The sequence below is a fragment of the Peromyscus eremicus genome, chromosome 8b, assembly GCF_949786415.1.
Source record: "Peromyscus eremicus chromosome 8b, PerEre_H2_v1, whole genome shotgun sequence".
NCBI lineage: Eukaryota > Metazoa > Chordata > Mammalia > Rodentia > Cricetidae > Peromyscus > Peromyscus eremicus.
In genome coordinates, this window is record NC_081424.1 from 41,750,749 (window position 1) to 41,894,927 (window position 144,179).

At 43.4% G+C, this 144,179-nt stretch overlaps 3 protein-coding genes and 1 pseudogene across 4 annotated transcripts; 2 read left to right on the top strand and 2 right to left on the bottom strand.

The window, feature by feature from the left end:
• The first annotated feature begins 1,263 nt into the window (after positions 1-1,263).
• LOC131918288 (cytosolic 5'-nucleotidase 3A-like) lies at positions 1,264-2,415 on the top strand (annotated as a pseudogene).
• Positions 2,416-19,824: 17,409 nt separating this feature from the next.
• Adat2 (adenosine deaminase tRNA specific 2) lies at positions 19,825-40,500 on the bottom strand. Of its 2 annotated transcripts, none has more exons than XM_059272723.1 (6): positions 40,251-40,500; positions 34,649-34,753; positions 25,837-25,987; positions 23,991-24,097; positions 20,104-20,176; positions 19,825-19,991 (listed from the first exon to the last, which is right to left on the bottom strand). In XM_059272723.1, the coding sequence occupies exons 2-6, from the start codon at positions 34,706-34,708 to the stop codon at positions 19,948-19,950; spliced, it is 435 nt and encodes a 144-aa protein (XP_059128706.1). In that variant the 5' UTR covers positions 34,709-34,753; positions 40,251-40,500; the 3' UTR covers positions 19,825-19,947. The 2 variants fall into 2 exon arrangements, with proteins under 2 accessions (XP_059128706.1, XP_059128705.1); XM_059272722.1 differs by lacking the exon at positions 40,251-40,500 and adding an exon at positions 40,024-40,244.
• Positions 40,218-67,590, top strand: Pex3 (peroxisomal biogenesis factor 3). Its single transcript, XM_059272721.1, has 12 exons — positions 40,218-40,573; positions 48,479-48,610; positions 51,324-51,405; positions 54,036-54,079; positions 55,699-55,823; positions 56,071-56,137; positions 56,220-56,274; positions 57,034-57,202; positions 60,204-60,274; positions 61,346-61,468; positions 64,562-64,658; positions 67,365-67,590. The coding sequence occupies exons 1-12, from the start codon at positions 40,501-40,503 to the stop codon at positions 67,446-67,448; spliced, it is 1,122 nt and encodes a 373-aa protein (XP_059128704.1). The 5' UTR covers positions 40,218-40,500; the 3' UTR covers positions 67,449-67,590.
• A 3,510-nt stretch (positions 67,591-71,100) lies between these two features.
• Fuca2 (alpha-L-fucosidase 2) lies at positions 71,101-86,699 on the bottom strand. The gene is made up of 7 exons (XM_059272720.1): positions 86,370-86,699; positions 84,639-84,826; positions 81,767-82,106; positions 80,751-80,961; positions 80,146-80,336; positions 72,474-72,582; positions 71,101-71,268 (listed from the first exon to the last, which is right to left on the bottom strand). The coding sequence occupies exons 1-7, from the start codon at positions 86,600-86,602 to the stop codon at positions 71,128-71,130; spliced, it is 1,413 nt and encodes a 470-aa protein (XP_059128703.1). The 5' UTR covers positions 86,603-86,699; the 3' UTR covers positions 71,101-71,127.
• Between the last annotated feature and the right edge of the window lie 57,480 nt (positions 86,700-144,179).

Sequence of the window (144,179 nt, forward strand, 5' to 3'; positions counted from 1 at the left end):
GTATGAGAACACATTCTATTGGCAAGGTTAAAGAGAAGCAGGTGTGCTCACGTATGGCTGGTAGAGACAGATGCAGGCTGGCATAGCCCTTTCTGAGGGGAATTTGGTAGTGACTAACAAAACGATTCACATACTCACCTTCAAAATGAGCAATCCCACCTCTAGGAATCTCCTTTGAAGATACATTTCCAAAAATACATACTCAATTTATTCTTTGCAGTACTGGTTGGAAACAGCTCAGATATTCGTGAGAGTAGGTGAATAAACTCTACCTCATACAGACATACTGTCAACAAAGCGCTATGCAGCTGTGAATAAAACAATAAGTATTCTATGACACATGCTGTGCTTAGTAGGATATAATGCTTGTGGAAAAGGGAAAAGGCTGAAGAAATTAACAAAATGTACATAATCTCTTTGCAACCGATGGAGACCACTACAGAAAACCGCAACCAATCAAAATGCAGAGTTGTGAAGCCTATTCCTAATGGATATATCTTCAAAACACTCATGCTCCCAAGGCTCAGGTAACGCTGCCGAAGAGGGGGTAGTGAAAAATTGTAAGACCCAGAGGATCAAGAAATTTTCTTTCTTTCTTTCTTTTTTTTTTTCCTTTTTTTTTCTTTTTGGTTTTTCGAGACAGGGTTTCTGTGTGTCGTTTTGGTGCCTGTCCTGGATCTCACTCTGTAGACCAGGCTGGCCTCGAACTCACAGAGATCCGCCTGGCTCTGCCTCCCGAGTGGTGGGATTAAAGGCGTGCGCCACCACTGCCTGGCCTCCAGAAATTTTCTGTGAGATTTTGTCTCCTAGTGATATCAGAAGCTACACCCATGAAGTCTCACCAACATGACTGCTCAAACATGAACTGAACAAGTATGACACCAATGAACATACCAAACTGGACAGAGAAAAGCCCACGAGGCTTCAAGCCTACATAAATAACTATAGGCAGCTGAGGAAAGCTAGGCGTGGAAGAAGTGATCTTCCCCAGTGCCAAAGAGTCATCCCTGAAAACATACACACAAGTAACATTATGTGGACTCAACAGGTTATATTTAGGAATATTTATGTATATACATATATGCATGCAATAATAATTAGTTAAAAAAAAAAAAAAGAGGCCATAAATTTGAAAGAGAGCAGGGAGGGGGATGTAGGAGGTTTAGAGGGAGGAAAGGGAAAAATGTTTTAATTAAATTATAATCTCGGCCGCGCGGGGCGGGGCTCCGGACTGGTGTGCGGCGTGCTGCCGCGCCCCTGGGCTCGTAGCCGCGGGTCTTGGGGTTTCCGCGCGGCACGCGGGCTTGTCCATGGACCGCGCACGGCCGTGGCGCGGGTGGGCGCGGTGGCGAGCGCCAGCGTGTGCGCGGTGGTGGCGGGCGTGGTGCTGGCCCAGTACATATTCACCTTGAAGAGAAAGACGGGCCGCAAGACCAAGATCATCGAGATGATGCCAGAATTCCAGAAAAGCTCAGTTCGCATCAAGAACCCTACAAGAGTAGAAGAAATTATCTGTGGTCCTCATTAAAGGAGGAGCTGCCAAACTCCAGATAATAACAGACTTTGATATGACACTAAGTAGGTTTTCCTACAATGGAAAAAGATGCCCAACATGTCATAATATCATTGACAACTGTAAACTTGTTACAGACGAATGTCGTAGAAAGTTACTGCAGCTGAAGGAGCGGTATTACGCTATTGAAGTTGATCCTGAGCTCACTGTGGAAGAGAAGTTCCCTTACATGGTAGAGTGGTATACTAACTCACATGGTTTGCTTGTTGAACAAGGTATACCAAAAGCCAAACTTAAAGAGATTGTGGCAGACTCTGATGTCATGCTCAAGGAAGGATATGAGAATTTCTTTGGTAAACTTCAACAGCACGGCATCCCTGTGTTCATACTTTCGGCTGGTATCGGTGACGTGCTTGAAGAAGTTATATGTCAAGCTGGAGTTTATCATTCAAATGTCAAAGTAGTATCCAACTTCATGGATTTTGATGAAAATGGAGTGCTGAAAGGATTCAAAGGAGAACTAATTCATGTGTTCAACAAACACGATGGTGCCTTGAAGAATACAGACTATTTCAGCCAGCTGAAAGACAACAGCAACATCATTCTGCTGGGGGACTCCCAGGGAGACTTGAGGATGGCAGATGGCATAAGCCAACGTTGAACACATTCTGAAAATTGGATATCTGAATGATAGAGTAGATGAGCTTTTAGAAAAATACATGGACTCTTACGATATTGTTTTAGTAAAAGAAGAATCACTGGAGGTCGTCAACTCGATTTTACAAAAGACACTATAAACAAACCGTTTGTGAGAGGACGTCTCCCATGGGTGCAGCTGAAACCAGCACTGGCCAGCTTGAGGAAAGACTCTTATTTATAACACATCCCTGCTCTTGGCCTTCTCTCTTGCCTTCTGATGGGAGCCTTCTTCTCTGCAGACGGGTTGAACCTATAAACTGCAGCCCCTTCTTCCCGCCTCCATCATGATACTCACCAGATTTTTTAAGGCAATTAAAAATGATCTTAAGGCAAAAATTAGAAAATTAACTTCCTTTTCCAAAGTGGATTTTGTAGTTTGGTGTTCTGCAGTTTCTGGGCACTTTACCAGGTGAGTGTGGAGGCTCAGAAGCCACCGTCTCGGTTGATGGTGTCTCCCATTTTAACCACTGCCAACTTTGTACTTCGGGTGGAGTGCGATGAGACCATCTCCTGAAATTGTGTTTTCTTTGGTTCTTTTGTCTGGAAAAATATTTGCCAGGGAAGTCCGGCACTTAGTATGTGAAACCTGTTGGTGTCTGCATCACTGACATTACAGATATTCTGTGTGAAACACTGAAAATAAACCTGAGATGGAAAAAAAAAATTATAATCTCAAAACCTACTTAAATAATGGAGGAATTATCAAAAAGATACAGGAATCACTTGAAGGAGTTATTTTATCCTGAATATGAGGGATTTAAACAAAATAATGTCAGAAATAGGCTGTTACAGAATAAAAATATCCATGATTTTTGCCAGGCATGGTAGTACATGCCTTAAACCCAGCACTCTGGAGGCAGAGGCAAGCAGATCGCTGTGAGTTGGAGGCCAGTCTGTTTTACATAGCAAGTTCCAGGTCAGCCAGGAGTACCATAGTGAGACCCTGTCTCAAATATATAAATCTAGATTTTTTTCTCCTATAAATAACTACAAAAGGCAATAAAAAAAAAGAAGAGAAAGCTTTCTGTGACAATAGAGTTCCAATAAGTGATAATGAGGGTGAAAGCCAGTATCTTCAAATACTCCACAGCAATCATGACGTTAGGAAAGAATTATCGGAGGGTAAAATTAGAAGGGTCTCAAAAGGTATTCCCAACAAAAACTAGCCAGTTACAGAGAAAACGCTTTACAGTCGAGAAATCCGGCTGATGTCACTTTAACCAAATGATCCCAGTCAATGTCAGTCGAGGCTGGACAAGTTAACACTGGGCGCGTCTCGCTATGAAACAGTAAGAAACTCACAATGTGACTTCGAGAGCAGTTTACAAAGGCACGACCCAAATTTATTCACAAAGGAACCTTAGAGGAACCCAAATTTTAAAGACTGTTTTTAAAAAAAATCTGGCCGGGCGGTGGTGGCACACGCCTTTAATCCTAGCACTCGGGAGGCAGAGGCAGGCGATCTCTGTGAGTTCAAGGCCAGCCTGGTCTACAGAGCGAGATCCAGGAAAGGCGCAAAACCCTGTCTCGAAAAACAAACAAACAAACAAACAAACAAACGAAAAACAAAAAAAACCCCAAAACCAAACAAACAAACAAACGAAAACTGGCCAGTATTTTTTTAAAGAGTCATGGATGACAGAGGAAGACTGAGGAGGCGTTCTGGACTTCAGCGACAGACACCGAGCAAGTGAAGCAGCTGGGATAAAGACGGAAGGAGGCCTTTGTGCTCCAGGTCATGCACTACCGGATTGGTCTTGGAAGAGACATGACAAGAGCATGTCACCCTGGCTGAGACCCGGGAATTCAGCGGGGGAAGTGGTAAAATTTGCATCAAGCTTGTTGGCCACGAATAGAATCGTGCCAATATTAATTTCCTGGTTTTGATCACTGAAGTTATGTAGGCCGTTAACATTTGAGAATCTGCTGCACTGTTTGGGTGACTTCTTTATATGGGTAAAACTCATTTAAAAATGAAAGTTTACATTTCTATTTTAAAAGTCTTAAGACAGCAGCAAGGACAAATGAATTATTTTTGAAAATCTAGCATAATATATGGGGCTGTTTAATAAGCAACAGAGTAATAGCACAGGGTGACAGGATGGGCTTTGAAACCATACAGATGTGGGCTCAACTCCGGCCTTGTGTAATGCAGACTAGTTAATCTCTATAAGCCTCAGTTTCCTTGCCTGTGGAATGGGTGGTCATAATAACACCTACTTTATATGATTTATTATTACTGCCAATATTTATATCTATATGATGATTACTTCTAATATTCATAAGGAACTTATTTTAAGCTCAGCCAACAGAATTTTAGCAGTTGTTGTTGTTATTGTGATGACTGGCCACATCAATGACTAGCTGACACCTTGTAAACAAACTGCCTACTGTGCACTGACAGGTCTCCTAAAAGCCAGAGAGATACCCCATAAATTATGCTTCTAATATTTTTGAGGTACCTCCCTGTAACTAAATACCACACATGGACATTTGAACTTACAAAACTCACAAACACCGATTATGTTTTTAAAACCTGATTTATAGGTCTCTCTTGAGGTTTGCTTTCAATTTTTGGAGTGGCAGGTCTATGCCACAGGACAATGGTTTATGTATTGACTTAAGCAGACTTAGAAAGGACTACCACTGGGCGACTTAAGTCTGTGGAGACGCTGGCTTAATACTAAGTCTTAACAACATCGACTCTTCCAGAGGGGCAAAGAGAAGCCAAACTCCCTGGCTTGTCTTTTTAAAGCACACTCTGAACTACTCAGATGTGATGACATAGACCAAATATTTGAGGTTAAGTATTGCTTGTAGGTTCATGCCTTCTCCTTTAATCCATTTCTTGAGATAAGTCCAGGATAAATAATGAGCAAGCACAGAAGGGTGAGTGTGGCTAAACATGATCCCGTTCCAGTGCTAAGTCAAACACTGAGATGTCTGGTGTTTCTAACAATGCATGCGTTTTCGGAGAAGGCTGTAAGATCAAGGGTCTTCCATGGCAAGTATTCCATTTATAAATAAGGAGTACAAACCATCACAAACAAAACATGCCACTCTGCTGTCTTGTAAATATTTCCAATAACAATTTAAGGCTAAGAACAAAGGCTAAATTCCTGAATAAATCCTCTTATCTTCCAAATCTGGTCTCAGGTTTTAGAAACCCTCACTTCTGGATATTAACCAAAGAGAGTTTCCATCCAGCTACTGAGGAGGGCAGGTCAAATTCATGCTAATTTTAACCTAAGCAGAGACATTTTCTAATCCCTTCTGAGTCCTTGTTGATCTCTGTGCACTCTGAGGGTGGATTCCAAAGCACCTTCATGCACTTGGAATGGACTTCTAACTGTAGCTAAGATCCAGAGTATCAAGCCAGTATTTTCTAAGTCATTGTCGCCATCCCCATGGTCATCCAGCCTCCCAGTTCTACATTCCAGCCTCTGAAGCAGCAGACTCCATTCTTTAAGATTCCTCTTCATCTTGGCTTTTAAATTTCACGACTAGAAGCTTCTTCCAAGGGGTCCTTTGTTTTTCTGATTATCCTTTTTCTTCCTTTCGTTCCATTTTATTCTACTTATTGCTTTGTTTGCTTGTTTCAAAGTGGGTCTTGTTATGTATCTCAGGTAGGCCAGGAACTCATTTTCAGCCCAGGTTAGGCTCCAATTTGTGGCAATCCTTCTGCTTCAGACTCCCAATAGGACTCTCTTATTGTCTGTTAGTACTGTTTTTGCTTGTTGCTCAGTTTCATTTGAAGGAGAAAAGGTTGATTGTGCCTTGTGAACCACTAAGGTAAGTTTTATAAGTAGAAGAACTCTGCCTCATGTAAATTATATGTGTCATAATTAGGGTATACATTTTCACTGAATCAGCAAATAGTACTATATTCATTATTACTTCAGTTAAAGTACATCTTGAGCAACTCAACACTTTATGTAGTTCCTATAAATTGCATAACAAATGTGAAAAATCTTCATTTATAAAACAAGAGGACTAATTACCTCAGATTGTTTTCATAATTCTCTTGCTGTTGAGGATCACTCATTAATTTCATCCAAGTATTAGCCACGCCTTCGGATGGGCTAGAGCTGTATACATGATGGAAAAATCCACCCCCTGCTCTGGCTTGAGTCTAATTTCCTTGAGTTATCTGGTGCTACTTTCTGCAGTTTGTTTCTTACATAATCATAACACCTGGACTTAATTTGGAACTTTTATTTCTGAGGCATTTTCAGATATATCATATCATTTGTTATGCTGATTATACACGCTGAGAAACTACCAGTGAGTCACGTGACCGAGATCAAAACCAGAACTACAATAAGAAAAGTCCTTGGCTTTAATAGTCATGTTCTTTCTTCATCGCCATAATTAGTAAGCTTTCCTTTGGGATGCAATTAACTACTGAAATTGTATTTTGCTTACTTCCCACACTGTTCAACTTGGGGGCACTCCTGTTGCCTAAGGTAAAGGGTGTCTCTAGAGTTTCCGCGAGAAGAAAACAGCAGAAGAAAACAGCAGAAGCTGTAGTTGGTTACTGTACATTTGGCCAACAGACATTCAGTGAGTGCCAAGTACAACACATTGAGCCACTTCAGACAGTAGAGCAGTCAAGCTTACACAGCTCATGCCCTCATTGGGTAGAGAGTCCTGTGCAAGCGCAGGTCAGTGTTACACAACCTGGGAAGCTCGGATGAGCAGGTGCAGCAACATACTTGGGTTCCCCCCGAATGATTATGTCCATCAGGACACAGAATTGAATTTCTCAGATTGCCTCGATCGTCGTACACTGGCTGAAATTTATCAGTCTTGTTTTCCCCCCTCATTCCCCAGGCAGCATCCCTTCATTTTAAGTTATCACTTCCAAATAACTCTGCATTTCAGAGGAGATCCCAACACTGCCTTAGGCACAGACCACTCTCAAAGATCTGATGGATCCTCAGTGGTCCACTAAGCTTGATAAATTTGTCCTCCCCTAAGAAGTAGACAGTTGTCCCTATTATATTGTCAGTGGTGCAGGACAGGACCAGACAAACAAGTGCCACATGGTGGATTTCTTCTTTAGAAATACACACCTTTAATCCCAGCACTTGGGAGGCAGAGCCAGGCGGATCTCTGTGAGTTCGAGGCCAGCCTGGTCTACAGAGTGAGATCCAGGACAGGCACCAAAACTACACTGAGAAACTCTGTCTTAAAAAACAAAAAACAAATGAAGAAGAAGAAGAAGAAGAAGAAGAAGAAGAAGAAGAAGAAGAAGAAGAAGAAGAAATAGAAGAACTAGAGGAAAGAAGAAGAAATAGAAGAAGAAGGAGGAGGAGGAGAAAGAGAGAGAGAGAGAGAGAGAGAGAGAGAGAGAGAGAGAGAGAGAGAGAGAGAAAGAAAGAAAGAAAGAAAGAAAGAAAGAAAGAAAGAAAGAAAGACAGATAGACACTTTGGGTAAGCGGTATATCTTAATATGCCTAAGCTTACCCTATTTTGCCTCTAGGGTCAACAGAAGTATAAAAAGATTTCCAACTTTCTTCAGAATATGTACCAGGAGACTGGCTTAATAAAAAAGAATAACAATGTAGCAAGCAAGTTGTACAGCAAAACTAGATTAAGACACTCACAGAAAGGGTGTTTGAAAGATAAATATAATAGCATATGCCCACAGTACCAGCTCTTCGGAGGTAGAAGAAGTAAGATCAAATGTTCAAGGCCAAACTAAAGAAAAGAAAGAATATTTGATAAAGAGATTGGATTTCCAATCAGCTCAGAATCCCACCTTTATCAAGTGATAAAATGCACATCCTTGTAGACTGGCTTAAGGATGCTGCTATCTTTTTTTTTTCCAAAGAGTAAATTATACAGGGTATCTTTTTCATGGATAGATACTGCTAATATGGATGGACTGGGGAACTGCTGGGATGATAGGAGAAAGGAAAAAGAAAAGTCATCAGATTTTATACATACTACATTTCTGAATTACCACAGGTGAGAGGGAGCTGAAAAAATCCAAAATGAAGAAGGGCAGTGATTAAAAGTCTGTGCACATCTTTCATCATCATGTCTTTTCAGAGACGTTGCTAAGAGCTCCTTGTAGCGTTCATATCACGGACTATCAAGAGGCAGATGTTGTCTCCGTTTGTAAAGGTACAGAAGGGAGTGAAAGGACTGTTGATATCTGCAAAGGAGTCGGAGGCAAAGTCAGTTTCTAAAACCTTCACTTACTGTGCATAACTAAGAGCGTCTGACCTGAGGAAGGCAAACCTATCCTTTCAAATCCAGCCCTGCAACTTAATACCTCTGTGTCTTGAGGCCACCTAACTATGGAAGTCTCAGTTTTTCTATCTGCAAAGTGAGAAAATGCTACAGATTGAAAGAAAAAAAAATGGCTGAATTGTTCATCATTCTTGGTATTCATTATTATTAATTAATGATTTATTTTTATAATGCTAATGATGTATATATGGGCATATGAATGCAGGTAACAGCAGAGTTCAAGAGGATGTCAGATCCCTTGGAATTGGAGTTACAGATCCAATGTGGGTACTGAGACTTAAACTCACATCCTTCGCAAGAGCAGTATCTGCTCTTAACTGCTGATCCATCTCTCCAGCCTTGCTAGTACCCATTCTTTTGCCATGCTATCTTTCAGTTCTTCTCCAAAGAAATTAATGGCAGGGGTGTATTAAACATGCTAAGCCTTAGCCATGTGGCTTGGTTTAGCTAATGAGATATTAACAGGCCTGTGACAAGCAAAAGGTTGGAAGGGACTTAACTGGATTATTCAAAGCTTGTGGGCAGAGTTTATACCTTTGCAGTAGCCTACTGAACATAACCAACCAGCCCAGCACATTGGAAGGTAAGGGATGTGGAGGAGCCGACCTGCCCCAGTCATCCTGCCTGAGACCAGGCTAGACCATACTCAAGTGAGTCGAGCTCTACATAGTGTAGCCAAGATCAGTAGATCTGTTTAGCCCTATATGCCAATGTGTTATGTGGCCACAAGGTTCTATGAGCTTTTTGTTACACAGTATTGGTGTTATGGTAAATCACCAACACCTGACCCTAGTACCTATTAACTCTGCATCTACCTCATAATAACAGTCATATTGATGTGCTATTCCTTTCCATGAACAATTACAGAATATGCAAATGTATGGGAAATTCATCTACGAATCTAAAACACTATCTTTCGCTGACAAGTATTCCAAAATCATGTCATTTACCAGTTTTTGTGAAGGACTAAGATGATTCAGGTGTATTTTAAAGCTAATAAATATCCTGAGCTCTGTTCTACAAGGTAAGCTGTTCATTTCTTTCTACAAGATTTATACTGTTCAATATTTTTAAAACAAACTCAACCACACACACACACACACACACACACACACACACGCACGCACACACACACACACACACACACACACACCACAAAGACATTCAAATCCACAGTCTACTGAGAGAAGCGAAGCCTGGCTTCATGACTAAACCTGAGTTATATTGCCGCAGGGGAGGGATGGGCAGGAAACAGTGTTTACCACCATCCCTCTCCTCTCTCCCTATTTGGGCAATCCTCTCGAGGTGGTTTAATATGATGGGAAATGTGAGCTTCAGAAACTAAATTCTGGCCCTGCCCCTCTGTGATCTTGAGCAGATTAAACTTTGGAGACCTGGGTTGCCTCACTCCTTGAATGAGAAGAACCGGAACCTCCTCAGGTTGCTGCGAGGGTCCTATAACGTTGCAGCTGTAAAAGCCTCCCAGCTGTGGCTGGCACACAGTAAACACTCAGTAAATCCTTGCCACCATCACCAGCTACTCCTCAGCTGAGTCCGAGGGCTTGCAGCCCCATTTCCACCTTTGCTAGATTCTGTGGGCCCCATGGCTGTCTGTGGCGGGTGAGCCAAAAATGACTTGATTCAAAACAGGTACTGGCACTGTACCTGCCACGGGGCTCCCTTCAGACTCCACAGTCCAGTGGAGGAAGAGCCACACTCAATGACATAAAAGGAGAAGGGGGGCCAAGGAGAATGTGGACAAATGCCAGGAATGATGTTTTTCTGTTTTTCATAAATTCTAAGCCATCTCATCCAGCCTCTTAGAAGAAAGGGGAATTCAAAGAGACTTTCAACTTCAGGCAATAACTCTGCCCACTACCACTCAGACAAATCAAATGGCTTTCCCCTAGCCAGCCAGGCAAGTAGGTAGACTGTGCTTCCTGGAGACACCAGTGTCCCTGATGTTTGAACTATTTCTCTCATTGGTTTAGGGAAACTGATAACTGGAACTATAGTCTGCTCTCACTGTTGCCATACTTCCCAAGTAGGGATCAAGGGCAGAAGCCACCAAATTATTCTCTCTTCTTCATAAAACCACATCCTGGTCTTTGCATCTCTTCTCCACTCCCCCTGATATCGAGGAGATGGCTGTTCGACCTCTCGGGGCTTTTGCAAGTTCTCTTGCTGTGGTCCCCAGATGCTCAAACAAGGCAAGACATCCATGCCAACGCTACAGACATTCCCAATTCTCATCTTGAGTCCCGCTCAGCTAATGCTACCCAACCCAGCAGGATGAACAATGAGTACCAGATGAAAGTGAGGCCCACATCAATGCCAACGCTATAAAATTCCTGAAATCACTGCCACCTTATAAAAGTTAACAATACAAACTTTCTCCCATTATCAATTCAGTCTGCTGCTTCCACAGGCAAACCTCGGTCCAGAGTTCGGCTCTACTTTTTCCCCCTTCCCTGGCTCTGTCACAGGCAAAGGGGACGGCGTTTGGGGATCTGGTGGAATCTAGGGGCCTCTGGCAGCTGTGCCCTGGGCTGCCTGCCAGTATAATTAGACTAGAGACTTAACACCGCCAATCACTGATTATTTCATCCCCACATCTTTTCTCTTTTCTCTACAATACCTAAGGGTCAAAAGTACACACGACTATCACAGCATCAGCCTTTACCCCCCAGAATTCAGAAGCACAAACCAATTTCCAGTTCATACTATATCATTGATTTCTATCTGATGACAGTTCCCAAGCAGAACAGGCTTGCCCAGAGCCCAGCACGGGTCATATGCCAGACCTCTACTTGAGTGCCAGCAGCAGACCATTGTAAAGACTTGGGGCTGTCCAGGTCTTCGGGGAAACAAATGAAGAGGACATCCGGTTCCTTCCACTGAGTCCAGCCATGGAGATTGTGCCAACTGTTTGAATTCAAGACTTTGGAAGTCAAGCTGGTGAAAGAGAGAGTATCCTCATCAAGACATGAATTGTGCCATGTGTTCCTTGCTGAGCTTTGCCCACATAACTGGACACCTATGCACTATGAAAATGGCAACTTAAAAGCAAAGACTCGAGATGATCCATCACATCAACTGCCTGCTCCGCTGTTGCCAGAAGTAATCACCACGAAGAGATAACGCCATTGGTATTCGAATTTAAATGTTATAATAATAATAAAGTCTACGGTTGCCTTCAGGTTAGTTTATAATAAAAATAACTTCTCAATCCTGGAAAACTTATCCAGTTTCTTTCTCCTTCTTCTTCTCCACTTAATGACTGAAGTTATTATTTCCATGGTGGTCTCCAAAACCACATTTGGTTTCTATGTAGATTGGCATGTCACCTCCAGCAATTTTCCCGGCTGAATTTCCCTCTCAAGAGACTATGATTAAAATATCAATCCAGTTTCTGAACTAATTTAGGGAAAGAGTTATATAAATACCTAACACAGGAATTCTTCACTAGTATCCCCTCTTCTCTTTTAATGTCTCACAGGAAAGTTACCAAAGTGGAAACAACACATCTGTCCCCATGCTGATGGTCCTCCCGGTGTCTCAAATGTGAAAATGAGAGCATGTAAGCCCAAGTCCCACATGTACGCTTCCAATGAGCAGAAATGAACTGGAGAACATCTGGAATCTAAGCCGTGCTACCTTGGCTGCCCAGCTGTCTGGCAGTGGTGGCCTCTGCAAAAAGGGGGCATTAGACAGCGGGCTTGCTCAGTAATCCAAAAGGACAGCACCCTCTGGTAGTGTTAATTCACTTGTTTGTCCTGCTGCCTGGAAACCATCCAGAAATGCAAATCCATCACTCAGCAAGCATTTACTGAAGCTGCCTCTGGGCCTAGTATTGGGCTAAATCCTCGCTTCTGAGCAGCTTACACTCTAATTACTGTAATTAGAGACCAATTGAGTATTAAACTCTGTGACAGTAAGTAGGAGTTGGAAGCAAGCGATCACTGTGGGCTGGGGTATTTGGGAGAGATCTCATAGAGATTGCAGGCCTTTGAGAAAAATAACACAATAATGTGGAGGTTTCCACCGCTGATACGGGAGCTTAGGATAAAAAGATCACTGATGGGGTGTTGGGTAATGTGGAAGGGACACATTGGGGAAGGTAGGCATTGGCTCTCCTGGTGTCCTGCCAGAGTCCCTCATCACAAAGAAAATGGAATTTCTGTCAGGTCAAAAGGAAATTCAGAGAAAGGAGTCAGAGAGATGGTTCAGCAGTTAAGATCATGTACTGCTCTTGCACTGGGTGACTCCCGACTGCCTGCAACTCCGTCTCCAAGAGAACCCAATCCCTGAGCACCCGCATGCAGGTGCACATGCCTATATACAGATAAACATGGACAGACATACAACTAAAAATTTTTAGGAAGGAAATAACAATCCCCCCTGAAACCATTTATCATTTGAATCATGATGGTAATATTGCTGATATTAAAAAAAAAATCAGAAATCATTAATTTACTTTGGTCTCTAATATAGAAGTATCATTGAAGAAAATAACTTCCTACAGAAGCCAGCAGAGGCCACATGCCGAGCTGAAGGCATGATGCTGCAAAGTCAGGATGGGTCGTTCCCCAAAGGCCAAAGCAGGAAGAGGGAGGTAATTGGTGAGACCCCCCACATAAGGATCAGCATGACAGAGCAGTCATAGTCCATCTGTTCATCTGCTCCAAGAATGGTCCAGAGCTAACTTGTGAGTTTCAATCTAAGTTATTATGGAAACAGTAATGGTTTATTTTCCTTTCATTATTAACTTTGCATTCATCTAAATGTTTCTAATAAACTATGAGCATTATGCGACAGAAACCCCATCTGATGAGTGTTGCGTGGAATGGTTTCTATGTGCTTTTAACTGGGAGAGAGAGAGAGAGAGAGAGAGAGAGAGAGAGAGAGAGAGAGAGAGAGAGAGAGAAAGAAAGCCGAAAAGATTTGGCACTATAGTAACTGTCGTTAAAGAGGACAAATGCTTGAAAACCTTTTGACATAATCCTAAGTAAACTGCATCTATTCTAAATCCAAATAAAATGGTACATTATGTTTTCTCCTTGCTACTCTTAAAAAATTAGTATATAAAGAAATTGCACAGTTGAGGCCAAAATAAATATCTCAGTGTCTCTAATCTCACTTCCATATTTATAAACAAAGTTTTAGATAGTCATGGCAACGAGGTAAAGCCGTGCTGGGAGCCACATTACCCAGCTACAAAGTCCTGGAACTTGAATGAGCATTGTGGAGATCCAGCCTCGTCACCTTTCCCACCCTCCATCAGGAGACAGGAAATGCTTTCCAAAGGGCCAGACAGCATTAGACACCATGTGAGCCAGAGTCGTCCTTCTGCTCATGTGTGTCCTTGCAGCGGCAAAGCTGGTACAGATAGAAACAAACGTGAGTTGCCCGGGAAGATTTAGGGAAATTTTATATTCATCTTAGGTTCACAAATCCCTAAATATTATTCAATTGGTTTTTTTTCTTTTCAATCACTTAGAAATGTAAAAATCTGTTCAACTGAAGAGTATACGAAAAAGGCAGTCGGGAGTGTGGGGGGGGGGGGCTTGGTCCACAGGCCATCTTTGTGGGTCCCTTCTGTAGATTTTTGTTCACGCTCTCAACGTGTTAAAATAAAAATATATCCTGACACTTGTGAAAATGGGAGAGACAACCCGATTCAGGATTAGAGCGGTATCAACACTATCTCATTTGTGGTATGAGAGTGCCCTCAAGCCCAGACATAAAAGCAATCAGGGCTTTATAACCAGAGAGCAGGATAGAGGGGTTGGGAAGGTGGAAAGAGGAACCACTGTTGGCCCACTGAGTCCTACTGAAGGTAAGACAAAGTCATTTACATCAGTTGGGGGTTGGGGGGAGGAGAATTTAGCTTCCTATTGAAATTTAGCTCTTCCTAAAGAGAGCTAATGGTACTCTTGTAAAAAGCTGTGCAGACCCAAAGGTAAGAGGGCTGGTGTTGTGGCCTGGCTAAGAGGCCTTGGAACCAGACCAAAGCTTGGCCAAGGGCAACCTTCGCCAAATCCAAGTTTCCTTACTAGTTGTCATTGATATGTGGGGTCCAGTGTGTAAAAGTCCCCTTGAAAAATCAGGTGAGAAATGATCCCATAAGCCTGTTTTTATGAGCTCAACATACAAAAATGTAGGATCCTAAAAATGTCAAACTTTCACCACAACTCATGCCCATCTGACCCATAAAAATAACAACACCCACCGGACCTTTCCTCACTCCACACAATTAGCGCCCTGTGAAGTAAGGAAATAGCTGGCTGGCAGTTGTCTGCACCGATGAAGTCAATGCAGTCTCATTCCTTTGCCAAAAGGCAGGGAAATCAATTGCTCATGTCTCTGCTCGTCAGGCCTACTCGAGGTCAGCTGATGTGGAACAACCAGGCAAGACGGGCTTTGGCTTCCCTGGGGCTTAAAAAAAAACCCCAAAAAACCAAAAAACAGAGAATATACACTGCTTTTAAAAGAAATGAAAAAAAAATATTTTAGAGTCTTAGCTTTTGTTTTTACCTACCCCTCAAGATGTCTCTATGGAAACACACACACACACACACAAAAAAAAAAAAAAACCCTTATATTTTATGGCCAGGTGATTACCAGCCTAGAATTCAATGTCCTATTATTGCATTACCACAGACCATCTGTGATGTCAGAAATACCTTGGACCATTTTCCCACAACCCTATTAGTTATAGCGGAATTTACATAATTATTTCTTTTACTGAGGAGGGAGTCTAGAGTGGAAGTATTTAGTCCTGGGGCTTCCTTTTAATTTTTATTGACAGTGTGCTGTTTAAAATATTCTTACCAAGAATTTTTTTTATGAATTTTGGGACACACACTAAAGAGGAAAAAAATGAAATCAAATAATTCAACAGCTGCTTTTGAATTTACAATTAATTTTCCTTCCCTCCCTTCCATCCGTGTCGAACATACTTTCTTATAAAACACATTACAATTCCTTTCCCCACAGACTGCTCATTCACTGCAGCCAAGAGGGAAAAAACTGAGTATATAGTGAATAAATCAGACATCTTAACCAAGTGGCCAAAATGAATGTCGGTTCCAGTCAGTCTCTGCTGGCCTTTCTGTACCTCCAGATGAGAAAGCACCCAATGAAAAGACCAGTCTGTTGTCACAAAGAGGGCAGTAACAACAAAGCAGCAGATGTAGTGACGGTGCCGGGGGAAGATGGACAGGTATGAAAAAATGTCAGTGGAGGGAGGTGTGGTTCAGCGGGAGAGCAGCCCACCCACAGCCTGGGCTAGACCCTGGAGGTGTGGTTCATGGGGAGAGCAGTGCATCTGCAGCTTGGGCTAGACCTTGGAGGTATGGTTCATGGGGAGAGCAGTGCATCTGCAGCTTGGGCTAGACCTTGGAGGTATGGTTCATCGGGAGAGCAGTGCACCTGCAGCATGGGCTAGACCCTGGAGCCCACGGTGAGCACTGTGGAAAGGAAACAGTCACAACGTGAGAGGCAAAGGAAATGTTCTAGGCTGGAAGGAGATGAAAATACAAGAGCTAAGTATAAGGGAGCCCTAGGGCAGACCCGGGTTTAGGAGGCTGAAGGAAATTCTCTCCAGGGCTTAGCTAAGCCAGCTGACGGGACCGGAACACCCAAGCTAAAGGACGTGAGCATTTAACTCGATGGATCATTAACTACGGAGTGATGATGGCACCTGAGAGCACTTTATGCTTAAATACTGAAGTGCTTCAGGGTAAAGGGCGGCTATGAGGATGTATGATGTAAAACCTTCAAAAAAAAAAATAAAATAAGGAAGGGCTATGGATGTAGCCCAGTTGCTGGCCTGCTTGTCTAGCATTCATTCATGAAGCCCTGAAATTGATTCCCTGGCACTCATAACCCAGCACAGGGGCAATCACCTGCAATCCCAGCACTCTAGTAGAGGCAGGGAGATTCAAGGTCACCCTCAGCTGTACAGTGAGTTTGAGGCCAGCCTGGGCTACATGAGAAACAAAGCACAAAGAAGGGGGTGTGTGTAAGGGGAGGGGGTAGTTGTAGAAAAACAATCTTGCCTACATTTGGATCACTGGCTCTGTTCTCCGTATTTGAAATGCACAACACAGGAAGAAAAGTGCAGATATCTTGACATGACCTTTCATCAGTGACGGACAGAAGCAGCCTGTTAAGGCTTGACATACCACCCACTCTCAAAATTTGCTACCCACCCCAGCAAACACTGGGTCCTGGAACCATTTCTCCCTAATTTCTCTTAACAGGGCAGTGGCTCTGCAGCCTGTCTGTGTCCGGCGCCTTCCTATCTCAAGCACAAAGAACGACTCTTGGTCTCTTCTGCCGGCACAACCAGTATGGTTCCGTTGGATGTGAGCTTTTGAGCTGGACTCTTAACATTTTAAGCTATGGAGAGAACAGCACTCAAGACTGTTTCACTGAATATGTATCTACAGTTCCTCAGCATCACGTGGACATCGTGTTTGAATTCTGCAGATTTGGTGGCTATGACATCACATCCATAGTAACCTGCCCCAGCAGGGGCAGTGCTGGTCCCTAATCTACAACAATCGATCTACAGCGATTTTCCCAAAGGAAACTATGCCTGTGTCCAAAAGCTCTGTCAGTGACTGGGAAGAGAATATAAAAGGTGGTAAAGGGAAATTAAACCGTTCAGCCCTACTTAGGAATCAGCAAATGTCACTTAGCCATCTGCTAAAACCGAAAAGGGAAAACACGCTCCCTGCTTTATTTTCTGGTGTTATCTCTTTGCTTCCTAAGCAGTGCTCGTCTCTGGGATAGAAAGCCCACACATACTATCGATGCTTTTACCTTAGTCTTTTTATTCATTTCTCCCTAAATTCAAGCTAATCACTTTATCCAAAGTTCACTACCATGAACCCACAGCCAGAATGACCCGGTGGTACTCTACAAAGGAGAGATCTCGGGGTTGCTCTGCCTACAGATAATACCCAGAAGATGATATGAAGTCAATAAACGTGATGATGTCTGCTTGCAAGAAAGCACAGGAGCCAGAAGTGAATTATGACCAACTGCAAAAAGGAACACACTAGTCAAGGCACTAAAATTTAATGAGAAGACAATTTTTAGAGTAGATAAAAACCGAAGAGAAGGTGCACAGACCATTATTGTAAATTTAAAATCGTGCGTATTCTTCGCCCATAAAACTTCTGAAATGCCGTTAAAAACACACACGCACAAAACCACGCAATTATAAATCCTCTGAAGCATGTAACTGTGATTAGCGGCTCCCCCCGGCAATATAAAAATACTACCGCCACAATCACATTCCAGCCTGTAATGTAATTCAAAACAAACAAGTCGGAGACAGCGCTCAAATGGCAGAGTCAACAAACACAGCCGCTTTGCATCAAGGACTTGAATGCGCCTAAGAAACTCCACTGCCGCGGCGCTGGCGCTGGCCCTGCGGTGGAACGGCGACGCCCCCTGTTGGGCAGAGACGCGCACTGCGCCCAGGGAGGCTCAGAAAAGCCCTATCTGGCATCAGTGACCCTTCTGGGAGATGTTGCTGTGAGGGCGAATTTTTAGCTACCGATTTAAACTTTATCAGCTGTGTTTGAAAGAGTGATGGCTTTGTCATTTCGGATTGAGTGGATCATTGTATTCAATCCTGTAGCCGCCATTCCTGCATTCTTAGTCCAAGTATCAACGGGCTGTAATTTTGGGGGGTGTTTTCCTACGCAGCTCAGGCTGGCCTTGACCTCCCCAGGGCTGGGGTTACAGTGTACACCATTACGCCCAGCAGCACCTATCATTCTCCAGCAAGCCATATGAGTTTTCAGTTATCTCTCGTGTGAATACAAGGCCTTTGTTTTGAGAGCATGACATCTTCATTTTGTTCCAGGGAAGATATGGACGTTAACAGAATAGTTGCTCTATTATAAGGAACTACTTCACTTTCAATTTTATCTTTTAAAAAATTTTTAATTATGTGAGTGTGCATGTGTGTGTGTGAATTGTGGAAATGTGTGCACATGTAAGTGTAGGTGCCCATGGAGTCCAGAAGAGGGTATTAGAACCCCTGGTACTAGAATTACGGGAGGTGGTGAGTTGTCCGATGTAGGTACTGGGAACTGAACATGTACCCTCTGATTGAGCAGTATATATTCTTAACCCCTGAGTCATCCCTCTAGCACCCATAATTTAAGACTGCTCCTCTTCAAAGAAGGCATGAATAAAATTTTATTGTACCAATATGCTATGATTTAAAAATGACCCTTTAGCACTTACTTTAAAAAGCATCCATTTTCTCTGAGTACTATAAAAAAAGAATGTTCTAGGGTTGGAGAGATATCTGACAGTATATAGTGGCAAAAGGACCTGAGTTCAATCTCCAAAATTCATGTTTAAAAGAAAGAAGGGAGGGAGGGAGAGCGTGGTGGGTGGTGCCTGCCTGTAATTCCTGCACTAGAGGACACTGTTGGAATCCTGGGCATTCCTGGCCAGCCTGCCTAGCTGAATGGTAAATTTCAGGCCAATAAGAAACTTAGCCTTAAAAACAAACAAACGAAAACATCACGAAGAGGAGGGGGACTACATCTAAGGAGAGGGACCTGAGATTGTCCTTTGCCTCCACACCCACACATGAATCCCCAACATGCACGGTCATGGACAGAAAGTCATATTACAAATTAGCACGAGCCCAGGCGGAGTCCTGTGCGGGACTGGGTCTGAACGCACTCAGTAAAAGCCCAAGGCTTTCTTTCCTGCTTCTACTTCCTGTTGGTGTCTTAATCAATCTTCCAAACACTTGTCTTTCTTTTTTTCTTTTTTTTTTTGGCTTGCATGTGTACGTGTGTGGTGTTAATGTGTGATGTATGTATTTGCATCCTGTGTGTGCACTTGTGTCTGGGGGGGGGATGCATGTGTGAGGTCTAAGGTTGAACCCTGGGGAGTCCCCCTAGATCACTCTTCACTTTACTCATGGAGGCGGTATCTTTCACTTGGAACACAGACCCCACCAATAAGGGCTAACCTAACTAGTTAGCCTGCTTTGGGATCTCGGAAGCCCAACTCTGCCTTCTAAGTGCTGGAATTACAGGCAGGCCGCCCAGCCCAGGTGGCATTCATGGGGATGGAGGCCTCTTGCTTGCATGGCAAGCACTTTATCACTTAGCCATCTCCCCAGGCCACGAAGAGCTCCCTAAGACACTGGGGATAAAGCTGGGGCTGAAGGTCGGGTACTAGCTTGCTGATCTCTGTGACCTCAAACCTTAATTCTTCCCATTCCTGAAACACCCTCTCAGCTTGGGAAGAGCTAATCGCTGTTTACATCTGTCAGGCTTGGTCTCTTAACAGAGCAAATGACATGACAAGAGACACCATGTTCCCACATGATAACAACGACATATAAACATGACCAGCAAGGCCAACGGCTCTCAGTCGGGAGTTCTGTCCAAGTCTCCAAAGGGCACCGGTCTTTCATCAGAACATCAAGATTTTTGACAATCCTTTTTCCGAACTTTTGATTTGGGTGCTGGAAAGAAAAAAAAAAAAAAAAAGACAGAGAAGCAGAAAATGAATAATGCCAAACTTTGCTCACACCGAGGTGTTTTAAGGTGGGACACTGCTCCAGAAGCAAAACTGACCATTTGGGTTTTCTTGTTTGTAGAAGGTCTTTAGGAGCTCCACGGCCTCTTCAGCACGATATCCGGGGACGCACTGAGGAAGGGAGGGACATGAGGTGAGAGCATCAGCAGGGACCGTGTGGGGGTTACACCCCAACAGCAATGTATATACAATTACAACGATATGAACAGGCTGCACACAACGTTCATTCCTCGGGACAAATATTAGCATGGTTAAAAAATGCACATTTCCAAAAGAATGGGCTCCCAGCCTTAGCCCAGCGTCTCTCCCAATCGGTCACTCTTGTTGGTACTTAAACTCTCCATGGTATGTAACAGGACTACAGAGGGACGCTGTATTGATTAAATGAGATGCTAAGCAGGTACTCATGAAGCATGAGCTATTTTGACCTGCTGTTATCTCCTAGTGTTTCACCAAGCACGGGATGCTGTTCACCTAAGGCAGGTAAACTATCCTTGGTAGAACAAATCCAGTCCACAGCTAAGAATGACAAACTGACAATCGTTTTTACACTTTTAAGAGGTTGGTTTTTTTTTTTCAATTATTAAAGAAAACACTATGTGACCGTCACTATGTGACTATGTTTCTCACAAGAGCTAAAACTATTTACTATCGGGTCCTCTACAGGAAACATTTTTCAAGTTTTTCTGCGGAGGATTTAAGAAAACAGCTGAGTTTGTTTTTACTTTGGGATCTGGGCAGGAGAGATGAAGATACGTGAAAGAACAAGTACGAAGTGAGAACTGTCAAAAACAATGAGTGAAATACGGGATAAAGACGAAACTGAACATGGACAGAAGCAAGGAAGCGCACTTTTTGGAGAGAGGGGGGAAGTGGGGGTTGTGTGAGTGTGGACAGAAGCAGGCTGAAGGGCTGGGTAGGGAGGGGGAAAAAATTAAAAACATACGAGACGGGGCCAAACGCTCGGCTGGAGGGGCAGCCTCTCTGGGGCTCTGCTGAGAACGATCGTCCCCTTCCCCGAGCACTGCCTCAGAACATTCCAGACTTCGCTTTCCGTCTCATTTCCTCCTCTCATCCTCACGGTCTTAGGCTCTCAAGACGCCACCGCAGCTGCCTCTCAAGCACTCACGGATGGAAACACGGTCTCCTTCCCCGCACAGCTCTCCCGGCACAGCTCTGTGGTCACGTGACGACTGCACACACACACACACACACACACACACACACACACACACACACACACACACACGTCCTCTCCTCCCATCCTAACCGCTGTGGGTCAGGGTGTGCAGGGACTGGAGCCTTCCAGCACCTCCGCCTGCCCTCTGTAAATGTCCATCTGAAGACACCCGACCCTCTTCTCCAGGGGCTGGCAAAGCAGCGCTTCTCCATCACTGCTGTTCAGGGCAATCATATGGGCACCCTCCCCAAGCACTGACGCTCGCCCCCCCCTGACTTTTTATTTGTCTGACCCAGGGTCTGAGAACAGAGAAATGCAAAAGCCCTCCAGGACATTCTAACATGTGGTCCAAGGAGAGACATGGAGAAACACGGAGGTGGGAAAAATAAAAAATAAAAACTATGTATGGGTCTAGACATCACGATAGCATTCTAAAGTACCAACTAGAGCTACACATGCATATCTTTTAACAAAAATATTCTTGTAAGAATAAATGTTTTAGGCCGGGCGGTGGTGGCGCACGCCTTTAATCCCAGCACTCGGGAGGCAGAGGCAGGCGGATCTCTGTGACTTCGAGGCCAGCCTGGGCTACCAAGTGAGTTCCAGGAAAGGTGCAAAGCTACACAGAGAAACCCTGTCTCGGAAAACCAAAAACCAAAAAACAAAAAACAAAAAAAAAAGAATAAATGTTTTAAACAGAAGTGATATTAAAAATGAATAACCATTTTTTTAAAACAGTAGTTCCACAGGTTTCTCTGAATTTTATATTGCTTATAACAGTATATTATATTATTACTTTTGTTTCGAGACTGGCTCTCACGTAGCCCAGGCTGGCATAGCACTCACAGTATGGTTGGCCTTAAGATCTTGATTCTCCACCCTCGAAAGGCTTGGACTGTAGGCACATGCCACCACTCCAGGCCACCACCCACATTTTTACATTTTAATTACGTTTATTTATTTATTGTGAGGGGCATGGGCATTATTATATATATAAAAAGAACCTATAATTCTGATGTGAAACCCCACCTCCCTTTGTCCATTGTCCCATGAGCTCAGCCAAAGAAAAGGAAGAAAACACAGCATCCAGAAGCCTGGAATGCCTAGGCGTTAGCACTTCATGAGACCTCCTTAGAACATCATTTGACATTAAATCTTATCTATGCTTTCAAACCATAGACATTCATTTTCCACTGAGCCAACATGGCCGTACAGATGAACTGAAAATTAACCTTTCAGGTTGAGAAAGAACTGTTCAAGACTTCATGACATCAACTTTCTTTTCATTTTTATGTGTGTATGTGTGTGTGTGTGTGTGTGTGTGTGTGTGTGTGTGATGTGCGTACATACGTGTACAGGCTAGCAGGCAAGTGGAGCCCAGAACGGAAGTTCAAGTGTCTGCCCTCACACTTGCTGAGACAGAGTCTCTTGTTTGACACGAAGTGCAGCAGGCTAGCAGGCCAGGACTCTCCTTGTGTCTGTATCCCATCTCACCACAGGACCCCTGGATTCCATTCCAGATGCCCCCTTCCGCATCTGGCCTTCAGTGGGATCTGGGGACCCAAAGTCGGGTCCTCACGCTGCATGGCAAACACTTTCCCCACTGACTGAGCAGTAAAGTTCCACCTATCTCCGACCCCCAGGGACACATCGTAGTTTTGTCCAGAAACTCTGAGAAATCACTTAGGTTGTTCTCATAAAGGAAGTACCGTATGTAAGAGCCAGCAATTTGTGTGCAAAGAGTTATATAAGCAATGTTTGGGCGGCTCCTAGAAATGACTGGAAAAATGAAGTCACTTTGCAGACATCTTTAATAATCAACCTCATTTACTCCCATCACTCTGTTACACTTTTTTTTTCTGATGTGATGTTAAAGGCATCTGTTCTTAAATACAACAGTGGCTAGGAGAGTTTACACTCAGCTGGAAAATTCAAGGCAGAATGCTTTCCAAAACTTGCTCTGCGCAGGATTAGGGCTTTGTAAGTCCTCACCACAGCCTACGAACACGCGAGGTTTTCAAGGGGAACTCCAGCATTTACTGATTCTTTTTTCGAGTATAATGCCTTCAGATTAATCCTCCATCTTGGAGAATGAATCAGTATAGAAAAATGGGTATGCATCCCGACATGTAGATTCCTAATGTTTACAGTTTCAACAGAACTTCCAAGAGTGTGACAGAAGTTCAGAGGCAAGTAGAATCTCTAGCAGCTGAAGGACATGCAGGTTCTCTGGTCTAGGGGAAGTTTCAACATTAAGAGGCATCTAAAAATAATGAAGTTGCAATGGCAACTAGATACTAATAATGGGATGTGACAGAGTGATGGAATTTGTGCCTAAATACTGTTGGCTGTGAATAGCATCCCAGCCGCCGAGGCAGGCAAGTTCCATCATCACATGACAGAGCTGGCATTTGCTCCAACAGAAAGGTAGTCTCTAAGCCAGTGAACCCTAACAGAGAAGCCAACAGTTCAGAGAAGTTGCAGGCTCCCCTGCAGGACAGATTCTGGAACCTTCAGTAAGAGGTAAAGAACTCAACCCAGGGGGCCCCAAGGTACTGTCGGATTCTGTCATGGGTTTTTAGAACCCTGACCACAGACAACTGGCAAGTCCACCAAAAGATGGATAAACAGAAGAAGGGGAGGGGAGATAGGAACAGAGAGAGGGATGGAGGGGGGAAAGGGAGAAAGGGAGGGAGGGAGGGAGGGAAGGAGGGAGGGAGGGAGGGTATAAGCAGATTACATTACCTGAAACGGTCTCCCGGTATTGGGTAGGTCAGCAGAGGCAATGTTTAGGACGGAACCACAACCGCCGAACCGTTCATTCTGGCAGCCATAGACGACCAGCGGGATTTATAGTATAGAATTAAAGTCCGTCACGGGGTGTGTAGAATCATGGCAAGAGTAGGCTGATGCCAACTACCTTAGAGAGCTCAGTCTAGACTTCAAAACAAAGTTCGCGGTGGAAAATAATACAATTCAATTATACAGATGAAGAGAAGGAGGTTTTAAGTATTCAGAGATCAAAATCTAGCAATCGCGTGGGTCGTCAGCAAGATGGCTCGGCTGGTAAAGGCCCTCGCCATGCAGGCATGACGCGCTAAGCCTGATCCCTGGAACCCACGTAATGGTGGAAGGAGAGAACCAGCCCCTCAAATTGTTCTCTGACCTTCACATGTATGCCATGGCATGTGCTTGCCCACATAATAATAACCTATACATTTTTTAAAAAGATGAAAACCTGGCTATTGTAAACAGAACAGAGACTGGGTATTTTTACTCAATATTCACTTTAGTCAATTCTCTGCTCTTTCCAAAATCATTTTTCCAGAGTGATTGCAGAGTTAGAAATTTAGTTCAACAATTTCACCTCTTAAAATAGGTAGCTCCATCCCTGGAACCCACTGTAGAAGAAGAGAATGGACTTCTGAAAGTCGTCCTCCAATTGCCACACAGACGCCATGGCATGCCCATGCCCCTCACAATAAATAAATAAACGTAATTAAAATGTAAAAATGTGGGTGGTGGCCTGGAGTGGTGGCATGTGCCTACAGTCCAAGCCTTTCGAGGGTGGAGAATCAAGATCTTAAGGCCAACCATACTGTGAGTGCTATGCCAGCCTGGGCTACGTGAGAGCCAGTCTCGAAACAAAAGTAAGAAACCAAACCAAAATAATCACCCAAACAAAAGCCAAAACCCAGCCACGCTGTTCCCTATTCTCTCTCTCTGCAAGGCAGGGTGAGGAAACCGGCTTAATAACTCCTCTAATAATAGTGTCAAGAACTCCGCTTACAAGAAGATAGTATGCTTTATTGTACCCAAACGGCCCTCTGTATTAAGTGCTAAAACCACACATAACTTTAAAAGCAAGTGAAAATGTAAGAATGAAGAAGTGCTTGCCTAGCATCCACAAGGCTCTCAGTGCTGTAAAATAAATAAACTTTAGAGACCGACTGCACCCAGCATATATGTTGCTCACTCTACGCAAGACACAATCCAACTACAGAATACTAACTTACTAATTTCCATGCATGTACAATGATAATATCAGGTGACATTTTCACTTCTTCGTTACCTTGAACTTCATTTTTTTTTTTGTACTTTGTGATGGGTATTCACGACAAAAATAGATTAACAGAAAATACTTAAATTACCCATAATCTGTCATCCAAGGGCAAAGTATATTCCCTAGAATGCGTCCTATGCTCTAACTTAACTTGGATTCATCCTTACACAAGAGTTTAAGTTAGTTCCAAGCTTTTCCTTCTGTAGCTTATGGGTTCAATAGTCTCGTGGCTCTTGATACAGAGAAAGAATAGGTAACTTTACTGTGTAAAACAATCGTCTTTCCTGCTTCTTTCTAAATTTTACAATGTGTTTCTTAACTGTCTCCACATATTAAGAAACTGAAAGCTGGGGAGGGGGTATAGCTCCATGACAGAGCATACACTTGGCATGTGCAAAAGCCTGGCTTCAATCCTCAACATCGGAAAGAAAAACCAACGGTAGAAAGAGAAGAAAATGAGTTAAGTATCTGGCCATTGTCTTGCTCACAGGCAAGGTGCAGACAGGAAACCGAGAAGCCAAAGGATACTCATGAGGCGGAGGGCAGCGGCACACATGATACACGGCTCCACGGTGACGTACAGCACGGTGTGTTCAAACACTTCGGCAGGACTGTGGCTGTGTCGACGGCACCAGTCTAGGACCTGATCAATGGCCACCATTTCAGCATGCCGAGTGGCCTTGAAAGAGAGAGATATGCATTGGTACTGTTCACTTCATGCAGCCGACGTCTTTAAAATATGCAAAACATAAATTCAAAAAGCAATCCTCTCTTGTCTGCCTGCATTGGAGCATTAGGTTTCAGTTCAAATACCATAACCTCACCAATGGGGAAGCCTAATCTAAGATATTATATAAACTCTGCTACGGTTTTAGTGAAATTCACATGGACCTTGGGGGAAAGTTTTCATTAAAATATTATAGAGAAAATAAGTCTTAAAAAAAAAGATGTCGCCGGGCGGTGGTGGTTCACGCCTTTAATCCCAGCACTCGGGAGGCAGAGGCAGGCGGATCTCTGTGAGTCTGAGGCCAGCCTGGGCTACCAAGTGAGTTCCAGGAAAGGCACAAAGCTACACAGAGAAACCCTGTCTCAAAAAACAAAAACAAAAAAAAAAGATGTCTATGGTTTGTGAATATTTTAAGACAGGGCTGGAATTTTCACAAGCTTGTGCTCTAGCTTCAGATAGATTGTCAACTGACCTCACTCTAAGGCAGACCTTCATTGAGCCCACTAGAAGACCATCATGTACACTGCAGGAGATGAGATTTTATAAGCAACCAGCTCTAAAGCAGCATAGACTCGAGATTTCAGATAGTTCATGGGAGAGAGCCTGCTACAGGAGAAATTGCTCAGCATGTGGAATAGATCACACTGGAATGTGAATCCTGACAGTGAGGCACCGTTGGTCTCAAGCAAGCTTTGGATGCTGCGTCCAAACTGGAGTTTACCGTTACCTCCTCTCCAGCTCCCAGAGCAACCTGAGTCTCACCGAGCATAGTGTGGCATGACACTATTTAGGTACCTGTCGTCTCCTTTCCCCTTATTAAAATAGTGTTGATGCAGGGGTAAAAAGACGGCTCAAAGATTAAGAGCACTTGCTGCTCTTGCAGAAGTTCAGTTTCTAGCACCCATACTGGGTGGCTCACAACTGCCTGTAACTCCAGTGAGCTTCAACACTCTTTTCCTGCCTCTGAAGGCACCTGCACACATATACATACACTCAGGTGTGCACACACCCACACCCACCCACCCACACACCCACACACACACACACACACACACAGTTTTGTACCAGTTTCTTCTGAGATAAAGCTACTTTAAACATAGTTCCTTAAGACACAGGATGCTCTAGGACAGTGGTTCTCAACCTTCCTAATGCTGTGAGTGACCCTTTAATACAGTTTCTCATGTTGTGGTGACCTCTACCCATAAAATTATTTTCTTCCTACTTCATAATTGTAATTTTGCTACTGTTATAAATCATAATGTAAATACCTGTGTTTTCTGATGGTCTTGGGTAACCCCTGTGAATGGGTCATTTGACCCTTCAAAGGGGCTGTGACTCATAAGTTCAAAACCACTGTTCTTAAAACATTCCATCTTATAGGGAATCTCCTTAAGCACAGGAAGTAAACAACTCAAAGGCTTCAGGAAGTCACTGAAACTGACTAGATATACTAGATACCCCTCCCTCCCCAATTACATATAAGCAGTAAGGGCTGATAAGAGACACTCTTAAAGCCCGGTGGTGGTGGCAAACGTCTTTAATCCCAGCACCCGGGAGGCAGAGGCAGGCGGATCTCTGTGAGTTTAAAGCCAACCTGGTCTGCAGAGTGAGTTCCAGGACAGCCAGAGCTACACAGGGAAACCCTGTCTCAAAGAGAGAGACAGACAGACAGAGACAGAGACAGAGATTCAAGAGAATACTGTGCTTGAAAGAAATGCTCTCCAACCTGACAAGCTGCCTGCAATTTGTGCAGTGAGCTTCCGATTCCCAGCTTTCATGAGCCATCACACAGGCTGGGGCGAGCTCTTGTGGGGTAGCTGTCATGAAGTCATTTCGGCTCTTGGAAGTAACCCAAGTGAAATGAATTGGTTCACCAAGCTTTGGTGATACCCTTACTTTTGGTCTATGGTTGGTTCCTTATCTGAGGTGAGTCGACATTTGTTCACATCTCCTCAGAGTAGTGTCATACAACACACACGCACAAAAGAAAAATAAACCTTCAAAATAACTTCATGCAAACTCCTAAACACATGTAATATATCAATAATTAAGTCAAGGAGGTGTAGATAAATTAAACAGATGAAAAGTAATGAAACTGAAACAGCAATCAAAAGTCTCCCACAAAGAAAAGCCAGGACTGTATGGATTCATGGCCAAATTCTACCAAATTTTTAAGGAAGACCTAACACCAATATTCCTCAGGCTGTTCCACAAAATAAAAAGGGAAAGAACATTACTGAAGTCCTACAATGCAAGTCTTACCCTGATAACAAAACCAGATGAGGGTACAGAAAAGAAAGAAAACTGTAGATTATCTTTCTTGATGAATATAGATGCAAAATTTCTCAATATTCTAACAAACCTAATGCAAGAATGTAGTACTTCACACATCACAATCAAGCTGGTTTCATTCCAGAGGTACCAGGTTGGCTCAACATATACAAATCAGTAAGTGCAATATACTATACAAATAGACTTAAAGACATAAATAGCATGATCATCTCAATAGATGCAGAAAAGGAGTTACACAGAGTTCATATACATTCATGATAAAAAGTCCAGAAGCAACTAAGAATAGAGGTACTAAATCTTAATACAATAACTGCCATGTATGGCAAGCCTACAGCCAACAAACTAAATGAGGAAAAAACTGAAAACATTTCCTCGAAATCACACCATGAGACAAGAGTGACCACTTTCTCTCCTCTTATTCAAAATAGTGTTCAAAGTCTTAACTAGAACAGAGGGACCAGACAAGGAAATAAAGGCCATGTACATCAGAAGGGAAGAAGCGAAACTATCTCATTTTTGGATGACATGATCCTGTACTTATGGAGCCTTGTGGATCCCACTAGGAAACCTTTACATCTGACACTTTCAGCAAAGTGGCAGGATAGAAAATCAGCATAGATGAAAACAGTAGATTGTTTATATATCAATAACGAACTATCCAAGAAAGAAATTAGGGAAAAAAAAAACTCACCTTCAGAATAGTTTTTAAAAATATCTAGAAGTAAATCATATTGATGAGGTCAAAGACCTTCTTTATTCTACAATGAAAACTTTAAGACATTCAAGAAAGAAATTGAAGAAAATAGAAAACAGAAAGCCTGCCCATGAGCATGGATTAACAGAATTAATATTGTGAAAATGGCTGTATTACCGAAAACAACCTACAAAGTCAATGCAATCCCCATCAAAATTTTAATGGCATTCTTTGCAAAACTATAAGAAAACAATTCTAACCTTAATATGAAATCACAAAAGACTCGGAATAGCTAAAGCAATCCTAAGCAAAAAGAACAATTCTGGAGGAATATATTATAATACCTGACCTCAAATTACTCTACAGAGCCATAGTGACAAAACACTAGGTATTAGATCAGTGAAATAGAAGACCCAAAATTAATCCACATAGCTATAACCACCTGATCTTTGACACATATAAAAACATACATTGGAAAAAAGATAGCCTCTTCAACAAATGGTGCTGAGAAAAATAGATTTCCACATCCATGAATAAAATTAAACTCCTTTTTTTTCACCCACACAAAAATCAATGTCAAATGGCTCAAAGATATTAATATAAAGCTTGAAATGTTTTCGCCCCTGGAAGAAAACTGGGAACCACTTCAAGAGATAGGTATGAGCAAAAACTTGCTGAAAAAAATTCCAACAGCACAGGTAATTGACAGGTTGAGGAGCTGCTACACAGCTAGGAAAACTAAATGCAGAACGAAGAAAAGGGCTACAGAATGGAAGAGGATCTTTGCCAACTACACCTTGCTGTGAAGAGACACCATGACCACGGCAACTTACAGAAGAGAGCATTTAACTGGGGGCTCGCTCATAGTTTCAGAGGTTCAGTCCATGATCATCATGGCAGGGAGCATGGCAGCAGGCAGAAAGACATGGTGCTGGAGCAGCAGCTGAAAGCTACATCCTGATCCACAAGCACAAAGCAAACAGACAGACTAGATCTGGCCTGGGCTTTAGAAACCTCAAAGCCCACCCCCACTGACAAACTTCCTCCAACCAGGCAACACCTCCTAATCCTTCCTAAACAGCCCCCAACTGGGAACCAAGTCTTCAAATGTTTGACCCTACTGGGGCCATTCTTATTCAAAGCACCACAAAGTGCATGCGTACATGTGTGTGCCGGTATGTGCACCCATTTGCATGCATACAGAAGTTAGAGGAGGATGTCAGGTGCCCCATCCCATGACTCTCTGTCTTGTTCCTTTAAGAGGGAGTCTCTCACTGAACATGGGGCACGGCTGCAGCAATCCTAGATACCTTCTGATCTAGCCCTCCCACAGCTCTGGGGCTGCAGGCACTGGCATGGCTACACCCAGCTTTTTATGTGGGGGCTGGGGATTGAAATTCAGAAACTTTGTGCTTGCGGAGCAAGCAATCTGACCACATTTTCCCAACTCCCAAAGTATTATCTTACACGAAGTATCTCAGACTCAGAAGAAATACTACATATTTTCTCTCAAAGATTTAAAATTTCATATAGATATAGATGTAAGGGTACAGATCATAAAACCATGAAAGGGAAATAAGAGTTGTTAAAGGAGAGTGAATTGGGGAAGAGGAAAAAGAATGGAAAAAAAAAAAAAAAAAGAGGGCTGTCGAGCAGTGGTGGCGCACGCCTTTAATCTCAGCACTTGGGAGGCAGAAACAGGTGGATCTCTGTGAGTTCGAGGCCAGCCTGGTCTGCAGAGTGAGATCCAGGACAGGCGCCAAAACAACACAGAGAAACCCTGTCTCAAAAACCAAAACAAAACAAAACAAAAAACAAACAAACAAACAAAAAAAACCAGACAGCAACAGACTAGACTCCACGTGACAAGAAAACAGAAGGGGCCAGCTAGCTGTGGCGGAAAGGGACCGGAACAAAGGACCAAGAGAAGACCACCAAAGAGCATGGGTGAAAAAATCTTACAGAGAAACATTTTACTTTGCACGCTAATTTTAAAAGAAAACTAACAAAACAGTCCAAAATAAAAATAGCTTATTGTAAAGCACAGATTTTTCTAAGCAACAATTTATAATATCTGTGACAATAACATTTATTGACAATTGATACTGAGTGCTAACTCTAAACAAGCTCACTAAATTCTATAAATAATAATAATAATAATAATAATAATAATAATAATAATAATAAACAGGCTATTGTTCCATAGCCCAGGCTGGCCTCAAACTGGTAACAATTCTCCTGCCTCAACCTCCCAAGGCTTAGGATTTTAGACAAGAGCTACCATGCTTGATTTCTTGTTGACTGTGGAAAATACACTTTTGGTGGAAGGGAGACACTACGGATGATCAAACACATTCACTGGTTACCTAAAGGAGAGCAGCCATGTGACATGACATGCATGTGACTATGTAACTGCAGGTTCAACAAGCACACCACTGGGCGAGGCTGACAGGAAGATGTTCATTTTCCCACGCCCTGGAGCATAATGAGAAAAGAGCTGGCATTGGCCCATGATGCTGTGATAGCCAATGGCAGAGAGGCACAAGTCTGGGTGATCACAGAATCAGAAACTGGGGACAGAAGGCCTTTATAGAAGAAGGTATGGTTCTGGCTGCATACCAAGACAACAAGAGAACTTAACACCAAAGACTCCTCCAATTCAGGATTCCTGAGAGATGGCATCCTCACAACTCTTATAAATACCAGTTGAACTGAACCACCTTGGCCAAATGGCTCTTTTACCACTAAAGAAACACAACCCAAGCTGTCTTATCATGCATTGAAAACACATAGGGAAAGGGGCGGTGAATGACACAGCAGTGTTGACATCACAGCCCGAACTCTGGGCTCCTCACATTGCAGCCTTTCTATGCTGGATTCAATGCTGCAGGCCGCAGGAATATATCATAAGAACTCAGCTGGTTATGGCAAAGTCACTACCTGGAGGAATCAGGGAATTCCTCCAGAGGAAGCCAAATCCCAAGGAGTTTTTGGTGTTACTTGCCTTGTTATATATCAGCTGTATTCTGTTATAAAAAATCATGTGTGCCTTCATAGTTTTCCCAATTGATTTTTCCCTAAGAAGGGCTAACAATGTGGACTGATCACTCTCTAGACATACACATTCCAGGCATTTGGAGAAGAGCCTCAGGAAAGGCTTTCTCTGGAATCAGATATCTCCCCTAGCCATTTTCAAGGACTAAAGGAGACACCACCCAGGTGGTCACCCAACTTCCGAGGACTAACAGTGATAATAACCCACAGGCGAGTCTCCTGACTTAAGGTAAATTCCACAAGGAGACACCGCCCAGGTGGTCGCCCAATTTCCGAGGACTAACAGTGATAACAGCCAACATACAAGTCTCCTGACTTAAGGTAAATTCCACAAGGAGACACCGCCTAGGAGAGGTGGATGTTAAGTAATAGCTTTACACAGTTTAGCTCGGACCCTCCCTTTTATATACCGGGACTTCCAGGGCAGAAGAGGGAGAAGAAAAAAGAAAATGGAAGAACTAGACGGATAAGAACTTGAGAGGAACAAACTGAGATGGGGAAGAACTAGACTGAAGGGCTAGAAGAGAGTACTAGAGGAATGAGATGGAAGATGAGGACAAGCCAGATGGGGAACAACCAAGATGAGGAAGAACGAGATGAGGAGAGAGGAGGAGATGGGAGAAAAGATGATATGGGAAGGAACAAGATGGATGAGAACCTAGAAGGGGAAGAACAAGATGAAGGAATTAAGATAGAACCCAGAGGAGACCGCAGACAAGTGTAGAGAGAAATCAGGCAAGAAAAGACCTAAATACTAGAGCAGAATATAAGCTTGTAACTAACTCAGAAGAATAAAGTGTATGGACTAAGGAGTTTCGTGTACATAGATTCATTTCTTTTCATCAAAGATTAATTATCAGCTGGTTGTAGATTCTTCCCGGACCCTGGGAGGGGACTATCGAGGGGCTGGACCCCCATAGTCCCCGATAATTCAAGAGGCGAGTCTATGTGAGACATGATAGTGGAATAACCCTGGTTAATTCCAAAGTGTTTGAGAAATCAAAGTGAGTGGGGATTAGGTCATGGTTCTCATATAAAACAGATTATAAAAAAACCATGCAATACAAATTGGGCCCTGTGGCAATTATGTAAAACAGAACTTCGGTAAGTATCAACATAGCCTCTAACTGCGGGGTGTATATTATCTGCCTTGAATGCTTTTATGCTGTCACAACTGCTTGTGCATCTGGGTTCCTAACTGAGTTTGGCTACACACCTTGGGGTTGTGATGGATGAACTTTCAAGGCCTCAGAGCCCCAGTGCTGACAGTAGACTGTTCTATGCTCTCAAAGCATGTAAGACCGAAGTCCACGTCAATGGCACTAGAGTTACGTTATCCTTCAGTCCATCTGGTACTTTATAATCACGAAATGTAGCATGGCACTTTCACCTACTTCTACTTCCCAAACACGGCCACAGTGATGCACTGTTGTGCCACCATGTTTAAGAAGCACTGCTCTCAACCATGAACTTTCCAACCGGGCCACCATACATCAAGTTATTAAAGCTGAAACACATGTAGTTGAAGACCTTACTCCACTGACTATCCAAACATGTTTTCTCCAATACAATCCTTTTATGCTTCCCTCCAATTTGTACAACGAAGGCCTTTTCTCCCTGCCCCACCCCCAGGAGAAAAAAAAATTTTAAAGAAGCTAAAGGAATGCATTACAAGTTAAATGGATCTTCTTTGCAAAGGTCAATTTTCAGGTTGAATTTTGTTACAAGCAGACATGGACTCCGTTCTCCTGCACTGACATTCTGATGTAACAAAATTCCTTCTTGGGTTTCACTCAAGTGTTAAAAGGAAAACACAATGAAATAAAAAAACCAACAAACAAGCTGAGTGGTGGTGGTCCACGCCTTTAACCTGGATCTCTGTGAGTTCGAGGCCAGCCTGGTCTACAGAGTGAGTTCCAGGACAGGCTCCAAAACAACACAGAGAAACCCTGTCTCAAAAAAACCAACCAACCAACCAAACAAACAAACAAACAGAAAACATTTCTTACTCTTTGGCTAAGATCACAAATGTAGAAACAGAAAATCATCTACTAGAATTTTATAGCTTCATTGAACTTTTCTGAATTTTTGACATCTAAAAAATAAGCATTGTATCACTGTTACAATCAGGTAAAAAGAATGAACATTTACAAAGGAAGAAAAAAAGATCTAGGGCTGAGGAGATGGGTCCATAGGTAAAGTGCTTTCTGGGAAAGAAGAAGGACCTGAATTCAGACCTCCAGTATCCATGTACACACCCAGACATACATTCATAGACAACCCCAGTGTAGAAGAAAGGAAACGTGGGTGAAGGGAAGTCCTAGGGTTCTCTGGCCAGTCAACCTAGCTCAGCGGATGAGCTCCAGGTGCAGGGAGAGATCCTGTCTCAAAAAGTAAGGTGGAGAGTGGTAGAGGAAGGCATCTTGACCTCCACCTGCAGCCTGCACACACACACACACACACACACACACACACACACACACACACACACACAGGACACACTCGGTCTTGTCTTACCCGCTGGTCCCCATCATGGCTATAGTCCGTTACTGCATTTATACTGCCCAACTTACGTTTTTTGTTTGATTCACCTCATTTCTTCCCTTCCCCACAACTTCATTGTTGTAGACCATAAGGCAGCCAACAGGAACTTCAGTGTTCTCAAGGGCTTCCTTGGCCTGCAAAACAAAGTGGAAAGTCTCAGAGGCGAGGTTCAGTGCTTGAAAGCCTCATGCAAAAGGACAGATGAGAGCCGGGCGGTGGTGGTGCACGCCTTTAATCCCAGCACTCGGGAGGCAGAGGCAGGCGGATCTCTGTGAGTTTGAGGCCAGCCTGGTCTACAAAGCGAGTTCCAGGACAGGCGCCAAAACTACACAGAGAAACCCTGTCTCCAAAACAACAAAAAAGAGAACAAATGTGTGGATAATGGCCAAGACAAACATGGCTGCACTTTCCCCTTCTGAAATCTGGTGTCTTTGTGCTATGCAGTGCTGTATTCTCTGCTGGGTGTCTATGTTGAGAAGGACTCAGGATGTCACCCTTCACAGGTCCTGAACCTCCCTTTCTCTCACTGGAAGCACATGTAATAAATGGCATTTGACCAGTGTTCTTAAAATGCCAAAGCCACCCCTTTTCAGAGACGCTATGCATATTTACAAAGAGCTGGGAGGATACATAAATATGTAAATATTTTGTTACAATACTTAACCTTGATAAACTTCTACTTGAATTTTTTCTTTTCTTTTTTTTTTTTTTTGTTGCTTCTCTAAGAAGATAGAAATGATTCCATGAGCCGGGTGGTGGTGGCGCACGCCTTTAATCCCAGCACTCGGGAGGCAGAGCCAGACGGATCTTTGTGAGTTCAAGGCCAGCCTGAGCTACAGAGTGAGTTCCAGGAAAGGTGCAAAGCTACACAGAGAAACCCTGTCTCAAAAAAAAAAACCAAAAAAGAAAAAAAGAAAAAAGAAAGAAAGAAATGATCGCATGGAGTATCAATACCATAAAATGATCAGACTGGATGTCACTACATCTCACAACTTCTAAGAGATACATGTAAGTTTAGGGATATTTTATGTAAAAATGGCACAAACTTGGAAAATATTTTGTAAGTTTCTTTTAAAAACAAGTATGCATAAAAATCTATGATCCACATTGCACAGAAACGCACCCACAAAGACATACACAGTGAGCTGACGAAACTTTAAGCAGCTCTTCATGGGGCTGGAGAGATGACTCAGTGGTTAAGAGTACTGGTTGCTCTTCCAGAGGACCAGGGTTCAATTCCCGGTGCGCACATGGCAGCTCACACCTGTCTCTAACTTCAGTTCTAGAGCTTGACACCCTCACACAGACACACATGCAGACAAAACCCCAGTGAATATAAAATAAAATAAAAAAGAAGCTCTTCGGAGTATACCAGTGAGATGTCCCTGGCTCTGATAGTGTACTACAGTTGGGTAGCTGAAGAAAACTGCATGAATGGACCCTCTCTACGTACACTTTTACTGTGTGCAGGTTCCTGTGGCTGATAATTCTTTCAAAGGGAAAAGTTAGTAACTAAAGTAAATAAGGATCTAGCAAGCCCGCTGAGGGAGAGAATAAGGCAGGACTGTTGACTGATATAGAGGACCATAGAAAAATACAGGCCAAAACGGAAAGGGGATATCCACTGGGCCAGATCAGTGACAGAAGTCATTTAGGTGGAATGGTGGAAAAGAGAAGTATTGTCTCGAAAAATGACTTCCTGTGGGTCGGATTTTCAGCTTTCAACTGAACGTCTCCCAGTAGACCTCTGGAGAGGGGACACTACATCTCAAGCATTCTTATCCTGAGAGGTTGAAAATATACGTAAGTAAGATATTCTTTTGTTTTTTAAGTGTGGTTTGGTCTGGGACTATTTAAGAACTTTGTAACTATGAATTCATTTTGTTTATAATCCTAAAGTGAAAGGGACACTAATCTCCATCGTACAGATGAGGAGACTGAGGCACGGGGAAGCCATCTTGACCATGTGAGAGATTTGTAGCGAAAGTCTAGGAAGTTTGCCTTTCCTCATTACTCACTTGACCAATTATTGGAGCAACTATTAATTAGTATCAGGTGCTGGGTCCTCTGCATCATTCTCCCTCTGGTCTCTCTTTAGTCACCAGTGACTTCGCTCATCAGACACTTCATCGGGTGTTGGGTTTAGAGTGGGTCAAGAGACAAAAGGAGAATGGGGAGTTAAGAGGGAGAAACATGGGGAGTTTGAGACTAAAAACAGAAGGCATGTGACAAGGCTTTCTGTAAGCCTATTTCCTGAAGAACTGGGGGTGACATGAGCAGCTTCAAACACACAGAATAGAATCAAAGACTGGACCAGTAATATGGTTCAGCAGGGGAAAGTCTTGCTATGAAAGCCTGATGACCTGAGTTCGATCCCCGGATCCCACAATGGAAGGAGAAAAATCCCTGTCCTCTAATCTTTATACATATGTGTACCCTGCGTGCAGGTGCAAGCACACACACACACACACACACACACACACACACACACACACAGAGATTACTTTTTACACTCCCCAACCAAGTAGGAAGTACCTAGGTAGAAGGAAAGAGATAGGGAGCCCTGTCCACTGTGCACCTGACATGGTACACAACACTGCTGTCCTGCCAGCCTTTCTCTGCTCCCAGGTCAACAGAGGACTGTGTGTGTTGGTACCTGGTTCCTTTGGGCCCTCTCTTTTCCTTCAAGTAAATTTATCTCACTAGAAATGATAAGACTACCTTAAAGAAACAAACAGCATTACTGATAAGGAATGGCCCTGTAGGCCATGACAAGAGTGAATGTAATAGCAGTCCAGAGAAAGGGAGGTGAGAATACAAAGTCTGTGGGAGTCAATTTAGAGGCACCATTTTCCAATACATACATATCAAAATGTGCAGACATTTCCTCTACTGACAAGTTCAAAACGTGTATGAAAGCGGGAAATCCATGTCACCTCATCCTATCTCAGACTTTCCGATGCCCCTCTCATCTCTGCTAGCCAAGTCCCTTCCTTTTGTCACCAGAGCAAAAGAGTTCAAGCGAAACAGGCCTAATGGTGTGGAAGGCTTTGAACTTAAGAAGCGGGCCTTCTCTGGAAGAGGCCAAAGCTCTGCCACCAAAATGGCGACTTGGTCTTCCACAAACTAGCAAATTCTCAACTTCAAAACTGAAAAAAAAAGGCTCTTTTCTTCCCATCCCAGGCTCTGAGAAAGACAATAAGCCAAAATAAAAAAGTGTTCATAACAATAAAAAGGCGAATACATTATTCCATTTATGACCAAATGTGTTTCTGTTTTCACAAGGACAGAAATATATGAAGAATGCTCACAAAATGTCAGCAATGCTACCTCTGAGGTCAGGACTTTAGGTCTTTTTTACATAGTTTGTTAAATGTTCTAGACTTTAGTTTCTTGTGAATGTGAACTTTTGTAAGCATTAGAATAAAAAGTTGAAATATTTTAATTCTGTAAAAGAATAAGCAAAAAGTACATTCCTACATCAATGGCTGAACTCAGTGTGAAGGCCTTTATAAGGATGTAAATAAATTGTTATGTAGATGGTTATACCACCTAGATCCCTGTTAAGTACATTCCATAATGTTCACAAGATGGAAACCTAGCATCAGAAAGAGTGGAGATGTGTGTATATATACACAAACTTCTATCCCTGGTACACATCAATATGGATAAAGCTTGGAACAACATGTAAATACAACCAGAGCCCTCCATAATCAGCAATCCCTACAGGGAATGAAGAAAGAGTAAGCGAATGATAGGTGAGGATTGTACTGGTACATGTTTTCATATGACTCTCTACCAGAAACATCTTCAGCCCACAAGGACACATGGTTAACTATGTTCATAGCAGCATTATTTGTAATAGCCACAACCTGGAAACAACCTAGGTGGCCGTCAACTGAAGAATGGATTAAGAAAATGTGGTACATATACACAATGGAATACTACTCAGCAGAGAAAAACAATGACATCATGAAATTTGCAGGCAAATGGATGGAACTAGAAAATATCATCCTGAGTGAGGTAATCCAGACTCAGAAGGACAAACATGGTATGTACTCACTCATAAGTGGATACTAGTTATAAAGCAAAGGACAATCAGACTGCAACCCACAGATCCAGGGAGGCTACCTAGCAGGGGAGACCCTAGGATGACTGAGGCTTATAATAAGTTTTGGTTTTACCCAATCACTGGGCAAGCTTTAATGAAACATTTCACTGTTAGGATAAGAATTTGTACTGTATCAAGCTGATGAAAAAAAATGCTGGCCGTACTTTCAAGAGGGGAGGCTAAAATCTTTTTAGACTATGGATTAGCCTATAGAAAATTGTCTGCTGTAAATCAAACAGCGAAGGGGAAAGATGATTAGGAATCTCACTATCACAACTTAAGTAAAACATAGCTCTCTGAACAGATGAAGATAGGTCTCTTCTGTATCCCAGAACCTAATCAATATTTATATGTATAATTCAGCTATCATTTGGCTTAAAAAAAAGCTTTTTGGGAAATGTTATCATTTACACTATTTTCTAGAGAGAATATATTTTACTGTTTAAAATAACCCTGGACTTTTAAATTATAACCTGTTTTTATGTTCAGGCTATCTGAGTATTATTTCTCCTGCAGTTGTACATAAAATGTTTTCACAATCAAAAAAAGGGACAAATACTATAGAATTGTATTAAATGAAATATATAGAATATACAAATTCATAGAGACAGAAAGATTAGACATTATCTCAAGACAGAGAAGAAGGGAATATAGAGCAATGATTTCCCAAGTACAGAATCTCTGTTTTGTGTGATGGGAAAACCCCACAAATGAACAGTAGTATCATGACATAATATCATGAATGTAATAAATCAATACAATTAATGTAATTAATGAATATCATAAATATAATTATTAAATGAATACTGTGAATGTAATCAATGAATACCACAAATGTAATTAATATCATGAGTGTAATTAATATCATGAGTGTAATTAAAAAATAAAAATATATCTAAAGAAAAAAAAAGAAACATCTTCAGCTTCCTTCCATTATATATGTTCAAGGGTGTCGGAGCAAACCACAAAATCATGTGGCTGTGTGGATTTGAAAGCACGTGTCCATCCTTGGAAAGGAAGGTAGTAGGCAGGTAGATAGCATAGCAGCTAGGGCTACATGTGACAGATACATGCTGCACACCAGTTTCTGTATTTTCCCTCCACTCAAATTACTGTGGACAAAGTTCAAGAAAACGTCCCGAGAATAAAACAAGCTATTGGTTTAGATATTTTGAGAGCTGATAGATAATGGTGATGAGAAAGCGCGCCAGACACATGGGCTCAACTACAGGGGGTCAGGATGTGGCCGGGAGAAAGTTTGCACTTCCACCGTCCACCTGCCGGGTTTCTCACCATTCGCATGGCCTCCTCCATCCACTTTTCGATCTCCTGCGCCGACACCACGCACGAGCCGTCCGTAGCGGCGGCGGAGTCCACCTTCTCCTCCATCCCGCCCTCGCTCAAAGAGACCCAGGCCAGGCAGCCGGAGGAGAGAGGGCAGCGGAACGCGGCGGGCGCGGGCCCTTGCTTCCGGGAAGACCGAAAAAGGCGAGGCACCCGGGAGCTATTTGCGGACGTACCCAGGCGTCCCGGACCAGTAAGCGGCGACCGGAGGATCGAAAGCACTGCTGCTCCGTGGAGTCCACGCCCCCTTCCTCCGCTCCGCCGACAGCCTCTGCGCAGAGGAGCGTCTGTGGTTTCTGGAGAGCACCTAGCACCGCCACCGGGCTTCTGCTTCTGCCGGAGATCCGGCCCAGCTTGACGAAGACACGGTTTCCTGGTGAGCCAGCCCCCTCTCCCCTAGGCAACCCACACCCCGAGGGTCTGAAGATGCTGAGATCAATGTGGAATTTTCTGAAACGTCACAAAAAGAAATGCATCTTCCTGGGCACAGTTCTTGGAGGTGAGTGACAACGTGCTTTGGAAGGGGACGTTGGCAGAAAGGAGTGACAGGGGTGACTTCTGAAGCAGGCAGGGCCCACTGATCCTAGTACGGGATATGTAGAGGGGATTGGCCCAACCATCAGAGGAGAACCTCTGAGGTTCTTTTATCTCCCCTCTCTGTGCCCTTTGCCCCTCATTCTGCCTCCCCCGCCCTCCTTTCCCCCACGGCTTTCGGGAATGTATTCTAATGAAGTTTCTTTTCAAAGCACTATTCTTTTTTGGTTTTCCGAGACAGGGTTTCTTTGGAGCCTGTCCTGGAACTCACTCTGTAGCCCAGGCTGGCCTTGAACTCATAGAGATCCCCCTGCCTCTGCCTCCCGTGTGCTGGGATTAAAGGCATGGGCCACCAACGCCCGGCTCAAAGCACTGTTCTTGTATAAATACGTGTGCCTTCCAATTCTCTTCTGTTGCTTTCCTGTTAAATTTCTTCATTCTTTTTGGCAACTCCAGTACTCTGGCTTTCAACCTTTCACAGGACTTTCGAAATATTCTAGAGCAGTTAGCTTAAGTCTGTACTTTGGGGTAATGTTTAAAGTTAACTACAAAACAGCTCTAACATGTTGATGTTGCTGTAAGATACACTAGGTAAATGGGGGCGGGAGGAGATACGTATTTTCATCTCTCCAATTTTAAAATGCAAATTATGCATCAACAAAATGCTCAGGATTGGATATTCTTTAGTGTCGTTGCCCATTTCGCTTATATAGTTGAGTTCACTGGCTGAGAGGAAAGTTAGAAACACATGGGGGAAAAAAAATCTCGATGATGGACTTGTAGCGTTGTGGTGCGGTGCTTGCTTAAGCTGACTGCATTGTATCACAAGCAACATACACACACACACACACACACACACACACACACACACACACCACTTTAAACCCTTTGTCTTTGTAAAACAGTTCATAATTCTGGGATTTTAAGAAGGGAAGAGAAAATCTTTTGGATTATACAAAAAGGAAACCTGGGAACTTTAAAAGAGTTTAAAAAACTTAAATCGTTAAGAAATACCATCACTATCCTCTTATCTTAAAATAGTAGGTCACTGATAAGTCAATACCCATGTTCTGTGTATCTCTGAGGTGTAGCACAATTGGATACTGACTGATAATCACCTTTGAGAAATACTTTATAGATACAATGTGTTTTCTATTACCTTCAGCCTCTAATATCTAAGGTGTATTTAAATTTTTTATTTTATTGTGCCAGTACTACAGAATACATGTGTAAAGATAAAGATGTATGTGTCATGGAAGACATATAAAAATTTTTTTGCTCTGCCAAAAGAAAGAAAACTGTCTCTCACAATTTCAGAGGGGAGCACCTACCCTCTTAAGGTTTATGGAACACCTAATGGCAGATCAGAAATAATCACAGGACAAATTAAAGAGTATGTGGATATAGTAATAGATTTTCTTTTGGAACTCTATTGAGAGCTTTATAATTTAAGATTAAGAGGAAGGAAAAAGCTGGGTATGGTGGTGCATGCTTTTAATCCCAGCACTTGGAGGCAGAGGCAGGCAGATCTCCTGAGTTGGAGGCCTGGCCTACATAGTGAGTTCCAGAACAGCGAGAGCTTCATAGTGAAACCCTGTCTCAAAAATAAAATAAAATAAAATAAAATAAAATAAAATAAACAGAGGAAGGAAAAAAGATTCAGAGACATAAGAGAAACACTGCAGTTTTCTAGCAAAATAGAAAGTCTTAAAATAGTTCAACATACCTAGTTTCAATTTATAAAGAGTTTTTTTTTTTTTTTTTTTTTTGGTTTTTTGAGACAGGGTTTCTCTGTGTAGCTTTGCGCCTTTTCCTGGATCTCGCTCTGTAGACCAGGCTGGCCTCGAACTCACAAAGATTCACCTGCCTCTGCCTCCCGAGTGCTGGGATTAAAGGCATGCACCACCACCGCCCGGCAGAGTTCATATTTTTTATGTATCATGAGGAAATTCCTATTTTACATTTCAGTTTAAGAAATATTTACGAGTATTTAAATACTGGTAATTGGTGGTGGTACACTCTTTTAATCCCAGCACTCAGGAGGCAGAGGCAGGCAGATCTCTGAGTTCAAGGCCAGCCTGATCTACAGAGTGAGTTCCAGGACAGGCTCCAAGACTACACAAAGAAACCCTAGCTCAAAAAAAAAAAAAAAAAAGAAAGAAAGAAAGAAAGAAATATTTGCTAATAGATTGTACTGCTGGAGGTAGTATAATTGAATAGGTACAATTTACAAATTTTTAATTGTTAATATTTATTAGAAGCCCAGTGTGTGTTGAACACTCTGCTAAGCTCTTCCCAGCCAATGGAAACAACAGCGGGAGAGTTACGTTTTTTGCCATTTTTTTAAAAATGTAGGAACTAGAGCCCATAGAGTTAAGAAGCTTACCATGAGTTTGAGTTACCAACAAGGAAATAAGAATTCAACCCTCAGTGTGTTAGATCCCAATGCATATTATCATTCCATACTCTACCACTCTGCCTTTGTGGATTCTTTGATCTTTTAAGAAATAAGTGAAAATACTATTAAAAGACCAGGATAGAGATGAATACAGAACATGTTAATGAGCCTGTTGATACGTAGCAATATGGAGTTGTATAAAATGAGGAAGGATTTCACAACAGGAGTGGCATATTTTGACAGACTTGAAAGCTGGGTAAGGTGTTACTATGCGTGAACAAAGGTGTTCACATATTGAGTGCTGGAAAAACACAGGCAAGCAGAACTTTGAGCAGCGTGGCTTCAAAAGTCAAAATTTCGCTGATCGGCGGTGGCACACACCTTTAATCCCAGCAACTCTAGAGGCAGAGGCAGGCGGATCTCTGTGAGTTCGAGGCCAGCCAGGTCTACAGAGCGACATTCAGGACAGACATCAAAACTACACAGAGAAACCCTGTCTCTGAAAACAAAAGTCAGAATTTCTCTTTCCTTGCATTCTGAATAGTAACTGCTTCATGACCATTTATGCAGTTTGACCATTTGAGACAGGACAAGAGCAGTGGGTCTCAAACTGTCTGACGGGAAATCTCCTTGACACTCTTAGAAATTAAGCCCCCCAAGCCACCTAAGTTCTGTATCTATTAACAATTATCATATTTGAAGTTAAAACCCAGAGGTTTTTAAAGTATTTATTAGTCATTTGTGATAACACTAGTAAACCTATTAAATATTAGCATAAAATATTTTCAGGGATTAGTGAGAAGAATGGCATTATTTTACAGTTGCAAAGCTCTTTAGTTTGGCTTAACTGAAGACAGCTAAATTCTCATCCCTTCTGTAGTCAATCATGTGTGAAACCACCCATTAACTAGCCTCTAAAATTCTCTCCTGTACACTCAGAAAAGCGTGTAGAATGCCAATGACACCATTTTAGTATGACAAAAATATTGTGGCCCTCACAGATCCCCAAACAGACTCCAGGGATGCCCAGACCACACTTTGGAAACCATTGCACACAGGACAAAGTGTTACAGAGCAAAGGAGCCAGATATATACTGATTGTCTTGCTGATTTTTTTTTTTTTTTTTAATTTTTTGGTTTTTCATGACAGGGTTTCTCTGTGTAGCTTTGCACCTTTCCTGGAACTCACTTGGTAGCCCAGGCCGGCCTCGAACTCACAGAGATCCGCCTGGCTCTGCCTCCCGAGTGCTGGGATTAAAGGCGTGAGCCACCACCGCCCGGCGTTGATTTTTTTTTAAAAAAAGCACAGAACACTGAGTTGTATCTTAAGCCTTGTAATTTTTTTTTTTTTTTTTTTTTTGGTTTTTCGAAACAGGGTTTCTCTGTGTAGCTTTGCGCCTTTCCTGGAACTCACTTGGTAGCCCAGGCTGGCCTCGAACTCACAGAGATCCGCCTGGCTCTGCCTCCCGAGTGCTGGGATTAAAGGCGTGAGCTACCACCGCCTGGCGCAAGCCTTGTAATTTTTAACCTCTTTGGATTTTTCTTTCTCTTTTTTCTTTTTCTTTTTTTTTTTTTTGTTATTTATTTACTCAACATTTCAATATGAAAAAGGCCTATTCTAACTATACTAGGCTCTGAATATATAAGGAATAAGACACCATTTCTGACTTTGGGGAACTAATGCTATAGTCTGGAAAGTAGAGATAGAAATAAACAAAAGTAATATGAAGTGTGCAAAGCCTTCCTAACTGTGCCACTGCATGTAATGTGGGCAGGATTGTGTGTGTGTGTGTGTGTGTGCGCGCACTTCTCAGACTTCACTATGAATGAAAACCATCTAAAGTGCTTCAGAAAAACACAGACTCCTGCCCTCCAGACTCTAGTTCTTCAGATGTAGTACATCTCAAGGATGCTTGATATTGGTTGGAGAGATCCCCAAGTGGTGCAGCACTGGCCTACCATGAACAGGGTCATTACTCAGCACTGGGGGAAAAACTGAAAGATATCAAAGCATCAGAACTCGGGGAAATGCCAGATTGGAAGTCATGGTGATTGATTATTGTCAGATTGTTATAGAAAATAATTGCACTGTAGGAATTTTTGTCCTGAAAGACAAGACTAAAAAGTGGTTTTAAAATGAGTGATGTATACAAAGACTAGAAGATATCCTGCTTTACTAGCCATGAAAGGAAATGTCAAAACATCTGCACTTATTTTTTGGTATTTAGTGGATATTTTCATTGCTAATAAAGAAGGTTATAGTTACAGAAGAAATTTGAAACTATTTGATTTTACACATGAAAAAGATGTTTGCCCAGAGGCAGTAAGTCACCTGCTCCAGGTCACCTCACCTGCTGTCTGTTTTCTAGCCGAGTCAGGCTGCCTGTGAAGTAGATACAGCCCTGAGTATTATATCTTAACTAGTGATATTTTTTCTTTCATTAATATTTCCTAGAGAAGCAAATCTGAAAAAGTTGGTTTATGAATTTTTTTTTAATATGGGATCCTAAGTGAGCTAGACCTTGAATAAAATGACAGTGCTATTTAATCCCAGCACTTGGAGGCAGAGGCAGGCAGATCTCTGTGAGTTCGAGGCCAGCCTGGGCTACCAAGTGAGTTCCAGGGAAGGTGCAAAGCTACACAGAAAAACCCTGTCTCAAAAAACCAAAATAAAATAAAATAAAAAATAACAGTGCTAGCTAAAGAAAAACAGTGGGTCTAGAGCTTAAGCCTAATTTCATGTGTGACTTTTCTAGGGTTTCCATAATGAAGACCTACAAAGTGAGTACCTTGAGAAACTGAAATGTATCTTACAGTTTTGAAAGTTAATAGTCCATGATCAGGATGTCGGCAGTGTGTTCCTTTTGTCACATGAAGGGATCTGTACTAGGCTCTGCCCCATGATGGCCGTTTTGTTTCCACTGTCTTCTACAGAAGTCTGACTGCCGTAAAGCCACAGAGCGTCTCTGGGAACCTTCCAATTGTCTTCTCTCTGCGCATATCTATATCTAAATTTCACTTTCTTAACAGTACACTGGTCATGTTGGTTTGGGGTCCATTGATCTCACTTTGTGTTGAGCTCACATTCTAAGGTGCTCGGCCTTCAGTATATTAATCTGTGGTGTAAAGAGGGAGTGGACACAATTCAACTTGTAACAAAGTATTTTCCTTTTTAGCTTTTGCTAGAATATACTGCACTTCCCAAGTAAATACAGAATTCTTAAGGTTTTATTTTTTTAATCAGATTTATTAAGAATATGATGAGACAGGCCATCTCCCCAAGAAAATACATATAACAATCAAATTTACCACTTTTCTAAAAAAAAAAAATTATGATCTATGCAAAGAGTATCACATCAGTGATTCATTTTACAATATAACTTGAGAGATAATAATCATTGTGTATGTAACTTTCAGTAATATATTATGGAGATAAGGTACAAGCAATGCATTCAGAACTAGTTGTACTAGAATTGCTAAATGTAAGTCAGTTTCTTCATTCTCTTGGGATTTTAATGGGGAGGGAGGGGAATAGATCCTCACAGTATATTCCAGACTGCCCTTAAAATTGGTGATCCTCCTGCCTCAGCTGGAATTACAGGCATGAGCTGCCACCATGTCTCTCTTATTCTAATGGTATTGTAGCTATACTGCTATGATGTTACAGAAAAAGCAGCCATTGAGCATATTTTATGAATTTCTATTTGCTCTTCAAGCTTAATTATAATTTATGTATTTATACACATAGTAGCAACAATCATATACTATTCCCATTTAGTATTTAGATTTATGGAACTATCTAAGGATATGTAACATCTTAGATCATCTACAACATCTGTCTTAGTGAAAATAATTTAGGATGTGTTTGTTTTGCAGTTTCTGGTTGTGAGAAACACACCAAATCCAGCTACTTAGGTCATACATAATTGTCAAGGCCCTTTTGGTGAATACTGTGAGCTCCATATAGTGGAGATAAATGAGAAATGGTTGGTCCCCTTTACCCTTGCTGCCAGGTTATAATGAAATCAAGTTTGGGCACACAGAGGTGCCTCTTAGCAAACAAAGATGAGACAGTGACCCAGCCTGCTCTATGAGCTTGTTGAATTCTGTTCTTCTTTGGCACTGTGACACAATCATGTACCTGAAACAAAGGTAACACTATTGTTGCTGTAACCCATTTGACTCAGAAGACCTTTCTGGGTTCCAGGTTAAGCCATCACTGGGGAGAAAGGCCTTGCTAGAGCTATAGATTCATGTCCATACACATGGTTCTAAAATGCTTCAGCTAATCCAGTGTCTTGAACATTTACTGACTTCTTCCGTGAAAATCCAGTTCTGCTATTCATGGTACTACTTCGCAAAACACTTGATGCTCATCAGAGGTGGTTGGTTAAAACAAACCATGTGGTATGGGGACTGCTTAGGGAAAATACATGGATCAGCAGGAGTGGAAGGGAAATAAGAGTGGGTAATAGGAGTAGTAGTGACTGTGATCGCGATGTCTTTATACATATGTGGAATTGCCAGTATATCTTGATCAAATGTTAGCACTGGGTGTTCGTCATATTCCCAGTTAAGAAAACTGATGGCCGCTCATCCTGAATATAGACAAAAATGTACCCATTTATATTGTATCGTCTATGCTTAAGTGTGCTTAAGACTGCAGGGCACTGCTATATGTATATACTGTTGTGTTCTAATGCTGTCCTCCTCCTGCTCTTTTTAGTTGATTAGTTTTTAGATGACGTCAATTATATCCACTTTTTTCCCCTCAGATTTGTTCTTATACATGGGTGGATAAATACATGTCTTCCTGACTAAATGCCTTTCTTTCATTCCTTTAAATCATTTATTATAGGGATTTATAAAGTTATGTGTTCATTGAAGAAAATGTGGAAAATATAGAAAAACAAAGAAGAAAAGTGGGAAATCATAATTATCACAGTTTATTTTACTTTAGAAGTTAAATCCACATACTTTTCTGTTTCTTTTCCATTATAATACTAACTTCCTGGATGTTCTTTTATCACCTAATAGTATAAGGTAGATATTTCCTTGAGTCATTAACTATTTAGAAATGTGGTTTTTAATAGCTACATAAGATACCATTATATGGACAGATCATAATTTATTTAAATAATTCTCTGTTGCTGGACATTTAGAATCTCTCCAGTTAACTATTAAAGATGCTGCCAGACTTTACAAATTCAATGCCTTTCTGCTTCTTGTCTGCCAATCTCTTATCTTGTTGCTGGCCATATTAAAATACATTGTATACGTGTAAAATAAATAAGAAAGTAAAATATGCTCTCTTTTCCTTTTTCAAATCTTTAATAAAGATGTTTTAGAAGCTGTAATTCTCAGCTTATCTCTAATATAAACTTCATAATTTAATCAAAAATGCTTTAAATATATTGGTTGGGATTTTTAGTACTCTGATTAATATGCTAGTATGTTTTTTAATAATTTTAGGAGTATATATCCTGGGAAAATATGGGCAGAAAAAAATTAGAGAAATACAAGAAAAAGAAGCTGCAGAATACATTGCCCAAGCTCGGCGACAGTACCATTTTGAAAGTAACCAGAGGACTTGCAACATGACGGGTAAGCAGAGAAATGTATGTATTTATATGTAAAAGTGCTTGTTGGTTTGTATTAATTCACATATTTTCAGGCCTCAAGTTATGGAAAAGACAAAGAAAGGATGCTAAATCTACCCAATATGCCTATTAACAGAAACATGATTTCAATGTGGATTTTTAAAAACAGTATAAATCCTCATTTTATTTATTCATTCTGCAGATATTTGCAGCGCCTACCATTGAGGAAGTAGGCAATAAACAAAATAAACTCCCTGACCTCTAAGGTGTATGTTCTGGTGAAAAGATGATAAGCAGCACATAAATAACCTTAGGTAGTGGTGGGTCCTGTAAGGGAAGGAAAGCTGTGAGGAGTGGACACCCCTCTGGAGAGTGTGGTCAGGGGCTCATGCCTCTGACCAGATGGCAATACAATAGAGAGAGCAAATGCCTGAGATGAGAACATGCTTGTAACATTGGAGAAACAGCACCCAAGCACTGGAGCTAGAGAGACATGGATGAGCGCTAGGAAACAAAGCTACCGAGGTTGGCCCATATGGTCTTGTAGGCTCCACAAGGAGTCAGAAGTCTGTAACGTTTGCAGCAGGACACTGCAGGATGTAAGTATTACACAATAGCGTCTGCTCAATCACTTAATTAATGATAATAATGTAACTACCAGAGCCAGAAACCTACTGGGGGAAATGCTTCAATAAAGCCAGCCTGCTCATATTTGGAGAGAGTAAGAAGTTAGGTTCTAACTGGTGTAATGCCTTGAAACAGTGGTTTCTCAGTTATATGTCAAGCCTGTTCTTTTCAGTGTTTAAAGCTCATTTTTTCTCTAACATTTTCTTCAAGGATAATTAATTTAGAAAGAATTTACAAAGCTAAATGCTTCTTGTTCAGCTTACATGTAGAATTTTTCTGTAGATTTGAACGGACTTTATTGCCAGCTACTTGCCTCATTTCACAGATAGAGAAGCTAAGATCAAAAAGAAGAGATAAGTTCACAGCCGAGTGTGAGTTTATAGCTGAAGTATCACATCTAGCCGTATGCTTCCATTCTGTGAAACCCTAGTCAGAAATACTGTCTGTAATGACAGCTCTCACGTGCACAGCGAAGACGATAGAGGCACCAGGGAGAGACTGAGCTGGTCTGGTGTCCAGTTTGCTTTGTATTATCTGTGTTCCTTGAGCGAAACATCAGCTCTTTCCTATAAAAATCACAATCATACAACTTACTTCAGAAATGGTTTGTGAAGTGACCGGGTATGTATCTCACTTGGTGAAAGTGCTCGTCTCATGTGCATGGAGCTCTGAATTTGATCCACGTCCTAGCACTGGGCTACTGAGGCAGGAGGATTGTTTCAAGTTGGAGGACAACCTGGTCTTCATAGCAAGTTCCAGGCCAGCCAAGACCATAGAGCAAGTCTCTGCTTTAAAAAGAAAAATGGTTTCTGAGGAGATGATGAGATAATGCACATAAAGTCCTTGGCACATGAACCCTCAGCAAATTATGAGCTCGCAGACTTAACTGAACTTGCTGGTGCTACTAAGGACATTTCGGTGAGTTTTTAGAGAATATTAATAGTCCGTTTGAGATTATTATGCAGGTTTTCGTAAAATGGTCACTCTTGGGATCTCAAAATAAACCTCAGCTTGACAAGATCCTGTGTTAGATTGGGCCTCCCAGAATCCAATGGAATGTGTGAGCAATTTCTTGGGGAAATGCCTGTAAAGAGTAATAGAGAGGCAGCCAGCAGGAATCGTTCAGGAAGCTCTCCGACACTTGTGAAAGGAAGAGGTTGAGGTAAGAAGAGCCCGAGCCAGGCATGGTGGTGCACACTTTTAATCCCATTATTCAGGGGGCAGAGGCAAACAGTTCTTTATGGGTTCAAGGCCAGCCTGGTCTTTTTAGCCATGTTCCAGGACAGCTATAGTGAGACCAAGTCTATAAAAATAAAAGCCTGAGACTACTTGTCACAGTTTTAAGAAAGTTTGACAAGTTAACAGGAGCCTACAAGTCCCGGTTCCCTGGTAGAGGAGTTCCCATCTGAGTACTCACTGACTAAGAACCCTGCAAACATAGTAATGAATCTGTTGGTTCATTCTGCTGCTCTTGGAAGGTGTAGCTAGCACATGCCCATGACTGTCCCAGCCCTCAGCAGATAGCAGACTACAGGCAATTAAAAACAGCATATCATGATCACTAGGAGTTAAAATATAGGTTCCCTGAAAAGCTTGGCAAACTAACTTCCTGGTATTTATTTACAAGGGAGCTACAAATAATGTGATTAAATTTCAGTCATAGAAATCTTTGGTGGATATACTAGAGGCACTAAGGGCTTTAGTTTGCATACATGAGAGGTTAGCTTTACTTAAGTGTTATAAGATAATGGAATGCTTCTGTGTTTTGTCCTTTGCCTTTATTGCCTTTGTGAGTTTAAATTTACACATCACATGATGCTTGCTTATGTTCATAGCTAATATCACTAATAAAGTTTCAGAATACAAAGTATTCTTTGTTTTTTGGACTGTGGTAGATGAATTTTTTTGTATGATGAGTCAATTTTACAGATCCAGAATGATCCAGAATATTGAATAAAGATTGGAAGTTCTAATGGAACATAAACTTGTAATGAACAAACAGTATATGGTGACTTCTAGAAATACTTATTATTAACTACAGTGAGTGTGTTTCGTGTGGTTTGAGGCTCTGTTCTCTGTGTGTGTTACAGTGCTGTCCATGCTGCCCACGCTGAGAGAGGCCTTAATGCAGCAACTCAATTCCGAGAGTCTGACAGCTTTGTTGAAAAACAGGTAAAAGCAAGTCATGTGCTTCGGCTTACTGGAATGCAGCCAAAGTTTATAGAATGAACTAAATACTTTTAATAAGTCCTTGTTTCCTTGTTTTTCAATTAAAACTTACACAAGCTCAGTTTAAAAAATAAATGCATATATCACTTAATCAATATTTAACTTTGTTTAAACTCTGCCTCATTATACAAATCATATGGACACTAACATGTATTGTCTTCATATGAATATTTTATGTCATTTTTACATTATTCAGCAGCTTACTTATTGAGTGTTTATAGAATATATTCCTGCATGAGAAATGTAAAGCTAATAAAATTATGCTTAATATTGTGCTTCTAATAGTGTTAGCAATGTACTGGACTGTTTTGGATAAGACACATAAATTTATAAGTAACTGACAAAATGATATACAAATATAACATGAATGTGTAACGCTGACAAATTATTATGGCAGTTCAGAAAGCACTACCCACATGTATGACCTGGTGTGTGGCATGTGGTTTGCACACAGGCATTAGAAGTTAGTGTGATTCTGTATTCGTTTGAGGAGACTTCTGGTAAACAAATGGCTGCTTCTTTTGATGAGCAAAATATGGGCAGTGGTGGTTTCACTAAGTAAAGTTGATGGCTGGAAGGAGGGGGAGGGGAAGAGAGAGACAGAGGAGGGAACGCAGGTGAGGAACCAAACCCAGCAGCCCATGCATGTTAAGTACGTGCTCACCACAGAGTTACACGCCAAACCAGGGAAATCTTAGTAAAGTGATTATACTGAAACACCTGCCTGGCTATAGTGAGCTTCCGAAGACGCAGGGTTGAGGGGCAGGGAGTGTCTGGGGGGGGGGGGTACTGTTTCCAGAGTCTGTGGCAACCCTGGTGCTGGATGCTGCCCACACATACATGCTCTTGTGCAGTTTTCACAGTGTGTCTGTAAGGCAGATGTTATCATCTGCACTTTGCAAACAGAAACTTAATACTCAGGTTGAGCAACAAACTTGACAATTTTGTTTCGTTGTTTCTTTTGTAATACTGGGGACTGGACCCACAGCCTCACCCACATGAGGCAAATACTGAGCTACATTCCCATCCTATTTGAAACATTTTCTATTATCCAGGGAACACTTCCCAAAATAACAGTGAACTTGTACCAAAACTTAATATCTGATTAAAATATAATACCCGTGGCAGGTGATTGTCATTCTCAGAAGCAGACTGAATTTAATCTGTTTTACAGATGTAAAATGTGGCTTATAAATTACTTTGTGTAATTATATAAGAAGGTATATATAAGCAAATTAATCTCAGTCAAATAAGTACCTAATTACTACTTGCATGTGCATAAGTAAAGGACAAAAAATAAATAGACTTTAATTGCCATAAGCTTTAGTCTTATTTAGGAAGTGAAGACAAATTAAGTGAATAGGAGTTTTATTTTAAAAAAGGGATAACGGTTATGTTGTTTTCACTGATTTCTAGTGTGGGCCAAATAAAATGTGTGTATAAGATCAACAAAATTAAGCTAAAATCCTATAAAGTCGGCTTTGAATTAAACTATCACTATAAGCTTATAGTATAATTTATCTTTAAATGTGTACATATAAATAATATATACATTTCTAACAGCTTATTCATCAGTTTTCTCTTATAATAAAATCCTTGCAAAAGGGTTGTTTAGGCTTGTGATTTTGAAAGTTCCAGTCAATGTGGGATGGCAATTGTGGGCCTGGCAAAATGGAGCAAGCTGCCACCTAATGGCCAAGAAGCAAGAAGAATACTAGATGGACCCAGGTCTCCAAATCCCCTGGTGGGCATATCTTTAATGACCTAGAACCTCCCTGTAGCCTCCAATTCTTAAAGGTTCTCCTACCTCCCAGTTAAGTCAGCCTGATTACCAAGCCTTTAACATACAGTGATATACAGCTAATATAGAGTAGGCCAGACCATGGCACCAGATTAACACACTGACAATGATGAGAAGTAATGCCTGACCCAGAAGCAGTGGCCATCCGTAATCCTCAGAAGCAGCTGTAGTCTCTACCACTTCCCACCACCAGGAGCCAGGACTCAAAGAAACGGATAGCTTCCGATCTGCAGCAAACATAGAACAGGATCAACTCAAAACAGCTTTCCTTTTCAAAAAGTAGAGAGTAATGGGCTCATGCAAAAAGATTTAAAAGCCAGCCTAAGTAGCCTCCAGTGGTGATTTGAACAGCATGAGGGAGAATGACTTGAGTTTGCTGTGCATCAAATATGCGTGTCTATTCATGTGCTTATAATGATACTGCAAAGCAACAAAACAGTATTACTTACCTTTGCATGATCACAGGATCTGCTTGATTATATGTAAGGTAATAAGCAGAGGGAAGAAACTTTTCCTGGTTTTCTTTACTATTTTAGTATGTCCATGCAGATGCTCAGGAAGAGGGGGAAAAAAGGATTGGAAGAATGTACACTGGTAAAAGTGGTTGTTAGCACTGCTTAAACGAAATATACTTTTTTACTATCTTGTGGGCTTTGTTTCTTCAGTATTTGTGTGTTGTTTTAATTTTTAAAAGAACACATCTCTGTGTAGTTCAAAGTTATATTTACTTATGTAGATTATTATTTTCATGTTTTCTGATTTTTTTCTTTAGACCTTCAAACAAGCTGGAAATATGGGAAGACCTAAAGATAATAAGTAAGCCTGCATATTCTGTGTAGTAGCACATCCTTAAGATATTTATAACAGGAACATTTTATATTGTAGTAGGTACATGATGACTCTTCTTTTCCTGCCTCATTGAATAATCAGGCTTAAATAGAAATATCCATAAAGCAAGGAGATTAATATCTGTTTTTAGACAATATTTATTGGGTGATGGTGATGATGGTGATATTATTGTGCTTATGTTAGATATTGTATTTTTAACTTTTTCTTTTTCTTTCTTTCTTTTTTTTTTTTTTTTTTTTTTTTCGAGACAGGGTTTCTCTGTGTAGCTTTGTGCCTGTCCTAGAACTCACTCTGTAGTCCAGGCTGGCCTCGAACTCACAGAGATCCACCTGCCTCTGCCTCCCAAGTCCTGGGATTAAAGGCGTGCGCCACCACCGCCCGGCTTTAACATTGTATTTTAAAAGAACTTTTTTACCCAACCCAAGTAGCAACTTTGCTATTATTTGCAATATTTCATTAGTGATAAAAATTTGAATCAAAGAACATTCCTAGGGCTTGTATATATGTATCAAAACTTCATGCCAGCGAGCTTTCCTGTTTCTTCCTTTCAGCTACCATATCTACTGGATGAGGCCTAAGTCTTCACCTGTTGGAAGACAGTTAACTTCTTGAGTGTCCTGCATTTCCTTTCAGCTGTTGCCCTTTCTCACATGCCCTGTGAGCAGCTATTTCTACATTCTCTTTCTTCATTCTTCACTCCTACTCACCTTTTGATACTGCATCCTAATTTCTGCTACTCTCTCTACCAAAACAGTCCTCATAGGCATCAGAAGTCACCTCTGTGTGTCTGGGTCCACTGGGGCTTTTCTGACCTGCCACACTTCTTGGCACAGTGAACACCTGTGCTCCTTTCTCTGTCCTGAACACTGTGAACGCTGTGTTGTGTTTCTAGGAGACGAAGTCTTCCTGTTTCCCTGTCCTCTCTACCTCCTCCGTTCTCACTGGGCTTCTTTTCCTTTACCTGTCACCGAAAGCAGTTCTTCCATGCTCAGTCCTCCTCTAAACTCTAAGCTAGCTCTCTAGACATCCGAGTTCTGAAGACACAGCTTAGTCGGGTCTGACTTTGCCTTGCCCCATTCCCACGCCCATGCTCGATGGGTCCAGGGCCTCGTGAACACTAGGAAACAGACACCACCAGAGTCACATACTCCCATCCCCACGTATACCCAGAAGCCTTTGCTTTCCTTTCCCAGCTTCTAACATGTGATTCCTTTGCCTATTAGGCATTTGTTGAGTAGTACTTCAACTGACAAGTCATACCTAGCCAACCTTAATGACACCAGCCTGAAATCCCAGCACTTAGGAGGCTGAGACAAGAGGATCCTGAGTTTGAGGTTAACCTGAGCCACATAGTAAGGCCCTGCTTAAAAACAAAAAGCTGGGGAGAAGGGGCAGGAAATGAGACATAAATTACTCTAAACAGGTTAAAGAGAAAATACTTTAAATTGATATATTTTTGTGCTTGATCCATTTATAAATGTATTTGCTAAAGTCAGCTTACTAAAAGTAGTCACAGGGATAGGTCATGATTTTAGGTTTGTTGGTGTTTTAGTAACAATGCCAAAGGGTTTCTTTTCTCTCTGAAGGTTTCACAAGAAGCATTGTAGCTGTGTATAGCACGTGTATGCTGGTGGTTCTTTTGCGAGTCCAGCTAAACATAATTGGTGGATATATTTACCTGGATAATGCAACCGTTGGCAAAAATGGCACTGTAAGTTTAAGACTTCATGGTACACTGCTTTTTATTCTAAGAGGTTCAAAGTTTAACTCAATTTTAGTATTCTGAGTACAGTTTCAACCATTAATCAGCTCTGAGAAACACTTTTCTTTCATGACTGAATTTGTAACATTGGATTTGTACCAAGGATTGTTGTCTTGGGAGAGTAACTTTTTGGTACATTGAAGACGCTTTTCCTTTAAAAGCTTAACTTGTTTAACTCTATTTCTGTTCCATACAGACAGTCCTTGCTCCCCCAGATGTACAGCAGCAGTATTTGTCAAGTATTCAACATCTCCTTGGAGATGGTAAGATTCCAATCGGCAGCATGCATGTTTATACTATTGAGGGAGGTGTTAAGTGAACAAGGCTCTGTGTTTCTTTTAATAGGCCTGACAGAATTGGTCACTGTCATTAAACAAGCTGTACAGAAGATTTTAGGAAGGTAAGTCATTTTTCCTTTGGCTTTTCTGACTTTCTGATTCTGGTGAATAAAAGAGCTGGTTATGGTGGCACAATTCTGTCATTCCTCTTACTCAGGAAGCCTAAGCAGAGGATCCCAGGTTCAAGGCTTAGCTGGCAGATAGAGTTAAAGGCCTGCCTAGATGACTTAGTGGCTTCTGTCTCCAAATTTAAAAACAAGGAAAAAAGGGCCGGGTGGGCATATTTAGAGCATTTGCTTTGCATGCAGGCTGGAGGTCTTACATTTACTCAGTACTGCAGAGTAAAGGGGGATAAACGATAGAACTGTCTTAGGGAACTAGGTGACCTGGCCAGTTTGTGAAATCCTTTGTAATCTAATAACTCTATGTATTTGTTACAGATCTACTTTATCAGTGTCAGCCTTTTCATACTGAGGGATATTGTTCAGATTTTATTGTTTATTGATTGATTTCCAAATGAATTAGAAATGTGTGAGTCATGAGATTAAGAAAAAATTACTTTAAAATCAGCCTACCTCCCCCTTACACTAATAAGATCTGTAATTATGGCAGGACTTTTCTTGTGAAATCTGTGCAAAGGCTTGCTGGGGCTCTGTACTAATGGCCCTTATCTGGTGGCTGGCGTCCCAGCCCATTCCAGTCCAGCAGCTTCAGGTCTGACCAAATGGAACAGGATTTCAGATACCAGCTTATTAAGAAAGGAGTGCTATGAAGGGTGTTGTGTCATTTCAATTGATCTGACTCTATTTTCTCTGCTCTAGTGTTTCTCTTAAACAGTCATTGTCCCTTTTGGACTTGGAGCAAAAGCTAAAAGAAATCAGAATTCTTGTGGAGCAACATAGGTCTCCTTCCTGGATTGATAAAGATGGATCCAAGTCTTCATTGTGCCAATACATGATGCCAGATGAAGAAACACCGTTAGCAGCTCAGGTACTCAACCCATAACCATTTCTGTATTTTCTAACTCATACTCCATATTTTACAAATATGGTACTTTCTCTTGAAATATAGATTTCTGAGTCTTGTGTTTCAGCAATTAAAATAAAGCCTTATTCATTAGAAAAACTATAAATATGATTTGTCATAGCACTTAGAATATTGAGTAGTTAGCAGATTTTTATTGAGTCGTAGTTAGGGTTCAAGCACTGTGATAAGTGCTGTGAATAAAAAAGAGAATACAAGTTCATTACACTTTGGGAACTAAGAGACAAATTCAGTTAGTATGACTAGCAATGTTTATATGAGATCAAACAGAACCGGGAGGAAGAGCATACTGGAGACAAGATCATGAAGAGCTTTGTCTATCTAGATAAAAAGACTGCACTTCAGTTTACAGAATTAAATTTTAATGAAACTAGGACTACATTCAGAATTGCTTAAATTCATGGCCTCTTTTTGTTACCTATCACACACACACACACACACACACACACACACACACACACACACAGAGTTATATAATGACAGAGTTATATAACAACAAAGGAAGAAAGAGACCCTGAATTTCAATGAGAACAAGGCATGAAGGATACATGGGAGGAGTCGGAAGGGAGCAAAGGAAAGAGGAAATGATGTAATTATAATCTAAAAAAAAATAAGCAAACGAAAAAGAGAAAGAATAGTTGAGGCTAGAGAAATGGCTCCACAAAGAGAACTTACCAGTCTTGTAAAAGCTCTGAATTCAGTGTGGATGTTCACAGCCACTTGGAACTCCAGCTCCAGGTCTGTTTCCCTCTTCTGGCCTCCTCAGGCACCTTCACTTACATGCACAAGAATATGAACACACACACACACACATACACACACACACACACACACACACACACACGTACATATGTGATTAAAAATAAAGTATTTTTTTAAGAATAATGAATAATGGCTATGGGACAACAGCCTGAAGGCAGCTTTAGCCACTCAACAGAAGCAAACAAGGCCTGGTGTAACACCAGCTCTGGTGTTATTACAGCCTAGTGTGTCCCATGCAGATATTGTAGAAACTCGTTAAGAAAATACAAATGTCGCTGGGCGGTGGTGGCGCATGCCTTTAATCCCAGCACTCGGGAGGCAGAGCCAGGAGGATCTCTGTGAGTTCAAGGCCAGCCTGGGCTACCAAGTGAGTTCCAGGAAAGGCGCAAAGCTACACAGAGAAACCCTGTCTCGAAAAACCAAAAAAAAAAAAAAAAAAAGAAAGAAAAAAGAAAAGAAAGAAAGAAAAAGAAAATACAAAAATACAAATGCCAAAGGTTTTTGGTTATATATTCAGGTTACATAACTCATTTTTAAATTAGTGGGTTTTTTACATTATTTATAGGCTCAACTGAATCCCTTCTTTGCCATTGAAAAAGAATAGCTCTCATATATAGCTGAAGAAGCCCGGAACAGATAGTTCTCTAGTAGGCAGGCCCTGTAGACCTAAAATGTTCATTGTCATTGCCTGAGAGTTTTGTTTTTTTCTTCCCCTAGGGTCTCAAATGATGATCTATTTGGGTGCTGAGAGACACTAGATTCAAGATTAGGCAAGAAAGAAAAAGAAATGAACTGGAGGAAGGAAGGAAGGAAGGAAGGAAGGAAGGAAGGAAGGAAGGAAGGAAGGAAGGAAGGAAGAAAAGTTGTAATCCATAAAGGGAGTCTTAGGAGTTGAAAGATTAAAACTAAACTGAACAAGGAGGACAGATGAGACAGAATTAATGAAAGTGCCAGGCGTGGTGGTACACCCAGGAGGCTGAGGCAGGAGGATCACTTGTTTCAGGGTATCCTAAGTTCCAGGCGAGATTGGGCAACACAGGGAGACCTCATCTCAAACTGAAGAGAGATTAATGAAAGAAAACTGCAAATTGTTATAAAACAGGATCTCATGGAAATGCACAAGAGAATTTTAACAGTCTAAACCATCAAACAGTTTCCAAATTTCACAGTTCAACACTGAGACAAAGTAAAAATGATGTGAAGGACTGAATGGAATGAATGAAGAGAGGGAAGATGACCCAAGTCGGACTGAGTTGGATTAAAGCTTGAAACTTTAGATGAAAGGGACACACAGAGCCTCACAATAGTTTGAATAGAGAGAAGGGGAGGGGAAACCTCACACATCCTAATAAAGTTCCTCAATAGTGCGAGAAAAGAAAGAGACTTGTTTGGTGTGTGTTGGTCTGCGCTGTCTGTGTAGTGTAGGTGTGTGATGCATCCATGTGAGTGTGTAGATGAATGTACCAGTGCACAAGCACGTGTAGACTAGTGCAGGCATGTCTTCCTCTGTGGCTCTGCACCTTGTTGCCCTGAGATAGACTCTCACTGAACATGGAGTTCGGCATTTTGACTAGGATAGCTGGCCAGCAGGTGCTGAGACCCACCTATGTCTGCTCATTAATCCTGGGTGATAGGCATGTGTGTCTGTACCTGGATTCTTACATGAGCACCCAGGGGATTTACACCTGGGTCTTCAGTTTGCAGAGCAAAGACTCCTTCCTACCCACTAAGCCAGCACCCCAGCCCTATTAGTCTTAATATCTGTTATTTTTCTTTGTCTGGATGCTAGAAACATCCAAAACAAACCAAATAAATAAGTGAACAAAGCCTTACAAAGTATACTTCAATCCATGTTTTAAATACTACTTACAAATTTACCTTTATAATTTTTTTTTTTTTGAGACAGGGTTTCCCTGAGTAGCTTTGCGCCTTTCCTGGAACTCACTCTGTAGCCCAGGCTGGCCTCGAACTCACAGAGATCCGCCTGCTTCTGCCTCCCAAGTGCTGGGATTAAAGGTGTGTGCCACCTCCGCCCGGCGTTATAATCTTTTTTTAATTTGAAAGTTTTGGTTGTTGACAAAGCAGAGACATTCAGATTTCCCACACCCTTGAGCTTTTGCTGTGATTGTTTCATTCATGACTTTGTAGTATTTGAAACACTGAAGTTAGAATTCTAATTTTACAGGCCTATGGGCTTTCTCCAAGAGATATTACCACTCTTAAACTCCTCAATGAGACAAGAGACATGTTGGAAAGGTATGTAGAGTGGATCTAAGTGTATTTGTATTTTCAGTGTAAGGCCATTTTCTAATGTTTCCTGATCAAATATTCAACATAATATTATGCGAAAATTAAAATTTTAATCTATTCCCTTCCTTTAGGTAGGATTTCCTGTATAAAGTAGAAGGAAGCAGAATTGTTGTTTTTTTTTTTTTAAGTAGATTACATGTGGACATTTCCATGCAAGTTTATCATGTACTTCGATTATATCCCCCCATGCCTCTCTGCCTTCTCTTTTTTCACCCCTTTCTCTGTTCCTCAATACCCTCTTCTTTATCACCCGTCTCCCCAACCAACAATTTCACCTGTTCCCCTAGACAGCTTTGCTGTCTATTATATAAATACATGATTTGATGTGTCTACATAAAATGTAAGACCCACAAATGAGAGAAAATGATGTACATGTATTTCTAAGATGGGCTTAATTTATTTAGCATGATTATCTACGGGTACATACATTTTCTCCAAACATTACAACTTCTTTCTATGACTGAAATGTATTTCATTGTATATGTATATACTACATTTTTGTATTCATTCTTCTGTTGATGAACACCTAGGTTTGATTGCATAACTGAGCCATTTTAAATAATGCTGCAGTAAATGCCAGTGTGCAAGTACCTCTGATATGTTGACTTGGACCCTATCGGATAAAAACTCACAAATGGCGTAGCTGGATCCCATGATGTGTCTACTTTAGTAGTTTGAGGAACCTCAATACTGATGTCTATAGTGACTGACTTGTTTGTATTCTTGCTGGCTGATATTTTAAGATACAAATTGTATCTTAGGTTGTACAAAATGGATATTAATGTGAATAAAAATCTGTGACAGTTGGTGAATAATCTCATCATGTCAGGCTAAACAATACAACTGATTTTTATGCTTAATTTTGAAAAACTGATAAATTTAGACAGTTTTCATGCTATGAAAACTAGATTGTAACTAGAAATGTTAATGATTCTGAAAGGTAACCACATAGTTATTGAATTTGTTTTCTTTGTCCACTGGGAATCTAAAAAGTAATATACTTCGTATTTTATCTAGTCCAGATTTTAGTACAGTTTTGAATACCTGCTTAAACAGAGGCTTCAGTCGGCTTCTAGACAACATGGCAGAATTCTTTCGGCCCACTGAACAGGACCTGCAACATGGTAACTCCATAAATAGGTAAGATTGTGTGTAAGACAGTATAATATGAACAAATGCTCTTAAAATGTGATGATTTAGATATAGTTAAATTTTTGTACCAGATAAAAAGAAATCTTAAATGATAAATTGTACCCTGAGTTTTCAGCAAATTAAACTCTTCTAAACCAATGACTTCTTCATTGACAAAAGTTCCTTCTGAATTTAATAATAAAACTTACTTGTTTCTCCCCATGCCTTTGCCACTACAATGAAGTATTTACATTGTGAAACTACCTCTTTATTAAGTCAAAATGCATTTTTGAAAATTCTTTTAAATAAAAAGCTGATAATGTAGTCACTATTGGCCTGTGTTAATTAAATGGTCTGATAATGGTGATAACCAGGCATTCTTGTAGATTGTTTGGTGAATTATTTCCATATGGTCATGTTTAATTTATATTCCAATAATTATTTCCAAAAATGCTTAAATATTTTCATTTTACATCATTATGGAATTTGAAATACCTAGTTGATTCAATTATTAGTAACGTTTGTCCATTCTGACTATTGCTACATAATGGATTCATGTTGTTGGAAGTTGTGTCTTTCACTTTGATACAAGGATCCTTGGTTTCATATCAGGCTCCTCACTCTTTAAGAACCTCTGGTTTTATATCACACTTGAAAAATAGTGGATTACTAAATCAGTGCTGATTGATTATAAATGTGCCTACTAAAATTTAAGGAAACAGTAATTGATATGTAATGTAGATGTGGGGTTTCTAATGGAATTCTTAGCCTAGGCCTAACAAGGCGTTTTTGCCTGGTTCTCAAGGACCCTTCTTTATTGTGCAGAAAAGGATAATTTGTAATTAATGGTGAGCATTTGGAGTGCTCATAGTAGTAAGGTTTACTCTTAAAACAATTTAAATGTTACCTTAAAAATAAATTTGAGTTGACAACTAATCGTCTATCCTATCTGTAGCCAAGGTAATTCAAACTAATGAATTTCCAATGTAACCTGTACTTAGCAAAGAACTAGTTATTTCCCAAGTGGTGATAAAGAATTTCAGTAGTTGAGTCTAGAATTGCAGTAGTTCTAGTCCAGCCAGGACTACATAGTAAGACCCTGTCTGGAAAAAAAGAATTTTCATAACTGTATTCATTTGTTTGTGTATCTGTGTGACGGGGGCAGTTTTCAGGAGCTCATTGTTTCCTGTAATGTGGGTCCTGAGAACCAGACATGGTTGTTAGGGCTGGCAGCAGGCACCTTTTCTCACTGAGCCCTCCCCCTGCCCTGGCCTTTAGTTCTTCTTCAGGGGCTGTGATGACTTCAACTTCCATACCCTGTTGTATAACAGCAAGGACTGGCGACATGATGGAAATGTTTCTAAACTGGTGAAGCACACATAAAGTTGGTTATTGATATGAAGTAGACAGGCGTAGGTGGCAGACATGAAGTATGTGCTGAGAGAAGTGAGAGGCCACAAGGGGAAGCTTCAGGTCAGTGCAGCCAAGGCTGGTCGTGCAGGAAAGGGCGGATGGTCCCGCAGGGTTCAGAAGTTGATGAGGTTGGAGTAGTGTTACCATTGTTCACGTATGAAATCAAGTGTTTGTCCATGTTACAAGTACTGTCGTTCTTTTTTCTAAAGTGATGAGAGTAAGAAGAAAATTAAATTATTTCGGATCTAAAGGCTAGGAAAGCTGAATGCTTAATAACTTCTGACTGATATCAGAATATAGAATTTTATAGTTCAACATCATAGCTAATTAGAAATAATATCAAGAATGAAAGAAGGGTTAAAGTGTTAGGAAAACTATTACAGTAAACTATAGCAATAATATATTAATACAACAAGGCCTGCAGGATGGCTCTGTGGGTAGCAGCCCCTGCTGCTAAGTCTGCTGACCTACTTCAATTCCTGTAACCTCCGTGGTGTGAGGAAAGAACTGACCCTCTAGTTGTACCCTGACCTTCCCGTGTGTGCTCACACAAACACACACACGGACACATATACCCTAATAAATAAAATATTAATAAAATTATGTTAGCAGGACACAAATCATCTTCACTGCTGTTGAAAAGGCATAGAATAAGAAACTTATTGCATCTTATTATAATTAAAATTTGATACAATAAAAAATTGAAATCAAAAGCCAATATACTCATTGACTAAACAGGTTGACTTTTATTAAATTCAAAAACAGCATGAAGATCATCTGTATTGGGATGCTCAGCATTGCATTTTTGCTTTTTTCGATGACTGTGACAAGGCTAAGGAAAGACAACTTCTGGAGACAAAAATTTAGGAGCACCATTGAATTTTCTTATATTTATCTTTAAGCCAGACAACTAATAAATTGTTAATTGACTCTTAATTTCCTAAGTTACATATATACTTTCATAAGCATATACATACATTATATACTTACATAAGAATGTAAGATCATTTTTAATGGGAAAAATAATGTGTGACAGTAACAAACCCAGGAAAATTAACTAAAGGGGTTAAATTCTTCTCCTAAAATTAATCTATAAATATAGTCAAAATACTATAGCAACCCCACTGAAGACTGAAAGACAGTTGTTTTGTTGGTATTCAGCCTGTCAAGTGATAGTAAAGGTAACCTGGTTAGATAATGGACTGAGAATTCCTGGAAATAACAGGCAGACAGAGATGCACAGTGGGGCTAATGGTGTCAAGGTGCAGGAATTCCACACCAGGAAAGGGACCTGAGGTCTCTGGCAGTGGATATTGCAGACCTTACATTCCATCTTTAGACAGACACTTAAGTAGTAAGAAAACGTGGGCAAGAATTTTAGTGCCAGCTCTAAGAAGCTAGGGACATTGTAGGGACAGAGATGTACAAGTTATGAAAGGCACTTATAACAAAAATATGCTTGATAGAGTTTTAAGTTGTAAAATAATAAAAATTGCTTAGAAGGAAATATCCATGTAGTCAACAATAGTTGTTATTTTTAGATGAGGAAGTTGTTTTATTTTTCTATTAACACTTATGTAAGTATTCTTCAATGATGGTTGTATACTTTTATAATTAAAATGTTAATGCCTATGATACAATTTCAGAAAATAACTATGGTAATGTGGTTTGTTTTGTTTTGTTTTTCAGTCTGTCCAGTGTCAGCCTGCCTTTAGCTAAGATAATCCCCATAGTAAACGGACAGATCCATTCAGTTTGCAGTGAAACGCCTAGTCATTTCGTGCAGGTAAGCAGAAAGCTTGGGAATATTGAAAACAAGCTCTGTTCATGCTGTGCTGTTTCCAACACAAACGTACATTCCTGCTGTGATAATTTGCTGCAAACAGAAGCTTGCAACTGTATTCAGAGTGGCAGCATGCTCGAAAGAGCAGCAGTGCTTGACAGCAGATCCATAGCAATGCCTTTCCCACGCCATCTGACCCCAGTTAGACTGTGCTGTGGTGCAAATGTCCTGAGGGTCGGCCAGATCTGTGTAGCATTATGCTCTGCACTAACAATGCAGTTCTTCAGTTTGAAAGAAACTGAAAAAATGTGTCAAAATAAGGTGTTTTCATCTCACACGCAGCTGTTAATTCAATAGTCTGTTCACTAAGCACAATCGCAAGGTATGCAAAGTTTTCGTCAGACTACTTACAGCTCCATTCCTTTCTTCAAATTTTATTTGAAATAGCATTTTACTAAAAGGATGACTTTGAACCTATGTACTGTTTTCAGTCATTGACAACTTGGGAACTCTGTTGTAAGTTTCAAGTGTTTTACAACATGCCTCAGTGACAAAGTGCCTCAGTGAAGCTCCATGCAGAGTCTAAGGCCTGCCTGCATGCACATGTGTCTGTTAGTGTCATGGTCGGAAACAGTTGTTTCTGTGTGTTTCTATGTAGACTTTGCCCTCATGGCACAGTGCAGAGTACCCCTGCTTAAGGACTGAGCTTCTTCCTGGCCTGTCCAGTCATTATCCCATTCCTTACATCCAGGGGGCCCTGCCTTGTTCTCTCTAGTCATGCCTCCCACCGCTAAGAGCTGGCCATTCACACTGCAGAAGAAACAGTAAAGGAGGCTGATGGCATGTCACTGAACCATAAGGCTCACAGTTTTTCTGCTTATGCCAACATCTCTGGAATGACCTATAGACATCCATTCTGACAAATTCATGAGAAATACAACAAAATATATATAATACAGCAACCACAGCTTTAAGGCTTGAATAATTCATACTTTATGTTTTAATCAGTTATACTTTTAAGCCTGATAATCAAAATAAATAGTATAAGTGTTTTTGTCTACATTTGTAGTCATGATTCTGAATAAGGGTCCACAAGCGTCACCAAACTGCATATGGATCCATGATAGTGAAGGTTGAAGCCCCTTTGAGCCTGAGAGATACAGGCTATGAGCCTGACCCATGTTCTCCCATGACATGCTCAGCTTCAGCTGTTCAGTCCAGCTGCTCAAAGAGACAGGCTTTGATCTTCAATCAGTGTTGCTTCAGGATTTAGAGACGTGATGTCAGGAGGCCAAGAAGTTGAGGGGGGAGTTTATTTGATTCCTAGGGAACTAGAAAACTCAACCCACACAGCATCAATTGCAAGATAAAAAGTCCCTGAATTTAGGGCACATATCTGTCTTTATGTGCATGTTCTTGTTGACCCCACGTAGTGTTAAACTGTGCTTTTGAATTAAGGAGAACACTGCAGGGGAAAGGAAAAAAAACAACAGGACAATCATTCATATGAAGGCCAAGTCAGGTAATCACTCCCACATGCAAATGGTTCCAGAGCAGTTAGAACAGATGTTTTCTAATAGACTACCAAGCCAATCAGGTATAGAAGCAGATTGAATGCATAAAAGCATGAATGGTAGCAGGCAGGTCCATATTGACACTAAAAGCATGAATTAGTAAACATCAGCTTTGTTTAGTGAAGGTTTGTTGGGTTTTGTAAGGTAGATTCCATTTAATGGTAAATGTAGTTTTTTTGTTTATTTTTGTGAGTAGTTCAGGATGCATTCAAGTTGTGTAAGTCTCCTCTGTTAGTCTCCAGAGTCCCTGGAATTTCAGGATGTGTCACTGTGCCCTGCTTATGTGTTGGTTTTTAGTTACGGAAAAGCTCTAAGCTTGAGACATTTATGTACTTTTCATGTACATATTAAAATAATATAAGCAGCAGCAAGGTGTAGTGATGTATATCTATAATCCTAGTACTCAGAAGGAGTGCCAATTCAAGGCCAGTCTGGACTGTACAGCAAGACCCTGTTTCAAAAACCAAGCAAAAATATCCTAGTACTTGAGTACTGACTTTATTTTACACTTGTAAGAGGTCTGTGGATGTTCAAAACAAGCACAGACAGGAAAAGATGCAATCATTTTACTTCCTATTATTTTAAAGGAAAACACTTACCTAGTTTTCAAAATACACTTAAAATTAAGTTTAGGAGAGAGCAATGTTTCTTCTTTCTAAATTAAATGACAAGATGTAATGGAAATACTAATAACATCCACAACTGTAATAGGAAATTTTGAAAGAGTCTGGTTTATATTGAATACAAATTCCCTTTTCTCATTTAATACTGATGTAGTTTGAGGCCTGTGGTCCTCTCTAAAGGAAACACGACATTTCAGTTGATTAAAATAAAAGGTAACTTTCTCCCACAGCTTTACAGTCACCATCAGGAGAGTGAGAACCTTTGCTATAAAGTGGATGTGCATGGTTCCTGTATATGTGTTTATATAAAATATACATATACTACATATTTAAGAATCAGTTGCTATATTTTCTAGAAATAAGAAACTAAACAGTATTTCCTACAAGTTAGTTAAGAAAACATCCCTTTCCTTAGTTTCTTCTCATTCTTAAGTACACAAAGCTTCAAGATAGATGCATTGCTTGTAGAAATGGTCACGTCTTACTAACTGTACTGTTACCATTTTTGCTAGGATCTTTTGATGATGGAGCAAGTAAAAGACTTTGCTGCTAATGTGTACGAAGCTTTTAGTACCCCCCAACAGCTGGAGAAATGATTTTTCCTTTCAAGAAAAGCTAAAGCGCGGGATTCATCTACATTGAAAAGTACTCTGAATAAATCACCTATACCAAGAGTGACAATTTGCAACCAAAAATGCCTAATAAAATATATTCTTAAGCAAAGTCTTCATTTCATAATGAAGTAGATTCATTTGGCACCTTATTGTATTTTTAATTCATCAGTAGTGTACTTCATCAGGTGTATCTAATTGGTGCACAAATTACAAACCCCAGGATCATTCATGATCTGTTACAACCTGGATAGCTGATCCAAACCAAGTAGATAGTTTTTTATGTACATGTAATGGAATGTGGTGTCCTTTCACACATATAATGAGGGAAAATCTGTTTTGAAAAGTAGATCTACGATGTATGGACTCTGAAAATATAATGTTTAACTAATCATGAAGTTTCCTGGACTTTGAAGTAAGCAAAAGCCAGATTCTCTCCAGTCACATGATTTGTCCCACACACCTTGACAGAGGGCTTATCTTCTAGAAATCAGTGGACTTTAAAACCTCTAATCAGCTATTTTTTTTCTTTGCTATTTTTTCTTCAATATTTATTTGCAGCATTTTCTAAAGCTTTCTTAGCAACCCTCAGAAAGTTGCATATAAATTTATAGGCTAATGTTATGTTCATGTTTACTCACAATTATTAATTACAGAGTTTTATTCATTTGTGTATAAATAATTTGAATAACTTTGTATTGATTTTGAGTACAATAACTTGTTGCAATAAACTATTTTAATAAAATATAGTTTTGTTCAGTTAATACTTTTCAGTCATTAACTTATTTGTTATTTAGTAATATTTTTGCTGTTTTGTTTTGTTTTTTTAAGAGAGCATGCTAGTTTTAAGTCTCAACTGGCATATAGTTGGTGCTTTCTTCTAACTTGTTTTTTTTTCTTTCAGAAAAAAATGTAAATAAAAGTAAATTATTCCTTGTCGCTAGTATATGTGTGGTTCTTCATTTAGAGGGGCATTAAGGTGTCAGCAATGGATTAGCTATATTCAGTAATAGATGGTTTTTAGAACATAGTTTTATGTCCCTCCCACATAATATAACATAGCTAAGTAGGAGATGGTAGAAAATGAATTGTGCAGAGCATCCTAAAGCTTAGCTGAGCTCTATAACGAAACAACCATGTATAAAGGTGACAAAGGGGACACATTTTTTAAATTTGATAAGATATACTGATATTGTCATTTCTAATTGAGAAAAATTGCACTTTGGAACAACAAGAAATGTGTATATGGAATAAGACATGCATCACTTCCAAAAATACCCCAGATTTACATCAGGGAAACTTTGAGATTGTGTAGATACAGCTTTGTCAGAAGAAAGTTACTCAGCAGAAAATTATCACCTGTAATCATCAGCATCTGTAGAGTCAAGACCATTGAAGAGGTGGCAAGGTTTAAAAGAAACGAAATAAATAACCTATGTATTTAAAGTTAACTGACATTGCATATTACTAATTTGCTTCTTCTGAAACAGTTTGGTTAACCTAGAAAGTGATTTAAAACGGGCTATCATAAATCCTTAGACATTTTAACTTAAAATCCAAACACTCTTAATTAGCAAATATTTCCCCTAGTATCTCTTCTCACTTTTCAGGGTGTGTCCACTGTGTCCCCAGTAGTAATGACACATTTTTCTCTATAAGTCTACTGATAGGTATTCTCTATTGTCTTTCTGGTACAAATCACATGCAGTATTCATGTAGCTTTTTTTATACTTCTCCATCTTTTGCTACTATTTCACATTGAACCAATAGGTTGTTTTTTATTACTTTTATCTTTTTGTTTAAAGGCAACACCCTTTCATCTAGTCATTCCACAGTATTCAACTTAGCTGGGAAGAAAACTGCAGCTCTCCAGTCATTAGCTTACACAATCTAGATAATCAAATATTCCACTGGCATAATTAATTTGTATTAGTCTCTGAGGGCTGCTATAACAAATTACTGTTAATTGGATTACTTGAAACATCAAGACTCTTCTCTCACGTCTGGTGTGAAATCTAACACCAGGTATTAACAGGACTGTGCTACTCTGAAGGCTCTCAGAAAAGCCTTCTGTTTGCTTGTCCCCTTCAGCAAGCATTCCTTGCTGCTTTTGTAGAAATATGACCTAATTATGTGTCTGTGTCTTTTTCTAAGGTCTAAGGATAGTCCATCCCCCGTCCAATATGAGCTGCTTTCAAAACTTAATTACATTAATAAAGACTTCATTTCCAAGATCACCTTCTGGAGGTTCGAGATGGACATACATATTCAGCCCATTGCAGCCATGTAACTAAGCTTTGGTACACACACACCACCTGTGGGAGTGGAAGTGGAGGGTGTGCCGCTCCCTGAAAGCCTCTGCTTATCCTAGACATCAGTCAGCAGGAAATGAGCATCAGCTAATTAGTGCATTGGCTAAATGGACATTAAGTGCCTTCTACTTGTTTCTCCTTCAAAACATAATAAATGTAATTACACGTGTAAAATTTTGAAGGAAATAAGGCTGGCAAATTTTTAATCTAATAGTGTTTTTAACTTAACAAAAGTAAAACGAAGTTTTTCCTGGTGTGGAGCCTCACCCTAGCCAGTTCACTCTCTGCCTCATGCTTGTAGTTGACAACATGATCTCCAGTTGCCCTGCCTGCCTGCTGCTATACCTCTATGCCATTATGGACTCTTCCCTCTGGCACTGTAAGCCAAAACAAACTTCCTTCTATAAATTGTTTTGCGTCATGGCGTTTCATCACAGCCAAAGAAAGTAACACCTTCCCAATTGTCAACTAGGTTTGCACCTTATGTTTTAGCCCTTATTAAAACATAACCCCAGTCTTCCAATCTCACTCTATCTCCAAATTGGGAGAATATATATTAAGATCTTAAGGTATCTTTAATATTAATGTTAAATGTCTACAGCAATTAGTTTTATAAATAAGAGGGAAGTCTTTACAATGAAAAGATAATTAGTGAATTCATTGGAAAAACACATCCAACCAACTTTATTACATACTGCCTGCATTATATATGAGGGTTCATAACTGAGTGGGTGGGGAGAGATCAAACACATCCTGGATGGCTTCAACAACAGGGAGTTACTCTTCTCACAGTCCTGGAGGATAGAAGTCCAAGATCAGGGTGTTGGGAGATTTGGTTTCTTCTACATTCTTCTTGGCTTGCAGATGGTTGCCTTCTTGCTAGACTTTACATGGCTTTCCCCTGGACTCCTGCATCTTTGTTGTCTCTTCTCGTATAGGACACCAAATTCTATTACATCAGGGCTAGCCTTATGATTCAGTTTAATCTTAATCATCTCACTAAGCGTTCTGTTTCCAAATGCAGCCACAGTAGGGTATTAGGGCTTCTATCTAAGAATAGGACTTGGGAGAGAATTCAGTCCATAACATCATCAGTTTCTACATTCTCTAGAACAGATTGCCACCTGTGATTGACAGGTGACATGAATTCAGTGAGAAGAGACTTAGTAGGAAAGCATTGAAATATTCTTCAGTAACATAAGCAATTTAGGAAAGAAGAAAGGAGCCTACATTGCCTAATCAGTAGCTTTTTCTTACCATTTTTACCAGGATTTCATTAGTGCTCCTATTAAAAAATACCTGCTATTCCCTGGGGTTAGAGTTACCTGTGGCATACATCTCTCGGCTGCAGGTTAAGTCACATTAGTTAGTGTGAGAGTCCATCCCCATTGACAGGGCATCTGGTGAAAGCTTAGGTGTGGCAACTCCACTGTGATGCCATTTGGCTTTGAAGAAGTCCAAGTCAGTGGCTGCCCATGGCCCAGTAGTTCTACCTGTAATTGGAAACATGGACAATGTACAAATGCTCCCAAGTACATCATTGCAACATCTGCTTTCTAAGGAGTGACCGAGTTTCTAAAAAAAGTACAGACAGAGGTCCATTTTTACCTTTGTCATTCATGTGCCATTTTACATCTTCCTCCTGTTGTTCCCACATTACCCTCAGGAGGTAAACAAACATGGACAGAGATTGGGAAAGGAGAATAGAGTGCCAGAGTTGGGGAAATTGAAGTGCCAGAGTTGAAGAGGGGATGAGAGATAGGAAATAATTGGGAGCAATTTGCCCAATTCATGCCAGCCCAGTTCTTACACACTGTTTTGAATAAATACTTCTTTCTCCTGGTCAGCCCCGACTGTCAGGTTTTCCAGTGACCTCCACTGGTCAGTAGCATATGAATTCAACCAATGATCCCTAGGATTGTTTTACAGTCTTGGGTCTTGTTCAGACAAAGTGAATTCACATAAGTAGTTCTGTACATACTCAAGAGTTATTTGAACCATAACACTTTATCACATGGATCAATACAAAATAAAACCCCTATGTTTTAATTGTACTAATTAATGCCATGCAAGACCAAGATAAAAAAGATAGCTGCTGCCATATCCAGGTGTGGAGGTTGGGCTTTAATAATGGATTTGAAATCTCTCTTTCAGCCTGGTCAACCCCCAGTGTTGGAAATAAAATGTGGAAAGGTAACACAAGGAAATTCACATGACACTTCACTCCAAAAAGATTACCAGTGTCTCAAGGACCCCAAGATATGTCACAACACACTCCACTGGGTCTGACGACAGCCTTAAATTATGATAGACGAACCATAACATCTTACTTTGATTCAGATCTGTTCTTGGTGTGGTGTTTGGGGGAAACAATTCAAGTTCTATGAAAAACTCATTTTCAATGCATGGAGTGACCTTGAACACCACAGAGTTAACTATGAAGAATCATGCCTGTTGTACGTCATTATGCATGGAGGTATTGTCATTCATAAACTCAGTTTTCTTAGAATTTCACAAAACGGTGGCTGAACATTAGTTGCCATTATTGCAACTGTCTGAGCTCATTTTAAAGTCACTTTGTCTTAGGTCCAAGAGGACCACAGGAAAGTTTCCCCTCGACGTTAAAACAAGTTATGTTCTCCCCAGCCTGTTTTCGTCAGCAATTGAAGGGAATAGTCAAGATAAACTTCTTTCTTACCTCTGTCTCCCCCAGACTAGCCACAGGTTCTCCAAGAAACAGCTTTCCTGAGATGGGCCACTTAAGAAAAATAGCATAGACTCTTTGTTTCTCGGGTTTAGAGGTGTACCTGGTTAGGAAAAACAAACAGCTTGGTAACAAGTTCTGCCCCGTGTTTCTCCTTATTTATGGATCATGTCTGGAATTGTTTTACAGACATTTGACCATGTCACCACTAGTAATATAAAAAGACCTACTCCCACCCACCACCACCATACCACACACACACACACCCGTGGTATAAAAACTGCGTTACTTTTCTAGTCCGCCAATATTAAAAAGTTTATTTTTGCTGTTTTGTGACAAGGTCTTTTATTTATGATTTTTGGTTTTTCAAGACAGGGTTTTTCTGTACAGTCCTGACTGTCCTGGAACTGACTCTGTAGACCAGGCTGGCCTTGAACCCACAGAGATCCACCTGCCTCTGCCTCCCGAGTGCTGGGATTAAAGGCTTGTGCCACCACCGTCCATAGCGACAGGGTCTTAATCTGTAGCTGAGACGGGCTTTGAACTTACAACAGTCCCCTTGCCTTGGCCTCTTCAGTGTTGGCATTTCAGGCATGCTACCACACCTAGCTAAAATGAAGTTCTGGGAAGGCGGCTTCATGAGCTAATATCCTGCTCCAAACTGCTCCCATGGAGGTGAAAACAGAGTGTAGAAAGAAGCTAAGTGGAGCTGCATGGCTTTCCACCTGCTGACTCAAAGTCACAGGGATATGTAGTGTGCTCACTATTAGGGATGCAACAGAAAGCCAAACACAATTCTTGTTTATATGTGGCATAGGCTTGAATGGAAAAATGCAGACAATCACATAAATAACAAAGTGTAAGTTTTGAATCACAATATAAAAGAATAGGAAGCACAAAAATTGTAATGAAGGGTGCCTTAGGGTTTCTATTGCTGTGAAGAGACACCATGACCATGGCAATTCCTATAAACGAAAACATTTAATTGGGGCTGGCTTACAGGTTCAGAGCTTTAATCCATTATTGTCATAGCTGCACACAGTGGAGTCATACAGGCAGACATGGTGCTGGAGAAGGAGCTGAGAGTTCTACATCTTGATCTGCAGATAGCAGAACCAATTGTGATACTGGGCGTAGCTTGAGCATAGAAGACCTCAAAGCCCACCCCCACACTTTCTCAAACAAAACCACACCTAGTCTAACAAGACCACACCTCCTAATAGGACCAGGGAACCACTTTCTTTCAAACCACCACAAAGGTTTTTTTGTTTTGTTTTGTTTTGTTTTGTTTTGTTTAAAGACTGGGACATCAGACAGCTTCATTGCTAAGAAAACGACATTCAACCCAAGAGTCACAGCATAAATGAGAACAGTAGGAAAAATAAGAGGAATTCTAGATGTATCTAGACAAAGATACATTCATGTGCTCACCCAATTTCTCAACAAAATATTTAAAGAAATCTGTAAACAGTCCTCGGTGTTGTATGGCTAGAGATACAGCATTGAACACAGTCCCTGACTTCATGTGCCCACATTCCAGTGGAATAAGCAAGAATGACCACATCAATGAATGAATGAAGTACTAAGTAAACATTAGGACATAGGAGTATAAGGCTTCACTCCCTATCTTAGTTAGGGTTTCTATTGCTGTGTCAAACACCATGACAAAAAGCAAGTTAGGGAGGAAAGGGTTTATTTGGCTTATACTTCAGCATTGCTGTTTATCACCAAAGGAAGTCAGGACAGGAACTCAAACAGGGCAGGATCCTGGAGACAGGAGCTGATGCAGAAGCCATGGAGGGGAGCTGCTTATTGGCTTGCTTCCCCTGGCTTGCTCAGCCTGATTTCTTATAGAACCCAGGACCACTAACCCAGTGATAACACCTTCACCATGGGTGGCTGTGCCCTCCCCCATTGATCACTCAATGAGAAAATGCCTTACTGCTGGATCTCAAGGAGGCATTTCCTCAACTGAGGCCCCTTCCTCTCTGACGATTTTAGCTTGTGTCAAGTTGACACACAAAACCAGCCAGTACAATCCCAGCACTCAGGCAGATCCTCTGCAAGTTCCCGGCTAGCCAGGACTACCCAGAGAAACAAAAACATGCAGAAAGACAAGGCCTACTAGTGTTAGAAAAGTAGGCCTTGGATGCAACATTGAACAGAACAGGCAGGGACAATCTCTCTGAGAAGGCAGCCATGAAACCCAAAGAACAGGAAACTCCATGCCAGCATGTGGGAAAGTCTTCCAGGCTGAGAAACAAGCACAAAAGCCACAGAGCACGAGTGTGCTTGGCTTGCAGATACAGCAGCAAGGGGCAGGAGGAGAGGGAGAGCAGACAGAACAAGGACCAGATTTCATTAAGGCCAAGGAGACCTCTGTAAGGCCTTACTCTCCCTTGAGACTAGAAGTCTTGGAAGAATCTGTGTATGGAAAAACTCTAAGCCAGGCATGACATCAGCCTGGGTTACATCATGAAATGCTGACTAAATAAATAAATCATAAATCAATAGTTTTCTCTGATTGCTCTCTCGAGACTATATTAAAAGGAGCAGGGTCAAGGGCTGGGAGATGGTTCAGTTGGGAGAGTGCTTGCCTCACAAGTATGAGGACTTAAGGTTTTGGGGTTTGTTTTGTTTTGTTTTGTTTTGGTTTTTGGTTTTTCAAGACAGGGTTTCTCTGTGCAGCTTTGCACCTTTCCTGGAACTCACTTGGTAGCCCAGGCTGGCCTCAAACTCACAGAGATCCGCCTGGCTCTGCCTCCCGAGTGCTGGGACTAAAGGCGTGCGCCACAACTGCCCAGCTGAGGACTTGAGTTTTAATCGCCAGAACTCTAATCTCAACAATGGCAAGATGAATGAATATCTAGAAACTCATGGGTAGGTCAGCAACCCAGGTCTATGTAGTGAAGCTCCATGCCAGTAAGAGAAGCTGGCTCAAGTGGAAGGTAGAACGTGTCTGAGGACTGATACCCAAGTCCTCTGATGGACTCATGCATGCTGTGCATATGTGTGCATTGTACCCACAAGTACATGCACATATCCCAAACCCTACCCCCACCAACTGAGTAATAATAGAAAACAAAGAATAGGGCAGAAAGAGGATCAATCGGGAAGGTACTAAAATAATTCATTGGTGCAAAAATGGAGAGCCACATGTTAGGAACCTCCACAGAGAGAATGAGAGGCAGCCAGAGTCTATATACATTTCAGAAATAAAAACCATAGATCCAATAATGAATTGGCTGTTGTGGTGGTTCAAATGAAAACGGCCCCCATAGACTCACAGAGCACTGTTAGGAGGTATGGACTCATTGGAGTAGGTGTGGCCTTGTTGGAAGAACTAAGACATAAGTTGGTACCAGAGACTGGGGTATTGCTGTGATAGACTGGACCATGTTTTTGTTTGGAGGAATGTGGACTTTGGATTAGAAAAGCAGTTGAACACTTGCCGTGGGGCTTAATTCGGTCATACTAGTAGAAGCATGAAAGACAGTGGTGCTAAGGGTGATTTGAACTGTAGGGGCCAAGCTCAAGGTGTTTCTGAGGAGAAGAATTTTAGTATGTGGCCTAGAGACTGTTCCTGTGATATTGTGTGAAGAATGTGGCTGCTTTCTGCCCTTGTCAAAAAAAAAAAAAAAATCTGCCTGAGGATGAACTCAAGAGTTATGGATTCACAGTTTTGGCAGAAGAGATTTCAAAATAGCCTAGCAATGACTGTGTCATGGAGTTATCAGTGGCCATGCTTATGCAGATCTATAATGAAAAGGAACAAGCTGAGCTAGGAAAAATACAAAATGTACTGTTTGAGGAAAAAAGGGGCCCCAGTAAGTTTAATGGAGCTAACTCCTGTGTTCAAGGAGATAAAAAGATTCAAGAAAAGCCTGATGCTAGATGGAATAAAGGGAGTGGTGACCTCAGGGCAAGACGCCACCCAGCTAAGCCAACAACTTGTGAAAAAAGAATTGAAGAAAATTTAGAGCCCTGTACAGTGGCACAAGCATTTAATCCCAGCTCTAGGGAGGTGGGTGCAGGCAGATTTCAGAGTTCAAGACCAGCATGGTCTACAGAGCAAGTTCTAGGGCAGCCAAGCTTAGGCAGTGAAGGAAACCCTTTCCAACATCTTGGGGTCTCCAAGGCAATCCAGGCTTTACCTTCACAGCTTCACACAATGGCCTCTTTCTAGGTCTGCCTACAGGGACAACCCTTACACATACCTGGCCTCAGCAGCTTTCAGTAGTCCCAAAGAGAGATCCCATAACCCCTTTCTTCTATCCTTAGCTCTAAAGCCAGGACCATGTGCCAAAGCTGCCAAGTCCTACTACTTGCTGGGGCTGGAGTATGGCCTCCTTGTTCAAATACACTTTCACCAGCTTTCTGTCTCGACTAAGGAAAGCTGCTGAGGACAAGCACATGGCAGGGGTGTCCCTGCATGGAGGCCCAGAGAGGTCATTGTGTGAAGTTGTGAAGGTGAAGCCTGGATTGCCTTGAAGAGCACTTTGACATCAGACACAGAGATGCATTGTTTGGAGTTTGCCCTGGTGTTTTTCAGTCTTGTTTCGGTCCAGTAATTCCCCAGGATGCTCCCTTTCCTCCTTTTTTTTTCCCCTTTCCTCCCTTTTAGAACGTTAATGTATATCCTCTGCCATTATTTGTTGGAAGTATGTGTTCTGCTTTTTGGACTTTGACTTTACAGAGGATTACGGTTATGAGATTGCTGTGAGTCTTGGGAGAGACTTTGGACTGTCAAACAGGGTTGCGCTGTGATGTGCTACAGACGGGGACTTTTGAAGTTGGACTGAATGCAGTTTTGCACTTTGATATGGCTACAAGCCAATGGGGGCTGAAAGGGGAATGTGGAGATTTAAATGAAAATGGCCCCCGTAGGATCACAGGGAGTAGCACTATTAGGAGGTGTGACCTTCATGGAGTAGGTGTGGCCTGCTTGAAGGAAGTCTGTCATGGGTATGGGGCTTTGAGGCTTCAAATGCTCAAGCCCAGGCCCAGTGTCTCTCTCTTCCTGCTGCCTGCCAATCTGTGTGTAGAACTCTCAGCTACCTCTCCAGCATCATGTCTGCCTACATGCTGCCATGCTTCCCACCATGATGATAATGGACTAAACCTCTGAACCTGTAGGCCAGCCCCCAATTAAATGTTTTCCTTTATAAGAGTTGCTGTGGTCATGGTGTCTCCTCACAGCAATAGGAACCCTAACTAAGACAGCTGTGGCTATACAAGAAAGATGGGTTAATAGCAACAAATGTCAGTTGGGGAATTAAGACAGATGAACCTGGAAGTCCAAGTTCAATTGTAGTGATTGGGAAGATCAAGCATAGGAGACTAACAAGGAACAACCAATGAGTCTGATCCTCTGAGGCCAACAGTGCCCGTGGTTTCAGAGAACAGGCACCAGCTACTGGGCTTGTAAGGGAGGGACCATGGTGAGTCTTGATAAAAGCTATTTGGGGAGGTGCGGGATGGAAGCCTAAACCAAGTGAATTCGACGGAAAAGGAATGGAGCTCCAGCTAGAAACAACAATTAAAAGTTGTTCTGCAAGATATCTTTTGCTTTGTTTTGGTTTTGGTTTTGGTTTTTCGAGGCAAGGTATTTTATTATGCATGAAAGGAGAGAATGGGAAGGCAGCTGGAGACGAGGTCAGACTTTTAAAGATAAAAATAAATAACGTGTCTGTATGTGGGTGAGAAAGGAACTAAGAAAGAGCGGGACTGGCAATGAGGCGTGGAATCAGAAAACCGTGCTACATCCTGGCTTGGAGGATTTGGGCTGTGAGGGAGAAAACAAGGGCTGGGCTTAAAGCCAAGTGTGAGCTAATTTGACATTGTACATATGTGACCGCAGGTCTAGTCACACTTAGCAGTCCAAGGGCAGCCTCAGAAGGTACAGCTGGATTGAACCAAAGGCAATCGTCTGACAAATGAGTACAAGAGAGGGAAGGAGAGCTCAGGAGTTAGGGTACATATGATGAATGAATTGTAGTGGCAGGACCCTCTGCACCCTGTAAACAATTCCCCATTCTCTCCTCCCCCTAGCTCCTGTCTCTATGATTATGACCACTCTAGGTATCTCATAAATAACATTTGTCTCTTTGAGACTGGGTCCTTGCACTTCACACAAATTTCTGAAAATCCATCTGCACCGTAGCATTTCCTTCCTTTCAGAAACTGAATAATAATATACATGTACCACAGTGTGTATGCGTATGTGTATGTGTATTTAACTTAATCATCCATAAGTGGACTCCAATGCTCTCATGTGTGAGTTTCTGGGAATATAGTTCTTCTGGTGTCATTCTTTTGCTCAGAGGTAGAACCGCGGGGTAGGGGAGTAATTCTATTTTTAATATTTTGGGGGACTGACATATTACCCATTAACAGCAGCTGTGATTTTTGCATCCTCTCAAACTGTAGTGTACAGGAGTTCCAATCTCTCCAAGATCATCAGCTGTACTTTTAAAAACAGGAGCTATTCTAAGCCGGTGGTAGTAGTACATGCCTTTAATCCCAGGACTTGAGAGGCAGAGGCAGACAGAGCTTTGAATTCAAGGCCAGCCTGGTCTACAGAACAAGTTCCAGGATAGCCAGGGCTACACAGAGAAACCTTGTCTCAAAAAACAAAATACAAACAAAAAAATAGCTATTCTAAAGGATATGAGATGATTTCTGGTTATAGTTTCATTTACATTTTACCTGAAGTTCCTTAATGTGACATTTAGTACCATTTCTGATGCTCGTCCACCATCATATGAATCTTAAACATCACAGCTGGTATCTCTACAGGGACAGTTGGTCCTTCTTATTCTACCATTTTCTCAGACTCCTGCTTTGGCTAGCTTTAATTTTTTTGTTTGCTTTGCTCTTGGGTGCTGTGGGATGTCTTTCTGTACACTGTGAATGTGTTGCTCTGATTGGTTGATAAATAAAGTCATTTGGTCAATGGTGAGGCAGAATAAGGTTAGGTAGGACATTCCAACTGGAAAGAAAGAAGAAAGGAGAGTGGAGAGACACTGTGAGCCGCCATCAGGAGAAGCAAGATGTGAAAGTACTGGTAAGACAGGAAGCCACATGGCAATGCATAAATTAATAGAAATCGCTGAGTTAAGTTATAAGATCTAGCTAGTGAGAAGCCTGAGCCATTAGACCATACAGTTTGTAAATAATATAAGCCTCTGTGTGTTTCCTTGGGACCAAGCGACTGTGGGACATGGGTGGGAGAGATTCGTCCTGACCGCAGGCCAGGCAAAACTGGAGAAACTTCCAGGTACACTTGGGTATCTCTTGTTTGCTACTTTGATGGGATTTAATATCTGAAAAACTAGGGATTTACTAGTGACTAAACACTAGTCTGTTTTACATTAACCACTCAGCATTCTTTACTGATCTAAATGTCTTCCAATTTTGTAAGAGTCAATTTAGCTAAACATTGCCCACCACTAGGGGATAACTAGGTATTATTTAAGCAGAATTTGAAAAACATTATGTTCAGTGACACTCTAATTCTTATTCTGTCTCTTTGCATTTGAGTTACATTGGAACAGGCAGCAGCCAATAAGTCTCTCTCCTTTTATCCTGCTATCTCTCTGTATATAGCTCAGATATTAAGTGCTTTCCTCTATCAAAACAGGACCTGTTAATCAGGAAAACTTACCACACATCTGGAGTGCAAGTATCATTCTGAGATCTCCAAGGGTGTGTTTCATAAATAGCTTCCCCGTTGACTTGGAGCCACGATCCCATCTGCCTTAATCGCTCTTCAAAAGTCACAGGAATGATGCCATCTAGTGTGGGACCAATATTCATCAAAAGATTTCCTCCACATGCGACGGTTTCCACAAGTTGCTAAAAGCAAAAAAAAACAAAAAAAAAACAAAAAAAAAACAAAAACAAAAAAAAAACAAAAAACAAATACAGTTTGAAGTAGAAAAAAATAATTCATCTCCCATGTGTCAATCTGTGTGTGTGTGTGTGTGTGTGTGTGTGTGTGTGTGTGTGTGTATGAAACACATAATCACTTCATAGAAAAAAAAAACACAGAGGACAATGCCCTGAGTTTGTGGCACTACACTATCCCAATGATAAGAAAACAAGGGGTTGGGGATTTAGCTCAGTGGTAGAGCGCTTGCCTAGCAAGCACAAGGCCCTGGGTTCGGTCCTCAGCTCTGGGGAAAAAAAAGAAAAGAAAACAAATCCTTGTAACCACCTCATCATGAAGAACATTCCAGAGTAACAACCCCACAACATACTTTACTATACCTCCACCAATTCTTCAATTGTAAGATAATCATTGATTCCAGCTTCCCGCCTGTAACCCCAGGAGAACTGATCTATTGTCATGCAGTTTTCCCATTTATGTGGCAAAAGGTGTCCAGGATTGTAACGGTCGCTGCAGGTATAGAAGCCGCCATGATGGCAGATGGAACCAGCTCCCCAGCGATCGTTGGTGACCACGGTCTTCCGAACTGGGCTGAAATGAAAGGTGGAGTTTCTCTTCAAGCAAAAGCATTCTTGAAACAAAAGGAAACGTCACAAACAGATCCTCTCCAAATCCACCCCCGACAAATGACCGTAAGACGTCAGAGAGCCTCTGCTTCTGAGGCCAAGTAGATGTGTGGTGACTGGAGCCTAGACTCTCACATTGCTGTTTCCAGGATTGGAGTGAACTCCTCAGCTTCTCTGAAGAATGAGTTCCTTCACCGTTGTTATGGGGCAGATAACTGGCATATAACCCAGAGTCCAGCCATGAGAACAGGCGTGAGAGCACTACATACTACCTGAAGTTCCCATTCTCATGGTATGAATAGTAGACTAAGCTGAATTTATACTCAAGTTTTTCCCCCCAGACTAAATAGCCTCATATATCCTAGCCTTTCTCTTATAATTTGTGCCTACTACTGGAAAAATCTCTGAAAAATTGAGCGTTGACATCATGTGAAATATACTCCCCAAATTTCTTATGTCTGGTGGCTCAAGAAGAGAGAACAAACAGGACACCACTTACAGACGCACAAATTGAAGCAGATGGTCCCAATCATTCCTGGACTGTGATTTTTTTTTTTTTAAATTGACTACAAAACCAGTTTGATTGTATTTGACCCCTGATTTGTTTACTCCTGATTATTTTTACTAAATACTAACTGAGCTAACAAGCATTGTTTATAACGATTTCTTCGTCCCACACCACAAATGAGCACAAAACCACAGAAATGTAAATGCTTAGATACACTTTAGGAGTGTTTCAGGCAAGTACAGGTGCATAAAAGTGTACAGACCTTTCATTATACAGCCAGGCTAAGAAACCAGTACTGTTCCAGTAGTGATCTGGTGCTCCCCCATCTCCATCTGCCCACAGGACGTCGGGCTGGTACTTGTTCACTAACTCATAGAGCTCAGGCAATGTCTTAGAAATGGGAAATTGCTGCTTTTGGAATGAACTGGATTTGTCCTCCAGGAAGAGTGGATGGAACCATTCAAAAAGAGAATAGTACAGTCCAAAGTGCAAGTTGGTGTTGTTCTTGATGGCCACCTCAAGCTCCTTGACAATGTCCCTCTTCGGCCCCTCGTCAACTGCATTCCAATTCCAGGAATAGGGTGAACCCCACAAGGTAAAGCCTGGAAAACGGCAGTAGGAAAATTCTTGAAGCATTATAACCTTGACTTCAGTAAGTTTCAACCCACGAAACAATTCAAACGGAACTCATAATTCACTGCTTCTCCAAAAAACTGTTTCTAGGCAAACTTTTCAGTCTGTCTTGTACTCATCTAAACAAACAGATGAGAACATAAATAATGTGGGATTGGTGTCTTCCAAAGCAATTTTCAGGGTCCATTGTAAGAGCTGTACACTCCGTCTCCGGTTACAGAATCTGAGGTTCTTGGGGTGAAGCATTGTGTCATGGTGTTTGCAGTGGTTTTAGCTACATCCTTTAGCCAATTGTTAGCACAGCATTTAGTGCAAAATATAGAATCAATAATAGTGGATGGTCTCTAAGAGGGGGACACCTTCCACATCATCACACTGAGCAATTCTCTCCACTATTTGGAATAAAGACCCAAGATGTATCGTCTGCGGGATTTGTGTGAATCTTCTGAACAATGTTCTAAGCTCTACTGCTCGGATGGGTTTTGTTACAGTGTGATTCTCAGAATACTAGTGAGGACAGGCAGCAAACCTCTGGTGCTTGATAATGAATTTAAATGGAGAGGGAGAAGATACGCTATTTCTAAGGAGTTCTGTACTTTTTGCCTCCATTTATCTTACTCTAAAGCCATAAACTTGGTTATAGTTTTTCGAAGTACCCCAAAATGAAAACTAACACACGGTGTTACACTCTGAAATAATTCACATTTCAACAGGAAGACTGGTCATCATTCTACATAAATATTAGAAGAGATATATAAACTGAGATGCTAAAGAAATAGTATAAAATCCTCAGAAATGTCAGCCCATGCCTTAGACCCTTAAAAACTTTGTTACTGTCTCACTGAAGTCTTAGAGCATCGTGAAGGATGGACATTCACAAGACACCTTGCCTTTCACTTCACTGTTAATGTTGGGACAAGCCTGAGAAATGACTCACTCTTTAGGTTCATTGTAAGAAGTTCCTCTGATAGTTTGCACTCTCTCTAAGGATGTCTGTGGGAAGCTTGAAGGCAGTGTCAATATTTAAGGTCTGCCTCAAAACTTCCAGTCCAACAGCCACGTGGTTCTTCATCTCAGCACATCACTCCAAGTGCACAATGACCCTCCTCCTAGCTGAAGTCAGCAGTACATTTTCTGTAAGCAGTGTAAACAATTGGCACACGGATCCTTGAACCCAAACACATACTGTCTGCATCCTGGCCTCAGTCTAAAGCAGCGGTTCTTAACCTGTGGGCCGTGACCCCTTTGGGGACTAAAACAACCCTTCCATGGGGTCACCTAAGGCCATCAGAAAACACAGATACTTATATTACGATTCATAACAGTAGCAAAAGTACAGTTCTGAAGTAGCAATGAAAATAATTTTATGCCTGGGGGTCACCACAACATGAGGAAGTATATTAAAGGGTCCCAGGATTGGGGAGGTGGAGAAACACTAGTCTAAAGGTATTTGGGCTTTCTTTTCAATGAACTCACTTTGTGGGAGATAGTTTGAGAAAGTTCCTAGACATCAGGAAACCGACACACTCCCACCAGGAGAAACATCTAGAGGAGAAAGTTGTGCAGCTATCAGACTGTGGCCAAAGGGGAAAATATTAAAGGTAACTGCAGACTTTTGATTTGCGTTCATCTCACCTGCCTCCTTGTCACCCCCGCAGAACATAATAAGGTGACTTTTCAAGATAAAGAAGATCACGCAAAATAAACGACCTTGTGCATTAACATGAGTGTGGGACAGCATTAGCCAATGTTCTCTGGTCTTAAGGACACTGAGTGGTTATACCAGAATTGATTCACGACTCCTGTGAATTCTTTTGATATTTCTGGGCATTATTATAAATCTCTAACTCTTTTCCCTTGAAGTCTCTGTCTTTCTTTCACTTACCAACATTTGCTTATCTAAATGTTGGCCCAAAGTACAGCCAACTCTGTGTGGAGTCAAGACTAAGGCCCACAATGCTTTTGCAGAATGCATTAAAGAGGAAAAAGGGAACCCAGCTGTGGTGGCACACACCTTTAATCCCAGCATTCTGGAGGCAGAGAGAGGTGAATCTCTGAGTTGGAGGTCAGCTTGGTCTACAGAATGAGTTCCAGGACAGCCAGGGCTACACAGAGGAACCCTGTCTCAGAAAACAAAAAGCAAAGCAAAACAAATGAACAGAAAGGGAAGTGTGACTCTAGTTGTAAACTTTGACTGGCTGCACTCATCCTCTTCAAACAGCTTTAGATAAATCCGGTTATGTATTTCAGTGGTTAAATGTGCACATAAAAATTGTGCTCATCTTTCCTCTCATTCTGTAGTAGGTGCCAGGATCCATAATGCTTTCCAACTGAAGTGGACTATGTGATCCTTAAACTGTAAGCAATTGTGAATATCCACCTGTGGTTATTCTGAGAGAAGCCTGGTTTCATGGGATTACTTTGCTTTCATGTCCCCACCCAAAAGAATGACCTTACATTCCCAAACCACTGTTAGCATATGTTGTATGTGCTCTGCTTACCTTCGTGATGTTTGGAGGTTAAGACAACATATTTGGCACCAGAGGCCTGGAGAATATCTGCCCACTGGTTGGCATTAAAATAGTTGGCTGTAAATAGCACCCCAAAATCTTCATATTTAAAACCAGGGGGGTAATTATCCTTCATAAACTCCACAAACTTGGGTCTCTTTTCCTTTTGCCAATACCACCTATGGGAGGAAAAGAACGAGCACATGGATGACACAGACATCAATGTAATTGCCTAGGCTCGCCCCATGTCCACCCCCTCCTTACGAAGATTACTGCCCGATTCTCTGTCATCTCTCCATCCGAGTGACTTTGCATTAAGGGTAGCTTATGCAAACCAATACTCTCGGCTTGTTCGCCTTCTTGTCCCCCGTGAAGTCCTCCAGTAATCCAGCCACTGATTCTCCTAATTCTTCTCTAGGTCTTCTCTAATCTTTGCCTTCACACATGAGCTCACTACAGAACTTAAAGTAGCTAAGATTTCAAGACTATAGGCCTAAAACATAGCATGCACCTGTCACACTCATTAACAGAAAACATTTTGGGTAGATAGCGGGAAATAGTTTCATAGGTTGAGCAAATCCACAATCAGCATTGCCTCCCCAAAGTGGGATGACAGCTTTGTGTGGCTGAGACTACACTGGAAGACCTCACAGACAGCAAGCAAGCAGCATGTCCTGTGCCTGACCCAAAGTCACACCTGTACTTCATGAGTATCCATCACAATGACCCATGCTGGCTAGTGGATCAGACTAGGATCAGACTAGGATCAGACTGGGATTGCCTTTTTTGTTGTTGTTGTTGTTTTGTTTTGTTCTTTGAGACATGGTTTCTCTGTATAACCCTGGCTGTTCTGGAATTTGTTCTATAGACCAGGACGTTTTCAAACTCAGATATCTGCCTGCCTCTGCCTCCCAAGTGCTGGGACTAAAGTCAAGCGCCACCTGGTGGTTATGGGGATTCCTAACGAAGAGAGAAACCGGCTTTCTGGTTAGCAGGAAGTGAAAAGTGAAAGAGTTGATGATGCCTGTCTACCATCATGTGACACTGAAGGTAAGGTGAGGCAATGCACCTTTATTATTACCCCTTTATTTGCTTTGGGTTTTTTTGTTGATTTAGCATGCAAGGATCTTAATTTCATACCTGATCCATGAAGCACTTACTTCAAAAGACCTTATCTTATTTTTAATTACATGTGTGCTGGTGTGGAGGTATGTACAAGTGCCGGAGGAGTCCAGAAGCATGGAATTCCCCTGGGACCAGAGTTACAGATGGCTGTGAGCCTCCTGGCGTGGGTGCTAGGATCCAAACTCAGGTCCTTTACAAGAGCAGTATGTGCCCTTGACCGCTCAGTAATCTCTCCATCCCCTTTGAAGCACTTTTTTTTAAAAAAATTCTGGGACTGTCACTCCTTTATTTACACAGGTGTTGCCATCGAGCTACACCCTATAGCCAGGTCCACCTACAGTCTGCCTGGGAACTCAGGGAAACACATATATTCAATGTTGATGCAGACGAGACATTCAGTCAAGAAACTACTCAACATCTGGAAGTACAAACCGATCCACGGCCCAAACAGTGACAAGCAAGCAGCTCTCACGCCAGGTGGGCTGGCTCCTGACTGCCATGGCGGAGGGTGGACACAAAGCCCGGTGTGTGTGTGTGTGTGTGTGTGTGTGTGTGTGTGTGTGTGTGTGTGTGCGTTGGGCAGGAGTATGCACTTACCAGAACCATTCGCTGCCGAAGCTGGGCACGGAGAACACTCCCCAGTGGATGAAGATGCCGAACTTGGCCTGGTCGAACCAGGAGGGCAGCGGCCGGCGGTCCAGAGACTCCCACGTAGGGTCGTAGCGCGGGGGGTCCGTGGCCCCGCATCGTGGCAGGAGCGACAGCAGGTGCCATAGCAGCAGGAGTGCCAAGCGCATGCGCACCTGCCTAGGGCCCTCTGGGAACAGCATGTCACCAGGACAACCCCAAACCTTTTTTTGCCAGCTCCGGCCGCTGGCCTAGCGCCCGCCCGGCCTTCCGCCTTCTGCTAAGTGCGCTCCGCCGCTGTCACCTGACCAGATTGGTCAGATGACTGGCAGCTGAGGGAGTTGGGCGTGGCTGGGTTTGGTGAGTCCAGATCGCCTAAGGACCTCAAGAAGGTCACTCAGGTGCACAACCAAGGAAGTCGGTTACTCCCCAGCCTCGGCCCTTTACCAACCCTGGGTTCTGTTTCCCAGCCGGACCTGATCGGCTTAGCCACGACTCCGGGTTTGTCTGCTGTGAGACAAAAACCCGAGGGTGAACTTGGACCACGGTCTCTGACCTCCCTCCCGAGGGACTCTTTCAGAGACCTCTCAAGAGGCCAGCGCGACCGCCCGGTCCCGGTGGCTGCATGTGTCAGAGCTGTGTGCCCCACCGTGCAATTAGAGCCTGAGACAGCAACCCCGTGGGCTGCCCCTCCCGGTCCAGAACTTTTGAAGCAACTCCTACGGCTCTCAGCCCCTGAATCTGCCTCTGCCAATCTCGAATTTGCAGATGAAATCCCGAGTTTTGGGATTTCAGTCCGTCTGGATTGGGGTCCAAGAACTGGCATTTCTACTCAGGCTCTTGGTGTTTCTGACGTTGCTGGTTGGAGGAACAAACTTTTCTGAGAAACCGCGTTAGGAACACAAGGCCATCTGAGTAGAATGAATGTTTAAGGAATTTGCACGTAAGGAGGGGCTGGGAACCTGCTTGGTTGGCTGAGTGCTTGCCTAGCACGCAGGAATGAAACTGGAGTGGTAGTGACCATGGCCGAATGGGAAGGGGAGACAGGAGGATCAGAGTTCAAGGTCGTCTTTGACTACATAGAGAGCTACCTGAGACGCTGTCTCAAAAATGAGGAAGGAAGGAAAGAAGAGAGGGAGGAAGGAAGGAAGAAAGGAAGGAAGGAAGGAAGGAAGGAAGGAAGGAAGGAAGGAAGGAAGGAAGAAAGGAAGGAAGCCTAAATGTCCTAGGTGGTGGTGATAGTGTGTGTGTGTAGAGAGGGTATGGGGGGGGGGGGGGGACACGATACAGACGACACGGGGACCTGCATGTAGACTGAAAGAAAGGAGCCAAACACTTAGAATAATCATCAAAGCATATCTTCGGGAACTCATATCCTCAAGCTTTTTAATTGCTTCTAACCTAAAGCCAGACTCTCCACGGCTTCTACTTTGGCAAAACCTGTATCCTTCCTTTTGTGACCCATCCCCCCCACCCCCACCCCAGAAAGGATGTGTATCTTTTGGAGCCTATCCTTGAACTCACTCTGTAGACCAGGCTGCCTCTGCTTCTCGGGTGCTGGGATTAAAGGTGTGCGCCACCACCGCCCATCTTGTGACCCATTTCTAAGGTCCCCTCTTCCAGGATGCTGTTTGCCATCCCTACTATAACATCCTACTTCCTCCTGTGTGCCCCCCCCCCCCCGTGACACCTTCTCCTAACCACTAACACAGGAATCCACGGGTGATTCTGGAGCTGGGTGGCGAGAGATCCCATTCCTCTTAGGCAGTGAGCTTCCCAAGGACATCTGCAGTGACTTCTTTGGTGCTGTGCTTTTATGAGCCACTGAGTCTGGCATTGAGCAACACTTGAAATGTGTTTCCTGGAGTTCTCCTTACTGAATGAACCAAGAAGGAAGTGGCACTAAGTAACTGTTGCTTGTGGTTCCCTCTTCTGCCTAGCTGGGAGCCACAGAGGCCCACGTCTCCATAAGCGTGGGGACACGGCTCCTCTCCATGCAGTGCAGACGGTTCACCAGGACCCCGGCTCCACCACAGACTACCTGACAAAGACAACGTGCAGAAAGCAAGCTTCACTTTGACTTCACGTGAAGCGTCTGTTAGGGCAGTTGAAGGTGGGGTGGCGGGGGTGAGGCAGCTGGTGGCATTGCATCCACCACAGTCAGCAAAAGGAACAGCAATGAATGTTGATGCTCAGCTCACTTTCCTCCTTTTTATTTTTCTCCCAGACCTCAACCTATGGTACGGTCCCACCTACAATTACCATAGGTATCCCACTGTGGTGTTTTGAGTGAGCATAACCCCCACCTAGGCTCATATATTTGAATGCTTGGTCCACAGTTGGTGGAACTGTTTGGGAAGGATGAGGAGGTAGAGCCTTGTTGGAAGAGGTATGTCGGGGGGCGGGGGGGATGCTTTGGCCATGCCATTCCTAGTTAGCTTTCTGTTTCTCTGCCTTATGCTTGTGAGTCAGATGTAAGCGCTCAGCTACTCCTCCAGTGCTGTGCCTGCCTACTGCCTACTGCCTGCTGCCTGCTGCCATGCTTCTTACCATGGTGGTCATTGTGTTAGTTAGGGTTATTACTAATGTGATGAAACACCATGACCAAAAGCAAGTTGGAAGGGAAGTATTTATTTGGCTTACACTTCCATATCACTGTTCATCATCAAAAGAAGTCAGGACAGGAACTCAAACAGGGCGGGAATCTGAAGGCAGGAGCTGATGCAAAGGCCCTGGAGGAGTGCTGTTTACTGGCTTGCTCAGCCTGCTTTCTTTTAAAACCCAGAACCACCAGCCCAGGGAATGGCACCACCCACAATGGGCTGGGCCCTTCCCCATCAGTCACTAATTAAGAAAATGCCTTACAGGCTTGCCTACAACCCAATCTTAAGGAGGCATTTTCTTAACTGAGGTTTTCTCTTCTCAGATGACTTTAGCTTGTATCAAGTCGACATAAAATTTTCCAGCACAGTTATGGACTCTAATCCTCTGGAACTGTGAGCCCCAAGTTAAACGCTATCTTTTTTAAGCTGCCTTGGTCATCGTGTATCATCATGGCGACTGGAAAGCAACTAAGTCATCCACCTCTACAAAAGCGGACTCACAGCCTGCTGTGAGGTTCATCTCCTACGTGAGTCTAGACTCTATCAAGCTGAAAATCAATGTTAACCATCACAATTGGGGGCTCAAGAAATCTGGTGTGCTATGAGCTATCATTGTACCCAGTTTCACTCAGCAATGACAACTGTTAGAACCTAGTCTTGAAACCTGTCTTTGTGTTCTGTTGCTGTGAAGAGACATCATGACCGCATGCAACTCTTCTGAAGGAAAACATGTAAAACTCTTATAAAGGAAAATGTGTAATTGGGGCTGGCTTACAGTTCAGAGGTTCAGTCCATTATCATCACGGCAAGAAGCATGGTGACGAACAGGCAGACATGGTGCTGGAGAGGTAGCTGAAGGTTCTCTCCAGTGGGCAGACAACAGGAAAAAAGAAACATTGGGACTGACTTGAGCTTCTGAAACCTCAAAACCCATCCCAAGTGACCCACTTCTTTCAACAAGGCCACACCTCCAATAACGGCACTCCCCATGTGTCTGTGGGGGGCATTTATACTCAAACCACAACAAACCCCAAAATGATATCTAATCCCTCAGAGGCTGTTGATCCCCAAGGCTCACTTGAACAAAGCAACAGACTTCTTGAACCACTGCCTGCATCCTATTTTTTTTCCTAAGCAAAGGTCTGTTCAGTGAATACAAAATACCCTTCAATTTTGTGCCATTTGCTGAGGGAAGTCCCGTAGATGTTCTTGTGGTGATAATGCAGTCCTGGGGCACTAGATGGACCCCATGTAGCAAAATAGTTCATCTTCTAATAATTATTTTAGCAGGTACAAATTGCTTACATTTCCATGTAATACTTCAGTTGAAGACTGACCATCAGCTCTGAGTTCCTGAAATGCCATTTAGATCATTTATATCATTTCATATGAATGCAAAGAAATATTGAGCCAGCACACACCATCTTATCCTAAAATTATAGTCTATAGGAAATACTGACATCATCACAGCCCTTACTTAGTGCCCTTAATGCAGGGAAGCCCTAGAAGAACTGGTTGGGATCATAGCCTAAGATCATAAGGAACACCAATTAGTATTGGAAATGAAAACAGAAGAAAAAACTGTTCTGGGGTGGGGGAGGGAGGTGCTAAATGACAGAAAACATGAAATCTGTGAGACGTTTGGAACATGGTCCCTGATGGAATGGCCCACCTGTGGTAGACTCGATGCTATCTTTTGGGGGCTAATGCTTTGCCAAGCTAGTCTTTGTACTTAGAGGCTCTGCTCACTCAACAGTAGAGCCACAGTGCACAAGAGTTTCCCCTCTGCACTTGCAGATGCCAAAGAGGGCCAAGAAATCTGAAAACACCAGATTCTCCAGGTATGCATGGCTCATTTAAAAAGTCTTTGGGGAGCCTCGGAACTTAGTGGGGAACACAGCTAAGGCGTCCTGATACAGCCTTGTTTGATCAATGTCACCTTGATGTGCTGGATGAATTAAGAATGAGGTCTTTGTCCCTGTATCAGCAGATAGGTCACTCCAGGCAGTAGTTAAGTGTTGACAAGTATGGGTGAGTAGGAGAGGTTGGAGGTGGGTGAGGGAGGGTAGTTCTTGATAAATCTTGGTTGCTGCCAAGAGGAAGTAGTCCTGACATTGCCATCCTTGGGGATGTCACCAGCTGTGGAGGGCGAGGCTGGTATTAGAGCGAAGCTCTGGAGGACCCACTCTGGATTTGCGTGTGTGAGCTGGATGGCAGCCACCAACCAGTATCAGCACTTCCCAGAACCGCTCTGAAGTGCACAGTGGAAGACGTGAGCTGATTGCCTCACAGCTGACATCAGCACACAGCCTCTGTCTCTCTCAAAGTGTGGGAGAAAAGCTCCACGAACCAGCCGAGCCCTGTCACACAGTCTTGATTTGGTAAATAACCCAAGTTGATGATAGGTAGAGCAAGCAATGTGACAGAAAGAGGAGAAAAGGCTTCCTTCCTTTTCCTGGTCCATGAGAAGGGAAACAAAATAAGGGGGAATACAGGGACTAAGCAGAAGGGATATAAAGAAGACGAGGCACCCAGAACACAGACTGTAAGTGGCCAAACCACTGGGTTAGCAGACCTTCTGATGGAGAGGCCCACCGGATGTAGACTCCATGCCATCTCTTGAGGGCTAATGCTTTGCCAAGCTAGTCTTTGCATTTAGAAGCTCTGCTCACTGAACAGTAGAACCACAGTGCACTAGAACTTCCACTCTGCAGATGCCAAAGAGGCCTAAGACATCGCAGAGCCTATTGTAACCGTGAGCTAGTGTTATCACAGTTCACAGTGAGCCATGAGGGAGAGACATTCCCATCCTGGTTTAGGATTCCATGGCAGCTTGTGGGCTGATGGGCAAGTTTCATGAGGTTGGAGTCCCAAGCTGGGTGGTGGTGGCGCATGCCTTTAATCCCAGCACTCGGGAGGCAGAGACAGGTGGATCTTTGTGAGTTCGAGGCCAGCCTGGGCTACAGAGTGAGTTCCAGGAAAAGGCACAAAGCTACACAGAGAAACCCTGTCTCGAAAAAAAAAAAAAAAAAAAGAAAGAAAGAAAGAAAGAAAGAAAAAAAAAGGGTTGGAGTCCAATTAGACATAGTGTGGTTTGTTTTTGTTTTGTTTTGTTTTGTTTTGTTTGTTTTCCTGGAATGACTTTGATATTTGAGTGACATATACCTAGAAGTATCTGGAAACATGGCAAGGAATCTGGCCTGAGTGGCTGTCCGTGGCAGGCCCTCTTTGCCAATGACTGGAGTTCACACCCACAAGTCAGAGGATCTTGTTACACTCCAGGCCCTACTCAGGCAAGATTGCACATCCCAGCAACTTCAGGCTTCATCTGGGAATAACTAAAGGGCAGGTGTGAGCATCCCGCAACCAGAGGAGGCAAAAGCATTGTGCTTCTTCCCAATACCTGGGGAATGTTGAGGATCCCTGTGTCCAACATGCCTGACCTAAGTGCAGGGCCTGGCGAGGCATCTTCGGTACTGAGCAGTTTTGCCCAGAGAGAAGACCAAGTATTTTCTAATGGGACTGCTTGCCTATCAGTATCTGTCTAAGTTTAGTACAGATCGGACCATGAAATATGCCACCAAACAAGTGATGTGTAGAGGATGGCGGAGCAAAAAGTGTGCTGGTTTCACAAGCAAGCCGCTCAACTATAAATACAAGAAGATCCATATTTTCTATCACACAACAGGCAGCCACAGGTAGAGGGAAGGGCGGTCTCCATCACACGTCATGTGCCTCTAATGGCCCTGTGGCTTAACAGGACAACAGCTTCCTCTTTCTGTACCAGTCTGAGCAGACAAGGGAGTTTCCATAGCCCTGGTTAGGAGTGGGAGGGTTGAGGTCCCTTGGTTGAGGAGTTGAGGGTTGAGGAAAACTATGGGAGAAATGAGACAAGAGGAACAGAGGGAACGTATTAATTTCTTCTTCTTCTTCTTCTTCTTCTTCTTCTTCTTCTTCTTCTTCTTCTCTTTTCTTTGTTTTTGTTTTTTTGAGACAGGGTTTTTCTGTGTAGCTTTGGTGCCTGGTGCCTGTCCTGGATCTCACTCTGTAGACCAGGCTGGCCTCGAACTCACAGAGACCCGCCTGCCTCTGCCTCTCGAGTGCTGGGATTAAAGCCATGCGCCACCACCGCCCGGCGAATGTATTAATTTCAAAGGGAAAAAAAAAAGAACTGAACATAGGAGACTAGAGCCATAAAACCATGAAAAGGTAGCAGGAGAAACAACATGTAGCAGAACTGCTGTCAAAAAGCAACCGCGTAACACGAATTGCTAAACATTCTTATTAATGAAAAACCCGGAGAAACAGAACAAGCCACAGCCAACCTCACCAACTCCTCAGCTTCCAGAGCGAGACTTCCTGTGTACTCACGCCTTATATACCTTTCTGTGCCCTGCCATCTTCCTTCCTTCCTAGTGCTGGGATTAAAGGCGTGTATGCTTCCCAAATACTTGGTAGCAAAGGCATGAGATCTCAAGTGCTGGGATTAAAGGCGTGCGCCACCACACCTGGCTCTGTTCCCAGTGTGGCCTTGAACTCACAGAGAGCCAGACAAACCTCTGCCTCCCTGAGTGACAGGATTAAAGGTGTGTGCCACCACGCCTGACCTCTATGTCTAATTTGGTGGCTGGCTCTGTTCTCTGATCCCCAGATAAGTTTTACTGGGGTGCACAAATAAAATATCACCACACAACCAGAAATTAAAGAGGAGCAGATCATAGGCAAGAGCCCTATGGCTCGTGAATGAAGACAAAGGCAGTAGAAAGAATAGAAGAAAGGCAGTGTGAGAAACTCAAGGTACATCCTTATGAACTCAGATAAGGCTGAAACACGAAGCTAGACTAGGTGTTCGTCATGGCGTGACAGCCTTGCATCGGTGGCACGGGAGCACCCTGAGGATGAATGTGGTAAATGTAGGGACCAGGCATGCTGGTGAGCCAGCTGGAAAGAGTAGGTGGATGAGACTGAGTGAGAAGGGATCCCCGGAAGGCCCCAGTGACAGCTGAATGCTTGGGAGGGTAGACTGGACATAGATTCTTTAGTGTTAGGACCAGTGATCAGTTCACCCTGAGCATAAAGCATTGCCAAGGTGACAGTCCTGTGAAGAGAATTTCTCTCTTTCTCCTCCAGAAAAAAGAAAAAAAAAAAAAACAGAGGGAGATGTCTGAAGCAGAGGGCAGGTTAAGAATCAATCGCTGGGCCGGGTGGTGGTGGTGCATGCCTGTCATCCCAGCACTCAGGAGGCAGAGGCAGGAGGATCTCTGTGAGTTCGAGGCCAACCTGGGCTACAAAGGCGCAAAGCTATATAGAGAAACCCTGTCTCAAAAAAACAAACAAACAGAAAAACAAAACAAAAACAAAGAATCCATTGCTGGGTACTGTTGTCCTCAACAGGCTACCTCTTTCATAACAAAAGAATAAAACATATTGGGAGAGGGGTATTATAGCTCAATTGGTCAAGCCTTGACTAGTGTACACAAAGTCCTAGTTTTGATCTTTGGCACCACATTAACTGAATGTGGTGGCTCTACTCGTAATCCAGTACTCAGGAGGTGAAGACAGAAGGAGCCAAGGTTCAAGGTCATTTTCAGCTAACTAGTGAGATTGAGGCTAGCCTGGGCTATACAGAAACCTGCCTCCAAAAATGTAATCACACACACACACACACACACACACACACACACACACACACACACACGACTCCATTGACAGGTTAAATATATTAATGTTATGTGTTAAAACATTCTATTTGGTATAAAGGTTCTTATTTTTTTTCCATTCTAATTCTAGAACGAATTAAACCATTTCTATGGGTCTCTACAAGTCTTACAGGCACAGAGCCTTTTGTACCTAATCGATAAGACAGTCCTGAACAACTAAGAGTCACAAAATAATAAGTTCTAAAAATATGCTGATATTAAATTAAATATTTATATTAATGTGAGGCAGGTTAAGTGCATTCAGACGGCAGCAATGGACACAATGATCATAGGAAGTACATAATCCAGAGAGAGAGAGAAGTGGTTTATAAGGTGCAGGCTGGCATGTGCTATTTTGGCAGCAATGGACACAATGATCATAGGAAGTACATAATCCAGAGAGAGGGGTGGTTTATAAGGTGCAGGCTGGCATGTGCTGTTTTTGCTTGCAATATGGTAGACACTATTCCATGTGGGTTTTTATTTTTTATTTTCTCATTAAATCTCCATAGGATACCTTCAAGGTTTATAAAGCATCCCAAAAGGTACTTTAACGAAAACATTTACTGGGCTGTAGAAATATCTCAGTGGCCAAGAACACTTATTGCTCTCCTGGAAGACTCAGGCTTGGTTCTGAGTCTTCATGGCAGCTCAGAGCCATCTGTCACTCAGTGCCAGGGTGACCCAAGGCTCCCTTCTTGTCTTCAAAGGCACAGAATCACACACATACAAACATTCATACACACACAATTAAATCTTTTTTCAAATCACTTATTGTATGTGTGTGGGGTGGGTGTTTCACGCATCAGGGCACACATGTAGAGGTCAGAGGACAGCTTTGAGAAGTCAGTCCTCTCCTTCTGCCATGTGAGTTCCAGGGATCCGAAAAGGTTGTCAGCCTCAGTGGCAAGTACATTTACAAGCGAAGCCTCACTCAAAGGATAGTTTTATTATCCTTGCTCTACACGTGTGGATAGAAGCACAGAGACTTAAGTCTTCACCAAATAGCCCAGGGCTATGTTGCAATCATCCTATTATACAGGAAAAAGCTATATAAACTCTTGTGTTGTATGAATGAAACCTTGTGGTCATCCACTCATTCATTTGGCCATTACTTTTTTATTTTGATAGGTCAAGATATATGTTTTATTTTGATAGGTCAAGATAGCCTTTACTTTGTACAACACACTGATCCAGAAAAAAGGGGAAGAAAGCATTAATAGCTCTATTTTTCATAAGTCAACTCTCTAGTGGACTTGAAATAAATAACCTTCTAAATACTATGTTGCAAGCTGGAGTTCACATGGTGAAAGGTAGAATGTTCTCGAACCTTATGTCATGGGACCCTGATTGAATCTGTGCATCAGAAAGAATTTCCTGAAGAATTAAAGTTTTGATTGAGGCCTTAAGGATGGGTAATTAAGTAATGAGTGGGAATGAGAGTGTTCCAGGTAGGGCCAACAGTCTGGGTTAGGTGCCCAGAATGAAAAAAGCACTCCTCACCAACCTTCCAAAATCAAGACAGAAGAAACTCCTGAGGCGGTGCTGGTGTGTAAAAGAGCTGGTGGAGTTTTGAACTGGGGAAGGGGCCAGGAGAAGGAGGGATAGATTCCAATCAATGACATTTCTGTAAACAAGAGTGACATGGAAGACTAAATAAGCCTTTAATAGCTTCCTGGAGAGGCAGACAGAGGAGCTTAATCATTTAGAGCCCCAAGGGGCTCTAAGAGTAAAACAGTCCTGTCTTGTGGACATTCTGGGAAGGGAGAAATTGTTATGACATTCTCCTCTTATGACCAAAGGCCTTGTAAGACTGAGACCTCTAGAGCTGTCCTGTGGTGACATGGGGCTAAAAATAAATCATGGATCATAAGCAAGAGATGTCTTGTTCTCCATATTGGCACCAGGCTCGAGACCCCCTCCCCATAATTTTATGAAGAATCTCTTGTGGCAAGAGGACTGTGGCTGCACGTGTGACACACAGGTCTGTAGTCACTCAAGGTCTGCACCTAGAGACCACCATTCTTTGTCTTTATCACGCATCCCTTTCATCCATGGACACAAACACATTCAGAACTTATCAGAAGGAACTCCACGCAAGCTCTCTTGGTGGTGCATTTATGTAATCCCAGCACTTGATCTGGGATCCTGGGGCAGAATGATTGCATGCCAGCCTGGACTGCACAGCAAAAAAGCAACACACAACCAAACCCACTTCATTCATTCCAGATCAGTAAAGCCCATATTATCATCTTATCCCAGAGCTACTCCCGGGTTTGCATACTAGAAAGTCAGGCTCCCATGAACACCAGTGGGAAATGTATCCTGGTTTGTTTTGCTTTCTCAATTTCCTTAAGTAAGTATTTCATTCATGAAAAGTGAAAAACTAAGAACAAAACACCATGTGGGTATACATCAACATACGAAGCAAAATGGGATTATTGAAATGTAGTATTCATTACAACTTTTGGAACCTAACATGAAATCATCTTGCTTACTTCAAAAGGCAAGATCCATGCCTTTTTGATGATAGCCACCAATATAAAGCGGCAGCAGGGGATGATTGCTAGATTTTGTTACTTTTGTTGAAAATATATATAAAAAAAAATTGGACTTATGGTTACCACAAAAGAACACTTAAGATCCCTACAGCTGGTTTATTGATTTCCTAATTGCTTTAGATATGTGGAAAGCAGGAGCCTAGAAAAAGGCTTAGTGAGAAATGCTGGCCGTGTAAGCCTGCTGACCTGAGTTTGGATCCTTGGAATCTTTTTGAAAATCTGGGTGTGGTGGTGCAGGTCTGTGACGTCAGCATCCCTATGTGAAATGGGAAACAGAGACAGGGGAATCTCCTAGAAACTCTCTGGCTGGCTAGCTCATGGTATGCGGTGTAACAGTGTAAACAAGGACACTCTGCCTCAACACAGTGGAAGGTGAAGACCGACATCCAGGGTTGTGCCCGAATCTCCACACACACGTGATGTGTTATCTGTTGTGGACATGCACGCACAGCCACCCTCCCACACACATCATACACTCAGACACAAAAATAGTTTGTAAAGATATGCTAAGATAGAGTAAGATTTTTTCCAACATTTTTGTTTTATTTACTTAAAATCAAAGCTTATTAAATGTACTCATTCAACAAAGACATTTTGAGCATAGGAAAAATAAACAAGTCCAGAAGATTTAAGGCTGAACTAGAGGACGTTCTTGACTTTAAAGAGCTGTCTGTCAGCCTAATAGAGATGAGGTAGTATGGAAAGAAATCAATGAAATATGGAGCAAAGTCACAATTACAGACAATGTGCAGGGCGGTGAGACGCTGAACCCCCAGCAGCGCAGAGAAAATTAACACCCATTTACTGCGTCTATGGGACAGGCATTGGTTTTTGCTTATTTTATTTACATATATTCCGTACCAAGTACCCTGTGCAGTTTCCTTATGATACAATCACAGGCACTGAACAGGTGACAGGCTGAGACATAGAGGTCACGCAGCTCCCCTAAAGGGGGGTCCCAGCTATTTTCTAGGGGATGGATCTCCATGGTCATCAGTGTTGTTCACACGTGAGGTAGTGTTCCTGAATGCCAACATACTCCTATCCCTGAGGTCAAGTCTTTTACTTCACACACATGACCATCTTCCAGAATTCCAGGGCACTGAATCATTGCTAGGTCTGGAAGTGGATTCATCACTGACTTGGGCATCTGTTTTTTCCTTCCCAGGAAGTTAAGGACTCAATTCCAAAAGAATAATGTTCTTTTTTTTTTTTTTTTTGAAAACCCACAAACACAGATGGTCTTACCAAGTCCCCTCTAAACACAGCATTGTAGCTCCTTATTAACTCCCTAAAGGAGGTGATTATCCGTGGAATATCCATGAGGCCCCATGGCCCCTCCAGAGGGACACACACCTGCAGCAACTCAGACTCTCATGAGCCTCTCAAGGTGCCATACCTACAATTCTAGAAGTGGGTAGAACTAAGAGAAAGAAGCTGAACAACCAAGAGGCCACACAGTGTGGGTTCATGTATGGACCATTTTAGAAGATGCAAGACGGAATGACAGAGCAGATCCCTGGTTGCCTGGGGCTGCGGGTCATGGGGGAAGGAAGGGAAGGACTACAAGACACAGGAAGAATCTTTTGGGGGTGATGGATATTGTCACTGCTGTCACCATGGTAGTTTCAAAGCTGTGTCCATCCACAAAATTCACCAAATGTATTTTGGGGTAGATAGACTTTATTGAGTGGAAATTAGATGAATTTGAGTTTTAAAATGAGAAAAGGAGCTATTACCCCAATGAAAATCAAAGGACTATATATATATATATATATATATATATATATATATATATATTACTCACGATACAGAGAAAGGTGCAGAAGAGGGTTTTCTTGCTGTCAAGTTGAGTTTGTGGGAATGCTAATGTGCTTTTTTACATGATATTGGACATTTTACCATCCTTTTTATTACCATCATTGATAGTTAAGAGAATCCAGACATAATGCCTTCTTTAAAAGAAAACACCTTAGAACAGGCTATTCCCAAGGTAGTCAGCAATATTTATATCAAGACCAGATCCAGCTGCATACTTAAGAGTGAAATTCTAGAGGTGTTCCCACCAGAATAAGGAAAAGCTGTGGTGTTTACTATCAGCGTTTTTTTATTTATTTCTGGAAATGCTGTCTCAAAAATAGTAAGAGTTTCATTATTAGGAGGGAGGGGGGAAAAAAAAAAGAGGCATGATGATCCATGTTTGTAATCCCAGCACTAGGAAGTAGAAGCAAGAGAATCAAGAGTTCAAGAACAGCCTTGGTTGCATAGTGAGTGCAAGCCTTGGGCTATTTTTGATTCGATCTCAAGAAATGGAAGAGGAGGAGGAGGAAGAAGAAGAGGAGGAGGAAGGAGATGTTGGCATTAAGGCCCGCCCCTTGGGGACCCGCCCAGCATCCTGACATCATCTTATGAAAAGCCCCCTGGAAGAGGAAAAGATATCTCCCCCTCCTTCTTCCTTCCTTTTCCCCCTCTCTCTCTCTTCATGAGGCTGCGTGCCCCTCCATTTTCCTTTCTTTCTTTCCCTCTTTTTCTCTCTCTCCCTCCCTCTTTCTCTCTATCACTTGTCCCCTCCCCTTTAATAAAACTGTCCACGTGGATGCCGTGCCTGCATGGTGTGAGTGACTTTTTAACCAAGCCGTGCCCATTGACCCCTGCCCGAATGGTTTGTCTCCTTGGCTCAAACCCGCCAAGGCCTCTCAAGTGCCATTCCACAACATTGGTGCTGCAGGACTCGACCGGTCCCCCTGGTGTTTTCTCCTACCCTCGGGCTGTCTGAGAAACGCTTGGACCCTGTACCTTCCAATTCCACCTGGAGGATCGCTGGGATCCTTCATCCTATCCGTAAGCTCTTCCCTCCTGGCCATTTTCTGAGTGAGGATTCGTCCATCCCCACCATGGTTTCTTGCCTTTCGGCCTATCCCAAAAAGCTCCAGTACCGATGACCACGACGTGCCTCGGCTCGGCCCTCAGGCATCTGTTCCCATGTGACGACATACAGAGAAGCTTGCCCCCAACTCACCCCACGGCCCCTAGATCTTCGGATGACGACCCACTGGCTACCCTGCGCCATCATCGGTCCTCGCTGACGCTTTTGGGACGCTGGAGTTCAGTCTGTTGGACCTTCTACCTCCCTCGTGGAAAATTAGCCTACCACCGAACCTCTAATACCCCTTATCTTTCCAACTTCTGCCAGAGATCCATGTCCTGTTCACTCTCCTATCCCGGCTCTAGCCTGCTGGATTTCTTCCTTATCACCCAGTCAGTCCCTCATGCTCCTCCAGCCTCTGCCAAAACAGTTACATCATCACCCGTCACCAGGTCCCGTTCTGCGGCATGTGCACCCTTTCGAATGGCCTGCCAGGCAGAGCTCGTTCTCTTTGCCTGTCCCTTGCCTCTAATTCCTCTCCTTGTCCGTAATTTCATTCTTTGCCTCATCTTCTCTCTCTCTCTCTCTCTCTCTCTCTCTCTCTCTCTCTCTCTCTCTCTCTCTCTCTCTCTCTCTCTCTCTCTCTCTCTCTCTCCCTCTCCAGCTGACCAGGGAAGGTGTGAATCGAGGCTAGGAGCCCCGGGGAGGTGGGTGGGGGGAGCATGCGACATGCGAGCCAAAATTCCCTGGGCAGGTGGTGGTGCGCGCTAGAGCAGGGAGAAGGTGGCATGTGGCATGCAGGCCGGAGCCCCGCCCCAGGTTGATAGGCAGGCTGCGAGCCAGTGCCGTGGGGGATGGGGACCCTCGGGTGCATGGGGGGTTCCAGGCACCACCGGCTGCCAAACAGAAGAAGTGGCAGATGAGCCGCAGAAATGTCTAGCCAGAGCCTTACTTACTCAGGTCCTATTTACTATGTCTCTATATGTACGCATATGACTTGTATTTAACCCTATATTCCTGACAACCATCTTTACTAGGAAAAACAAAACAAAACACGTGGTCAGGCGCCACTGGGCAATCACATGGTCGGCTGCCATCTTGACTAAGGTCAAAGACAGACAGGTGTAGCTAGAGTTTTCCTGCCTGGCCCATGGTCAGGACAAATCTCTATCACCCGCCAGTCCCACAGCCGTTCAGACCCAACCAAGTAAACACAGAGACTTATACTGCTTACAAACTGTATGGCCATGGCAGGCTTCTTGCTAACTGTTCTTACAGCTTAAATTAATCCATTTCCATAAATCTATACCTTGCCACATGGCTCGTGGCTTACCGGCATCTTCATATGCTGTTTCTCATCGTGGCGGCTGGCAGTGTCTCTCTGACTCAGCCTTCCACTTCCCAGCTTTATTCTCCTCCTTGTCCCGCCTATACTTCCTGCCTAGCCAATGGCCAATCAGTGATTTATTTACTGACCAATCAGCAACACACTTGACATACAGACCATCCCGCAGCAGACAGGTCATATGGCCTCATCGCCATGGGCCAACTTTGCTAAGGACAGCAAAAAAGTCACTTCCTGTCCATGGTTCAAGCACAGGCAGGGTGCCCGATGCTCAGGCTCTGTGTGGAGACTTGGGGGGCGGGGAGGGGGGTAGTCAGTGGCGCTCTGCATGTCCCTGCTGTCCTGGGCCAGGAAAGCTCCACCATGTCCTTCGAATCGTTTCACAGCCTGAGGACTCAAGCTTTGAAGGCCCCTGAGGGCTCCCGGTTGCAGCCTGGGCCTGGTGCTCCTCGGCAGCCCTGCACATACTTGCAGAGGTCGGGGGCCCAGAGATCCTGGCAGGCCTTGAGAGCTTGCCTCCCAGACTCTGCTGTGGGGAGGGTTGCGTGGCCTTGCCAATACCATCCTCTCCTTCCCTCTCAGGCGTCACCAGCTTGCATTTCCCTGTGAGTGGGACAGCGCGCTGATGTGGCTCCCACAGGCCCTAGAGGACCTACCTGCCTTCCTGACTCCACCACCTGAGTCACCCCCTCCCGGGGCTTCTTTTTAAGAACAGCTTTTAAAATATTTAAATTTATAACGCTGTGGCCAACTTGCCAGCTCATTTTATAGATTAAAAAAAAAAAAAAATCAAGCCTTACTTTTCTAAATCTACTAGGACTCTTAATGAAAAAAAATCTAAAATATAAAAGTCCATGCATACTTTGAGGGTCTCAAAAATGATTTAAGATATAAATACCAGTTACAAAGATATAAATAAATGATTTAAATGCTTAAGGATTACTTTCCCCTTCTATGATATTGTTCTATTTGTTAGAATTCCTGGCCACTCCCCCTACTACATGACTGCCCAGTAGCCAGGAGAGATGCTTAGTCATCCTAGGGCCTTATGTCCTACATAATCCATGTGCTGCGTGATCATGTAAGCTGTGCGCAGTGTGGTCACACAATTTATGCGCATGCGTGGGCGGGGATGGGGGGGGAGTCTATAAAAGCAGGTTCCACCTATTTCTTCCCTCTCTTCCTGCTTGGTCATTCCGTAGGCCTATGCACACCCCTTCTATTCCCTTCCCTTAATAAACTCTTATAGTGGGCTTTGTTGGGTGGTAAACAGTGCCACTTAATAAATAACAATATTAAGATTTCAAAAGTTCAGATGCTAACATTAATAGAATTCTGATACTGCTTGGTTTACAAGCTCAAGATTTTAAATTGTCTTTGGTTGTCTTCTAAATATAAACTTAAACTTCTCATCAGGCCAAAGACATCTCTGTCTGATTTGTACCTGGCTCTCTCTAAACAAAATTTGTTTAAAATATTTAAAAATACCTTTTAACCCAGATCTGTAATTTTGCTGGGACTCAAAGATATGAACCTAGATACCCATTAATGCTTTTCTATGATTTGGATCTCAATATTGATTGATCATACCAATATATTTAAAACTTTTTATATCCTTTTATAAAATAAAATTATAGCTTGAGTTTTCCCCACCTGTCCAATTACTAAGACTATGGGCCTAAAAGTTCCAAATTAGTTCATAACTTCTAACTGCTGTTCCTAGTTTAAACTTGTCTCAACAGGTTTCCATTTGACTGGAGACACATTTGGCTAGGAGATACAGGATGACTGCAACCTGTTCCAAATGACCACAAGCTCTGTAGGTTGATGTGGACCAGCCTAGCCAATGTGTTCCCTGTCTCTAAAACTGGCTCAGATAACCACATATTTCTGATAAATGCCCCATTGCAAAAATTCCCTCATTTTTGACTAGCCTTTCAGTCTTGTTGGGTCCTGACCACCTATGCCCTTCTTCAGCTTGAAGCAGCTACAGGAGAGAGTACCTCATCCCTGCCTCTGAAACAGGCTAAGTTAAGGGAAAACTCCCTGGCTTAGGGGACAAAATGGCTACCTATAATGCCCATTGACATACTAGGAAACTGGGCCCAGAGTTGTCGATTAATAGATTTATTAACTAAAATGGTTCTGCAATAAGATAAGACACTTGACCTTCTTTATACAAAACAAAAGAGGTATTATAGGGCCTTAAGAAATTATTATTTCTATATAAATCATTCAGGATTATAATCTGGCTGTACTCAAAGATCAGAACTACAGGGTCTTGAAAATGACAGTACAAGAATGTATGCCTAGCCTCCTTGTCCTTGCTAACTTTGTTAAGCTGTAACTAACTGGAAAAACTGTATGTCCAGATTTAACTTATATATGCTCTCAGAGTTAAGCCTAAACAATATTTGTCTAATTTAGATATACCAAACAGATTTTGTTCCCCTGGTCCTCAAACACTTTTAGAGATCTGAGAATATGACACTTAATATAAAGGCTTTTTAATGATAGAGAGACCTGTCAGCTCCTGGCAGTATCCTGTATCTTCAAAAAGATGCCACAGAAGAACTTACACCTGGAGGATTGCTTTGGGTGTGACAGGGCCAGCCTCACAGTGAAAAGCTGCCTTACACTGCTGCTGAGATCCTGTCCAGACTGAATATCTGGAGCAACAGGAATCGATTGTCCTCTCTGCCAAGACAGGTAGAATGACCTCCAAATTTCTACTCCACAAAAAAAATCTGTCAGATCTTCTGGCCTTGGGCAGCTAGCTAAAGGCAAATACTGCTTCAGGGGCTTTTGCCCCCTGACAACCACAGAGAGACTTGGGATTGCTGCCTAGGTAGCTGGAAATCTGTCTCACTTCTGTTTATTTACTTACCCTTCTCAGATCTGATGATGTTTGATTACCAGATATTAGTCCACTTGCCAATTTTACATGTCTACCCACCCCAAAGGCTACAAGCACCTTGATAGCTCATTAATAAGATTCCTGTTAAAAGTACAGAGGGATGTCTTGTTCACAGGCTTCATAGTCCAGGATTAACAGGTTTCAGATGTAACTTCAGAGGTTCAAAGTTTTAGCATCAATAAATGCAATTTCTGATAAGCTGATAGAGCACTGACTACAGACGGTCTTTAAATTTCTGTGGACTTTACTGGTCCCAGCTTTTAGAAACAGACTAGCATTGGAGAGGGTAAGGAAGCCTCGTTCCTCCTTCTTCACTCACTCAACCACGTCCATTCACTAAATTTCCTCTGGTTATAGATTTAAAGATATGTTTCATTGGGCTGAAACCAGGCCCTAAAAATGTTCATGCCATTTAACCCAAAGCCATAGCTTTTGCTATGATACCAAGATGTAAATTTATTCCAGTTGTTTTACAGACACTTATAGTTCCCTGTACAAATTCACCCCTCCTGCCAGATGCCTGCCAAGGCTAGACCCTTAAAGACCCTCCAGATACACCACCAGCTGCTGCACCAACCAAGGACACCAACTGGGCGAAATACTGTCAGGTTAACTTAACCCATGTGCCCACTCATAAAAACTCTGTTATCTCCTAAGTTGTTGACACTTTTCAGAATGGATAAAGGCATTTCCCACCTCCAGAGAAACAGCAGATGTGATGACTGACCCCTGTACTCCTGATTTGGCATGCCACTTTCCCAGGCTCCTAGAACATCACTGCTGGTACCACCACTCCAGACTCAAGGACATATCTGCTTTTTCCTCTGGCTCATCCACCCCTGCCTCTTCTGTACAACCAGGGCACTTCTTTCTGGCAGTTACCACTCTTCCCATGTCTAACCCTGCTCACAAGGCCAGTGATAACAATTTGTTTTTTTTTTTTCCCTAGCAACCTGCCTTCTCAGCTCCTTCAAGAGGTCTCCAGGATGACAGCTAACTGAATGCTTCTTCACTCACACCTCCCGCTGTGCACGACTCCCAACTTCCCCCTCCCCACTTTGTCCCAAAATCATCAGGAAGCAGTCTCGAGAATTCAGTGCCCTGACCCCATCCCCCACTTACTATCTGTAACTCACCTTTTTATAATAATCAGAAATGGAGGAATATTGGCATTCAAAGCCCGCCCCTTGCTGGGGACCCACCCAGCATCCTGACGTCATCTTATGAAAAGCCTCCTCCTTCTTCTTCCCTTTTCCCTCTCTCTTCATGAGGCTGCGCACACCTCCACTTTCCTTTCTCTCCTCTCTCTCTCTTTCCCTTTCTTTCTCTCTCTTACTCCCTCTTTCTCTTTATTCCCTCTTTCTCCTCTTTTAATAAAACTTTCCCCATGGTTGCTGTGCCTACATGGTGTAACTTTCCACTGTGCTGTACCCCCTTGGCCACTGCCTGAATGGCGCATCTCCTCAGCTCAAACCCCCCAAGGCCTCTTGAGCACCGTTCCACAAACAGGGGAAGACAAGGAGGAAGAAAAAAAATATATTTCTTTTATGTTACCACTCTATTTGGTGGCATGAGCCTAAAATGAGGCAGACTAAAGTCTCATGCAATGGTCAACTTTATTCAGGGCATCAGACAATTTATATTCTAAGGGTATTTTGAGGGTTAAACAGGGCCATGTGAGCACAGTTCACTTGAGTTCAAACCACAAGGACAAGGTCACATGAGTTTAGGCTTATACAATCAGGAGGACAACTCATGCTTGGAAACATCATTCTGAATAATAATAGGTGAGATGATAGGTCATCTGAAGTAAAACTCACTCCTATTTATTAGAGGGGGGGCATGAGAATGCATTCCAAGAACAACCCATGTTACAGAAGAACAGAGGTCACAAGAGTCTTGTCTTAATTGGATTTTTCTTACAAGCGCTCAGAAATCACATCCATGGACTGTGTTTCGACACCCCTACTTTTGTGTACTTGTGAGGGCTAAAGTTGTATTTTAATTACTGTGCTTAAGAGATCTCTAAAACAAAACTTGCTCTATCCTGTCAGCCCCACTTGCCCTGGGAACAGATAACTTCCTGGAATTCAGAGGGCTGTTGTTCATGTAAGATTAGAAGCCATGTGTTTTCACTTTTCTAAACAAGGTTGATTGCCCCAACTGCACAGGATATACTTGATTATGCAACATAGGCAGGAAATACGTCAGGGTGTGTGATTGCCCCCTGTTGGACGAAGGCAGGAAATACATAGCCTTGTGGGTTTGACCTTCACAAGCAGTGGATTAATGGAATTCACAACCATTCTCTGGGAGTGGACCTGGCCAGTCCATTGCCCTGGCCAGCATTTAACAAAGCTCGCTTCAGGTTGGGCTCACAAGTTGTGGTAGTGCTCTTGTTCTCACCTGGTGGAATTAATACACCATGACTCCAAGAGGAACTCTTAGAGCTACAGAGTTCAGCATAAGTTGAGTGACAGTGACGGGTAAGCAGTAGTTCTCTTTTCTACGTCACCGTCTTGAAAACGGAAACTATTCCATGAGCAACAGCAGCAAAAATGCAAAATAGAAACTGAGAGGCAGACAACGGAGAAGCAAAATGCACTTTCTACAAATATGAAACAATTACAGTCTTCTTGATCTCTGAAGTGCTCATACAATCAATAAGGCTAAGATCCCTGCGGACTAACAGGGACAGATTGTGGCTATGCAGGTCACCAACAAGGGAGACAATCCGCTGCTAGGCACAGGAGGAAATATTCAGTCATCAGATCTTCTCTTAAACGCTAATCTAACAACAAAAATTACCGTTTTCTTCTCAACTTAATTAAAAAAAAAACATGGCAAGCCAGCAAAGCATGGGATGTGCAGCCAATACTGAGCAGGGTGGAAACTGGTAGCCTTGTGAACTACAGTGCACACTGCATACAGTCCGGGGAATGCAATTTACTTTTCCTGCTGTTCTGAATAAATTTCATAAAAATGAAAGATTATAGAAGGAAGCAATTCAAAGACTTCGTTCTTCTTTGTGTGCTTTCTCATTTCCCAGAAAGTGTTTTTCTTTCTATATTTGATTACTTTATGATTTATGGTTTCTTTGCACTGAACTCTTTAATCCATCTTTTTATCAGGGTGTCTTGTTGGTGAATGTGTCAAAGGAATGTTTAAAGAAACATTTTCTGAATACTTTGGAAATAAGACACGTTACAGACTAATTCACATGGAGTTTTGTGGGTGCCGTTATGATGGACTGAGATTTAGATATATCTGGGACCTCTGATCCATATGCTTATTCTGCAGGCCTGGCCTCCTGACCTGCAGCCTCTGAATGAGAAAAGATGAGATAGAGCATGTCTTGCCCAGCTCTGGGACCTGGATCTCCGAGACAGCTGCTTGTAAACTTGGTGTCTTGGGACAGCTTCCTCTTCCTGTCCCTTAATTCCTAAGCAGTAAACAAGTGCTGTGAGATGTCTGTCTTGTTCAGTCTTACAGCTGTCCATGTAAATGGCCAGAGTGGTACCCCGAGCACCGGCCACATCACATAACTGTTGGTCATTATTCATGTGCCAGTGCCACATGGCTTTAATAATTATAGCTATGTCTTGTTTCAAATGGAATTGAATAAAACAAGTTGCTATCATTTCTATTTCCTTAAAAAAATCAAATTTAATGTCAAGTCAAAAAAGTCTTCACGCCGGGCGGTGGTGGTGCACACCTTTAATCCCAGCACTCGGGAGACAGAGCCAGGTGGATTTCTGTGAGTTCAAGGCCAGCCTGGGCTACCAAGTGAGTTCTAGGAAAGGCGCAAAGCTACACAGAGAAATCCTGTCTCGAAAAACCAAAAAAAAAAAAAAAAGTCTTCACATAACACTTGCTTCTTTCACCATCTACCTGCAAGCCATCAGTATTTGTTTGGTTGTGGTTGTTTTTTTACATTTATTTACTTATGTGGGGGCGGGGGAGGTGAACACACATGTATAGAGGCCAGAAGATAACTTGTGGGAATCAAATTCTCTCCTTCTACTGTGTGGCGCCTGGAGATTGAACTCAGAACATCAGGCTTGGTGACAAGTGCCTTTAACTGCTGAGCCATCTCACTGAATTGGTATTTGTATTTTTAAAAATCTAGAGCAATAATATTAATTTTTACTTTAAAAAAACATTTATATGTATGGCTGTTTTGTTTGCATGTATGTGTGTGTGCTATTTGTATACCTGGTGCCATGGGAAACCAGAAGAGGATGTCAGATCCGCTGGAACTGGAGTTATACACAGTTGTGGGCCACCATGCGAGTACTAGGAATCGAACCTAGGTCCTCTGGAGGAGCAGCGAGTGCTCTTAACCACTGAGCCATCTCTCCAGCCCTAGAGTGATTATTTAAAATGTGATCTGGCCCATGCCACTCTCCCGTTTCAAATCCCTGATCCACGTCTTCTGCTTGGACTAGTAAATGCACTGATGTCTCTGTGTCACGTGTACCCCCAATACTCTCTCATGATATCCCAGGCCTACTGGGCTCCCCTCCTTGGCTCCTTACAGCAAGCTTTTGCTCCTTCAGCCTGTCATGGACTCCTTCCTCTATTGTCCCGATGAGTATGAGGCTTTGTGGTTCCAGTCTTTTCAAAGCTTCTGCCTTTAGACAGGCCTTCCCTTGCTAGTCTGGCTAAGTCCTCCCCTTCTATATGTTTCCTAGCAGATCATCCTTCTTATTTCCATCTAAGTAGTAACACATGAGAAGCTGCCTTGCTTGTCTGTTGCTATGGTTTGTATATGATTTGTGTACTTCTCCCTGGGGCTCCATGTTTTGAATCTAATCCCTATTGTCAGGAACTGAGGAGGTGGAAATTCCATCTGACTGTAGTGTTTGCAGATGGAGCCACTGGGAGAGGATTAGGGTTGGGTAAAATTACTAGGGTGGAGCGCCTATGATTGGATTTTGATGGCTTTATACGAAGAGGGAGAGAGACCAGAAGAGGCCCACATATACAGGCTGGCTCCCGTGTCTCTCACCATCTGATATCTGCATCATCTCAGGATTCCGATAGCAAGAAGGCCATCTCAGACCCTTTGACCTTGCGCTTCCGAACCATGAGCCAAGAAAGCTTCCCTTCATTACAACTCACTCAATCTACAAATTAGTACCTCAGCTGCCTTTCTTCAGCACCCTATACAATCTACTTCCTGCACCCTCAGTTCCCAAAACAGACCTCAACCTGGCAATCAAATCCTGGGGTGGGATACAGCTCAGAGAGACATTAAGATAGGAAGTTTATCAAGAAGTAACTTTGGCTTGCTTTCCTGGAGGCACAGACTCACTGGGGGCTTGAAGGTCATTTCAGATACTCCTCCTTCTTTGGGAAGTTTGAGCTTAAAAGCAGATGGATCAGATATTGTCAGTACCTAGTGATAAACCCTAGCCCACCTGCTTTGTCATCTTCTGTCTGCTCGCCCTCCAATGCTCAGGCATTTAGAGATGGAGCAAGAATGACCAAGGGAAGGTCTGCCTCCATCCTAGACAGGGAGCCAGACCTTTGCTTCCCGCAAGCCATCCAAGAACACTTTCCCATGCTTAAAGCTTTCTCCTGGGAGTTCAGATTCTCAAGGCAGAGATGTTTGCAACAAAAACAAACACACACACACACACACACACACACACACACACACACACACACACTAGCTGATTGTCACAATTCAAGAAATTGGTCTGAATTATCCCCAGAGGGAAGAAAAGCAACCTAAGGGGACTCCCTTCTTCCTTTATTTTCTGTCCAGGTAGAGCTTACATGCAACAAGCGTGTCTTTTCAGCACACAGTTCCGTGGCTTTTGGCAAACACAGGTGAGTGGTCCCCATGGCAATCATATTTTAGAATCTGTTCTCCTAAAAGGTCATCCTATTCCCTACTTCCAAGCAATTGGCAACTACTAATCTATTTTTTAATCTTTTCGTTGTCTACATTGTTAATTGAACTGCATAGGTAATATGAAGCCTTTCAATCCATAGAGTCTGGCCTTCTCTCCCAAGTGGAATGCAAGACTCTCTCCACTATGCAGCAAGAATTCTTATCTTCCTGTTGGTGAGTGGCATTCCCCTGTATGGTTGTACCTACTGAGGTGACTTCTGCTTTGGTGAGCACTAATGATAGTTCCATAAACCCTTCCTTTCACAGTTTTGCATGGATGCAAGTATGTGTTTCATTTGGATCCATCACTCAAAGTAGTATAGTTGGGTCATAGGGTGTGTCCTGGTTAGGTTTCCTTCCTTCCTTCTTTCCTTCCTTCCTTTTTTATTATTATTATTATTATTATTATTATTATTATTATTATTATTATTTAAGATTTATTTATTTATCATGTATACAGTGTTCTGCCTACATGCATGCCTGAAGGCCAGAAGAGGGCACCAGATCTCATTAGGGATGGTTGTGAGCCACCATGTGGTTGCTGGGAATTGAACTCAGGACCTCTGTAAGAACAACCAGTGCTCTTAACGGCTGAGCCATCTCTCCAGCCCCTTATTATTTATTTTTTATTTTTGTCAATTTGACACAAGCCAAGATAATCTGGTAACTTCACTTAGGAAAATGCTCCCATTAGATTTGCCCACAGGCAAGTGTTAGGGGGCATCTTCTTCATGAATTTCCTTTATGTGTGAGGGCCCAGCCTACTGTGTGTACATGGTGCCACCCATGGGCAGATGGTTCTGTGTTGGGAGGATGGCAGGCTGAGCAAGCCATGAGGAACAAGCCAGTATGCAGTACTTCTTCATGGTCTTCCAGCCTCCAGGCTCCTACATTACATTCCTACCCTGACCTCCCTCCATGATGGACTGAAAGCAGTAAGGTGGCATAAACCCTTTCCTCCCTAAGAGCGTTCATGGCATGCCAGTCTGTAGACGTGGCACCTGATACACATTTTCTTCAATCTTTAAAGCAATGACACCAACCAAATATATGTACCTCATGTCAAAATTGAAAAAAAAAAAAAGGATATTGACAGATCAGGGTGTCATTGTGCCTAAATCTTTTACAGATGTGGTTCTCAACCTTCCTCATGCTTCGACCCTTTACTACAGTTCCTCATGTTGTGGTGACTTCCAACCATAAAATTATTTTTTTTTGCTGCTACTTCATAACTGTAATTTTGCTACTGTTATGGATTGTAATGTAAATATCTGATATTTCAGATGGTCTTAGGCGGCCCCTGTGAAGGATCACTCGACCCCACAAAGGGGTTTCGACCCAGGTTGGTAATCGAACCTCCCCACCCCCCCACCCCCCACCCCCGCAGCTCAGCACTTCCTCTCCCATAAGGTTCCGGGCACATTGACCCTCTACTCCTCCCTACTCTTTCTTGCCTTTCTCCGAGCACACCCCACACCCCAAACTTTGATAACTGTCATCCTTCTCTACTTCTGTGAATATTTTCTAATTTAGCTTGCTTCTTTTTTGAGGCAGAGTGTATTCACTCAGGCTAGACTGGAGCTTTCAAAGCCCTCCCGTCTCAGCCTCCGGAGTGCTTTGATTAAGGTGTGTGTGTGCCACCACCGCGGGCTCTTAGGAGTTTGTTTTTATAGTGAGAAGAAGGGAAGAGAGGAAGGGAAAGAAAGAAGGATCAAGCTTTTTAGGTTTTCAGGCAAGGACCATATGAGGGAATGCCACAAAACCCAGATCATCTTTAACCTTAAAATGAACATAAATGATTTTTACAGAGTATGATGTCTCAGACCAGAAGAGGCTGAGAGGCTGACGTCACCATGTGATGGTGCTTTTTCTTCACTTCCTATGTGGTATTACGAATCTTAAAAACATCTTATTAAGGACCGGGCAGCGGTGGCACACACCTTTAATTCCAGCACTCGAGAGGCAGAGCCAGGCAGATCTCTGTGGGTTCCTGATCTACAGAGCAAGATCCAGGACAGGCACCAAAACTACACAGAGAAATCCTGTCTCAGAAAAACCAAAAAAAAAAAAAAAAGTTTTATTAATAAAAAAAAAGGGGAGCCAGTTATTGGGGTGAATTCTGAAAGAGCAGAGAAGCAGAACAAGCCACAGCTAACCTCACCTCGACAACTCCTCATCCGATTCTGTTTCCTCAAACTGGAAGACTCTGAGTCCTCATCTGAATGGATCTCAGCTGAACTGCTGCTAAAAGCCTAAAAGCTTAAAAGCCTCTAGTTCCTGGTCCTCACCCTATATACCTTTCTGCTTCCTACCATCACTTCCTGGGATTAAAGGTGTGTGTCTTTCCATGCAAGACATGAGATCTCAAGTGCTGGGATTAAAGGTGTGTATCACCATGCCTGGCTGTTTCCATTGTGGCCTTGAACTCACAGAGATCAGGATAGATCTCTGCCCCCAGAATGCTAAGATTAAAGGCATGTGCTACTACTGCCTAACCTCCATGTTTAACATAGTGGCTATTCTGTTCTCTGACCCCCAGATAAGTTTATTGGGGTGCACAATATATCAACCACAGCATTATACCATCCCAAGGAGCTCAGTTCCTCAACCATCTGTGTCACTACAGCCTTGTCCTAGGGTGCCTTGGCATCTTAGACATCATTCCTCTAAGAAGCCCCCCCGACAGTCTAGGCACCTGCTCCTCCTGGACTTAATGTCATCTTTTATTTACAGATCAGTGTTGACAGTTACCATGGATTTACCTGTAATTACTTGTTAATGTCTATACCCCCAAAGACCTCACCGCTAGATTCACTGGGGAAACTAAGGCAAGAATCATCCTTTTCGGAGCTGAAGGCTCAGAGGCAGTAGGGGAGACAGATTTGTGGCCCTGCTAAAGTGCACGCTCATGAGAAAGTGGCATTCAGAGAACATAGAGGTTTGTGGTACTGTTCAGGAGGGGTACTGCCGATGATCTGAAGGCTGGGGACAGCAAAGCTGCTCATACGGGGACACATGTCCTGAGGGTTGAAGAACAGTGGTGACCAGTTAGGCAAAATTAGGAAGATGGAGATATGGCACTTGGAGGCCAAAAAAAAAAAAAAACAGGAGTACAAAGGCATTACAACAACAAAACAAAACAAAACGAAATACCAAGTCACACTCAGGAACTGTAGCAGGGGTCTGCATGGCTAGAGAGGAGAGTAGGCAGAATAGCTTGGATGAAAGAGTTTAGGGTAGGGTTCCAGAACACTTGTTAGCATGGCCAAAAAGAGAAAGAAGTCGCTTGTGTGTTATGGATACATGTTTTCGAAGAATTTATTTGTTTTGCTTCGTACTGGGTCTTAATGCCAAGACCTTACACATGCTAAACACATGCTGCACCCCTCAGCTATGCCCAAAGCCTTCTTGAAAGAATTTACATGGAGGAGCAGAAGGCCCTGTGAGCTGTATTAGAAGATCATTCTATGGCTGCGATAAGGGCGGAGGAGAAGAAAGTGACTGCAGAGGCTGAGAGTTTCCATGAGGGAAAATGGAAGATGGAGAGTCCAGCTAAAGAGGGGGCAGTATAAGAAATAACAGGAGGGAAATGAGTCTGAAGATTCCTAATGCCAAGAATGGACTGGGTGGTTAACGGCTTGGGAGAGAGAGTTCAGCTTTTGGTGTTCTGATATCGAAGGAAGAAACATCAAGAATGGAGGCTTGGGGCTAAGGATGTAGCTCAGTTGGTAGAGCACTTGCCAAGCACACAGAAAGTCCTGGGTTTGATTCCCAGCACCACATAGCAGATATGGTGGCATATAACTAAGCCCAGCTCCCAGGTTGTGGAAGTCAGCGTATCATCCTTGGCTACGTAGTTAGAGGTCAACCTAGGCTACATGAGATTCTGCCTCAAAAGGAGAAGGGGTTGGGAGATGGTTAAGAGATTAAAACTCTTGCTACATGAGTTTAGATCACTGGAACCCATGTGAATGCTGGGTGAGCAGCCCATCTGTAGTTCCAGCCTTTGAAGGTGGAGACAGGGATCCCCAGACCAGGCTGGCTAGAGACCAGCCATATCAGAGTATTCTGGGTGACTGAGAGATCCTGCTTCATTAAATGAAGTAGAAGAGTGATCTGGCATGATGCTCAGCACTAACCTCTGGCCTGTACAGGCACTTATACCCATGTACATGTGCATTCATACATGTGTGCCCCCAACTTGTAAATACACACACACACACACACACACACACGCACGCACGCACGCACGCACGCACGCACGTGCGCGCGCACGCACGAGAACATGAACACTACCTATGGCCCCCAATCCATGAAAAAGAAAAACAAGGAAGAAGAAGAGGAAAGGGAAGAGCAAGAAGGGAAGGAAGGGGGAAAGAGACGTATGAATGAAAAGAGAATATGAATGAAAAGAGAGGTAGAAGAGAGAGAGGAGAAGGAGAAGGAGGAAGAGGAAGAGGAGGAAAGAACAAAGAGAGAAGGCCAACAGATCACCAAATGTTGAGATCCTGAGGCAAGGGAGGAAGTCTGGGATGGAGGCGGCCACTGCGGACTCATCTCTGCATGGCTCAAAGCCATGGGTGAGATTCCCCAGCAAAGCTTGTCAAAGGCAAGGAGAGGAGGACGGACTGCTGCTGGAACTCTGGGCAACTCACCCCGTGTGCAGGCGGAACAAAGGGATGCAGGCAAGAGGATGAGAGGGAAGCCGGACTGGAATCACACCAGGGGAGACAAGTGTTCTAGACACCAGGGAAGCAGAGTCCAGAAAGAAGCCAGATCAAGTCACAGCGGGAAGTTCCCTGGCATGGGCATCAGGGTGCTCTGAATTGATGGCTGCCAATGCCGCTCTGTGCAGCAGTGAAGTCAGAAGTCACAACGCAGCTTGAATGCACAGAAGCAGAGAGCGTGAAGACACAGGAGCGGGAGTGTGGAAACGGTATGGGAGTGAAGGGGAAATACAGGGTGAACGGTGTTAGCACAGTGCTCGGCCCGTAAAAGGCACCCAATGACATTTGTCAAATAAAGGTTGGATGGATTGCTAAACAGATGAGTAACGAGTCAGGGAAGACCTCTTGGGTTCGAAAGTATTTAATAAGCTATTTATCTTCACGAGAGACGAGGAAGAGGATTGACCAAAGGATTGAGAGGCAGAGCCTGAAGGACAGACGCACACTCATGGAGCAGGCTATGTGAGAGAGATGTGGTAAGTCCCTGGGGTGGGCAACTGGAGTGCGTGTTTCAGAATGAAGATTGGCTTGCAAGTTGGGGGCAGAACACCAGAGGAGGAACCCATGAAACAATGGACAATCAGAGCAGCAGGAGCGCAGGTGTAGGGTGCAGTGGATGGCGAACCAGCAAACTCGGTGACGCGCTCCATTGTAGCGTAAGTTTTCAGGGTTAAACTCTCATGGGCTAATCTCAGCACCCCAACGGTGATTATTTGGGGTAAGTTCAAAATCTAAGTGCCCCTGCAACCTTACCATTGCCCTCTCTGAAACCACATACCTTTCCTCTCCTAAACCACACAAGACACCAAGAAAGGGGAGTTAAGTTTAGAGTACTCTAGAACTAATGTTGTGCATCAGTGTGTGTGTGTGTGTGTGTGTGTGTGTGTGTGTGTGTGTGTGAGAGAGAGAGAGAGAGAGAGAGAGAGAGAGAGAGAGAGAGAGAGAGATTGAGAGGGAGAGGGAGGGAGAGGGAGGGAGAGAGAGATTGAGAGAGAGAGAGAGGTTGAGAGAATATGTATATGGAGGACACCATGGGGCAGTCAGTTTTTTTCTTCCAGTATGTAGGTCATAGGAACCGATCTCAGGTCCTCAAGCTCGCCATAGCACCTTCACCTGCCTAGCCATCTCACTGGTTCTGGAGTAGCATAGACTCACAGACTTGGTGAGCAGGAAATACAACAAGTCCAGATGACGTTGGCTGTCTGTGAAAATGGATCTGAATCTGGACAGTTTTCACAGCGAAGCTGGAATAGTCAGATCCCCCCCCCCCCCCCCACACACACACAGAGGAACACACAGACTTGCTGTGAGAAGAAAGCCTTTTTCATTTGTTGAGGACGCACCGTGAACACCATGACCTAGTTGCTGGGCCTTTCGGATGTCTGTATTTGTTTAGCTTCGCTCTCTCAGTTTTTGTTTCTCTTTTTACCTTAACGTCTGGGTTTCTTTTCTTGTTGAATGAAATATTCCGTACAAAGTGCCTGAGGGAGCACCCGGTGTGTGTGTGTGTGTGTGTGTGTGTGTGTGTGTGTGTGTGTGTGTGTGTGGTTGTAATGGCTGACTCTGATCTCCCTTCGCCTCTCAGTCTCCTACCCTTCCTGCCACTGCCTATGGTCCCTATGTGAAGCCCAGAAACACTCCTCCACCGCCAGACACTTGCAGAGATGGTCAGCTTACCTAGCTCTGGTTTACAGCTTTTCAATTTTGGGCCGGCCACGACTTGGGGACCTAACTGTGAAACTGATAAAGCTGGCATTCCAATGAGCAAAATCACTGCTCCTTTTGCTGTCTACTGAGACACCCATTGCCAGTCATCTGCTGCTCTTCCGTTGGAAAGCCTCGACTCAAACCTCACATCTGTGACATTAATTCAGCCCTTAGAAGACCGATCTTTAAAAAAAAAAAAAAAAAACCACGACCTTTGAGTCTGACCCAGCACAGACGGAAGCCCAGGAATGTGGGGCGCTGAGAGACAGAGATGAGCTTTGACAAGGGCAAGAGGTGCTAGAGGGAGGATCAAAGGACCAGACTTCACAAAGCGACTCCAGATCTGCCAGGAATCCTCGGGCAAACCCAGTGCCCTTTGGCGCCGGTATCTCGCACCTGTAAACTACACATGACGGTCTTTGGGTCCTTGTCCTATCACAAGCCCTCAGGTGTGTGCACGCGTATCCGAGTATCCCCACCCAGCCCCGACTGAGTGCAAATGGTGCTGTTAACCCTGACCTTGCATCTCAGCTCCACTGCAGCTTAAACTCCACTTCTCTGAGACCCGGCTGGGTGAGCCTTGCTGGGCCAACAGACAGCTACAGACCCCTGCCTTCCGGTGGAGGGGCTGCGTCTGGGGGGTGTGGAGCGGGGGTGGAGCAGCCGGGCAGGTTCCCGGGCATTGAGGGCAGCAAGCTCGGGGCCCGTGGCTGTCACCGGCGGGAGCGAGAGCCGGCTGTAGGCGGCTCCTTCCTGTGCAAACTTTTCTGTGCTCTTCCTCCTCCCGCGCTGCGCACCGCTGCTTGCGGCCGCCTCCCCGCCCTGCCAGCCGGCCGGGGGCTCCACGCGGGGCTGCAGAGGACAGCGCAGCCCTCTGCGCCGGCCCCACCCTGCCTGAGCTCGCTCCCTCCCGGCGCCTAGGGCCGATGGCGGAAGCCGGCAGGAGCCCTGCGATGTCCCCGGACCAGCCAGCCAGCCAGGAGGCGGTGGCAGCGGCGGATCTGGACCCCGAGCCCGAGGCTCCCAGCCCGCCAGCTCCTGCCCTGCGCTGGCTGCCCGGGGACCCAAGTCCCCGCGGCCGCTCCCAGAGCGACCTGTCGTCCGCGTCGAGCAGGGGCCGCCCGCTCCGGGTCCACATCTCCGGCTCAGGTAAGGGTGGCGCGGGATGGCCTGGGGGTGGCCCAGGGAGGGCTAGCCACGGGCAGGTGGCAGTCGCCCGTGTGGCTATCATCCCTGGGCGCCCGCGGGCTGCCGTGGGAGGGGGCGGGGGGCTGAGAGCAAGGGCGAAAGCTGCTGTCCCCACATCGCCGCCTCCAGCTGGGCTGCAGAAGCTTGGTGTCCCTCGGCTGAGGGGCAGGCGACCGGCGGCGGGTGCGTCCAAGTGGGTGCGCCTCTCTGCTGCGCGGGTGCAGCGCGGCTGGGTTTCCGCGGGTTCCCCTGGACTCCCTCTCCGCTGTGCGGCGCCAGGCGGCACCGGTGTTGGCTTTGGTTCTTGGGCTAATTTGGTTCTTGGATTAACCGGTCTACGGCGGCGTGACTGTGGTCCCTCCGAAGGGTGTGGTCCCCCTCACTTCAGGGGCTAGGGTTAGTACAGGGCTTGGAAGCTCTGGCAACTACTCACTCCTGCTTCTGAAATAGAGATTTCTTAGCGGGATTGCTGGTAAGAGGACCTGGAATTCGAGTTTCCCTGACTGTGAAAAACCCATAGAGGTGTTAATGAGACCTTGGCCTGGCTGTGTGCGTATTGCTTCACTGTTCTCTGGAAAGCCTGGAGACTGTAGAGCAAACCTCTACCTTGTGTCCTCCCCGAGGCCAGAACAAAAAAACCCAGAGACTTCACTGAGGCCTGATGCTGCCCAGGCTGTGCTGTGTGATAGAGGACCAATGGCTTAACTTTGTCTCTCGCATCTCAGTGGCTAACATAGAACGATAGTGGGGTAGATCATGTGGAGACATTAGGTGGATTAAGTCATTATTTAAATCTCCTAAGAACTGGAGAACTTTTGTCTTTTAGTCCCGCCGATGTGCCCAGTTTCCAAGGGCTGTTTTATAATTTTCAACCTGTGAAGGCTGCTCGGGAGCTGGGAGACTAGACATGGAGGACATGAGCATGACCAGCTTCAAGAAAGCGCTTGCTGAAGCAAACTGCACCCCCTACCCCCATTCCCCATCCCCCACCCCACCCCCCACCGCGGCTCCCTGTGCCTTTCCTGCGCTCTGGGGTCATGCCTTTCTTGACCTCTCACCCTCCGTTTATTTATGTGTGTGTGCACATGCAGGCACCCCTCGGAGTGCATGTAGAAGTCAGAGGACAGTTTGCGGGGCCTTGGCGATCAAATCCAAACCCTCAGGCTTGATGTCAGGTACCCTTACCCACTGAGCCTTCTTTCCGTGATCTTGAACTCAACCTCACTTCTAGCTTGAAAAGAGGACATTTCTGTGCGTCTGTCTCCACGTCAGCTACCTAACTGTTTCGCCACCCAACTGTTTTCTATTCCTGATACGGTCTTAGCTACCCAGTGTGTTCAGGAAGCATCGGTGGTGTTTCTGATCTGATTTGGAAGCTCGCCTTGGATAAAGGCGGTCTGGATCATTAAGCTCAGGTTGTGAGATGTCCATCACAAAGAATCCATCGACAAACTCTTCCTGTGAATGTATTTTGTGAAAAGTGTTGAGTGGAAAAGCATCTTGCTGTCTGCTTTGGGGCCAAACAGAATTGGAGCTGTAGATACTCTTGATTGACTTTTTAAAAGATTAAAGGATTAACCATTCCAGTGACCCAAGATAGGAATTAAAGCTGCACGCAGGAGAACAGTAAGAACTTTAAATGTGCTTGTATGTATGTGCATACACCACGTGACAGTTTCAGGAGCATCTATTTATCTTGAAGGAATCTGGTTTTCCCGTGTCCATATAATGGCTATTAGGAAGTGACAGCTTTCAACTTATTTGTCCCCTGCATCACAGTCGTATTCCTCTTTCAGAACTAAGCTTTGGGTCTTGTGGTGGTTTGAATAGGTATGGCCTATTGGCTCATGTGTTTGAATGCTTGGCCTGTAGGAAGTGGCACTATTAGGAGGTGTGGCTTTGCTGGAGTAGGTGTGGCCTTGTTGGAGGAAGTGTGTGACTATGAGGGCAGGCTTTGAGGTCTCACATGCTCAAGTTAGGCCTAGTGTGACAGTCTCCTGCTGCCTGCAGACCGAAATGTAGAACTCTCACCTCCTTCTCCAGCACCATGCTTAACTGCATGGCGCCTTATTCCCCACCGTGACAGTGATGGACTAAACCTCTGAAACTGTAAGCCAGCCTCCGTTAAATGTTTTCCTCTGTAAGAGTTGCTGTGGTCATGGTGTCTCTCTTCACAGCACTGGAAACCCAAATAAAGACAGGTCTCTACGAGCAGGCTAGATGTAGTTATGACCTCACCTTTCTTTGAATCAGAAGGACAAAGAATGAACCAGTCCCTCATGGATATGACATGCAGAGCATTTCCCATGACAGCCACCGCCTCTGAGCAGGCTGGGATGCCCAAATTAACTCAAAAGCACAATGAGAAGATGAATCTCTTCTGATGACAACGGTCCTTTGGCCTGATGCTGAAGTAGCCCAACTTCAAGGCCCTTGCCGGAAATTCTGGGCATGCTCAGAGGCAATATCTAGAGATTAGGTCCTATGTAGCTTTCGCAGACCCAACCTCTGCTCCTAATCTCAGTCCCTCCCCAGGCAGACCTACTTAATCTGAGTCTACATGCTGAAAGATGCCCAGGCTCTTTTTTTTTTTTAATTTTAAATTCTAAGAAGTCTTTCTTTCAGACACCAAGTTTCAATCTTAGCTATACATAGGATCATTTGGGAAAATGGAAAACAACAATAAAACAGTTTCTGGATGGGTCCATCTCAGGGACTCTGCTATGATTGGCATCGGGGGCAGCCTGGGCATCAGGGGACTCTAAGGTGTAGCCTAACATGAGATATGCCTTCTTTTGGCTGTGCAGTATTGGAATACTGTGACCAGAGTTGGCCTGAGCAAGTGGAAGCTTGAAGCACCTACGCCTGCTCCCTTCTTTCTTATCCACCCCTCTACCACACCCTCCCAAAGCATTTTTTCTCTGGTGTCCAGTCCCGATTCAGCTAGTTGTCAAAGAGTTCTTCCTATAGGACCACTTTTTTTTTCTTTTGGTTTTTTTTTTTTTTTTTTTTTTTTTTTTTTTTTTTTTTTTTTTTTTTTTTTTTTTGAGACAGGGTTTCTCTGTGTAGTTTTGGTGCCTGTCGTGGATCTCGCTCTGTAGACCAACCTGGCCTCGAACTCACAAAGATCCGCATGGCTCTGCCTCCTGAGTGATTAAAGGTGTGCACCACCACCACCACCACCCAGCAGGACCATTTCTAATTGCTGTGGAATAATCAATCCTTTTGTACATTGTAAAGAGTTAATTCCCTGGTGTTAGTCCTTGACGTTGGATGAACATCAAGCAAGGAGAGAGATCATCTTTGGCCATGCCATAGAGAGGAGAAGAAGAGGGAAAGAGGGACTTTCTTCCTGGGTTACCAGACGATGCCTACTCCAAGATAAACGAACGACCTCTCTGGCTTTCACCCATCTCCCGCCCTAGCTTCCTGTCCGTCCCTGAGACTCAGCCCCTAAAACTGCCAACTGCTGCAATCAGGGTCACTCAAGGCCAATCATTTTTAAAGGTCTGCTAGGTGCCAGCAGTGTATGGAGACATCCTAAGAGGCCCTGCTCCTCTCATTGCCCTGGGTTATTACCAGCTTTTCTAAAGAAAAATACCTCATAGTTCAGGGGCTTTTATTTGACTTTTGGATTCAGGAGCTAATTTTTCCACATAAAACACATGCATTTTGTCAGCAAAATAATTATATAGCTATTTGTCTATAGTTAATTGAAAATCCATACAAAATGTGTAAAAAAAACAATATTTTCAAATAAGTAGTCTTTAAAAGTCAAACTGGGGTTGCTTTCGCATCCTAAGAGCTCAGACTGATTTTTGTCTTTTTGTTTATCTGTTTTTAAACTCACAGGACTTTGGGGGTTGATCAAAGCTCTGGACTTCTGAAATCTAATGTTTTGGTAAATAAAACAATCTTCAGAAGTGGGATCTTGAAATGAAGTTCTCATAGTTGGCACTCAGGGTTTCTATTAACTTTTACACCCATCTTGCCAGCCTTGTTCCTCACTCAGAGCTTTACTGAAGTGGCCTGTTTCCGATATGCTTTTCTTACAGGATTGTTCACTAAGCAGAGGCTGCCAGGATGCTGTCCAGGTTATATTCCTGTCCTTAGCATCCAGCAAGTCTTGGCTAAGCTGTGTGAGGGACAGATATTATTTTGGACCTGTGACTCAGTCTTGTCCAAAGTGTGGTGATGGTCTCTGGGCTGGATGGAGGTGCTCTAGGCCAGCAACCAAGGACACCTGCTAACTTGACATTTGTATAATTCAGAGTGCAGAGGGTTTGTGTTTGTTAGTTTTTGCCAAGCAGTGGGCATCAAGCCTTACGTTTACTTTCTGTCTTTGCCTAGTCACAGAACAAAGAGCAAGGCTAGCTGGCTGGCAAAGCTAGGCCAGTTTGGACAATGTAAAAACAGGCTGGGTGCAACAGGTTCTAGAAGACTCAAGTCCAGCCCCCCTTCTGCCCTTGTCAGTCTAGGTATCTGGTGTGGACATAGGTGCCCATCCTATCCTCACAGTAGGAAAGGATAATCCTCTCATCTTTACAGCTAGGCCAGAAGATGATTGCCCAGCCGGAAGGTATGCCTTCCATCTTCTCACTCAAGCACTGGGTAAGCTCAGGGAGTCCCAGAAGTAGCATGTTTTAAAAACCTGCTTCATCTGTGAGTAAGGTGGTCCCTCTTCAGTTAGGATGCACTTGACCTGGGTCCAAAACAAGAAAGTTGTCAAGAATTTAAGCAACCGGTTCCTCTTTCTCTGCCACTTTCTTAAGGCTGGCATGACCTCAGCAGGCCCACAGCTTCTGCTTGCCTCTCTGCTGGCAGGCTTTCTTCCTCTCTAGTTTGAGCCCTTTCCCGCCCTCATGTGGGGCTTTCTCCCTCCGCCGCTGTAACACACAGCACGGGCACTCTGCCCACCCCTGCGACACCCAGACTCTTCCTTCTGTGAGCTCTTGAGTCTGTGCTTGCCTGAGGAAGAATTCTTTGTTCAAATTCTTTTTTCGAGACAGGGTTTCTCTGTGTAGCTTTGCACCTTTCCTGGAACTCGCTTTGTAGACCAGGCTGGCCTCGAACTCACAGAGATCTGCCTGCCTCTGCCTCCTGAGTGCTGGGATTAAAGGCATGCGCCACCACCGCCCGGCTCAAATTCTTAGGAAAGGTCCTGCTTTGTGAAGCTTCGTTTTAAAGTGGGCTGTAGATCACAGGTCACCATGAAGCCTGTGGACTAGCTCCCCTTTTGAGACGCCCATCCACTCCCAAGCTGGTTTCAGAGGGACCAGGACTCACCCTGGCAATGTGTCCACTTAACCAGAACCAAGCATGTGTGTTGCCCATCCATTCATTCAGCCTTTCATTCAGCCAGTATTTCCTGGTGTCACTGGGTGCCAGGTACTATTCTAGGCACAGGGCACATGGCAGCAAGCAGATGAGATTCTGCAGTCTTGGATGCAGGACTCATAAACACAAACTCTTCAGAAAGGGTATGAATGGCAGCCAGAGACAGTGTTTCTCTTGGGATCGAATCCATGTGTCATGTATTATGGGTGATAGATATGTTACCTGGTGGTGATAGTCATTTACATGCCAGGTGCCTTCCACCAGGGGGTCTAGCTGCACCAGTTCAGAGACTGGTGTGGAGCTGGACATTCATTCTGGGCCCTACCTGCTGCAAGAGGTGCTTTAGGCATGGGAGCATACCTTGGTGTCTCATTTATTTATCTAATCAGGTAAAAACTGTGCCAAACACAGAGGCAGCAGAGACACCCCTCTAAGGGACCCGTGGTCTGGTGGGGGAAAGAGGACAATAAGCTAAACATGGCACAATTTTAGAAAAGTATGAGCTATGATCAGGGCCCTGTGGCCAGCTGTGAAAATAGCTCGGGGAAGGTCCTCAAGAAGAGCCTCCCAGAGTCTGCGATACCTGCGCACGCACGCACACACGCACGCACGCACGCATGTGCCCGCGCGCTTTCTCTCTCTCCCATTCTGCAGAAAGCAGAACCTAAAGATAGAGCCGGGCACATGCAGGAAGGGAGTGTTTAGGAAAAGGAACAGCACATTAAGGCCTGAAGCAACTGGCATGATGAGAGAGAGTCTGCTTGGTTTTGCTCGATGCAAACAACACAAACGAACAAACAAAAACAAACACCGAAAAAGAAGGATGTAGCAGGGAGGCCAGTGCCAGAGTCTGAGGGGCCTGTGTCTGACTGCTCATGGGCGCACACGGCAAGTGGCCTGCGTATGGCATGTGTGAGTCGGATGGAAATACATTCTGAACGCGTTTCTTCATGTCCCAGGAGGGGCCCTGACAACAGTGGAAGAGTACAGGTAAAGGAGACATGGGATCGTGGTTATCTTCTCTGTGATCTTGGTCGTGTTACTTCCCCTCCCTGTACTTGACTTCCTTATAGCTGACCTGGAAATGATTAGTAAGAGCAACACCTTGCTTACTGGATGATTGTGGGGGTGAAAGGTGAGAACAGAGACCTTGAACTTTAAGGTTCTGGGTAAAGCGTGTCATTTGGCATACTTTTATTGAAAGGTTGCTTAGTGTGCGTGAACAGAATACACCATGAGACCATGACAAACAGAAGTCAGGCTTTTCTTATTTTTGTGTTCTTGGTACCTAGGATAGGACCTGGTGCATACAATACATGCAAGTGCCTGCTAGATATCTAAGGCATTGATAAATGGATTAACTAGGTCAGTTCTTTTAACATCAAACATTTGTCAAAAAGCAGCTTAAAGTGCACACACACACACAGAGACACACAGGTGTACACACACACACACACACACACACACACACACACACACACACACACGAGGAAGTTGAAGTTTTGAATTCCCAAATGTTCTAAAATGAAAAGACTCAAGCAGAGGATTTCATTTGCTTTGTCAAGAGCTGCTCAGGAACTCACTAGAGCTTCCAGGGGAGGGGCCCATTGCACAAAACTCACTGGGCCACAACCACAGGAGAAAGTTTGTGGAGAGGAAGTAATGACTCTGTCTCACCTGAGGGCAGTGGAGATGGAATCCCAGACACGGGGACTCTACCAGCTCCTAGGAATGCTGAGCTGGCACCAGATCCAAGAGTGTGCCTCCTCCAGTGCCAGGAGGGTCAGAAGGCAGCACACTGTGGCTACTGCAGTCTTGATCTGTCTGCACACACCACAGGCTTCATCATCCCAGCAACTGCTTTAGATAAGGAACTTTGGTTTTTAAAGGTGGAGGAGGACATTCATGCCCCCTGGGTGTGGCAGGGGAGTATGGGAGGGACACAGGCCCACATCTTCCTGACTTCAAAGTGCATACCCTTTGGCTTGTGTTTGCCTGAGTATGTGCTATTCCCTCATAGAAACAGCTCACAGACACCCCATGAGAAAGGAGAAAACTACATCATACTTTAAAACTCAAAAATACCACATGAGCGAGAGCGCGGGGATGAGCAGCCCTTTTGGGCTGAGGCAGTGGTTCAGTGAGTAAAAATGTTTGCCCTGCAAGGGTGAGGACCCGGGGAAAATTCTAGAATCTGTGCAAGAGCTGGACACATCCTGACAACCGCTGGAATGTCATCTCCTGCTTGGAGATGGGAGATAGAAACAGAAGATGACCGGAAGTGTGCAGGCCGTAGCCAGGCATATGCAGTACACTACAGCAAAACTCTGTCACAAACTCACAAGGACAGCACCAACACCAACAGAGCTTGTTCTCTGATCTCCACATGTGTCCTTAGCACATGTGCACTCACATTCACACACATGAATACACACACAGACACACGCGTGTGCGCATGCATGAATACATACAGACACACACTTTACACATACACATGAATACACATAAACACATACGTTACACATACACAAACACACACACACATTCAAATCAGAAGCTCTTCTGCCAAAAACATCTTTCAAGTCCTTAGTCAACTGGCTGTCCATTTTAAGGTACATCCAACACGCCAAATTCTAGCAATATTTTCAGGCCAGTACTCTTCAGGGATCACTAATTAGATCCATTCTTTTAACTGAAGACTGCTCAGGCTTGGAGTTATGAGCACAATTCATGTGTAAGAACCATAGCGCGTCTCAAAGTTCAAGTGTACTTTCAGTTACAGCGAGGCTCAGGGGAAACAAAAAACAGAAAACACTGAGGCAGCTTCAGGGGATGAGTCATAATCTTTGATCACACTAGCTGAGATCTGCACGAAGAAGCAGGCTGCATTGACTTGCCTTAGAACAGTTGCGAGCCTAACTCACTTTGTGACCAGCTAGCTAAATCTTGACATTTATACACCTTACTTTGCAAGTTTCTCAGTGCTTCTGTGAAGCCTTGAAAAAGAAGAAAAGAAAATGAACCATTGCGTATCTGCCTTAACAGGAAGAATCTTAAGACTTCTGAAAATGGCAATGTGCCCTTTAGACCTCTCGACTGTGGGTCAAGGATGTCGAAGGCACTGGTAGGGTTTTGCTTTGGATCAGCGGCTCATATACCTGAAGAGAGTGCGTGATACATCATGTATGGTTGTGAACCAAGTGAATGTTGTCCCGATCTTCTTCAGTGTTTGTGTGTATTTTCTCTACCTGAATGTTAGGCTTGTCTTCTTCAAGGGTGTAACGTCTCTTGAATAATCTCATCTAAGTAGCCTAAAAATCAATAATCAAGGTGTTTTACACTCTTCTTCCTCAACCTACTGGACAACATGGATTCTGGATTTCTGCTCCAGAAGACTGGGCTGGCAGAAAGGCATGGTGATGAGGATAAAGAATTCCGCTTGATTTAATATGTAATATGTGAATACTGTCTTTCATAGTTGGTATATCAGAGGGTTGCATGCTTATTGCAATTATAATATTTCTGGTCAGAACAGTATTTGACATCCAGTACTGTCCAGCACACTGCTTTGCCTAAGAAAATTTATGACTGATTAAGTGTGATCTCTCACTTTCTATATGTGTATGTGTGTGTGTGTGTGTGTGTATGTGTGTGTGTGTGTGTCTTTTTTGGAGAGAGTGTGTGTGTGTGTCTTTTAGAGAGAGAGAGAGAGAGAGAGAGAGAGAGAGAGAGAGAGAGAGAGAGAATGTGTGTCTTTTTTGGAGTGTGTGTGTGTGTGTGTGTGTGTGTGTGTGTATGTGTGTGTGCAGATCGTGGCACGTGTATAGAGGCCATAGACAACTTGTAGGAACTGACTCTCTCCTTCAAACACCTGGGTCTTGGGGACTGAACTCAGGTCATCAGGTTCGGCAGCAAGTGCCTTTACCTTCTGAGTTACCTCAATGGCCCCGTCCATCTTATCTTTGAGACAATCTCTCCTTGGCCTGGATCTCTTCAATTAGGTTAGATTGGCTGGCCAATGAGCCACAGAGATCCACTCCTATTTGCCTACCTCAGTGCTGAAATTCCAAGTATACCACCATGCCTAGATGACTTTTTTTTTTTTTTAAATATGAGTTCTGACTATAGACCTCAGGTCCCTGTGCTTGCAAGACAGACACTTTACCAACTGAACTATCAGCCCAGCCTGACAGCTGTTTTCGTTCCCTTAGGCAGGCTATCATTCACTGTAGCTACCTTTGAGAGACATCCATTACTGCCCCCAAGGAAGAGTTACGGAGGCATTGAAGAAAGGGCAGGGGTCATGGCCACGTGGTGGGAATGTCTTCCTGTGTCTTGGCAGGACTGTTTCATAGTAACAACAGTTATTTGGGTAGCTAGGTCTGTCACATCATTCAGTCTCCTCCTCCTCCTCCTCAGCCGTGTATATAAGGACTCAAGAGCAGTTCCTGTGTTGAAGGCCTAGAGGCAGGAATTGCTAAGGAGGACATTCTCCCCATCATCTTGTATTTCTGGATCTCTCTCTCTCTCTCCATCCATCTATCCACTCACCAAGTTATTTCAGTGCATATGAATTGCTCTAATAAAAATTCCATAGACTATTAAAACAACACCATAGATTTACTTCTCATAGTTTTGGAGGCCAGGAAGTTCAATATCATTGTCTCAGCAGATTGGGTGTGACTTGGAAGTCAGTTCGTTTGATATCAAACTATCAGCCAATAACACCTGAAGTGCTTATCATATGTATAGGAACAGGTAAAAACTTGATCCCCAAATGTTCTAAAATGAAAATATAACCAAGCAGAGATTTGTATTTGCTTTTTCTGGGCTGCTCATGAACTCAGTAGAGCTTCCAGGGGAGGGGCCCATTACAGAAGGCTCACTGGGCCACAGTCACAGGGGAAAGTTTGTGGAGAGGAAGAAATGACTTGCTGTCTCACCTGAGGACAGTGGAGACGGAATCCCAGGCATAGGGACTCTTCAGGCTCCTGGGAATGCTGAGCTGGTACCAGATCCAAGAGTGTGTGTAGCTGGAGTTTTCCTGGTCCCATCCAACTCACAGCCGCTCAGACCCAAATAAACACATAGACGCTTATATTAATTAAAACTGTTTGGCCTAATGGCTCAGGCTTCTTGCTAGCTAGATCTTACACTTAAATTAACCCATAATTTTTATTTATGTTTAGCCACGTGGCTTGGTACCTTTTCCCAGTTCTGCTTTCACATCTTGTTTCTCATGGTGGCAGCAGTGGCTGGCAGCATCTCCTGACTCAGCCTTCCACTTCCCAGAATTCTCCTCTCTGCTCATCCCGCCTACACTGTACTTCCTGCCTGGCTACTGGCCAATAAGCGTTTTATTTATCAATCAATCAGAGCAACACATTTCACAGCCTACAGAAAGACATCCCCAGCAAGTGTGGGCAAGGCGGGTGAGAAGGCAGCACACTGTGGCTACTGCAGTCCTGATCTGTCTGCACACACCACGGGCTTCATCGTCACAGCAACCCCTTTAGATAAGGAGCCTTGGTTTTAAAAGGTGGATCAGGACACCCATATCCCTTGGGTAGCAGGGAAGTAGTGGACCCAGACTCACCTCCTCCTGACCTCAAAGTGCACACCTTTGGCTCATGTGTACCTGAGTACGTATCTGCCACCCCTCACAGAAACAGCTCCTGGACACCACATTGCAGTGGCAATGACGCCATAATTGTACTGCTTTACAAATACCGTTGTGTAAAAGCCTGCTTCCTGATTTGTGGATGGCTGCCTTCTTAATATATCATTATGTGGCAGAGAGATTAAATAAGACTTTCTTTATGGTTGCTAATCCCATATGGTTGGCGTGACACACTCCTGAATTCTTCTAATCCCAGTTACCTCTCAAATACCTCACTTCCTGATACCATTGCATGAGAGAGCAGAGTTTCAGCATTTGGATTGTAAGGGATATAGACATTTATCCCATAATACTATCTGTATTATCTATCCATCCATCCATCCATCCATCCATCCATCCATCCCAGAGTTTTCTGCCTCTCTATATACGTGCTACTGTCAAAGCTAAATTTACCTGTCTTCAATTCCAAACTAGCAGTGGGACTCACTGGGAATCTTGGATTCCAGTTCTAAAAGCAGCCAGAGCCAGACAGCCCAGCTCTCTTGCCACAACCTGTGTTTCAATGTGGGACATGTGTTGGTGACGTATCCAAGCGGTTACAGAGAGGTCAGCTCTTGGATGACAGGTGGAAGAACCAAAAGCACAGGAGCAACCTTCATTGTCTCATGTCCAGAAGGCTGGGGAAGTGAGGAATCCCTGGCTTCCTGGAGGCGTAGATGTCACTGAAAAAAGTCAGACATCTGTCAAGGTAAGAAAAAAGAAAAAGAGTAGACTAAGAAAACGGTTAGGATACAAACATGTCTTTATGGCACAGTGGGTATTCCTTCACACACTGGGGCCAGTTGGAGGTTTGAGGATGCAAACAAGAATGGAAATATCCAGTGGGACAACAAGATAAGAATAATAAGGGTGATAGATGTCATTGGCTGAGGTGCAGACCAGAGCCACCCTTTGGATCATGGGTCATAAGAGTCAAATTTTATGGTTTGAGGATCAGAAATATCCCAGAAGATCTGTCATGAAGCCCAATATTTTTCCTCCCTGAAGGATATAATGTTCTTCCCAGTAGCCCCATCCTAGCCTGTTTGGTACCTGTTGCCATGGCACCATTTACATCCTATTTCCATTTAGAGTAGCTCTCAAAGGCATTTTACAAGGCCTCCATATTACTTTAGGGGTATCAGACAGGGGTTCAAGCCTGTGCCTTTCTCCAGATGGAGCCACGTGTAAGTAAGGCTGATTAAGACTTTCACCCTCTGGGGACCACATCCTCCCGATGGTGACGTGACTTCGAGGACCTGTCTAGGCAGTGAAATGACATTCCTCTGACTTCATTTGATCAGATACATCTCAACAAGGATTGGAGTTGGCATGAGGTCACCCATGGTGACCCAGATCAAGATGTGAGGGCATTCACTGGAAGGGCTGTTCCTTGGGCAGCTGAGGAACCCCCGGAGGGCTGGCAGCTCAGAACCCTCTGGGGCCTTGGTCAATGAGAAACAAGGAAGGTTTGTCCAAGAGCGGGAACATTCCAGAGGGAGCCTGCAACTGCCAAGCAGTTTCAAGAGAAAGAAGTGTTCTGAACCCTCTGGTGCTGGAAAAATCTGCCTTGTCTATCAGGCTGTGCCTGGGAGTGTCCCCACCCTGCCACTCCCTCTCAGGCTATCTGACTCCTTGTCTTGCCTCTCCTGCTGCAGGAGCCTCCTTGAACAGTTGCTCTTCGAGTCTTCTTCCTCCCAAATATCTCTTGATGTTCATGTTTTGGGGCCTGGCTTATGTTAGAGTATTGAGGGGGAGGGGGAGGGGGCTGTCTCAGTATGATTCAGCTGCCTCTTGTTCCTCCCCAAGAGAGCACTTGATACTAAGTGAAGGCTTCAACCACTGGCGCCTTGGCAGCTCTGGGCTTTCGTTGTTTACCTCAATTTGCTGGGTTTGGATTTGGGTTAAAAAAAAAAAAGTCTCGTGTAGTCCCAGTTGGTCTCAAACTCACTATGTAGTCCTGGGAGAACTTGAATTCCTGATCCTCGTGCCTCTACCTCGGAAATACGTGGGATTATAGACACAAGTCACCGTACCTGGACTTCAGTTTTGTTTTTGAGGTAGGATCTTCTTTTATAACCCTGGCTGGACTTCAACTGGCGATCCTTGTGAGTTGGCCTTCCAAGTTCTGGGATTATAGCTAGGCATCATGATGCCTAGTCAGCTGCTCTGTTAATAGGCAGCTGGCTTTAGGCTCACGACAAAGGATGAGAAATGAGGGCCCTAATTAGCCATGTCAGAAAAATGTCACCACTACTGTAGCATCTTCTGCTAGATGAGCACTGGAATGATGCTTCATTGTGTCAGTGGACTACTCCAGTCAACGATGTTTGTCTACCAGAGGTCCCACCTCAAGTTCACCTGGGAGCCAGTGACAGTCATATAAAACAGCCTTTCTTACACATGACCGTGCTTATGAAGCACCTGGAGTCCTTTTGAAACGTAACAGGTTTAGCGTGGGAATTGAACTTGGGAAGTTTCTAATGGGCTTTGAAGCTGTCTCCAGTTGTTGGCCCGTGGGTTACACTTTGAGGGAAGCAATACTCTCCAGATGGATTTTCATGAACATGTGAGCCTGTCAGCTATTTTAAAGGAGTCTTTTTTAAAAAAACATTAATTCTACTGGGAGAAAAAAAATAATTCATATTCTTGTGTTGTCATACCACAGCCAAGACAGTAGATTTCTATGACTCTAAAAGATGAGAGATCTGTCCCCTCCAAGAAGCAATCCACCAAGTATATATCTTCTAGTTCAACTCACTTCTAACACTGCTCACCTGGAGATAACCCATGAATTGAGGGCTTAGTCCCCAAGACTAACCCCCCTCAGACCCAGTCATGAAACTGGGTACTTAGAACTTCTGGCTGGCCAGATAAGAGTTGGGGGGTCCATGCCATCCTCCTTGGATTCAATTAACTTACGAGCATGACTTGCTGGATTTGGGGAAACACTATAATTTACCTCCAGAGTTCTTTACAAAGGCTATTTTGAGGGCCACAAATGGATAGCTACCTGAAAGATATGTAGGACAAGGTCTGGAAGAGCCCGGGGCACAAGTCCTTCTGTCTCTGTGGAGTTGGAGTGTACCACCCTCCTCTGTGAGGATGAGTTTTCATTTGTGTTCCTGCAAGCTGCCATGAGTTACTCCATCAGAAGCCTCTTCACTGTGTGCTGTCGGGGTCTATGGAGATTGCATTGCATGTCCAAGGCTGATAGAAGGGAAATCCAAAAAGGTCTGTCTGCTCCAGCATCCTGACAGTATTCCTCCCTCAAGATATGGAGTAGTATCCCTTTGCAAAGATGAGTGTTTTGTGACCTATTATCAGACAATGACAGGTTGGAATATTTCACTGTGGTTAGGTCACATGCTCCCTGAACTCCAAGGCCTTTCTTCAAAGTCAACTTTCTAGTACCAGGCTCCCAAATCCCGAACAGCAGTGTCTGCCTGGAAAGACCTGGTCAGTGGCTAACTCTGACTACAGATGTTTATGACCTGTCTTAGAGAGGGAGGCATAAGCCAGGAATCGTGAACAAAAACCCTAATACTAAAATTAGGCAATCCAGAAGGAGGTTGAGGTTAAGGTTATTGATGTTTACAGCTGGGGCTGAGATAATAGAAATGGAGGGTGGGCAGTTGGGAACCCGTTCCTTGGTGAGTTAGACATGGGACCTGCTTCTAAGGAAGGCAGAACTGGAACACACCTTAGCATCAGAATGTTGGTGGCAGGGAGAATAATGAGGATTTTGACAGATGTGCTTTGAGGCTGAATTAAGAAGATAGGTTCCTTTTGTTGACTGTGGTTGTGATGGTTTGAAAGAAAATGCCCCCCTCCCAGCGACACTATTAGGAGGTGTGGCCTTGTTGGAGGAAGTGTGTCCCTGTGGGGGTGGGGTTTGAGGTCTCAGTTGCTCAAGCTTCGCCCAGTGTGGATAGACTCCTTCTGCTGCCGGCAGATCAAGATGTAGAGCTCTCGGCTGCTTCTCCATTACCATGCCTGACTGCATGCTATCATGGCCTGCCATGATGACAATGGACTAAACCTCTGAACCTGTAAGCCAGCCCCAACTAAATGTTCTCCTTTATAAGAGTTGCTGTGGTCATGGCGTCTCTGTACAGCAATAAAAATCCTAACTAAGACAGTGATTGATATTATAACATCACTGGGAATGTCCTGACCCGATGAATATCATAAGGGAACAGGTTGCAACTCCAAGTTGAGCACTTTGGCTTTCTGAGGCTATCAATTATGTGGCAGTTTATTAACATATTGAACAGCTATGTCATCCTAAAGCAGAAGTCTAACTTTTCATGTGAGCGTAGATTCTCTCTCCTCTCTTTCAATGTGCTGTTTGAGAGGAGGGCCTTTGTCATCTCCATGGGCCCCCATTCATAGCATTATAAAGCATTTCTTAGAAGTGCATGATTAGATCTGGAGGTGTTTGTAGTCACCTGAAAGGGTGATGCCATAACTAAACGTGTTTGTGTGTGTGTGTGTGTGAAAAGGGGAAGAATTTGCAATGGATAGTTAGTAGCCCCATGATCACCTAAGAAAACCTATAGAGCCTTTGGTTTGCATCTGATGGAATTCCTAGCCAAGTTCTCTACCGTGATTTTTTTTTTTTTTTTTGAGCTGAGGATCAAACCCAGGGCCTTGCGCTTGCTAGGCAAGCGCTCTACCACTGAGTTAAATCCCCAACCCCTCTACCATGTTTTTAAAGATCCAGTCCCGAGCCTTGAACATGCTAAGCCCATGCTTCATGCTTTCCCCCAAGCTAGTCCACCACACTGCAAAATAACACCACCAGCTGGGACTCAAGCTTCCAACACATGAGCCAGGGAGCTTCATTTCACACCCAAACCCTAACCTGCAGTAACATAGGATTCTGTGTTGCACCCTATAAGCGTACAGGTGGCACTAGACATGTAGCAGGTGTTGGTTTGGAGTAAAAGCAACTGAGCTTTAGGAAGACTTGCATGACAGCAGTACTGAGCCACAGCACTTGCCAAGTGTTTAAGGACTTGGTCACACTATCAATTTTCTCCAGCTAGGGTTCCTTTATTCTTTCTCACAGACTGTTTTAAAAAACTGTATGAATATGTCTGTGCAGGTTTGTGTTGAGTGAATGCTGGTTCCCACAAAGGCCCAACAAAGATACCAGTGTCCCTGAAGCAGGAATTACAGAAGGTTGTGAGCTGCCTCATATGGGTGCTGGGAACTGAACTCAGGTCTTTCGTGAGACCAATGCACATTCTTAATGGCTGGACCGCCTCTCCAGCCCCTCAGTGGAGCTTTTCATGCAGTGAGGTCCTTTGTTTCTTTTGAAACTCCTTTTTCTTCAGGGCTTGAGTTCTCTGACCATCAGTGAGCCTTCCCTACAGCAGGAAGCTCTATGGTCTGGGGCATCTACTCCTAACACCAGGAGTACAATAGTGACCCACTGTACACAGCTTTAATTGCTTTTTGTTTCATTTGTTTGTTCTACTGGTACCTAGTAAAGTCAAGTAATTACCCTTCTGCAGAGCCTGGGATGTGCAACTCTTACTAAAGACTGGGACCCTTCTAGTGTTGGACGAGGTAAATTATTTGAAACCCCAGGCTTCTCAGGGCAGCCATTTTTAAGAGGGTTATGGGTTACCTGAGGGATGTAGCCTTGAGCTGTCAGGTTTTACTGAGTTCTTTACCAGCAGGGGCTGAAGCCTAGCCAAAAAGAGATGTCAAAGCAGGAATAGTAATACACAACTGTAATCCCAGGTCTGGAGACTAAGGTAGGAGGATCATGAGTTCAAGGCCAGCCTGGGCTACATATAAAGTTCTAAATCTGCATAGGTCGCAAGAGACCATGTCTCAAAAACTAAGAAAACAAAAGGAAAAAAGGGGGAGGGGGAGGGAGGAAGAGAGAGAGAGAGAGAGAGAGAGAGAGAGAGAGAGAGAGAGAGAGAGAAGTTGGGCTAGAGTTGAGTTTGGTCAGGCAAAGAGTCATTGTCAGGGAAGAGAGATAATAAAGACTATGATATTGTGAAAACAAAAAACCCATGGAGGAGGACATTCTATTAGGGTGAAGGTGAAAAGATCACCATTAAGATGGTGAAAGCAGACCCTGCTGAGAGAGTGACATCAGATGAAGTCCCCAGAGAAGTGAGGAGGGGGTCCTGGGGGGAACTAAGGAGAGAACTTCTCTGCAAAAAGAACAAAGGAGTAGGCCCAGAGTCAAGGGCAGATGCATGTTTTCTCAGCAATGAACAAGGAACGAGGTTAACATTGACAACAGGGTCCTGAGGCCATTGCTTTCTTGGAATGAGACAGGAAACCAGTGGCTCTGAGCAAAGAGGTGCCATGTCCTTTGGTGAAAAGCCAAGTCTGAGGGTTGGCTCTTTCGCTCAGGCCCCTACCAGCATAATAGTGAATCTCTGAGTATGTAGGATGTCCCTCCTTAAGCTAACTAATAGGTAGCAATTAGGAAACTAATTGAAAACACTTGTTAACATCATGTGACAGTAGCTAACTCATTTATTACCTAACAACCAACAGTTCACCTTGTATGCGAATAAAACAGCCACCCTCCACTTATCTAGATCTGGTGAGCTCCATACATGTACCTTTGGCCCACCATTAGATACACTGCTAAAATTATAAGTTCAGCCAGGACAGATATGTGCTATATTAGTTTCCCAGGAATATCCCCACTCAGTTGAAATTAACCATCATGACTACAGTGTTCAGTGAGAGTTTGGCATACATATCTTTCTGCCTACATGAGCCTAATTCCTTGAGAAGACTCCCAGTTCACAGGCCACCTCTATCTAGGTCTCTACATTTGTACTCCCAGCAGAGTGCAAGAAAGTCTGTTTTCTTGTCAGGACTGGATATCATTAACATCTAAAGATTCTGTTGAGGCAGACATCATCCCATAAGATGTGGGTAACCATAAGCATTTACTCAGGACCATTGCTATGGGATTTTGAATCAAAGAAGGAAACACCGTGTGCTGGCCACCCCCACACCAAAACAAAACAACCAGGCTCAACTCTGACTACAAGAAATGTCTTAGTTACTCTTCTATTTTGTGATAAGACACCATAACCAAGACAACTTATAGAAGAAAGGTTATTTGGGGCTCATAGTTGTGGGGAATAAGAGTTCATGATGGTGGATGGAGCGGAGGTAGCAGGCAGCAGGTGGCTAGAACAGTAGCTGAAAGCTCACATCTTGAACCACAAACAGGAGGAGAAGAATGCACTGGGGACGGTGGGAGGCTTTTGAAACCTCAAAGCACCCCTCCCCTCACCCTGCCTCATGACACACCTCCTCCAACAAGGACACACCTCCTAATCCTTCCCAAACAGTTCCACCAACTGGGGACCAAGTAATCAAACATACGAGCCTCTGAGAGCCTTTCTGCCACAGCAAGAAAAGAGAATTTGTAGCTAAGAAGAAGGATAGAGTTGGTGGCTGGAAAATCCCTGGGAGGAAACAGGAAGGGTAGGGAACAGGAAGGGGAGGAAACAGGAAGGATACGGAAGAGAGGCTGGTTAAGCCAACCGAGCAATTCTACTGAACACAGATGAGATTGACCAGATCCCATGGGGGAAGAGTGGGAAGTTCCTACCGACTGACTGACTTAGGCTTCTTCACTCCAACGGTTTGATGAGACTATGTTAGGTTGCTGCCCAGAGAAAACACAGTAATGCTCAATTTTAAACTGGGCTCAGGCTTGCTAAGACATTATCATCTTTTATTGGAGGTTACAGCCCAGCAAACTGCCACCACCACCACCAACTAACTTTACCCCTAGGGGGAGTCTTGGTTCTAGCCCTAGGTGGTCCAGTGGGACACAGCTTTGGGGTAGGACAGCTTCTCCGGACCTCTTGCCTTTCTTGTTGTGCGACTTGAGGAATTTCCTCTGCTCTCAGCTTCTCCTTGTCTCTCAAAGCCCGATGCAATCTGAGCATCTTCAGGGTGCTCATTCTGAACGGTCTGAATCCGTGGATCCCAAATTGCAATTCTCAGATCCCAACTAAGGGACTTCTGCTTCTACAATGTCTGTGTTCAAGTTGATTGACAGCTGATGTGTCAAGAGAAGGGTAGGGAGCCTAAATGAAGTTTGATCAAATGAAGGATCTTTGAACCGGCCAGTGAAGGAGGTAAAAAGTTTATTTCTGTTTTGTATTTCTCTGATCACCATGGAAGATAGGAATAATTTGATGGTTAGCCATTTATATGCTCAGGTCCTTCAATGTATATATCTTTTTCATTTCTCTTTTGCGTTATTTCGTAGCTCTTGATGTCTAGACGGTAATAAATAATCCTTTGGCTGTGATGTGAGTTGGAAGTATTTTCTAATTTTTCTATTTTGGTTGCTTTCACTTTGTTCTTGGTACTCTTTGAGTCTTGATGTGTGAACATATGTGTTTATACACACACACAGAGGATCTACACACCTGCCATATATGTTTATACTTTGCTTTGAAATGCCCTTCAATTAGAAAAAAAAAAAAGTCTGGCTTTGATAACTCTTATCTTCCCTTCCTAGTGTGAGAGGCTTCCTGTCTTGCTTGTCTGCACGCTGAGCCTGCAGAGCTTAATTTTAACTCAGAAAACAGAGCTTTTCAGTCGGGTCATGTTACTGGGAACACCTGTGAAAGTGCAGCGCTTTTCTTGAGGGTGAGTTAAAATGTAGGACATCACCTTGCTGGGAGCAAAATTCTGTCGTTGGAATCCTTGCTGTTGTGCAGATCTGGAGGAGGTATCGCTTACGCGGAAGCCCAGGCCGTATCATTTTAACACCAGCTGCTTCAAGGTTTCCTTACCTCCCTCCCTCGATGCTTAGCCGTAGCTCTGAACCAACTAACGTAACTGACTGTTGAAAACTTATGGGGAGAAAAAATACCCAGAGCTTTCTGGCCCTTTTATTCTTTCCATGATAACAAGGACAGGATGACCAGGCAGAGAGAGTTTACATCTTATACATCTGTCTGTTTTTCCTGCCTTTTTCATTTCAGCCTTAATTTTGGAGCCCCAACAGAGGGACAAGTAAAATATACCTTCATCGCTGTAATGCCAAAATTGATCAGATAGAGTTGTCCTCATACCCCAACCATTTGAGTGACTTCTGTTTCCTACCTGATCAAGTGAAGTGTCTTTTTGTTTTGGTGAAAGGTTTACGCCCGCCCACCCCCCACTTCCATCCTCCACCTCCATGCAGAGATAAAATCTAATTATCACCTCAGGATGGTTTCCTGACATATAATCTAGTCACAGACACAAAAGATTTTAGGGCATTGACCTCTGGCTTTAAAAAACTGTTTTCTCAAGTTGATGTTCCACAATTAAGTTTTTTTTAAATTAACTAAAAAAAGGAAAAAAGAGAAATAAAATAAAAAAAACTGAACCTTTTACTCTTAGTAATTATCTGCTTGTGGCATTTCATTGAAGTATTGGGGCAATAGTAGAAAAGAGAGTGAAAACTCATGATATTTAGGAAATTGGTACAGGAAGGGATATACTGTTAGGGCTTTCATCGATAGACAATTACTAAACTCCCTTGCTTGCTCCCCAGCCATCCCTGGCTCCTTCAGGGCTGTGGTCTGAGCACGCTGAGCAAGCCCTTTGTCACCCAAGCTGTGCCCCAGCTCCGTCACTCTCTAGTTCAGATCAGAATTTTGTGGCACCAGTTACATCACAGTCTGATCCCGGCTCACTCTGGATTTTCTCCCTTTAAACTCACTTACTGGTTTCAGGACAGGAGGGTGTATAGACTTTTGGCCCAGACATCTCTGGTGCCCCCTGGTGCCAGGCGTGAGACGTGGTACAGGACAGGGGACAGAGGATGAGGGAAGGCGAGGCACACAGGCTACACTAGGGAACAGAACATTCACTGAATGGAAGGAGAGAAGTCAAGGCAGCCAGATCGATAGCACAATGAAAGAATAACCACTGAGGAACAAATCCAAACTAGGGAAAACACCCTGAATTCTAGATAGCATATTGGAAAGGGGAAAAGGAAAAAGAGCAAAATATTTTGAGGTAGTGTTGACTGCCCGCTTGTAGGGACCGTGTATGGAAAAATCAATACGGCCACCCCTCTGGTGTATTAGTTTAGATTTCCCATCTTGGACTCTTCTAGGGGAGAAGCTGAGAACTTTCTAACTGCTCTAAAATTTGTGCTCCTCAGCTTAAAGGCTAATTAGAGTGGGAACCAGGGTTTGCTTACACCAGTGAGTTACTGTCCAACCCTTAGACTGGCTGCCGGGCCATGCTGTGGGGTTCAATCCCTGCTCTCCAGACAGTGTGTTCTTGAGGGTCAATGTGGGTCATGTAAGGGCAAACAAGGTCCTTTACATAAGAAATGGCATGTGCCAGTGGATAGCCCTGTACCCATGAGTGTGTGTGTATGTGTGTGTGTGTGTGTGTGTGTGTGTATGTATATATGTGTGTGTGTGTGTGTATATATATATATTTAAAAAAGAAGACACAAAGTTGGACAGGATGAAGATTGTAGATCTGGGTGGAGTTAGCAGGAGGATTGGGGAGTGAATATGTTCAAAACCCATTGTATATGTACATGAAATTCTAAAAAAAAAAAAAATAGAAATAGTACATTAAAAAAGAGAGAAGTAGGTCAGGGACTCATCACAACAAGGCACAAAGACACGGGAAGACCTGACACTGTCCTGTCTTCCTCCCTCCCAGAGACCACATTTCTCTTTGAAATCAAAAGGAGGCCAGTGTGAAAGGGCCTGCCGCAACCCAGCCTCAGTTAAAAAGAGCAAGGGGAACTGGCTGAGTTCTCTGAAAGATATTCCTTGAGTTTGACAAGCTTTTACTTTTGCAGGATAAATTTTTTTTTAAGCTAAAGGGATTAATAGCTGTCTGTGTGCACATGCATTCAAAATCTGAGTTGCTGGTGACTGATGGGTGATGTTCCCACACCCGTGGGGACAGGAGTTAGGGTGGTGAGGAGTGAGATGGGTTCACATGGCCGTGTTAGCTGTATGGTTGAGAGGAGCATAGACACGAGGCCGAGAGTCCCAGGAGTGAGTCCGAGCTCAGGGGCTGCCTTACCACACAGGCACTGTCTCATCCTTCTAGACATAGTAAACGCTCCACCTGGAGACTCTTGTCACAGGTTCTTACGTTCCCTATCTCACCTGGCTGTCACACTGCCACCTCTGAAGAACTCTTCAATTTTTATGTTTTAACCTGGAGACGGATATCAAAGGTGACATTTTTGAGGGGAAAGGGAAGACTTGAACAGGGGAAGCATAGATCTGAGCCGGGTGGATAAGCTGGAGCCATGTTCCAGCCATGGAAGGCCCTTTGCTTTTCTTTGTCTTTTTACTTCAGTTTCGTCCTCTAGAGACACCCTGGAGGATGGATGGGATTATTCTGGTTCAGGACCAACTGCTCCTGCTGGGAATCGCAGGCGGAGCACCTTCCTTCCCACTCCCCTCCCCTCCCCACATGTGGCTGTTTTTCCCTTTTCACCCAGTGTGGGCCCCCTTCACCCCCTCCCCACTTCCCGATCCCCCACCCCCACCCCCACCCCCTCCACCCCTGCCCCCGCCATTCCCATGTCCTTGTGTTTACTCTCGAAGTTGAAAGTGAACTAAAGGGAATGAATAGCCTACATGTGTACTACAGACTATTAGGATTCTTGCTGAAGCCAACCTGCAAAATCATTTTTACTGGACTTTTGGTCATATTAAAAAATAATATGCATTACTTTTAGGTGTGAAATGATACTGGGCTCATGTATTTTTTTTTTATTTTAAAGCCATATCCCCATCTGTTTGCACAGAAAATATTGTGTAATGAAAAGCGTATTTTCCCCTTTTTTCTCCAAAGTGTTCCAGTCTCCCCTTCACCTACCCCTTTCCTTTAATCCTGGAAATGTATCCTACCTGCATTAGAAACATTACACCTGGGGGTACAGAGATGGCTCAATGATTAAAAGCACTGGCTGCTCTTCCAGAGGACACAGGTTCGGTTCCCGGCCCCCACATGGCAGCTCACACCTGCCTGTAGCTCCAATTCTAGGGGACCTGACACCCCCACACAGACATGCACACAAGCAAAACACCAATGCACATCAAATCAGAATGAATCATACATTTTTTTTTTTTTTTGATTTTTCGAGACAGGGTTTCTCTGTGTAGCTTTGTGCCTTTCCTGGAACTCACTTGGTAGCCCAGGCTGGCCTCGAACTCACAGAGATCCACCTGGCTCTGCCTCCCGAGTGCTGGGATTAAAGGCGTGCGCCACCACCACCCGGCCTGAATCATACATTTTTAAAAAAGGAAAAGAAACACTCCATCCTAAACTCATGTGCAGCTGCAGTAGGCTTTGAAGGTAAATTCTGATTTATCTTCAGGTCTAGTGAGGGCTAATGAGAAGCACATTAAATGTTTTTATATAATTAGGTTGAATTCCACCCTTACAGCGTTTGCAATCGATGATGGAGAGACAAGAAACCTACCACCTTGCTAATTCACCTCCCCTTTTATCACTTTCCAAGCATTTTTTGGAGAGGCCAAGAGGAGAAAGCCAATTCTGGTGTGGTAAGAGCTCAAGCTGTTTTTCCACCGTGAGGAGTTAGACATCATCTTAAAAAAAAAAAAAAATCATTCCACTATCCTTTGTTTCCCTACTGGCCTTTGAGTGTAGGAACATTTATACTCTCAGACCTTGAGTGTAGGAACATTTATACTCTCAGACCCTTGAAGAGAATTAGAGTACCTTGCTGCAAACCATGGCCCAGTGCTGGTGACCAGGTAGCCTGATGATATATAAACACCTCCCTAAGGCTGGAATAGCTGAAAGCCCATTGGGATGGCGTAGGCCTTGTCCAGCCCATTCATTCCCTGGGAGGAGGGGAGATCTATGACCGAGGCCAGCAAAGGATCTGGTAGAGCTGGCAGGCAGAAGCAGGCAGTAGTTCTCAGCTCACTATGCCCATCCCTGGACTCAACTCCCCATTGTGGTGATGGAGGAGGATGCTGTGTGAGGTAAGGCATGACCTTCTCACAGTGTTCTCTGAGGAAGCCTGGAATGGGGTGCAGACATCAGCTATAATGTAGGTATGTTTTATAGCCCACACGAACTAGGCTCATTCCAATTTATATGTGTGAAATTCAGAGTTCAGATCTCCTGGGTCAATTGAGAGGCTGGCCTGTCTCAGAGTTCTCACAGATCTTCCTGAGAAAACACCAGAAGAAAGGAAGGGGAGAGAGCGGCTGACAGTTGATGGTTATGTATGACTTTGCAATGCTGTGGTCAATGGTAACTCTATCTGACGTCTATCCCTCCCCCACTCCACTCCTAACTCTTGTGGGGTCTGAAATGGGAAGAGGCAGTGGAGGGAGGAAATGAACGCAGTTCCTTATAAGGAAGGAGCATAATTCATTCATGGGCACGTTAGGTAACTCCCTCTCTTTCCGCTCTTTCCTTTGCTGTATAACGATCATTGCTAAATATGCCAGTTGTTTTCCATTACTTAAAAACAGCAGAGAAAGGTACAGTGAGGGTTGCTATGAAAATACCAAGATGTGAGTTCTTCTCCATACGGGAATTGTCTGTAATAACCAACACTTGATGTGTTTTTACATTTTAACAATGACCATGCAGTAGTGTTTATTAACGTATGACTGATTATATCCTAATAAGTACAGTCTGATGGCTGAGTGTTCAAAGAGAAACGGAACACAACTGTGTTGCAAATCTGCCTTTACACAAATCACCCTATAGCTCTAGTCAGTCAATTTAATCGGTTGGTTAACTCAGTAGAAAGTGAAGTAATTATTCGATTCTGTATCTGTTATCTCTGAGACAGGGTCTTGCTTTGTAGCTCAGCCTTAAGGTTGCCTAAACCTCCTGCCTCAGCTTTCCTAGTGCTTAGAATACAGACTTGTGCCAACACTCTAGGCTTGTCTTTAGCTTTATCCGTCTCGTTAAATTAGGTTATCTATAAACCATGTGACTGATAGCCAGTTAAGAATGGCAAGAGGGCTGAGGAGATGGCTCGGGGGTAAAGTACTTGTGACTTCAGGACTCATGTAACTGGGGTGCTGCACTTTCACAATACCAGAATTCCTCCGGTATAATGGGAGGCCAAGACAGGAGATTCCCTAGAAGTTCCGGAGCCAGGTGGCTGGCTATGAGCATCAGCCAACAACAGATCCTGTCTCAAAAACAAGGTGGAAGATGAGAACCAACATGTGAAGTTATCCTTTGAGTTCTGCATGTGGGCTATGGTGTGCTGCCCGCCCCCACCCCTCCACATGCGCACATCCACATACACCACAGTTTAAAAAAAAAAATGGAAAGAGGTCAACATAACTTTGTGGCAACTGTCATGAACCCTCTCACTTTGTGTCTACCATTTACACATTTATTCATTTAATCAGCTCGAAATAAGACTTCTCTGTCAAAGATGGGGCAGAGGGGGTTGATTTATTCTCTATCTAGGCATTTATTTCTGTCGTATAAAAAGACGGTTCCAATGACTTTGAAACCTAACGTCATGTGGGTCTGATAGGAGAGAGACCTGGACTAAAGTGCAGTTGGCAAAGAGTCACTCAAAGGAGGTGTGGATACCTGAGCTGAATCAGGCTGAAGCAGGTAACAGAAGGGAGGGAGGAGCTTGTCCTGGGGAGGGGAGCAGTATGAGTACACAGATGAGAAGTCAGACAGGCTAGGAAAGGGTAAGAGCCCTGGGTCACTGGAATACAGAATTCAAGGTGGTGTGCACGTGTGCCTGCGTTCATGCAGACTGCTACGCATGAGCAAAAGGGCATGATGCCAAGAGTTGAAAGGCTTCCAGACTCAGAACCAGGAAGGACTCTGGAGATATCTAAGTGACAAACTGGCCAGACTCCTGCACCTGGCCGTCAGCCCAGTTAATGAGGCTCAGGCCCAGTTAGCCTTAGCTGCTGCTAGCCCAGGCCAGACCCAGCCCACCTCAAACAGGCAATGACAGAAGACACCCTGGTCACCTCTCACCGTGGCATAGTGTGTGTGTGTGTGTGTGTGTGTGTGTGTGTGTGTGTGTGTGTGTGTTGGTGACCTCTCCTGTTTCTGTCAGAAGAGTCTAGCCACTGAGCAGTTCCTCACCTCGAGACCACATCACAGGGTCCAGGATGTGGTACCTGCCTCTGTCTTCCAGTGATGTTCCACCATGTCATCCATATGACATTCTCTAATTCTCTGAGGTTGTGGGTGTGAAGACCCTCAATCCATCAAACATCGACAAGTGGTTCTTGGATATGACA

Coding starts and splice junctions, on each gene's coding strand:
- Adat2 (XM_059272722.1), bottom strand. CDS start 40,119: ATGGAGGAGAAGGTGGACTCCGCCGCCGCTACGGACGGCTCGTGCGTG. Junction 34,754..40,023: donor TGGAGGAGGCCATGCGAATG/GTGAGAAACCCG, acceptor TTTGTTTTGCAG/GCCAAGGAAGCCCTTGAGAA. Junction 24,098..25,836: donor CGCTGCCCTCCGCCTCATGA/GTATCCTTTGGC, acceptor ATTCTATACTAT/AAATCCCGCTGGTCGTCTAT.
- Pex3 (XM_059272721.1), top strand. CDS start 40,501: ATGCTGAGATCAATGTGGAATTTTCTGAAACGTCACAAAAAGAAATGC. Junction 40,574..48,478: donor CCTGGGCACAGTTCTTGGAG/GTGAGTGACAAC, acceptor TAATAATTTTAG/GAGTATATATCCTGGGAAAA. Junction 56,138..56,219: donor TCAACATCTCCTTGGAGATG/GTAAGATTCCAA, acceptor TTCTTTTAATAG/GCCTGACAGAATTGGTCACT.
- Fuca2 (XM_059272720.1), bottom strand. CDS start 86,602: ATGCTGTTCCCAGAGGGCCCTAGGCAGGTGCGCATGCGCTTGGCACTC. Junction 80,337..80,750: donor CAATTGAAGAATTGGTGGAG/GTATAGTAAAGT, acceptor TTTTGCTTTTAG/CAACTTGTGGAAACCGTCGC. Junction 72,583..80,145: donor ACTTGCACTCCAGATGTGTG/GTAAGTTTTCCT, acceptor TTTCCTAACCAG/GTACACCTCTAAACCCGAGA.